The sequence below is a fragment of the Gobius niger genome, assembly GCF_951799975.1.
Source record: "Gobius niger genome assembly, chromosome: 8".
Lineage (NCBI taxonomy): Eukaryota > Metazoa > Chordata > Actinopteri > Gobiiformes > Gobiidae > Gobius > Gobius niger.
The window spans coordinates 35,581,308-35,725,486 of record NC_136859.1 but is presented as its reverse complement, the minus strand read 5'-3'; the positions used below and the strand labels follow the sequence as shown (position 1 = coordinate 35,725,486).

Sequence of the window (144,179 nt, the reverse complement as noted above, 5' to 3'; positions counted from 1 at the left end):
CAACAAGCGCATACATTATGCATAAAAAATTATTTCACTTTTGATTGTAGAGGCTGATTTATCGAGACAAGTCTGGCTCACAGCAGTAATGGGTTTAGGATGTGCTGTTGCTGTGTTATTTCTATAATTAATAATGGAGAGGCATATAGTGTTTTTATAAAGACGAGAGGGCGGCACTTCCAACGGATAACACAGGCGCCGCATAAGCGCGGATTCATTAGTCAAAGAATTAAAGCCGTTTGAAAAAACAAAAAGAAAGTTGCGAGTCTCGGCGTTTTGTTGAAGGGTTGGGGTCTGTCAAAGGGAGGGAGCGTCGCGGATAATTGGGAGTCAGATGAGACGGATGAGGCGCTCGTTAGGGTGACACGCCGTCGCCTGTAATGTTCTCCAGGAAGTCGCAAAAACAGCGGGTTATGACAAGTATAACGCTGTCAGAGAGTGTAACAAATCACCGGGGCCATGCTCCGCAATACGTTTCCACACTCCTCGGTTTGACGCCGCTGCCACAGTGAAGACTTGTCAAAGAGTCGTCAGCCCAGTCCTACTTCAGAGACACGGAGGAAGAGCCTCATGGACGCTCTTCACAATGAACAGGTGAAAGGATATGGATCCGCTCCATCCTGCTGTGACTCGTTATTTATTCCATCTACTTTAAAGACTTTATTGAACAGGACACTTCAGAGACAAAGGGAGTTTTGTCTGGTGGGAACTTGTTGACCTTACACCGGCTCCCAGTACCTACTTAGGGTTGATCGTAAACTATTCTGAAGGGTTGACACTAACATTTATCTTTGGCAGGATGACATCAAACCCTGAAACTGTAGAGTTGGTCTTTTCTGAACTTGAATGACTAAACTTGATAACCACAAAGATCAAGAGGAAACCTAACAGATGGATCAGATTTGTCAGTCTCTCCTACAGATAAAGGGGAACAGATTCAAACAATACAGTTGCCATTTTAGATGTTTTCACCTCCAGCCAAAAAACACATGGCATTTAGTCAATGATTAAGAACCGAAGAAGTCTTGAGATGATGCCTCTGCGTCCTGGAAAAGATTCAGTGAGAAAACTGACTCACTTGACGACCATAAGTTTAGAATCACGACAGCTTCTATAAACAGGAAGTGACATCACACTCTGTGACCATGACCTTTCTGATGTTCCTTTCTAGCTCTAAAACATATACAACAGCAGAACTCACTCATACACCTGGAGTCCAGTCTGAGCTGCTGCACCTTCTCCCCTGAACCTACATTTCCCTCTAGGACACTATGGTCCCTGTAGAGCACATGGACGCCCTGTGGGACACTGCCTCCTGTGGGACACTGCCTCCTGTGGGACACTGTGGGACACTGCCTCCTGTGGGACACTGCCTCCTGTGGGACACTGTGGGACACTGCCTCCTGTGGGACACTGTGGGACACTGCCTCCTGTGGGACACTGTGGGACACTGCCTCCTGTGGGACACTGTGGGACACTGCCTCCTGTGGGACACTGCCTCCTGTGGGACACTGTGGGACACTGCCTCCTGTGGGACACTGTGGGACACTGCCTCCTGTGGGACACTGTGGGACACTGCCTCCTGTGGGACACTGCCTCCTGTGGGACACTGCCTTCTGTGGGACACTGTGAGACACTGCCTCCTGTGGGACACTGTGAGACACTACCTCCTGTGGGACACTGTGGGACACTGCCTCCTGTGGGATACTGTGGGCCACTGCCTCCTGTGGGATACTGTGGGCCACTGCCTTCTGTGGGACACTGCCTCCTGTGGGACACTGCGACCTGTGGGACACTGTGGGACACTGCCTCCTGTGGGACACTGCCTCCTGTGGGACACTGCCTCCTGTGGGACACTGCCTCCTGTGGGACACTGTGAGACACTGCCTCCTGTGGGACACTGTGAGACACTACCTCCTGTGGGACACTGCCTCCTGTGGGATACTGTGGGCCACTGCCTCCTGTGGGATACTGTGGGCCACTGCCTTCTGTGGGACACTGCCTCCTGTGGGACACTGCGACCTGTGGGACACTGTGGGACACTGCCTCCTGTGGGACACTGCCTCCTGTGGGACACTGCCTCCTGTGGGACACTGCCTCCTGTGGGACACTGTGAGACACTGCCTCCTGTGGGACACTGTGAGACACTGCCTCCTGTGGGACACTGTGAGACACTGCCTCCTGTGGGACACTGTCTCCTATGGGACACTGCCTCCTGTGGGAGACTGTGGGGCACTGCCTCCTGTGGGACACTGTGGGCCACTGCCTCCTGTGGGACACTGTGGGCCACTGCCTCCTGTGGGACACTGTGGGCCACTGCCTCCTGTGGGACACTGTGGGATAGGGCTGCAACGATTAATCGATACAATCGATTAACTCGATTACTCGCTTTATTAATATTTCTCATTAAAACCGTATGAAAAGGGGCCGCCTCCGTGCCCGGAACTTTAAGTAGCGCTTGTTTCCGCACGGCCGCTTCTGAAGAGCAGCTCTATGGTTGTAAACACCAGAGCGGAGCTCGCGGTGCTAAACCTCGTAGCCGGGCAGAGCCAGGTAGCGGAGCAGAGAACCAGGCTGTTGTAATCATCAAAACACGGCTCAAACAAGAAGAAACTCCGCAACGAGAGGCGAAGACAGGACGGAGGCGAACGAGGCGAAAGGACACGGCTCCCAACACTGGCTCCTGTAGGACACTGCCTCACAGTGGGACACTGTGGGACACTGCCTCCCTGTGGGACACTGTGGGACACTGCCTCCCTGTGGGACACTGTGGGACACTGCCTCCTGTAGGACACTGCCTCCTGTAGGACACTGCCTCCCTGTGGGACACTGGCTCCTGTAGGACACTGTGGGACACTGTGGGACACTGTGGGACACTGTGAGACACTGCCTCCCTGTGGGACACTGTGGGACACTGTGGGACACTGTGGGACACTGTGGGACACTGTGGGACACTGCCTCCCTGTGGGACACTGTGGGACACTGCCTCCCTGTGGGACGCTGTGGGACACTGCCTGCTGTAGGACACTGCCTCCTGTAGGACACTGCCTCCCTGTGGGACACTGGCTCCTGTAGGACACTGTGGGACACTGTGGGACACTGTGGGACACTGCCTCCCTGTGGGACACTGTGGGACACTGCCTCCCTGTGGGACACTGTGGGACACTGTGGGACACTGCCTCCCTGTGGGACACTGTGGCTGTGCTCCTTGCTCTCCGCGTTTTGCTGCTCACAGTAGAATGAATGATTTGAAGACAGAGTTGGTGAATAATAGATTCTGGCCCCGAGGATGGTTGGGAGCCGAGTAAAGGACTAATAAATCATTTGTGCTGCTGCCAGTCGTCACTTTGGTCACGTTGGTCGTAGCATCTGGCTGCACCTGCAGCAGTTGATCACAGAAATAAAGCAGACGTCTCCACACAGCACTGGCCTCTGTCACAACCAGGATCTTTCAGAGGTTTGGGACAACTGATCAGGCCAAGAGTTTTTCACTTGGTGATTGTAAGATGGATTAAACACAGTGAGCACAGTTTCAATTTTAAATCTGGAACAGACTTCCAGAGGATCTGAGAAAGGCCTCAACTCTGGCAGTTCAAAACAACACCCTTTTTTTTTTTTACTGTATATGACACTGATAGTATTGTACACTCTTCGCTTCTAATGTGAAAAATAATTATATTGATGTTTCATGGATTGATCTTATCTGTCTTCTTGTCATTTTATGTAACTGTGCAGCACTTTGAGTCACTTGTGCAAATTGTACTCTTTCATGTACACTGTGCATGTTTGACAATAGGACCGACAGAACAACAATGAACATGCAGTAGATGGTGTACACTCTGTACGCCCTGTACCTCTGTCCAGAGGGCCGAGGGGTGAGGAGAAACAGGCAGTGATATAAACATACAGTACTTGTTGCCCTGTGGAGGTGTGGAGCTGCATCCAGACCCTTCTCAAACTCCCCCTGAACTTCCCAAAACACATTTCTAACCAGTTCTTCTCAAACATGAGTTTATAAACGTGCACCACAACTTTGAGGAGCAACACTGTCATAGTAATGCAAACAACAACGAGCGGCGGGTTCACCGTCGATAAAAAGGCTTTATAAGTGCACCCTGAGAGCCTAGAGGGTTTGGCTTCAGCCAAAACATTCCTCTCTGGCCTCAGCGTTGTGGGTCAGAATATATATATATGTATTTTTTTAGCCTGTTGTCCTTAAGTGGAATTGTCTTTGTTGAAAACACCAAACACATCTTCTTCTTAGACTTTTAATTGGTATGTGTTGGAAACAGAGTGATCTCATGGATAGGAGAAAAGTTGTGTCTGCGCCGGGACCATTGGGATCCCATACGCCCTGAACTGCTTTACGCTCTTCCCTGGAAACACATCGATGCTTCGATGGATAGCTTTGATCAGGACAAACTCAACATTATTTAGGCAGATCTTTAGTTTGTATGTGACATGCTCTAACGAAGCAGTGCTCCCAGTCACCACCAAACCCAGAACCGAGCCAGCACTGAGGAGCTCGGCTTTTTTATAGACTCTTACAAATACAATGTTTTAAGGTGTAAAACATGAAAAAGTATCGCTATGTTTCCAAACATACTTTAAAAAGAATAAAGTATAATACAGAGAAGAGGTTCTCAAAGTTTCTCAGGTCCAGGCCTCGCACTGACGACAAAACAAATGTAAGTGATACGTGTGTGTCGGCTTTTGTAGGAGATTGTGCAGTGGATATTTGCTGATAATGAAAGGTGTGATTCTGTTTAAATAATATCAATATCAAAATGTCAAAAATATACAAAATAAAACAAATGAATTTGAACTCCACTGCTGAACCTTCGAGGCCCACTGGGGCCCAATGCCGCAATCCTTTGGGGCCAAATGAAAGCTCACTTTATGCTTGGTTTATAATTTGCTCATGTTAATTAATATGTAGGTTGTAATTTCATATCAGTCTGTGAGTGATGTCACAGGAGACGTGTTTAAATTGAGAGACGACTGCTCAGTCAGGAGACCCCTGCCGGAGGAGCGAAGGGACCATGAAGGTTTGTAAGGCGAAAGCAGATCTGAAAGATAAGAAGGACCAAGACCATTAAGACATTTAAAAACCATTAAAATAACTTTAAAATCGATCCTGAAACACACGGGGGCCAATGCAGCGATTCTATAACCGGTGTAATGTGGTCCCGCCTCCTGGTCTTCGTCAGGACACGAGCTGCTGAATTTTGTAAAAGTTGTAGACCTGAGATCCTCTTTTTGGGATGAGCAGAAAGCAGGGCATTACAGTAGTGGATATGACTGGTGATAAAAGCATGCATGAGCGTCTCCGTGTTGGCCCGAGAGACAATGGGGCGACTCTGGCTATGTTCTTTAGATGGTAAAAACCTATCTTTGTGATATTCTTAATGTGTGGAATAAACGCCAGGTCAGAGTCAAAGATCACACCCAGGTTCTTCACCTGTGAGGAAGGATTCATAGACAGTGACTGTAGTTTGGGTAAAAGTTTATCTCTCAGGACCGATGACTAAAACTTAAGTTTGGTCCTGGTTAAGCTGGAGAAAGTTTTCTGCCATCCAGGATTTGATTCTAGAATGCAGTTAAAAAGTGCATCTATTGGCCTGGTGTCATCAGGAGACATGGAGATGTATAACTGTGTATCATCAGCATAACTTACATAAATTACATCACCAAGAGGGAGCATATACAGGTTAAAAAGCACTGGGCCTAAAATCGAACCCTGGGGCACACCACATGTGATTGTATGGACCTTGGAGGAGCAGGTATCCACACTTACCATGAACGTCCTGTCTGTGAGGTAGGATGTAAAACATTTGTGTACAGCACCAGAGAGGCCGATTTGTTTTAGACGAGTTGAAAGAATAGTGTGGTCGACTGTATCAAAGGCAGCGCTCAGATCCAGGAGAACCAACACTGTGACCTTCTGTGACCAGTCCCGCAACACATGCTGAGGTGAGACACTTCCTCAATGTCCTCCCCCTGGATGTTCAGCGGTGTGTGTGGTAGTGTCTTCCTCCTGAAGTCGATCACCATCTCCTTCGTCATCCTAGTCCACAAAGTGCATGATAACCGACCGGTATTCCAGTTCATTCCCCTCAGACACACAGCCCACAATGGCGGGGTCATCGGAGAACGTCTGCAGATGACAGCTGTCCGTGTTGTGTGTCAAGTCTGATGTGTAGATGGTGAAGAGAAACGGTGAGAGGACAGTGCCCTGAGGGGCACCGGTGTTGCAGGCTACCACCCGCAGACTCACAGTTGCATGTACTGTATTCGGTCAGTGAGGTAGTCGTTGGTCCATGCAGAGAGATGTTCATCCACTCCCGCGTCCTCCAGCTTCCCCCGCAGCAGCGCCGGTCTGGTGGTGTTGACAGCGCTGGAGAAGTGAAACAACATGACCCTCACAGCAGTCCCACTGGGCTCCAGGTGGGTGAGTGCCTGCTCCAGCAGGTAGATGACAGCGTCCCTCTACTCCGATGTTGGGCCTGCAGGCAAACTGCAGCGGGTCCAGGGTGGAGCTCACCACAGAGCGGAGGGGGGTGAGGGTGAGCCACTCCATGGTCTTCATCAGGTGGGAGGTGCTGAAGGGAGTTCGTATGGTGAGGGCAGGAGACGTGGGTGCAGGGGCTGGAGGCAGGTGAAGGTAGTTGGGGGAGGTGGGACGTGTGAAGAGGTGGGAGCAGGGAGGGGGCAGAGGGTGTGGGGGGAGAATCAAAACAGTTGAAATGTTTGTTGAATCTCCGCGTGTTGCCCTGTGCCAGCTTCTGCTCCAGCTTCAATACTCTACCCCATACTCTACTGCACCCTACTATACCCTACCCTACTCTACCCTGCCCTGTCATACTCTACTCTAACCTACTCTACCCTACCCGACTCTATTCCACTGTACCCTACTCTGCCCTGCCCTACTCTACCCTACTCTTCTCCACCCTACCATATTCCACTCTGCCCTACTCTACCCTACTTTATTCTACTCTACCCAACTCTATTCTACTCTGCTCTACGCTACTCTACCCTGCTCTGCTCTGCTCTGCTCTGCTCTGCTCTGCTCTGCTCTACTCTACTCTACTCTACTCTACTCTACTCTACTCTACTCTACTCTACTCTACTCTACTCTACTCTACTCTACCCTACCCTACCCTACCCTACCCTACCCTACTCTACCCGACTCTATTCTATTCTACTCTGCCCTGCCCTACTCTACTCTACACTACACAACTCTATTCAACTTTACCCTGCCCTTTTTAATATAACATTTTAAGCCATACAACTCACAATATCTAAGACACAATCAATAAAAGGCACTTTTTAAATTCTAAAATTACAATCTTCAGGTCGGTGGGGAGTCCTTACCACAAGTGGAGGAGTTCAAGTATCTCGGGGTCTTGTTCACGAGTGAGGGACGGAGCAGCAGACAGGTATTTGAAGCTGCTGGTGCCTCTGGAGTCCCCCGAACATCAAGGTGTAGGACCCTCCAGAGGCTGCAGTTGTGCATAAACCTTCTATCCGGCCTCCCCTAAACTGTTCATCGAAGTTCATGAACAGAAACGGCTGCAGTGGCTCAGAAATACATGAGGACTCATTTTCAAACAGTCTTGTTCACTGATGAGGCCGTGTAGCCCTGGATGGTCTGATGGATGGAGTAGTGGATGGTTGGTGAATGGCCAACAAGGCTGTGATGTCAGTAAGTAGGGGGCGGAGTCATGCTTTGGGCTGGAATCATGGGGAGAGAGCTGGTCGGCCACTTTAGGATCCCTGAAGGTGTGAAAATGACCTCTTTCTGACTGACCACTTTCTTCTTTGGTACAAAAAGAAGAGCCGTCCTTTCCCAAACAAAATCATCTTCATCATGACAACGCACCATGTCCTGCTGTAAAGAACACCTCTGCATCACTGGCTGATATGGTCATAAGAGAAGAGAAACTCATGATGTGGACCCCCTCCTCCCCTGACCTCAACCCTATTGAGAACCTTTGAAGCCTCAAGCAAAACATCTATACAAGTAAAGATTACTTACTTACTTACTATGTTCACATTCAAACAGAAGCTCTGGGAGGCTGTTCTGACATCCTGCAAAGAAATCCAAGCAGAAACTCTCCAAAAACTCTCAAGTTTAATGGATTTAAAATATAACTTGACCTGTTGAGATTTTTTTTATCGAAATAGCTTTTGATTTCAGTAAATATGACCTCCTACTGCTCTAAATTCAACAAATGACCATTTTTAGTTAATTACAACCTATAAGTTGCATTGAAACGCTGCTATGCATAATCATTTGGAACAGTACATTTTAATGTGTTTATTATATTAATTATTGAAAAATATACTGTTATCACATTCAAATGATGAACAGTTAAAGTCATTTGAGCTGACAATTTAGAAAATCCAAGAAAAACGTCATTTGCATAATAATTTGGAACACAGTGTAGTTTAAAGTTTTATAGCTTATTTTATCTGAATTCTGTGTTATACATTTTATGTTGTCCGTTTGCACCAAGAAAAAAATCCTAGTTTGTGAACCTGTTCTCAAATAATGGCAATAAAACTATTCAGATTCTGATTTAGACAGTCACCTTAGTTTCCATCATTCTTAGCGGCACTGCCTCATTTTAAAACTACAGGCTCTTCTGAAAGGCGTGCTGTTCCCAAAGTATCGGCTACACACTGGACATGTTCTTTTGGCTGAATCTACATTTGGGGCAAAAGGGCCCAATAAGAGTTTGCGATAATCCCGTGGGACTTCTTGGCGCCGAGAGCCGTCTCAGAAACCCTAAACAAAACTCTAATAACCTGAAATAATTGTTCTCATCAGTCTGCGGCGCGATCACACGCCGCGAAACAATATCTTTATCCGAGGTGCTGTTAATTGCTCCGATTCGCTCCTGGCACTGATTGGGTGCGACTCTGCCAGACCGCGCTCCTGAAGCTGACGGTCGTGAGTGGCAGGTGTGTGTCGTGTTTGTGTTGTGTGTGTGTGTGGGACAGGGACAGGGGTGGGGGCGTACGGGGGCGAGCGCCGGAGGGGCCGCGTTCCCAACACCAGCGCTGCTCCGGTGCGCCTGCTCCCTGACACCTTCCTAATCTGATAACGGATGAGGACAGCTTGCCGCGGCTGTACCTGGCACGGTGGCGGCGGCTGCGGAGGGGAAGACGGTGGCGGTGGATTTGGGCGGATGAGGCCGGGCTTGGCACCCGTCGCCGTCCTCCGGAGGATAGTTAAAGGGTGATTAATCATTGTTTGGGCTGGGAGCGTGCCGGCGAGAATGCGAGAGCCGCGTTCCACACCTCTGAAGCAATTAATCCCTGTGATCTCCACCAGGTTTGTCTTGTAGATAAGTCGCGGTACAAAACTGTTCCTAATTCATCAACGCACGCCCGTGCCATCCCGCATAAAACCCCGCCATTTATTTCCAATCATTTATAGTCAGAGCCTTAAAAAAAGAGTGACTTTGCCGCATCCTCGCGCGCCTTATATTAGCTTCATATAAACTAAGCACCCCAGATTACAATGGGAATGCTGTTTTATTGTGCACATCTGGCGCCGAGTCACAACGCATTTTCACATTCGCTGTCGGAAAATTTTGAGCGATTGTGGCATAAATCATTTTGCTAATCAGAAACATAAGTGACACCGAGGCATCTCCCCTCTCGGAACAAAGGAGCAACATATGGCGAGGAGAGCGGCGCCTCCTTTTTTTTATTTCCGAGGTATATAACCTGTGCGTAAAACAATATTATTCGACTCATTTGCATTTTTGCTTCATTTTGCTGCTCTCGCATCTCGGCAGATGACTCCAATAATGGGTAAGAAAAGCATCTCTCCCCCGTTATGTATCTGATTCCCGACTTGAGTGCAGTTAAGGAGAACATCCGCCGCGGCTGGATGGGCTTGTTGCGAGGTGACTTATGGCGTGTTCGCCGTGATTTGTGCGGGCGGGTGTGATAGATTTATGCTAATACACAAAAGCAAAAGTATCTCCTCTATTAAACCGCATTAACGGGTGAACCTGAAACGCCGCTGTCGGAACAAGATGGATTCCTTCCTTACGAGTGGGTTCTTTTTGGACGCCGGAGCCGCTCTTGCAAATCATATTTCCTGCTCAGATCGTTGCGGGGAGGAGGGGGCTGCGCGTTCTCGCCAATAATAGTAAAACGGCTCCTGTTTTAATTGCATCATTACGCACCCAATATCAGCGGCCGCCTGCCAATACCGACACGGGCCCCACGCGGAAGGATGCGGATGACCCAGGGTGTGAGTGTGGGCTTACAGGGGGTGAGTCGGAGCTCTGTCTCGCCGCCAGGGGGGAGGAGAGCCATGGCATGAGTTGACAGATCGGAGCGCAGCACATTTATGACTGCAGAGTTAGGCCTCGTCCGCATGAGACAAGCTCAGGTCGGAAAATGTTGGATCACATACATGTATCATCCACGCTGCGCCGCGGGGCTCTGTAAACTGCACTGAAGCTCGGCCCCAGAGTGGAAGAGAGCCGCTAACGTGGCTCCATCGTTATGTATGATATCACAGAGCCAGCGCTGTGTATGTTCTACATAATCTACTGACTTATGACTTTAACGCGAGCGAAGACGACACAGAGAAAACCAGAGAACGAAGGAAATCTCCTCCATTCAGTATGTGTTTTGGAACCATTGCAGTGTCACTCCTGCTGTATAGATCTGCAGTGATGCTGAACTATGCCTGTTTCCGAGATGTGATCAGCTCTGTTATGGTTGGTGTTTTGCCAACATTGACAAACTGGTCTAAAATTGTAGGAGAGAGTGTTCTTCTTTATAGACGATCTCCAACCTTTGTGCAGGCACAGGCGAACAATCTCAAAGAGCCTTCATCTGAACTCTCTGAATGCAAACTTGTACCATTGACATGTGCAATATTTTGGCATATGGTATACGGAATTAGCTCACAGAGCCCTCCCAGAAGATCAGCAATATACTGTCACTCTTTGAATATGCAATGTTTCCGTCTTCATTTGAGAATATTTACAATAACATTGTTTAAAGAAAAAATAATGAGCCAAATACAACCTGAAGTTGGGCAACATTTGGAGGACCCCCAGGAGATCCCAGACTCCACTTTGGAAACCACTGCCCTATTGTATTTCTGCAGTCATCGTATATGTGTGTGACAGTGATATAATTGCCCATAGTTACATAGTCTTTGAAGTATAAGTAGCTCTCAGTCATGTTTGTGTTGAAGAGGTAGCACAGAGGACAAAAACGGTAACCGACCTGCTTTCTGATATCACAGAGTAATCTTCTTTGAGTTAGACAGATGGCGCTATTTCCAAAAACCCGGAGGCTTGAATGGGTGGTCCTGAATGCGCTGCGTTCTCCGCCCCGTCAGAGAGAGAGAGAGGAGGGAAGTGCGGGCCGGCGGAGCAGCTCATCTTCCTAATGTCCCCCCGTTTTCCCGTAATTGCCAAAGGATCTTGTTTTGATGTTGATAGCGGCTTGGAACGGGCCGGTGCTACACGGTGGGATTGATCGGCCCAGTGGGGGACATCTTGTTACCCAGAGTGCACCGGCGCCGTGCGGGTGAGGCATCTGTCAGCGGCGCTCAGAGGGAGGGAGGCAGAGCGGGCCCAATGATGGGGATAGTGTTCAAACCGACGTAAAGGGAAGGTTACTGTAAGACTGGAAACACCTCTCTGTAATAACAGTGTCATTACTAGAAGTCCTAATGAACCTACTTCACTGTAACCCCGGGGTCCCACACATTTATTACCCCATGGGCTCAGGCGAGTAGTACTCAGTTACATTCACTCAAGTACACGCTTGACATAATACAACACATTTCCAGTTTTGGGGGGACTTCAGAACAGGACAGACAAAGAAAAGGGGTGTCTTTGCCCTATCTGAGAATATTTAGACTCAGAATCCCAGTGTACTTCGAAACAGTTAACACACAGAGATATAAATGAGTTCATCCCAAAGACAAAAAACCCTAACCACAAACAAAGCATTGTGGTTTATTCTATTCGATGCAAAGATAAGGAGTGCAAACAACGGCTACTTTATCAACACCACAGAAAAGAAACACGTTGGTTTGACAGAGGGGTCAAAGAAGCATTTTTTTGTCAAACAAAACAGAAATGGAGGTCTGAGATTTCATCTGTGTGCTGTACACAGGGGATAAAGCCTCCTGCACCCCAGGTCTGGCGGGCTCTGTCATGCTAATGCGGCTGTAACTCGGCCCAGGACAGATCGATAGGCAGGTAATTAGCAATAATAATAATAATGCCTTACACTTGTATTGCGCTTTACAAGCCTGTATTACCAAGATTCTCAAAGTGCTACACTGTCGTCATTCCTCATTCACTCCATACTCGCTGGTAAGCTACTGTTTTAGCCACAGCTGGCCTGGGGTGGACTGACAGAAGCGAGGCAACCAGTCTGTGCGATCGGCCCCTCCGACCACCACCAACCACTCACTCACTACATTCACCCAGGCTTCCTGGTGTTCCCAAACGGTCTCCCATCCAAGTTTGTGTGTTTGTTTGTTTATTATTGGGAACCCGATTAGCTTCCACCATAATGGTCGCTAACCTTCCTGGGGTCCCATTAAAATATTAAGACAATACTTTCAAAAATGAGGAATAAAGGTACAGGTAAAAACAACCTCGGCATGTCCTAGTGGGACAAGGCCTCGTGGAAGGCCCAGGGCACACTGGTGGGACTATGTCTCCGAGCTGGCCTGGTGTGGCCTCGGGGTCCCCCCAGAACAGCTAGAGGAGGTGTGTGTGGATTGGGAAGTCTGGCCATCTCTGCTGAGACTGCTGCCCCCGTGACCCAGCCCCGGATAAAGTGGAAGAAAATGGATGGATGGATGGATGGAAAAAACAATTACATTACATATTAGACAATTTTGCTACCATGACTTCAGTGATTTTTAAATGAATTCAAACTGGATAAATCCCGCAGCTCTTTAGGTAGATCATTCCAGAGTTCCAAGTACTGACAGGCCCTTGCCTGCTTAGCGTCTGAGGTCCGATGGGATCGGGCAGAGCAAAGGCGGTATGGCCTCATTAGCAGTGATCAGCTGAGAGTTTGGTCATTGAGCAAAGGTTTTTGCCCACAGGTTGAAAGTAGCCTTTGACAGAGGGAAGGGACTTGGCCAAGATAACCTTGCATGGCAACAGTTTAAAATTATTTGCATTCATCTATGTCACTTCCTGTCAGTGTCCAATAAGGAAGTGAAACTATAAACATCACAAAAATGGCCAAACTAAAGACAACTGGGTACAATCTTTAGCAAAATCTTACATTCATATTAATTGTGTTAACTATGTTTTAGCAAAAACTGTGTCTAATGTGTCATATGCACTTTAAGTAGCAAAAGCTTCATGATGATGCGTAAAGTACATGCACTTCCTGTTCGGTTAACTTGATTCTTCTCTTTTTTTCATGGCACTTTCTTTGGAAGTACCACCTTTTTCACTTTTCATATTTTTCCCCTGGTCATTTTTTACTGCTTAATTATAAATAAAGCTTTTACACTTGTTACACTTAGTAGTAACATTATGGTTACTACAATGTTACTCCGGGGCCGGGGTATAGAGGTGAGGTTAACGTGAGGTGGGCTAACACCACATTGTTTCAACATTAAGACTTGCACATGGAGTAAATAACCACATACACCTCAAATATATGATGATGATATGATATATAGGCTGATAATTTAAGAATTTAATTTGATGTATTTTTATTGTATCTCTCGATCTCCCATCCAAGTACCAACCATTCTTCCTGTTTAGCCTCCAATCTGACGGGATCGGACAGGCCCAAGTCTCTATCACTTTCAGTTTCTGAGCTATTGACCTTTTATCGGTCAATATCAGTCAATAGGGCTCTTGACTCCAGTGTTGTTTTTGGCAGCCCTTTTTGTTTTAGTCTTAGTCTTAGTCTTTTGGACGAAAATGCATTTATGTTTAGTCACAATTTAGTCATTTCAAAATGTGATCGTTTTAGTCACGTTTTAGTCAGACGAATATTAAAAAGGTTTTTGTCAAGTTTTCGTCTGTTTCATTATAGATAATTAATAATAATTATCTATAATGAAATAATAATAATATAATAATAATTATCTATAAAAAAATAATAATAATAAGACAATAAGTCTTGGAAATTGGGATAAATAATAGCTGTCTATTGGCTTTCTATAGCTTTTGACAAACAGATGACACCACGATCGGCACTGGCAGAAGTGCTCGGCCGACTGTGAACAGGACTTTTCCCAAAAGCGTCCGCTCTCCTCGTCCTCTGATCATCGCTTCGAGATTTTTTATTTTTTACCAACAGCGCTGTCTGCACATACGTAGCCGACCTCAACGTGCTTTCTGAAATGCCTGTGGTGGGCCATGGCCATACCTGTCAAGTTTTGGATTTAAAAATAAGGGACATTTTCCAGCACCCTCTGCGTTAGCTGTCCCATCAGCCCAACCAAGCTCCAAGATGGAGTAAAATACAGTCGTTTCCCAGCCAAAAGGGGACACTTGACAGCTATGCAACCTCGCAACAACTGCCAGGAATCTTTTTTTAAATTATTATTTTGTTCTAATACAGGAAATTTATGGGATAATACCAATACGGGAGGAGGACGAGGAAGGGGGTTAAAATATGGTAGTTTCCCAGCCAAAATGGGACACTTGACTATGGCCACATCTTGACTGCAGCTGACAATGCTCGGTACTTCCTGGTGAAAAGGTTTATGTCCTGGACTCAGTCTCAAGAGTTCTGGCAAAAATATGTTGTAGACTTAGGAATACCACTACACCTCCAGACCGCCACTGCAGAGGACAGTGAGCTTCCGGACCATCCTAGCAGTGAAGACCAAAGTTGGACATGGGCAGATGATGAAGATGTCTACCGTGAGCAAGTATCCCCCTTTATAAAGTTATAATTGGTAAAATGTTCCGGTTGAGAGGCCCAAAAGCAGGTTTGTAAACCACAGTTAACATCTTTTTAACTTATCTTTCACTTTCTTCTAGAGCGTATTCTTTCAAAATAGCCTTCACACTCAGTACTCAGCTAGTATTTTCACCAAGTACTTTTTTGCTCCCACAAATCATTTTTCAGTACCCCTACTTTCAACTGAGGAAATACGTTGGCTGCACTCCCCACCTCTGTGTTCTCCTTTCAGTGTGTGTGATCTGAATGAAAGCTTTTGGCAAATCCCTGTGACCACTCGGCCGGTCCAACGGCCCTCGTCTTCCCCCTTTATCGGCCGTTTCTGCCGCTGTTTCCCCTGCACCTGCTCTGACGCGGCGCTGCACACTTGGCTGACCGTTATTTGTTTGCTCTGCCGATGCCGCTGCGGAGTTCTGTGGTGGACTCATTCCAGGACATCTCGGTATCGACAGCTGTTGATAGCTCGGAAATCGCGGCGTTCCTCGGAGCGGAACGAGCAGCTCATTGCGCTCTTGGCTCCGCGGTCGGGCCCCGGCACAGCCCAGCGGCCGCGGGGACTTCATGAATTTACACGGGGGGGGGCAAATGGGAGTGCACATGGCGGGAACGGCGGCGACGCAAATGGGGAAGGATTTAAAGGCGGGGATATTGAGCTAATAACTGTCAGAGAAGAGGGATAAACCGTGCAGGACAGGAAGAATGAACCACAAAAGGAGCTCAAAATATTCTCTACTGGGCACTTCAGGTAAAATACTGCTCCAATAAAAATACTGTAGTACAAATCATTTGAAATCAGTGTTACAAGTTTGGACCAAAACTAATAAACAGATACCCCAGCTTTGAGTAAATTCAATTGACATGACATTTTTTTTGTTAAGGGGAGATACATTTTTTTAATGAATTTATTTGATCAGGACATCACATGAACAATCATACAAATTGTACGCAAATTGTAAATGTGCTAGATGATAGCAAAAATGCTTATTTACATCTGTAGTCGTGAGGTCAGGTCACATACTATGGACAAAACCCCCATTTCCAGCCGTTGATTCCTGAACACAAATACAGTGGGAACCAGATGTTTACATACACTAAATAAAAAGACATGCATTTCTTTCACAGTGACATGAAACCAGAAGTAACTTTTCCAGTTTTAGGCCAATTAGAATTTTCAAAATGGTTTATTGTTACTTTTTGCATTGGAAACTAGAACTTTCAAGATTTCTTTTTCTTTTTCTAATTAATTCTGCTTAAACCATGTGAACATATTTACTGTGTATACAAATATAGCATATACAGTAGGGGAAAAAATATTCGTTCCGTCAGTTCCCCATAGACTTTCTATTGGATTTTGGCCAAATGCTTTTTTTCCCCACTGTACATCAAAAATCCAGATTGGAGTTTGCACACAAAGATAAAGACGCTTAAGTCTTCATCTGTACTCTGTAGGTAAAGTTTGCCTCTCATCCAAGAGGCTTCGTCAGCGAGACTTAAGTTGAGCTCAGCCCGCAGACCAAATAACCCACTAGGAGGAGTTTAACTTGGCTCAGTCCCTCCCTCTATTAATGGTTAATCTCACTTGTGGGTAAACAACTTTGTCGTTCAAGTTTCAGTCTGAACAGCCCTACTCTCAGCTGATCACTGCTAATTACCTGCCTATTGATCTGTCCTGGGCTGAGTTTCAGCCTCATTAGCAGGACAGGGCACTCCAGGCCTGGGCCGCATCATTATCAATACTAGTATATATACAGATTTGCTCAGTCTTTCCTGACCAAAGCATTTGTGAATGACACATTCTGGCTGGTGGAGGGAGACAAAAGGATCATGCATGTAAACATGTTATGCTGCATTGTAGCCTTTATTTCACAATTTAGTTGATATATTTTTTGTGCTGAATTAACAGATTTTAACATTAACAATGTACAGTGCCTCAAACTAATGACCGACCAAAACATTTCATTTATTCCATCAAGTGGAGGCCGGTGACCCTTGACCTCCATACACTGGTGAATCCAATCACGAGAGAGGGTATTTAAGGAGGCCAATAGTAAATGTTTCTCCTCTTTGCATCTTCTCTGAAGAGTGGCAACATGGGAGCCTCAAAACAACTCTCTGACCTGAAAACAATGATTGTTCAACATCATGGTTTAGGAAAGTGTCTAAGAGATTTAAGCTCTCAGTTTACATTGTGAGGAACATTGTGAGGAATTGGAAGTCCATAGGCACAGTTCTAGTTAAGGCCCGAAGTGGCAGACCAAGAAAAATGTCAGATAAGCAGAGGCGCAGGATGGTGAGAACAGTCACAGTCACAGACCAGCTCCAAAGACCTACATCATCTCACAGTCAACTACAGACCAGCTCCAAAGACCTACAACATCATCATCTCACAGTCAACCACAGACCAGCTCCAAAGACCTACATCATCTCACAGTCAACCACAGACCAGCTCCAAAGACCTACAACATAATCTTACAGTCGACCCACAGACCAGCTCCACAGACCTACAACATCATCTCACAGTCAACCACAGACCAGCTCCAAAGACCTACAACATCATCTCACAGTCAACCACAGACCAGCTCCAAAGACCTACAACATCATCTCACAGTCGACCCACAGACCAGCTCCAAAGACCTACATCATCTCACAGTCGACCCACAGACCAGCTCCAAAGACCTACAACATCATCTCACAGTCAACCACAGACCAGCTCCAAAGACCTACAACATCATCATCTCACAGTCAACCACAGACCAGCTCCAAAGACCTACATCATCATCTCACAGTCGACCCACAGACCAGCTCCAAAGACCTACATCATCTCACAGTCAACCACAGACCAGCTCCAAAGACCTACAACATCATCATCTCACAGTCGACCCACAGACCAGCTCCAAAGACCTACAACATCATCATCTCACAGTCACCCACAGACCAGCTCCAAAGACCTACAACATCATCTCACACCACAGACCAGCTCCAAAGACGTACAACATCATCATCTCACAGTCGACCCACAGACCAGCTCCAAAGACCTACAACATAATCTCACAGTCGACCCACAGACCAGCTCCAAAGACCTACAACATCATCATCTCACAGTCGACCCACAGACCAGCTCCAAAGACCTACAACATCATCCTGCTGCAGATGATGTCACTGTGCATCATTCAACTATTCAGCTTTTCACTTTACACAAGGAGATGCTGTATGGACGAGTAATATGGAAAAAGCTTTTTCTCTGCACACGCCACAAACCGTGTTGCTTGAGGTTTTCTAAAGCACATTTGGACAAGCCGTCTGTGGACTGATGACACTAAAATAGAGTTATTTGGGCTAAACAAGGGGTGTCATGGAACAATGTCCAGGAATCAGTGACAAAGTTGAAGTTGTGCCGGGGCTGGATCTTTCAACAAGACAACAAACCTAAACACTGCTCAAAGTCTACTAAGGCTCATGCAGAGGAACAAGTACAATGTTCTGGAACGGCCATTTCAGTCCCCAGACCTGAATGTTATTGAACATGTGAGGTGTGATTTAAAGCTGTCCATGCCCGGAAACCATCAAACCTGACTGAACTGCAGATGTTTTGTAAAGAATACTCCAAAATACCTTCCACCAGAATCCAGACTCTAATTAGAAGCTATAGAAAGTGTTTAGAGGCTGTTATTTCTGCAAAAGGAGGATGCACTAAATCAGGAGTGCCCAAAGTGGGGCCCGCGGGCCAAACTGGGCCTCCGAAACAATTCTGTTGGCCCGCCAGAGAGTGACCTACTTTTACGCTGCGTGTGGTTAAAACTCTCTTCCATTCATTCTCAATGGTAAATTGAGAATGAATTTACATTCTCAATTTGTAGTAGTTGGGGGCGCTGTTTCACTCCTTTTGGAAACACTGTTGTGGTGTCTTGGTATTTATTAATCAGTGTTGTAGCATCAACTTTAAAGGGACTATAAGGAGTTTAAAAATGTTAAAACTAAGTATTTTCCTCCCCCTACATGTTCCAGCCATGTCCTAATGTGTAGAATGAGCTCAGACCTGTTCACCACAACTGCCTCTAAAATCCTGTACGGTCACTCAAAAATGTGTCACTTCGGCCCGAATTGCCGTCATGCACGAGCTTAATATAGAAGGTGCAGTTACACATATGGCCAGAGGTGGCAGTAGTGAGTATAAAATGGCGAACTTGCTTCCAGCCCCTTTAAGTTTTCCAACTTTTATTGCAAAGGTTGTGAACATCGACAACAGTATATGTTAAAAATTGACTTATTAAAAAATTGATGCTGAACTGACACTTTCAAAATAATCTAATGTGGCATTGTCTTTGAGTTAAAGAATGAGGTAAAGTTACTGTTGGTGCTGTAGATTTGTTCTACTAAAACTAGCCTTTTGCCATAGTTACCATTAGTTTAAATATAGCATGTTATTTGCATAGATAGAATCAAATGCAAATGTAATTTGCAGTTATATGTGTTTTTCGTGCTTGACATCGCCGTGTTTGGCCCGCGACTCACAGGCACTTTTTCATTTTGGCCCTTGAAGACAAAAAGTTTGGGCACCCCTGCACTAAATATTTAGTTTTTTCTTTTGTGGTTCTACCCTTTCCATAAATCATATAAAAAAAAATTCAGTATAGCGTTTTTCAGCATGTTTTGTATCATATCTGGTGTGGAGAAAGGTTTGTATAATGTTAGCATCTTATTTGCTAACTGTTGTAGCATTAGCCCTTTCAGGGCTCTAGACTGCGACTAAAATGCTCACATATGCGACTATTTTTAGAGAATGTGCGAGTAAAAAAAAATAAGTGGTAGCATCTGTGAGCAAAAAAAAAAGAGGAGGAGACAGGAGCGACTGGAGAGGAGGAGACAGGAGCGACTGGAGAGGAGGAGACAGGAGCGACTAGAGAGGAGGAGACAGGAGCGACTAGAGAGGAGGAGACAGGAGCGACTGGAGAGGAGGAGACAGGAGCGACTAGAGAGGAGGAGACAGGAGCGACTAGAGAGGAGGAGACAGGAGCGACTGGAGAGGAGGAGACAGGAGCGACTAGAGAGGAGGAGACAGGAGCAGAAAGAGTTCAGCGGTTTATGTTCCTACCTGAGTTCGCTCTGATCTTCCGCGGTCAGAAGAAGCCTTGTTTTAGAGCGCAAACGTAAAGCTAACAGAGAGCTAACGTAAAGCTAACAGAGAGCTAACGTAAAGCTAACAGAGAGCTAACGCAAGGCTAACAGAGAGCTAACGTAAAGCTAACAGAGAGCTAACGTAAAGCTAACAGAGAGCTAACGTAAAGCTAACAGAGAGCTAACGTAAAGCTAACAGAGAGCTAACGTAAAGCTAACAGAGAGCTAACGCAAGGCTAACAGAGAGCTAACGTAAAGCTAACAGAGAGCTAACGTAAAGCTAACAGAGAGCTAACGTAAAGGTAACAGAGAGCTAACGCAAGGCTAACAGAGAGCTAACGTAAAGCTAACAGAGAGCTAACGTAAAGCTAACAGAGAGCTAACGTAAAGCTACCAGAGAGCTAACGTAAAGCTAACAGAGAGCTAACGTAAAGCTAACAGAGAGCTAACGTAAAGCTAACAGAGAGCTAACGTAAAGCTAACAGAGAGCTATTGTAAAGCTAACAGAGAGCTAACGCAAGGCTAACAGAGAGCTAACGCAAGGCTAACAGAGAGCTAACGTAAAGCTAACAGAGAGCTATTGTAAAGCTAACAGAGAGCTAACGTAAAGCTAACAGAGAGCTAACGCAAGGCTAACAGAGAGCTAACGTAAAGCTAACAGAGAGCTAACGTAAAGCTAACAGAGAGCTAACGTAAAGCTAACAGAGAGCTAACGTAAAGCTAACAGAGAGCTAACATAAAGCTAACAGAGAGCTAACGTAAAGCTAACAGAGAGCTAACGTAAGGCTAACAGAGAGCTAACGTAAAGCTAACAGAGAGCTAACATAAAGCTAACAGAGAGCCCGTCCTCCCCCTCGGCCAGCAGATTCAGCTCCTGTATTTTATTTAGGCTTTAGGCTTTAACAGGTACTTTTTGACTGTGATTAATACGGTCTTAGTTGGCAGACATACATCATTTTCTAAGTGAATATCCTGCAAGTGATATTGCAGATTTGGAAAGAAAGAGACAAACAATTGTCAAGGAAGATGAAAAATAATGGATTGAAAACACAAAATTAAAGCAGAACAATGCAACATTATTAATATGAAAAACTCAATTTTAAAAAGTTTTAACATTATTTTAATCATTATTAGTGATTTTGAACATGTTTATAACTAGCCTTGTTTTAATTTATTAAAATGGTGAATTTTGATATTGTGTCTCGAGTCTGTGCGACCAAATGAAAAAGTTGGTAGCACCAGTGCTACTAAAATAAAAGTTAGTCTAGAGCCCTGCCTTTTGTTTACACATGACTGTATTCAGCTGGAGGCTCTGAGGTCGCCAGTCATAATTTTCAAGTGGGAAAAATCCCAGTTACCAGTTACCTGGGACGCACCAACAGTCACTGTCAGCATTAGCTTTAATTGTATTCTTTGCATTTTTGAAGGCCGTTCTGTAGTAGCTATGTGGTTACCTCGCACCTTAGCGCCCGACAATGTGACGTACGCATTAGCATTCTGCTTCGGCACCGCTCTCCAGGCTTAATTAAGGTAAACTCCACATTGTACTCCATCTTTTTTCATACAATCTTAAAAAGTGCTTGTCTGGCAGCTGTTTGTTCCGTATATTAAAAAACGGAAGAAAAAAAAAAAACATTACAGCGTAGATAATTTGGCAACACGGCGTTTTGAATTCCAGCCTCCCCGTTATGTGGAATCTGGGTTTGCGCTATGATTAAATGCTTAATAAAAAATTCACGCTGGTTGCCAACATCTGCATTGTGCGGCTAACGGCTCACTGGAGTGTGCGCCGAGACTTGTAAAGTTTCCAAACGCGGCGCAGGAAGGAAAAAAGAAAAAGTTCACCTAAGAGTTTGCCTTGCTCATTACCAAGCTACTTGTGTTGCCTGCGATTAGGCAGAGAACATCTTTAATTGCTTTAAAATCGGAATGCATGATAAGAAAGGATTAATTTGATTTTTCTGTTCGTACAAGGAGCAGATGGTTTATGTCTCCGGAATGCTCATGTTGTAAAATGAGATCCCCCGGCTCGCCTCTGATTGGTCACTGTTAATGAAGCATGCCGAGTTGATTATTGATTCACAAAATGAGGACGACACCGGCGTTGTGTGCCTTGTTGTAATAAATTAAAGACAATCTTTGTTTTATAGTTTGCGCCGGTGCTACCTTAAATATCATAAAGCAGGAGATGTGGCGTTTGGAGCGGCTGCGGCCCGTCAGCGCCGCTTTATTGTTTATTTAAAAATAGGCACTTTTATGGTTGGCGCTAACAAGCAGATGGTCGACTTGACTTATTTGTGTGCCGTGTTTCTGAATGACCGATCACATGCATGAAGGGAAACGCAATGAGCTGCTTGTCAGGGAAGAAGACAATCTGCCAGAGAGGGCCCCGCGGAGAACACGTATACATCCCAATTTACGGCGGGTGTCATCCGCAAAAGGGAGGGACTGTAAAATGGGCTTTTCGGAGCTGCGACACACAGTTGTACCTTCATCCAAAACAAACCTGGTGTTCGGACTGGCAGTGATGCAAATAACTCTCCAGAAATGAGGAATGTGCCGTTTCAATTTCTGATTCGATCCCAATCAATTCCAAGTCTGTTATTGATTCCAGTACCAGAATTTTGTTATTATTGTTTTTCAGCTCATTGGTGTAACTTTATATGAAATACTATATTACATTTTATTATAATAACAAATGTAATAGATTCTTTAATTTAAATTATTTATGAAGAAAAAAAAGAGGATTTATGTCAGAGAAGCGTTATTTGTGCACTCAGATGTTTCAGCTCTGAGGCCAGTTAAAATCAGCAAATCCCATTATAGTGAATAGGGCTAAAGCTACATAAAGCAGCGGGATGACATCACAGGGTAGGGTGATATGGGATGTTAAAAAATCACTGTTACCATGTTTGTGGGTTACCTGAAAGAAAGAGTCCAAATGTTGTAATGTCCAGGATTTCACCTTTTCAAATGTTATCAGTTTGGGCCAGTTCAGACCCGGGATGACCGTCACAGCTCCATGCAAGACGAGCGTCCCATTATTCGCAACATAAATATTAGTGCGTTGTAAGTGTAAATACATGCAAACACTGATGAGTCCACTGCAAATCCCATAATGCTTCGTGATATGAAATCACAATCCAAGGCTGTATTATTATATAAGATATTCTGAGTTTTTGGTGGAACTATAAATACATTTCACTTTGGAAATGATTTTTTGCTCCAGAGCTTTTCCTTCTATAGGTCAATTCTTGATGGTGGAACATTGTAGCAAGGTACAATATCTCTAGCCTTGTTAAGGGTAAGGTGTCCTTTATTGTCCTCTTAAAGGGGCTGGAAGCAAGTTCGCCATTTTATACTCACTACTGCCTCCTCAGGCCATATGTGTAACTGCACCTTCTATATTAAGCTCGTGCATGACGGCAATTCGGGCCAAAGTGACACATTTTTGAGTGACCGTACAGGATTTTAGAGGCAGTTGTGGTGAACAGGTCTGAGCTCATTCTACACATTAGGACATGGCTGGAACATGTAGGGGGAGGAAAATACTTAATTTTAACATTTTTAAACTCCTTATAGTCCCTTTAAGGAGACTAGATGCAAGTTGGTCATTTTATGCTCACTACTGCCACCTCAGGTCTGATTTGTAACTGTAGTTTTTATATTAAGCTCGTGCATGACGGCACTTCAGACCCGAATGAACACCTTTCTGAGTGACAGTGCAGGATTTTAGAGGCAGTTGTGGTGAACAGGTCTGAGCTCATTCTACACATTAGGACGTGGCTGGAACATGTAGGGGGAGGAAAATACCAAACCCCGTATTGTCCCTTTAGGAAATCTGACCTCTGCCATCCCATCTCTGCATGTGGAGTCCGGCTACTGGTCAAATCACCTGACTGATGGATTCGCCATCCAGCGGAGACCCATCCAGACACGGGGAGATTCATTCAAACTCCACACAGAATGTCCCAACAGGGTTTGAACCAATGACCGCTGGCTGCTCTGCTTTGTGACGACGACACGAGGGGGCCGCCATTGGAAAGCATTGCACTTTAGACATGTTAAAAAACAACTTTAAAGCCTGGTTTCTAATTTTCTTAAACAGTCTGCAGCTAGATATTCCTCCTGAGATAACTCTGGGTTAGTAACAATTAAAGAAACCAGGCTGTTTTTTGTAAGGAAAAAAAAAAAGTAGAAGTCCGAGTCTGCAGTGAAGATCCCGCCCTTACGCCCTTTTTAGGGACATGCTTCGTCAGAGCTGGGGAGGAGGAGTCTGTAAATCCGCCATGATTTCCCCTTCGAACGTGGTCTTCGAGGAGTGAGGAATGACGGTCTATTAATATGTGTCAATGCTTTGAACCCAGGACCTTCTTGCTGTGAGGCAATGCAAAATCCAGAGCGCCATGTTTCAACCCGTGTTTGCTCAGCATGTTTGTGACGTCGTGTCGCCTTCTGCAATGCAAGGTTCACTTTCCAGATGCCCTTGTTCTGACCAATGGCCGCTGGCTGCTCTGCTTTATGCCCACGACACTGGGGGCCGCCATTTCTGTAGTACCTCCATATCGCCGCTAGTGCCCCATTGAAAAGCATTGGAGTTTAGACACGTTTAAAACAACTTTAACGCCTGGTTTCTATTTTTTCAACAGTAGAAAAGGCTAGATATTCCTCCTGTAGTAACGCTGGGTTAGTCACAATCAGGGGCTGGACTGGGACTGAAAAACAGCCCTGGACTCTGGTCAGCCTGGCCCAAATTAGCGTAAATGTGACACTTCCACAAATACACATGTTAACCTCTTACCCCCCCGTCTTAACCGAGAGCATTTTCTCCAGTTCAGCTTTGCCCAAATCTAAAGGCTTCTTGACTGGAGAGCAACACTGTAACGCCTTATTTGAAAGCTAAAATCTAGAAAAGTGACGGTAACTTTTTGTCACGTTGTCGCTGCATTTTTGTCATGTTTTTGCTGCTTTTTCATTACTTTTTTGTGTTTTTTTGCCGTGTTTTCGTCACTTTTTTGTCTCTTGTTTTTCAGGTTTTTTTTTCACGTTATCGTTGTTTTTTCATCGCTTTTTTTCATTGCTTTGTCGTCAGGTTTTCGTTAGATTTTGTTGTGTTTTTGTCACTTTTTTGTCACGTTTTCGTTGGGTTTTCGTCTCTTGTTTTTCCGGGTTTTTTCACGTTTTTTTCATCGCTTTGTCGTCATGTTTTTGTGTTTCGTGTTTTCATTTTGTTTTGTTTTTGTCACTTTTTTGTTGCTTTTCCAGCACAATTTTGTTTTTGGATGCTTTTCTTTTAAGCTTTTAGATTTGGGTAAAGCTCGGTTTCGCCCCGGGGGCAAGGGTAAGGTAAAGTGAGAGGCCAGACCGGTGGCATGAGAGCCAGTGGCCCTTCTGTGCTCTTCCAGAATACAGGACATATGGCCAGTCCGCCCCTGGTCACAATTTAATTAAATTTTTATCGTGGCGAGGCGGAGAGGCGACGTAGACCCCTCGGAGCGGAGTGGACGATGTGGAATGTTTCTGAACGTTCAAAATAGCGACGCATTAGCTGCGGAAGTCGGGGCGGAGTGGAGCGGGGCGAGCACGGAGAATGTGAAATCTGGGGGTTAGCGTTGGAGCTGCGCAAACTACACGTCATGCAGGGGCCGAGGGTCAGTAAATCCGCCATGACTTTCCCCGCGACCGTAGTCATTATGGTAAACGGAGAGGAGCGAGCAGAAGCTGTCCGTTTATATACAGTCTATGGTTCTGACAGTAGATCAATACTACGGTCGTTTATTTGTAAATATGAACAACCTTGCAAAAGACAATCTGATTTCACCAAAAGATCTGAATTAATTAAGCTCCGCCGTCTGAGCCCAAGATTGTTTCAGACAAAGAGAAGCCCATCACCCCCTCTTTAAGGTTACACCACATTTTTACATTATTATTGGTGGTTGCAATAGCAGCTGTTCCTCATTCTCGCTCCAATTTAGCGCCGGCACGAGGACCGAGAGGCGGTCGACGGGCCAAGCGCGGAGAGAAGCCCACCTCGTATGTTGCATCCAAATGATTCATCTATTTTTTTATTTGCGTAATTATTGATGCGCGCCCCTCGGCACCTCGGCGCCGCGCGCTCTTGGCTGCACATCGCACCCTGGCAGCGCTCCACTCCGGCAAAATGAAAACAATCAAAGTCCACAAACAGCTCTTTGATATGCCGTGAAAAAATAAAAAGAAACAATAGACAATGGACTGCTGCGAGGAGCGGCTCGGATACGGCATATTATCAGGAAGCAGTTCAATTAGACACAAATATGGGACGGAATATCATTGAGATTCTCTTTCCGCTTCATGTGAATCTAAAACAAACACCATGGACAGGCATAAGGCCAAGGTTGAAATGGGTATTGTGCTTTTTGCAGGTATTTGGGTAATCTAAAACACATCTTCATCACCATCTTACATTTAGTTGGTAAGAAAATGCAATATTGATCTAAAACACCTTGTTTAAAGTCGTCCTTGGCCATTTTTTTTGTGTGATTACTCAAACATGCCCAAATGTCTCCAAACTGCTGATGAAGGAACAACATTTTAACACAATAAATACATAATAACATCTATGTAGAGGAATGTGTGACCCATTTAGGGCTGGGTACTGTTACGTTATGTTCGACACCGGTACTTTAACGATACTTGGTTTACGATACAGATACCTGAGCAATACTTTTTTTCGATACCTATGCTAATATTTGTCATCTAGAAGTAGAAAAAGCTGGTCTCTAAAGATATCATTTATTTTCAGCGCCTACTTATGATACCAGTAGTACCTAAACCTTTTTCCCGGTACCATACTGGTTTAACGTTTAACGGTACCCAGCCCTAGTCCCATCCTCCCATTACATACTGTACAATCAAGCAACAGAAAACATGGACAATAGGCCAAGGCACTACCACTACTACAGTATGTGTTAGAAGTACACAACACTACGCTGACCTTAAGATCTGTCATTGCCTGAATATTGGGATTCAAAAATAGAGCCACAAACATTACCAAGGGCATTGGGCATAGATATTTACGGAATGAGACCTGGCTGAAAGTTCTTTTAAAAAGCATGGCTCCCAGGGTTGTTTTTTTTCGAGGGGGATTGTTGCAGTGTTTGCCGTGCAGCAGCCTTAACCACTAGGCAATTGAATCAAATTTGTAGTGGGTAATTAAAACATTTATGAGTTACCAGGCACACTTTTTTGAGTCTAACACATCCTGGATTAACTCTGTCCCATGGATTCTGCTCCAAAAACTCTAAAAGTTTATGGTGGCCATTTACAAAGGTGGAGCAAAGCAAGTGCAGCTGAGATTTGTGTCTCTGAAAAAAAAAGCTTTGAAACATCACGGAGTTGAGTGCTTTTAAATCACAGTTGAAGACACATTTTTTCAGAAAAGCTTTCGATACATAGCCACCGACTCGACTGCTGTTTTTATGTGTTTTTGTATTTATTGCTGTCTACTGTGATTCTTGTTTTTATCCTGGAAAGCGCTCTGGGCACCTTCTGATTGTTGTTGGGCGCTATACAAATAAAATTTGATTGATTGATTGATTGAAAAACATCAAAAGGCTACAGTGCTTAACAGGAGCTACAAGGCGATTTGCTACAATGCATAAAATAAATGAAGGGCGGAGAAAGTGCAAACGATATTGAAATCACAGGCACAGAGTGGATAATTTAGTTTTATCGATTTGGGTAAAGCCTAAAGATCGTCTGTAGAGCTCATGAGGTCCGACATGAAACACTGGGCTCGTCTTTCAAGATACGTTTTTCAGGGAGAGATTGGAATATGACACCCTCCGATTGCACACGGAGCTAGCTACAGCGCTATGCTAGGTGCCCAATGCTCCACCTAGCATAGCGCTGGGGGGGAGGTGTTCCATGCGACTAGTGGAGGAGAGAAGATCTCAAGGGCGTGCATGATCTATGTGCCCCAGGTCCCCCGCACAGCGTTGTTCCAATCCCATCTCGGAGGACGTGTCCACATCATCATGTCATCATCTGCAAAGATTATTTTTACAAAATATTGGTTGGCAAAGCTAAGACAGTAAACATGAATATTGTCATGATATGTGCTTGGAGAAGTGTAAAAAGTCATGTCCTGCTAAAACTGATGTTTGTAGTCGAGTGAGCTCGGGTCATTACACTGAGGCTCAGATTCGCAAAGCCATGGGTTAAATAGCAAGTAGTACAACAAATGAGCAAGTGCTATTTTGTGCTTTCAAATGCCTGTCCACTTTAAAGGAATAGGCCACCGTTTTTCCATACTGAGATATGTTCTTACCTTAGCTTTGACGAGTTCTTTAGGACCTGTCTGATCTTCACCCGTGCCTTCAGTCACGTAAACACAGCGCAGACGGCGTTAGCATTTAGCCTCTCCCTCTCTCCACTATAGCTCCAAAACAGGTCAAGATAGAAGCTACCAAGCTCTTCCACGTTTTCCCTATTTAAATATGGGTACGTGAAGTGTTCCACTACAAAGTATAATTACACAAAATTAAACAATGTGGATTTTCTAAGCGGATAAAAGGAGGGACTATATTGTAAGGCGTAATAATACCAGGAGTAATTTGGCATCCGCACAGTAAAGTGAAGATTACTGCACGGATTTCGAGAACCAACTACTACATGTAAGTTATGATGGATAAAGGGTAGATGCCTATCGTTACTAATTATATTATCATAAAATAATAATAATTACTATTACAGCATATCAATCTTCTTTAAATATTTGGCTTTAGAGAGCTAGCCTGTGATTTGTGTAAGTCCATGTTCACACCGTGCTGCTGGTGTAGGCGCAGGTGGGATAACCCCACACAAACACTTATGTCCTCTTTGTGCACGAGTAGAGTGTTAGCTGTGAGCTTTGATTGACAGGCTCTGTAGGAGGAGACTGAGCTGATTCTCTCTCAGATGGAGTAATTCATGTCAATGGGGAGGAGGGAGTGCTGACAGTCTACTAATATAGGTCTATATACACCATGAAGATGAGTCTAAGGACACAGACCTACCCATCTCAACAATCCAACTCAAAAACAAGTTGATTGAAATACCATTGAATTCTCAATAAAAAGCATAAGCTCTATGTTGTGAAGTCTCTCGAACTCGACCTATTAATTCCCCCATCCGCATTAGGAAGAACACACCATCAAAGCGTCCTAATTTATTCATTTTATCATTAGTGTTTGTGTTGTTAATTGAAATGGAAATAGGTCAAAACTGAAGCACATTCCATAGCCACTGTATGAGCTTTCAGTTCATATAGTGACAGTTGTTTGACCACAATGTCACATGAAAGATGAACAAATGAGACACAGAAACTCGGGGTTTGGGCTTTGAAGTTAACCACTCTGCCACTTCCCTTCAGGTGCACCGCTTTTTCCTGAAGGCCCATTACAGGCTGTTGTTTTTCACCATGACACTCTGTATTCTAAAGTCTGGAACCGCTCCCTTTAGAGACTGGACTTCAAGGCAGAACTCAAGGTACAGAGTAAACCATAAAAGAGAAATGTTTGATTTAAAGCAGTGGTACCCAATGCGACGTCACACTTCAGCCATTTTCTCTCAAGCTATCTTTTTGTTAGTTCCTATGAAGAAAAAATAATATATATATATATATATATATATTTTAAAATCACTCACTGGACAGCAAGTTTCATTGGGATAAAGGACATTCAAAACTGTCCACAAGACGTGGAAGCTGCGTTGAACAACACAAACCATAGACAGACTAAAAACAATGCCGAGTGCATATTTACATAGTGCTCTGGGAGAAGTGACTGATCCGTGAAAATGGGTTAAAGTTCTCCATTGCATCGACAGATTTCTGTCATTTTGACCAATTCGGGAAAAATGTCTGTCACCTTGAAACTGTCAGAATTAAATCATTCAAAATAATACTGAGATAGTGCATTCAGCGACACGTCTGCGGTGAATGGGTTGGACTATGGCCATCAGCCAATCAGAAGTGAGTTGATGCAGTGAGAGGGGAGTTTGGGCTCTCGACTAAAACCATTAGCTGTGTCAGCGTGGACTGGACTCACTGTTTATTGATGGAGGGGGCGGGGCTACAGACAGCGCTGCGTTACTAACTTTTGAAGCGGTGTTGACTGTGAGTCGTCTCCTGCTCGGGGACAGCGATGATGCAGAGGAGGAGACCAGACACGACCAAATCCTCCTCCAAAGGTATTGTTTGTTACAACAATCTGATTATACAGGTTGAAATGTGCTAAACACCCCTAAAGTGGTCGTCATTGAGCGCTCATGTCATTAAGGGGAGACACTACAGGCAAAACTCAATTTTTTCAGTTTACAGGTTTTGGGCCAAATTGGTCTCTGAACATATAAGCTTTCACCCGGAAACAGAAAATATGCCTAATCTTCACAATAACATGTTTAAATATTGCGCTGATTCAATTTTCCCCCATAGACTTATATGGGAGAACACAATTTCAAGGGCCTTTTTCTCAAAACACATTTTTCTGTCATTGTGGTGACACTATGTCCACGTCAGTCGGACCTAAAGACTTCAAATTTTCCAGCCTTGGACTGAACAATACTTGGAAGATTTTTTCAGAGGGATTTTTTATTATTTAATCCCTAAGCCCCATTTATTGAGTTTTGAATGTTAAAAAAAAAAGGCAAAATTACATTTTTACAAAATTTTCCACTAAAAAGCTTATTTTAAAACTAAACAAGAAATCCAAAATCCCCTCTGAAAAAGTCTCGGTAACTCATTCATCAATAAAATGAAACCATACATTTGAATGTAGCTCTATCCATTATTCAGATTTCGTTGCCGAAAAGATGGGAAATTTGGGGCATTTTTAGGCATAAAACACCTTGTTCTTATATGAAAAGATAAAATGACAGAAAACTTGCCATGTATTTTTTTCTCACATTTATGCCAGTGATCTCCAGCAAAAGTTTCAAATTGATATCTGTAAATATACATTTTTTCCCTATTCACCTGCAGTGTCTCGCCTTAAAGTGTGGCTACAGTAGAGTCACCTCACTAAGCAAAGAAGTAACGTGACGCCTACAGTAATACCTATCATGAGCAGTGGGGGAGCGGGCGTGTTTGGGTTGGTTTCACGTGACAAACATGTCCATGTAACTGCCTGAGGTTCAGCACCTAAAGTACTGTGATACTGCAGCTTCTGAACGCTTGGAAATCTATTGATAACTTCTGTTTGATCACAGCAGCCTGACACTAAAATAATACATGTGTTTCCTGTTGGTACAAACTACAGTCATTACCCTTCAATTATAAACCTAGAAATGTGAACAAATTCCATTCTTTGCCCAAGATTAACATTTGGAACATTTTCATCAGCAGATTTCAACATTTGAATAAATTGATGATTCCTGAACCTATAGTTTTTGTAATGTTACTGAGACCATTGTGAGCGCTAAAAATGCACCCAGAGAAAACCCCTTATTTATTTCGTACTTATTTTTTTTAAAAAATGAAATTCTTAATTTGAGCAGAGAATTACCCATTTTAAACAACAGCCAAAGGACCATTATCATTCATCATTTAAAATGCAACAGAATGCACGAAATGTCATTGAAATCCATAAAGGAATAACTCACCGTTTGTCCAGACTGAGATATGTTCTTACCTGAACTTAGACGAGTTGATACGCACCTGTCTGGTCCTCGTGCCCGTGGAAGAGCGTGATGGCTTCTAAAGTCACCCCGTTTGGAGCCATAGGAATATACAGGAAGAGGCCAAATGCTAACAACATCTTTGATCGTTATGCATGACTGAGGGCACGCACAAAAACCAGACGGGTACACATGAACTATTCCTTTAAAAATCTCTCCCCCCATGTTGCCTGTATTCATTATATTTTGGAGGCTTCTGTTCTGTGACTATAGATACAGTCGGCATCTCGTCATAGAAGGGGGCGTGGCTTCGCCGAGGGGGAAAATAGAATCTTTAGAGAAACACAATTCACTCTTTTAAGCCATTTTCTGGTGGAATATGAACTTATTTATCACACATACATAAAGTCAGGTGTAAATTGGGCCCATATGGATATTTTCAGCAGATTGATCAGTAGAAGTGAAAAAACGGCAGTTGTAGCTCGCGCTAGCTAACCGCTAGCATTAGCCCGATGCTAACATGTAGCATCAAGTTAGCATTCTCAATTTTTTATGTATTTATGGGCTGTTGAACCACTTTGCTCCTCCCCATGTCTTTGTTTCTTTCTTTAGTAAAAAACTATATTCATAATTCAGCATTTGTTACAGTAGTTTTTGAATAATTAGAGTAAGTTTAAATTTTTCTCCAAATTGTTTTCCCCCTTAACTGTTTTCAAACATGACCATATATGGGCGAATCCAGAGATGCCGTCTGTATCTATTGCGGGAGCACAGAGGGTGACGGTGCTGTGTGCACGCCGCTGTCCCACACTGATGTACTGTCACGTCACTGTTGAAAAATATTTTCAGTCAGATTACATTTTTTTGCTTTAACCCCTGCAAAAAAAACTCTTTTTCAGACTGATCGTCTCATGGATCCACCCGAGGTGTGGACACCTCTTCTAACCCTGTGATGATGTTTCTTAAATCAGAAGTTGTTCCAGCAGACTGTACTCTGATACTCTGATTCTCTGATACTCTGATACTCTGATACTCTGATTCTCTGATACTCTGATACTCTGATACTCTGATTCTCTGATACTCTGATACTCTGATACTCTGATTCTCTGATACTCTGATACTCTGATACTCTGATGGTATAAAGGCAACAGCAGCTCACCTTTCCGCTCCCCACTCTCGGATTGACATATTACCAAACCCTGGCTCTCCCTTTGGCTCTCTTTACAAGCCGTGCAGACCCAGAGTGAGCATTTTCCCACCTGTTACTAATCGCTGAGTAAATGCGTCACCGCGGCAACCATGATTCAAAGCAACGCCTCGCCAGAGCCTCCGGGGGAGCCCTGCGCGCCCGCTCCGCCGCACCGCACCAGAGCCGCGGGAGACACTCCATGGATTTTGTGCTTCATTAACTATTTATGAGTTGCCACTTCTAGTTATTTACAGTGGACGGATGGTAATGTCGCAGGAGGGGCCCCGGGGAGAGGGCGGGGTCCCGGAGGAGGGGGGCGCGTGTTAAAGAATGTGTTAAATATTGTACACAAACGCTCCGTGTGCAGCTGCTGCCAAGGAGAGCAGAGAACAGGATGGAAGACTCCGGTGTGGTCTGAGCAAACTGTGAACCAGCTTCACCCTCTACAATGTGATGATGATGATGATGATGATGATGATGATGGTGTCCTGATCTCCAATGGGGACAACTCTAGAGGGAGACAGAAACAGTTTTTGAAAGACACTTTTGAAAATTGATCCTTATTTGGAAGTGATTGGATTCACAAACCTGTCATTGGTTGGACCTTCATTTATACATGCTGATAGAAAAGACAAATGAACTTTGAGACAGTTTTTTGTTTTGTAGTTTCTCCCAGTAGCAACAAAGATATTAGCCTGCTGTAAAGAATACCTCTGCATCACTGGCTGCTATGGGCATAAAAGGAGAGAAACTCATGATGTGGACCCCCTCCTCCCCTGACCTCAACCCTGTTGAGAACCTTTGGAGCCTCAACAAAAAAAACTTCTCTGAGGGTGGGAGGCAGTTTTCATCCAAACGTCAGCTCTGGGAGGCTATTCTAACATCCTGCAAAGAAATCCAAGCAGAAACTGTCCAAAAACTCACAAGTTTAATGGATTTAAGAATTTTGAAGCTGCTCTCACACAAGGGCTCCTTTGGTAAAATATAACTTGACCTGTTAATATTTTTTTTTGATTGAAATAGCTTTTGATTTCAGTAAATATGACCTCCTAATGCTACAAATTCAACAAATGACCATTTTCAGTTCATTACAAGCTTTAAAATGTATTGAAACGATGAGTTGCATAATAATTTGGAACAGTGGATTTTGAGGTTTTTACTATATTTATTTTTGAAAAAAATACTGTTATCACTAGGAAACTTTTTCCACCACATTTAAATGATCCTCTACCAGGTAAAGACTTGAAAATTATGCTGACTCTCATTTGAGTTGACAATTTAGAGAATCTTAGAAAAATGTCATTTGCATAATAATTTGGAACGCAGTGTATGTAACAGCATTGTTTAAATTGAATCTTCTTACTCATGCCCTTATAGTCTAATAGCCTTTAAAGTCTTTATAGTTCATTATTTATCTAAAGCTATATGTTTATTTTTCATGTTGCACAATCGACCGAAGTCCTAGTTGTGAACCTGTTCAGAACCACGGCAATGAAACCAATTCTGATTCTCATTTTCAGACATGTTCCGTCGACACATAAAGCTGTACATGAAAGTTCTGTTGAGGCGGTGGCAGGTAGGAATTCCATGGCGGTACTGTAACTATGGTAACTGTCAACATGCTTTTTGTCCTGGTTTATGGCTTTGTCATTACTGGGACAATCCACATGACTTCCAGCCAAAAGATAAATATATCAGCTAATAATAATCAGTTTCAACATTGTCAATTTCCTTTTTGGAGATTTATTTTCTCTCTCATTGTAATTGTCCCTGCTCCTGCTGAAATGATGACATCTACAAATTGTAGAACGTGGACGTGATCCATTCACCTTATTCCGGAGCCTCGCGTGGGCGCCGCCATGAATTGTGCCCGCCCCTTTTCTCCTATGTGTTAACATGGGGCCGGAGAAGTCCACATAAAATCAGTCACTACACGAAAACAAAGCCGTTTTTCGGCCGCGCTGAGAAACGCTGCAGTGTCGACATGTCGGTGCAAATGAACATTGAACATTTTACACAAATCAATCGACTAAACATCAGATTTGAGCGGAGAATATTTTCCCTTGTTCTCCATTTAAATGAACGGGCTTCGCGCTCGACCGGAAGTGTCTGGACAACGGAAGTGTCTGGACAACGGAAGTGCCGAGACAACGCAAAAAGAGGCAAAAGTGGGCGGGGCGGAATAAGGTGAATAGATACAGACGGCATCTCTGGAATCGTCCATATATGGTCATGTTCATTTAAACTTTCTCTAATTATTCGAAGACTACTTTAACAAATACTGAATTATGAAGTTTTCTACTAAATAAAGATACAAAGGAGCAAAGAGCTTCAACAGCCCATAAACACATAAATAACGGAGAATGCCAACATGATGCTTCATGTTAGCATCATGCTAATGCTAACGTTAGCTAGCACAAGCTACGACTGCCGGTTTTTCGCTTCTACTGAACAACCTGCTGGGAGAAAACATTATTATGGAGCCGATATAGACTTGACTTTATTTGTATGTGATAAATAAGTTTATATTTTGCCAGAAAACGGCTATAAAGAGCAAAAAATTGTGTTTCCCAAAAGACTCTATTTTCCCCCATGGCGAGGCCACGCCCCCTTCTATGAAGCAATGCCGTCTGTATCTATTCTCATCCTAAATGGAGGCCTGAGTGCAGAGTTCATTTTGAAAACTTGATTTTAGTCCCGTCTTTGACTTTTGGAGTGTTTAGTTTTAGTCACAGTTTTAGTCTCATTAACTACTTTTCTTTTATGTTTTAGTCCCAAAAAACACAGAATGTTCCTTAAATATTTTAATGACAAATGAACGTTAACAATCTAACAATTAGTGTCAAATAAATAACAAATCTCACGACTTAGCGAGAATGCTAACTGCAGTCAGTTTATGGAGGAATATGTAAAACAGTCTTGTGTGTAACTTGAGCAAACAGTGCCTCAGGCTGTGCAGGAACCTTACCCAATCAATGCTAGCCACTTAAACCAGAGTTTCCATGGTGTGTGCCAGTGGTTTGTAACATCAAAATGATCTCTAGAGTGGGCTGGGCGATACTCACAAAACGGAATATTTCAATCATTTGGGAGATTTCCTCGGTAATGATGTTGAACCATCAGAAAAAGGCCAAAATATGAAGATCTAAATTTAGATCGCTTAATCACTCAAAAATATATTACACTTAATACACTTTGTTTGAGACACCACACACCGAGTATATTCTATTTTTATTTTAGCAGCAGTTTCTGCGACTTTTCCATTGGTTTCATGATATTGGAGACAAACTCGATATAGTAATTTTCAATATTACCTTGTATACAATATTATTTCCCACCTCTACCACAGAACAGAAATTCTCAAAGTCCAGGACATCACAGCCCCCTTATCATTCCAAAAAGTCTCACGGGGCCCCTCAATAATAATGATAATGAATTTTATAATATTTTACAGCTAAAATTGCATTAAAAAACAACAAATAACTTTAGGCTAAAAAGATGTTTAAAGTGGTACATTTTAGCTGATAAATGTACATTTCCTTTCTAAATGTTTTTTTTTTTTTTTCAATGTACTGTATGTTTTGTGGACAAGCTTTGGGGCCCCCTGTAGTGCCTCTGAGAACCCCCAGAGGGCCCCGGACCCCACTTTGGATTCTCCCGGTTGGTCTTTGTTCTTGACAAATAAAGACAACCTGGGCCCGGCCCTGCTGTGAGTGGAGGAACGTTTCCCGGCTGGTGCGGAGCTTAAAGCGAGTGGGAGACGCAGCAGAGAAACCACAGACCACAGGGGGACTTCAGCTGACCTGGTTCTAGTGCTGGCTCTTCCCACCGCACACAAACGCGTCACTAAACAGGAAACGTGCCACAGTCTGAATGCATCACGTCTCTTCTGTCCACCTGAGGGCAGGGGATTTTTCTGTCAGAACTGTTTGTTCGCTTTGAAATCAAAAGTATCAGAATAGAACCTTCAAATGTGTTTGTCAATATTCAGCAAACATTAATACCTACATTTGGACAGCGTGGAAAGGGTTTGTTGAATAGAACATTGTAGAACATAGAACATCTGATTGTAGCTATTAACCAGAAATGGGAGATTTCAAAAAGTCTTTTTCAGGGGAGTTCTGACCCCAGAAGGAACCTATTGTACATATTTGCGCAGACATAAGGAGAACATGCAAACTTAACATGAAAGGCCCCACATGGCCTGAGATCAGACCGGGGACCTTCTTGCTGTGGGGTGAGAGCGCTAACTGCAGTGTGCATTTCAAGACCAAGGCTGATAACTTAAAGTGGACATAATTGTTCATATTTGACATTTCCCTCTGAAGGCAGCTGTGGGAACGACCATGAAACCAAACCTTAAATTCACACTGCGTCACAGCGTGGTTAGCATCACTGCTCGGTTATCGTCACAGCGTGGTTAGCATCACTGCTCGGTTATCGTCACAGCATGGTTAGCATCACTGCTCGGTTATCGTCACAGCGTGGTTAGCATCACTGCTCGGTTATCGTCACAGCGTGGTTAGCATCACTGCTCAGTTATCGTCACAGCGTGGTTAGCATCACTGCTCGGTTATCGTCACAGCGTGGTTAGCATCACTGCTCGGTTATCGTCACAGCGTGGTTAGCATCACTGCTCGGTTATCGTCACAGCGTGGTTAGCATCACTGCTCGGTTATCGTCACAGCGTGGTTAGCATCACTGCTCGGTTATCGTCACAGCGTGGTTAGCATCACTGCTCGGTTATCGTCACAGCGTGGTTAGCATCACTGCTCAGTTATCGTCACAGCGTGGTTAGCATCACTGCTCGGTTATCGTCACAGCGTGCTTAGCATCACTGCTCGGTTATCGTCACAGCGTGGTTAGCATCACTGCTCAGTTATTGTCACAGCATGGTTAGCATCACTGCTCAGTTATTGTCACAGCGTGCTTAGCATCACTGCTCGGTTATCGTCACAGCGTGGTTAGCATCACTGCTCAGTTATTGTCACAGCGTGGTTAGCATCACTGCTCGGTTATCGTCACAGCGTGGTTAGCATCACTGCTCGGTTATCGTCACAGCGTGGTTAGCATCACTGCTCGGTTATCGTCACAGCATGGTTGTCATCACTGCTCGGTTATCGTCACAGCGTGGTTAGCATCACTGCTCGGTTATCGTCACAGCGTGGTTAGCATCACTGCTCAGTTATCGTCACAGCGTGGTTAGCATCACTGCTCGGTTATCGTCACAGCGTGGTTAGCATCACTGCTCGGTTATCGTCACAGCGTGGTTAGCATCACTGCTCGGTTATCGTCACAGCGTGGTTAGCATCACTGCTCAGTTATCGTCACAGCGTGGTTAGCATCACTGCTCGGTTATCGTCACAGCGTGGTTAGCATCACTGCTCAGTTATCGTCACAGCGTGGTTAGCATCACTGCTCGGTTATCGTCACAGCGTGGTTAGCATCACTGCTCAGTTATTGTCACAGCATGGTTAGCATCACTGCTCAGTTATTGTCACAGCGTGCTTAGCATCACTGCTCGGTTATCGTCACAGCGTGGTTAGCATCACTGCTCGGTTATCGTCACAGCGTGGTTAGCATCACTGCTAACCAGTGGAGGAGATAAAGCTAACACTACAGCTGAGTGTGAACACACATGACGTCATTACGCTGGTAGCTTGTTTGTCCCGAGGCGTCTCTATTCAAGCTAATTTCCAGACATATAGAGGCAGTCACGGTGAAAAGGCCAGGGCTCATTCTACTCACCAGGGCATCGGAGCATGTATGAGGAACACATTTTACATGTGTACATATTTATTTGTGGTTACACTTATGTACAGTCCCTTTAACAGAGCACATTTATCCAAATCTGAAAGCTTACAAAAAGCATCAAAATAGCAACGAAAATGAGGATGAAAACGCAACAAAAATGTGGCAAAAAAAGTGTCAACAAGTAACGAAAAAGCAAGAAAACGAAAGAAAAACGCTTCAAAAATGTGAGAAAGCCGCGGTGACAACGTGACCAAAAATTAAAAAAAAGGTTTGTAGATCTTAGCTTTCAAATTAGGCATTACACTGTTGCTCTCCAGTGGAGAAGCTTTTAGATTTGGGTAAAGCTGAACTGGAGAAAATGCCCTCAGTTAAGGTGGTTTAATGTAATGTATGCACGAAGGTTCATGTGGTAAACTCACATCCATAGAGGATCTGTGTCAGTGTCAGGCCCACACCAGAGGCTCAGCAGCACAGGCATGAGCGGCTCGGACTTTTACAGGAGCCGTTATTTTATTTTATTTCGGCCTGACACACTTTTTAAACCGAACACAAAAAGCTTCAAACTTCACACACTCACTACTGGGTTTATCACTTCAATGAGCTTATTATTTTTTCCTTTTTTGCATACTTGATTATGAAATATGTGTGTGATACAGGGAGATTAAAAGAACAAAATTGTTCTTTTTCTATATTGCAACAGTGCAGAATATGTAAAAAACACAATTCTTTTGCTTTTTCCTTTTAAATCAAAAATATAATGAACGCAAAAGTACAAACAAATCTCACCTGAAATTCTTTCCAGTTGTTGGAATAAAAGAAATAGCTTGTTTTTTGTTCCTTCTCAATCAAAAACAAAATTTTGTCCAAAAACATTTCATGGAAAATGTATAAATATTACAAATGTGTGACAATATATCTATCAAACTTTGTGAAACACGTACTGTGGGACAGAAGTTGAAGAAGCAGGTTGGGACGTGACAAACGTGGACATTTCTTCCACAGAAAGTAAATAAATAAATCCTGCGATAATGAAAGCGTTTTGGGTTTAAGTTTTAATTAAGCATTTGTATACGGCATAAATACCTCGCTCTCCCTTACCTGGTAAACATGCTATGAGTTTCCTCTCACAGATTATGCAGTATTATGCATCTCGGGGGGCTATCCTTCATTAAATCCACTTCTTCTGGAACATAATTACTATAAATCCATATTTTTTTTGGACATGGCGCATAGATCCATTTCATTTCAATGCATAATCACGCACCGGGCGGAACTCGCTCTGAAAAGGTAGTTGCTTTTTTTTGTGAAGTCGTCCCAACAATGGCTAAGGTAGCGGGCCGCGCGTAGTTAGCATTCCGCCTGAATATTCATGCCTCTCGTTTAGTGGCTTCCTCGCTCAAATTGAAAGGCAAATAAACAATATGTGCAGTTAAGTAGAAACAGCGAAATGTGTCAAAATCGGTTTCGCAACACGGCATGCAGACTGTAAACGGGAGGCTTTTAATCAGACAAGCAGCTGTCACGCACTCGCCGCTGCAGATGCTGCGGCGGAGACGACTGGCCCTGTCAAAATACGCAAGTGTCCAGGATGCAGCGGGACTGTCAGGACGCGGTAAACAAGCGGCAAAACAAGGACGCCAGCCAGAGGAACGCAGGGAGAGTTTAGAGAGGAAATGGAAATACATTTTAATATAGACAGCATTAAGTGGACACATCCTTATTACCTTTTTAAATCATTATTAACAGTGTTATTACAGTATCAGCTTATTACATTTTCAAACTGGACACATTTATTACGTTATCAGTTCCTACAGGGCTCACAAACAGATCTAAGCCTGATTGGCGTGGGATTAGAATTACCCCGTAATTTGGCATCCGCACAGTAAAGTGAAGATATTACTGGGCGGATTTCGAACTACTCCCGGTATTATTACGCCTTACAATATAGTTCCCCCTTTTATCCGCTTAGAAAATCCACATTGTTTAGTTTTGTGTAATTATACTTTGTAGTGGAACACTTCACGTAACCATATTTAAATAGGGAAAACGTGGAAGAGCTTGGTAGCTTCTATCTTGACCTGTTTTGGAGCTATAGAGGAGAGAGGGAGAGGCTAAATGCTAACGCCGTCTGTGCTGTGTTTATGTGACTGAAGGCACGGGTGAAGATCAGACAGGTCCTAAAGAACTCATCAAAGCTAAGGTAAGAACATATCTCAGTATGTAAAAACGATGGCCTGTTCCTTTAAAGCGATAAACCCTTGACTCCAGACTCTAAAACTTCTCATACAGTTGACCTGTGGTACAAAAAAAGACTGAAGGCCAAAGAAAAAGAACCATTCATGGACAAACTCAAGTTAAAGGATCTGTATCCTGCTATTTTAGCCATGCCAAAGTAAAGTATAGACATTTATATGATATATGATATATTGTACCTCTACCACTATGGAGCACTATTTTTTGTGAGAAATATAAGTATTTTCTGGGGGTATTTTGCAAACCCGGAAGACAAGACGCTTTGATTCAGTAAACTCCGCCCCCTCTCTCCGAGCGGATCTGCCTATGCAGTATTAGCAGTAAAATAAATATAAATATCACAGCAATAAGTGAAGTTACTTCACAATACAGGTATAAGGAGTTGACATCTGCAACACAGCTTCATAGATGGCTAACACACAAGCTAACACACAAGCTGTTTTTTGTTGTTGTTGTATACTTTATTGTCCCCGTAGGGAAATTTTGCATTTAACCCATCCTTCGATGCCGCTGGGGCAACCCGTAAGGAGCAGTGGTCGTGTAAGGTCCCCCGACCTTACACTCTTCAGCACGGTGACGAAAATCTCAAAAACCCAGGGGGAGAAAAGAGAAACCTTGGGGAGAACCACCGCCATGGACGGACAGGCCATAGGGACCCATGACTGAAGGAGTCCCTGAGCAGACGGGCCCAGATCGCAGAACATCCAGTCCTCAAACTACAATCTAAATAATCTTTGCTGTCAGAAAAGAAGTTGTTTCAAAGACCTGCTAAAATTCAGAATTGTTTTTTGTAGGGGTTTGCCGAGATATAAATCTCACGAGACAAGAAGAGACACGAGAGTCCACAAGAAAAAGATTATGACATAATTTGCAATAATTAATAATATTTTGTTCTTATGTTTCCTTTGTATGGAATCATTGCATTGTATTATTTGTAGCAAAATTAAAAAAAAAAAACTAATAAGGATGGGACATGAAGATTTTACCAAAATCATGCAGGCTTTATTTGTGTGCACAGTTTAATATTAGGACAAGGCTGATACATTTGGCTCTTTTGACAGAAGGTGTATTCTGATCAACTTTCCTATTGTAATTATGAATAATTAAACCGTATTTGAAGCTTAAAAGTTGATTTCAGGAGGAGGCGACAGGCTTAGACTTAGTATCTACGCAGTCTGTGTCAGGCACTGATGCAGGAGGCTTTAAACGGAGTGATTGTTAGCCCTCTATGGCATAACTTTTTAATTTTGGGGAAAAAAATATTGCAACCCACGTTTTGGGTTGACAAAACAGAATATAAAGTAGAAATGCAAAAAAGCCAGTCGTGGTTGTATATGGCTGTCTAATCCACAACATACCTGGGTGAGGGACATTTTGGACTAATGGCACCTCTGCTCAATGGTAAATGAACACATGCCAAGTTATTTGCAAAGTGATTTTTTAGACAATTTACAAAACAGTGTTGGCACCAGCCATGGTCAGAGTCCCTCATGGGATTGGTGGAACTGTGAAACGTCTTGTTGCCAGAGCAAGTCTGCAGGCAAATATTGAGAATCAGATTCTCAGCACAGAGGACATAAATGAAGACCCACCATACGGTAGTAGGACCTATCTTTGTGAAGCTATAACTCAAAGACCTTTTATCAGATCAACATCCTTCTTCTACTGCAGCAAGGTTGTATCCTAATAAAACCTAGAATATGAAGATGATCACTCAATACACTTATTTTCTAGAGCCCCTGGCATTTTGGGGGACAAAATCTGAAATAAAAAAGGCAATTTAGCAGCCTATAAAGCCAAAACCGTAAAATCCAGAACATTTTTGAGCTCTTTAAAGGTGCTCACATACGCAAAAAGCACCCAGGAGCAGAAAAGGTGGTTGCAACCATAGACTGTATATAAATGGACAGCTTCTGCTCACTCCTCCCCGTTTACCATAATGACCACGGTCGAGGGGGAATTCATGACGGATTTACAGACTCCCCCTCCCCAGCTCTGACGAAGCATGTTCCTAAAAAGGACATACGGGCGGGATCTTCACCGTAGACTCGGCCCTTGCGTGACGTGTAGCTCACGCTGCTCCAATGCTAACAGTCCGACCCACATTAAGTAAGAGATTTCAAAAATTCTTCTTACGTAAACCAGGCTGGTTCCTTAAATTGAGACTAACCCAGCGTTATCTCAGGAGGAAGATCTAGCCTAGTCTAGTGTTGAAAAAATAGAAACCAGGCGTTAAAGTTGTTTTTAACGTGTCTAAACTCCAATGCTTTTCAATGGGGCACTAGCGGCGATATGGAGGTACTACAGCAACGGCGGAGCAATGGCGGCCTCTTGTGTTGTGGGCACAAAGCAGAGCAGCCAGCGGCCATTGGTTGCAACACCCTGTTTTGTAAATTGTCTAAAAAAAAACTATTGCATGTGTTCATTACACATGTGGCGTTTCATACACATCTGAGAGGGTCACCTGGGAAGCTTTGGGTGAAACCACACGGAATGACGGAGTGTTAGACTGACCTCTTTGTTCCTCAAATAGCCCGCTGTTAACTCCCTTTATATTCTGCGCGCTGTACTTCCAGCCTCTCCTATTCTGTCCACGCGGGCGTGACATCCATGTTGTTTTGCATCTTCCGTGCACGGTAGAGTGCACGTGTACAATCGTAAAATAGAAGACGGATCGAATCATAGCTTCCAACAGCGAAGTCTCTAGTTTGAAATGAAAAAGAAAGTAACGACGTGCGTGTGTATATCTGCGGGCGTGGATCTGCAGGTTTATCGAAGTTTCCTTTCTTTTTTAAGTGCCAATCAACATGTTAAGTGCACACAGATAACTATTAGCCCTCTAAGCAGTCTACAGGAAGTAGGTCTATAATTAAATTGCAGCCTAATTAAAAAATAAAATTGATACCACGAGATTACATTATGACGAGAAATCTCGTGTTTAAAAAATGTCAGTCTGTCAGAGCAACACTGCCACGGTCACACGGTCACATCTGATAAAGGTCTTTACAATCTCCAAACACCTGGTCCTGTATGAAAAGAAGCCGGGAGACCTGACTGTTGCTGTGGCCTTGTCAGGTTTGATCCGGCTGGGGAAACCACCAAAGTAAACATGGACGACTCAAACTGGTACGAACGAAGCCAAACACAACCTCCAGGTCTGTTTCTGACGAGAGAACACTATTCCATGGTTACAAGCTGTTTTAAAAAGTGGATTTTTTCCCGACGTGTCCCCTTTAAAATCACCTGCCTGTCACCGCTGCCGAGCGCTCCGAAAGCTGAATGAGGCTAATGCTGGAGCGTGCGCCGATTGAAGCGAGGAGAAAAGGCCTAATTGATCGTCCGTGCCGCGCTCACGCATCGCCAAGGTACAAGTGGAGCGCCTCTCTCTGAGCTCCAAACACTTGGCCTCACCTGCAGCCTCTCGATAGTTCGCCGGCGGTTTGGTAAACACACACTTACCGAGCGCCGCAGTCTTACCTCTGCCTCGCCGCGGGCACCGATCAGGCGCCACTTTACGAGTGAAGACGGAGACAAAAACAGGTAATGGGGCTCGGGAGGCGGGGATTGAACGCGCCAATGTCAAGTGGCTATTTCCAATCAGTGTGTACTGTCAAGTCAAATGATTGTAGAGGTAATTTTGATGTATGCCGTTGATAACGTGGCTTTAATGCAAATGAGAACCATGGCCTTCGCTCTTCTGATGGCTACGATGTGTCTGCTTTAAAGCGGGTTGTAGTGTTTGTTTCTTTGTGGAGTTGTGCCTTCTTTTCTTGACATGTTTGAGTAATCTAGAATATCTTTTTGTCGTTTCATTGGTGGGTCACTGTGTGTTAATGGAGTTCCATCGAGCTGAGCTGCTTGTCGAGGCATTTGCATACATGAACAACAGTCAGTAAGTAAGTTCCTTTTTGTCATTGTACAACCGTACAACGAAATAGAGTTCAGGTGTTAGTCCTCAGCCGCTGCGACTGAGCCACACCACCACTGTGGGGAACCTGTGATATGTATATATATACTATATATATACATATGATATGTCTGTGATACAACCTGACCAGCATGTTTTTGGAGCTTGGGGAAACCGTAGCACCCGGAGGAAACCTGGCTGTCTTCAGTCTCCTCAGATCCTCTGACACGGTGCAGCCCAACCTGGGTTTGTACCTGTTTTAGAGCATGGTGTCCTGCACTGGTCAGCTCCTCTTCCTCCTCCTTCCTCTTCCTCCTGTGCAGCTCCCTCCGCACCACAACAGTCTTTCACCATCTTCTGGGAAGAGTTTAGCACTTAATCTGAAATATTCTCCAGTGAACGTCCATCAGCCAGAACAATAGAAGGCATGTGTGGCTTAGCTTTGAGTCTTGCCCAGATACCTCCTCGTCCCTTCTTTGTCCCTTCCTTCTTTCCTGTGTCCTTGTGATGCCTCCACTGTGCTGCAGGTGTGGGGGCTCTTGGGGCCTCTTCAGTGTCTCAGAAGAAATGTGTAGGTCTCAAATGTCTTTAGCTCATGAGCTAACTGTTTGTTACTTTTAAAAAGCTGCTTTCTTCAGGACTCTCTGCAGCAAAACAAAATCCACAGATCCACACAAAAACACGGCAAAGAAACCACAAATGTCGTTTGCAGAAAAAAAAAAGGGGGGGGGGGGGGGGGGGGGGGGAATGCAGCTGTACAGAGAGAGAGGGAGGTTGCTGCCTGTTTACACGTCACCATGACGAGATGCCCCTGATTTATGATTGAGAAAAGTTGTACTTGTTTTTTTCTAATTAAAATATCAGACAGTATCTTGACAGCTAAATAGTTAAATGTAAAATGACCTGATCACTCTGCACATGTGGCGAAACATCACGCAGCTGCAGTCCACAAGCAGCTGGTTTCCACAGTTCACCGAATGTGTGTCTCATTGTCTCTTATTTTAAGAGAATTAATGCTTTGTTTTTTTTATTATTTTTTTAATCTTATTTCAAGACAGTCCAAACCTACTTTAACAGCCATTTATGTATTAGAATTCAAAACGTCATACTTAAATACGTACAGACATGATACTCTGAGATGCAGCACATTCGGGATCTGGTTTTTCACTGAAATCTACTGCTTTCAATCAGAAATGCACCAAATTCATGGCTTACACTTGTTCCTTAGAAACATATTTGGTCAATATACGATCTAGCAATAAAGATCATGGACAAAAAGCTAATCTGCTACCATCACTTTCTTGAGACGCATAAACTGCAAAGCTTTGTGCCAAACCACTGTTATATTGAAATGTGTCAAGAATCTGAGCCACTCAGTTCATTTATACAGAGACACAACAATAACAGAGTCACCATCAAGGGTCCTCTCTGCAAGACTTCCTTTGGTCAGTCTGCTATTTCATACTCACAGAATACCCACAGAGTTTCAAATGTCCACTCTAGGGTTAAGTCTGAAAACAGAGCTGAGTCTGTGAGAACCAAAGAATGTGTTGCACGGTTTGTGTGATGAAAGGCCCGGGGACATTCATGCGTCGCATCAGCTGCAAACCTGAACTGTGACTAAGTTGATTGCATCGTCCCTGATAAATAAACAAATACAAGTTGACAAGTTTTTCCAAAGCACTACACTCTCATCCCATTCATTATTCATGTTCTCCACACTCAGTAGAGATAAGCTACTATTGTAGCCACAGCTTCCCTGGGGCAGACTGACAGAAGTGAGGCTATCGACCCCTCTGACCTCACCTCATTCACACAGACGGTGGTGAAGGGTCTTGCCCAAGGACAAAAGGCTTTGTGTTGTCAAATGAAAATGGCCAACTTGCCTCTAGTCCCTTTAGCAAAGGGGCAGATATTGTGAGATGCTCTTCTCTCTGCTCCATTTCATTCAAACGGCATTGACTTAGCAGTTTTGCTGTATATTTTTTAATACCACTTTTGAATAATAAACAAATAAAATATGTAGAGCCATTTGTGCTCATTCTGGCAGGGGTTGGTCACAGCGCCTCTGATTCACCGCTACACAATTCAGAACTGAATTATATAAATTATGGTAAGAGTTGGGGGCCGGATCCGGCCCATAGGCCTCAGTTTGCCCACCTCTGAGCTAATAATAAACTAAACTGACGTACCACACAGAAATGACCAAATACTTGCTTTAATATCTTATTAATCAATTTACAGCTGTGTGTTTTATATCCATGAGTTACCACATAGCCGATCACCTGCTATTGTTAATATAATTTGTTTTGCAAAGGTGATGGAGATTTCGGATGGGACTTAAGGGCAGAGCCTTGACTGGGGAGCTCCCTTCCTCACACTCTTCTCTCTGGCTCAGATTTGGACCTCGATGACTGGTTTGTGGTCTTAAAGCGACATTGCATAACATTTTGGATTCTCCTGTTGCCAATACAAAACCTAATCATAGAATGGATCTGGATGAGGACCTAACCTGTTTAAGTCTCTCATATTTGGCTCCATGGAGACGAGCTGGAGGCGTCCCGCTCCCAGTAAAGGTACAGTCCAGTCTGAGGAGAGCTGAGCTGAAATCTTTAAGTATTTTTCAGCGATGATATCAGAGTAAATCTATTTTAATGTGGCTTTAAAGGCACAGGTCGCTTCTAGCCTCACCGCATTTGGAGCTATAGGAATATACTGGGAGAGGCCAAATGCTAACAACAGCTTTGGTCGTTTTGCATGACTGAGGGCACGCAAAACGACCAGACAGGTACGCATCAACTCGTCTAAGCTCAGGTAAGAACATATCTCAGTATGGAAAAACGGTGGCCTGTTCCTGTAAGATGGAGATGCCGTACAGTAAAGTTCATCCTGGCATTCACATAAAAAGTGTTGATGTGTGTTAACTTATTTAATAAAGTCTATATTTTGATACATTTCCTGCTACTAGTTTTCCCCCCACTCGTCACTGCTGACACCAGACGGATTAATCGATTCTGACAGCGTTTTGCCTCATCCACCATTTACCAAAGTTTCGCCATTCTCTGTCTCCCTGCGTCTCTCTGCGGCGGCACTGCGGGCCACGACCAAATCCCGTTCTCCTTCTAAAAGCAGAAGTGCCTTTAATCCATTACCCGGTGAACCGATCCGCGCGGGAGATTGACACCGCCGATAAAACGGCAAACATGCGGCGCACAATGACAGCCGCGCTATCTGCCGCGCGCGCTACGCAGACAAATAATCGACAATCCCTTTATCGACGACACATCAAGCTGCGTTTAGTTTACGCCGCGCTTTAATCCCATTGAGTATTTTGTCATTTTTGTTCCAGCCGAGCTATATTTGTCCCATAAATAAATGCTCCGGATATTTCGGCTTGAACAAATTGCCACGCAGCCACAATCCTATTAGCAGGCGGCGTGTTGTGACATTCTGTTTGTGTGTTGCGTTAGCGTTAGCGAACAGTAGCATCTAGTCATTAATGAATCAATTCTATAAAGCGCCTTTCACACTTTTGACGGGGGGGGACACTATTTTTGATAATCCGCAAACAATGTCCATCTCTGACGGGTATTCTGCCGTAATTTGATACAGATTTCTTTTCATCGTTCAATCAATTTCATTAATCCCTATTTATCGGAGGGAAATGCGTGCAGTTTGGGAGTCTTTAGACAGACAAATGAGGCGATCGCCCACGCCTGAGTCACGGCGTGGGGAAGAGGGATTTAGAAACATGTCCACGAGCTAATGTATTCACGCGGCCCATTTACATAAACACTGATTCGCTGCACGTGGAGCCCACATGATTTGGAACGCAGCTGGACAGGAAGGAGGAGACTATGGATTCTGAACAAAATGGTGGACACAGAAGTTTGACAGAGATTCAAACCTGTGTTTTTATCAGCGTAGTGTTGTCGTGGGCCTTTATCCATCGTTTAAGTGGCTTTATATTTGACGTCAGTGGGTCTCGGACTTTCACTTCACGTCCCACCTTCCACATCCCACCAGGCCTAGATCAAAATCTGGACTAAACCGGGTTTGAAATAGACCCTTAAGACCTGAATGTGATTAAATGATGTCTAAGCTGGGCGTGAACCATGCCTATCCAAAACAACTAGCTTTAATTCCTCACTGGAACAAAACTGAACCCTCTCTAAATGAATACAGTGTAAAGCTGCAGATGACATTGAGCACCACCATTCAGGCCTTTAAATTACCTTCTTATCTAAATTTAAATATATCAATTTTAAGTTTCTTTAACAGATTACTGGCATAACCAAATGTTTATGTAATGCAAGTTTTCTTTCATTTATTGTCGTCATATAAAAGAAATACTTTTTTTGTGTGTAAAAACTGCCAACATTGTTTTTTTTTTTTTTCAGGTTTAAGTCCGTGGGATTGTTTTGTAACATATTAGAGTCTAATATTTATTCAGAGGGGATTTTGGATATCTTAAGTTTCGTCTTCGAATAAGAAAGAAATGCAAGAAAGTGTTACTTTGAAGGCCGAAGTAACAATTTCCCAAATAAATAAGTCAAGTCATTTGTTTCCAAGTGAAAGATGACTACATTTCTTTCCCCCCCCCCCCCCCCCCCACTTATTTCACTTTTTTATTGACGTTTAATTTGTGCAGAACTCAGAGGTTGAAATAGTAAATATCAAATGAAAATGCTTCAGCTTCAGCCCTGAACCGCACAGCTGCAGAGAAGGGAGATCCAACTGAACATTTAGACAAAAGCCCTGGCAAAAGGAAATGCTCCTGTTCTAATGTAAAGAAGTTTGAATGTGTGCAGTTGCTTTTATTCCAATTTAATGGACCTTTCACAAAAGCCCCACCCCCTTAACAATTGTTAGGAAGCTCGGTCAAGAAGTGGACATTGTGTTGGAACTATGTGTTGGAAAAGGAATGCATGTTTTGTGACTCCTTTTGGTGCAATAGCAGAACGGGAGCCTCCAGCTCGCGGCTAAATGTGTTACAATGTGCACTACAACTAGAGTTACTAAAGTAACGGCCTCATGTGAAATCACAAAAAGAACCTTGAGCTGCTTTAAATCCAACCAGCACAGTCATGTCCACTAGTCATGCTCTTGCACGACCAGGTAAGTTCTCTTCTTATGTTAGTCTAGTACTGATAAAATATGAGTGTTATTAATGTAGCGCATTCTGTCCGAGCAAAACTCGCAGCTAAACCACACAAGCCTTCTGTCCCTGCTATCGTTCTGGCTAATCGACGTTCACTTGAGAATAAAACATCTTCCCAGAAGATGTGAAAGACTGTTCTGGAGCGGAGGAAGCTGCGCAGGAGGAAGAGGAAGGAGGCGGTGGAACTGACCAGTGCAGGACACCACGCTCTGAAACAGGGACAAACCCATGAGGCGCTGCACCGTTTCAGAGGAGACTGAAGGCAGGTTTCCCCCGGGTGCTACGGTTTCCCCGACCTCCAAAAACATACTGGTCAGGTTGATCCACAGTGACGGCACTGCTCAGTCACAGAGGCTCAGGACTAACACCTGAATACTAATTAGTTGTACAGTTGTACAATGACAAATAAAGCACTTACATGACAGAGCAAGACATCCAGATCAACCCAAACACAAAATCCAAAGTAGTAAAAATGTGGAATGCTATTTTGGCGCTCGTAGTACGACCAAAGACACAAATAAAACAAGAGGCACCAATATCCGTGATTAAAGTAAATCCACTTAATCCACCGGGTCGCGGAGGTAGAAGACTGAGCATAATGCCCAGACATCCTGATCCACGCACACCTCCTCCAGCCGTTCTGGGGGGACCCGGGGGCGACACCAGGCCAGCTCAGAGGCATAGTCCCTCGAGCATGTTCTGGGCCTTTTACATCGCGTTCTAAATTATTATGCAAATTGTATTTCAGTGTCAAAAAGGTTAAAAAAAAAAAGAAAAGTTTATTAGTGAAACTCATGGATGGTTTTGTGTCTCCGGGCTCTTTGAATCACTAACATCAATCTCATGCCTGTGATGATTAGTTTTCAGGTTAAGCCCAGTTAAGAGAAAAAAAAACCTGAAAAAGGACATTCCACATTATTAAGCAGATCATCATTTTCAAGCAATATGGGAAAGAAAAAGGATCTCTCTGCTGATGAAAAGCGTGAAATAGTTGAATGTCTTGGTCTATGAATGAAAACTTTCGATATTTCATGAAAGATTAAGCGTAATCATCATACTGTTAAGAGATTTATGGCTGATTCAGACACACACGGGTTTGTGCAGATAAAGGCACAATAAGGACGGTTTCTGCCAGACAAACACATCAGATGAATACAAAACAGATGCTACAAAGCAGCAGACAGGTATTTGAAGCTGCTGGTGCCTCTGGAGTCTCCCGAACATCACGGTGTAGGACCCTCCAGAGGCTGCAGTTGTGCATAAACCTTCTATCCGGCCTCCCCTAAAACTGTTCATTGAAGTTGATGAACAGAAACGGCTGCAGTGACTCAGAAATACATGAGGACTCATTTTCAAACAGTCTTGTTCACTGATGAGGCCGTGTAGCCCTGGATGGTCAAATGGATGGAGTAGTGGATGGTTGGTGAATGACCACCATGTCCCAACAAGGCTGTGACGTCAGTAAGGAGGGAGCGGAGTCATGTTTTGGGCCAGAATCATGGTGAGAGAGCTGGTCGGCCCCTTTAGGATCCCTGAAAAAAAAAAAATACAAAAAGAAGAGTCGTGTTTTCCCTGTCATGCTGTAAACCTCTCATGATGTGGCCCCCTCCTCCCCTGACCTCAACCCTATTGAGGACCTTTTGGAGCATCAACAAGCAAAACATCTATGAGGGTGGGAGGCAGTTTTCATCCAAACAGCAGCTCTGGGAGGCTATTCTGACATCCTGCAAAGAAATCCAAGCAGAAACAATAGCTTTTGATTTCAGTAAATACAGTATGACCTCCTAATGCTACAAACTCAACAAATGACCATTTTTATTATATTTATTTTTGAAAAAAATACTGTTTTCACTGGGAGGTTTTTTCAACCACTTTTAAATGATCCTCTAACAGTTAAAGACTTTAAAATTATGCTGACTCTCATTTGAGTCGACAGTTTAGAAAATCAGAGAAAAATGTAATTCGCATAATAATTTGGAGCGCGGTGTAGATGTCTCATTGCACGATGTGGGGATGGTATAATCGTGAGCTGCTCTCGTCTCCACTTTGCGATTATTCAAAGAGAGAATTGTAGCTGCGACCAAAGTTTATCGCAGCGAATATCAGGCTTCAGAAGGCATGTGCCACATGCTAGCGGTGTTTCTTTTCCTAGGAAAAGTGCAGGGAAATTCCTGTAAAATGCGGAGTCAGACTGGCCTCTGCTGCTCTGACTCTGGCGGTGTGCGCTCATGTGTTGACGGGACACTGACAGATCCTCTCTGGAGAGAGAGGACGGCTCACTCTACGACTAGTGTTCCAAATATAAGACACTGCTTGATGTGCAGTGTACACCCACCATAAGGCACTTTAAGGCAGGGTTACTAGAGACGGCCCTGCTGACCCTGACAGCACACCACGTCTTTCAGTCAGTAGGACCTGTCACTGATCTAGACTTCTATCAGTGAATTGACTTTATTGCTTTTTTGTCTTTCTGAAACACTTCCTCTGGCTGTCTCAGGGTTCTCAGGGCCCAGAAGGAGAGACTGAGAAGGAGCTTGTTCCCGAGGGCGGTGAAGGCCCTTTTGGAAGTTTAACTGGACATTCAGTCATTTCCCTGTGGGCATATGACTGGTCAGCACTTGAAATGACTTTTAAGATATTTATACAGATTTTTTATGGATGTTTTATGTTTTTCATGCTGTTATGCAAGGGAGTGCTTTACAATGATAATAAAGAATATTTTATTATAAGTTCCGTTTATTGTTGATTCCCATTTATTTCTGTACATTTCTTAATGAAGATGGGCCTGTGTTATTGCTCTTTGTCTGTTGTTGTGTTTATAAAAAGTGGATGTTAAGTTGACGCCCTGTTGCTGTTGGGCCGTTGTCTCACGTCGATGTTTCACCCGCCCTGGGGTCACCTGCTCCCCCAACCAAACCCGCGGAGCCTGATTGAGTTTGCCCTGACATGAATTATGATAAATTATCAGTCAATAATTCAGAGTGCGCGTATTTCCGTGGCCACCTGGCGTCCGCGGGTGGAGGAGGAGCGGATAAATAATACAGCTCTTTTAATAGCATTAAATATGCAGCTATTTGGAGGGTGAAATCTGCTGCACAAGAGGCCCCCCGCGGCGCCGCGAGACGAGCGGAGGCCGAGGAGCACCACGCGTCTGTGCACTGCAAAAAAATATGCAGTCACAGAAACAAGGAGGCGCAATCAATAGTTTCAAAATGAAGGCATTTAAAAGCATTTACATTTGATGAACTTGTGTTATATCTAAATTCACTGGAAAATAATGACATTGTTCTTTTTTTTTTACTGTTGGAACTATACCAACAAAACAACCTTTCAGTGACCCAGCAGTTTTGTACGGGTGGTTAGCTTGGTCTCTTTACTTACCATCACAGTGGCCTCTTGAGGGTTCTGCGCAGTATCTTTTCTGTTCCTAGAACTGCACTTTTCTGGACCGAGATATCTGATGTATTTCCTGGGATCTGCTGGAGCCACTCCTCCAGTTTGGGGGTCACTGCCCCGAGTTCCCCAAGGACCACGGGCACCACTGATGCCTTGACCCTCCAGGTTTTCTCCAGCTCTTCTCTGAGCCCCTGGTATTTCTCTAGTTTCTCGTGTTCCTTTTTCCTGATGTTGAAGTCTCTTGGTATTGCTATGTCGACCACAATGGCTTTCCTCTGCTCTTTGTCCACCACCACAATGTCTGGTTGGTTCATTACCATTCTGTCCGTCTGTATCTGGAAGTCCCACAGAATCTTGGCTCGGTCATTCTCGACCACCTTTGGAGGTGTTTCCCACTTTGACCTTGGGGTTTCCAGCCCATACTCTGCACAGATGTTCCTGTACACTATACCAGCCACTTGGTTATGGCGCTCCATGTAAGCTTTTTGAAAGAAATCCCCAAAAAGAAAATTGACGTGGCATTGTGTGTGTGATTATTATTGTTTTTTTGTATTTTTTTCAAACAAGTGAACAAATTCCCTTGCTTGTTTTAAAGGGAGGGCTTTATCTGGTGTTTTGTTGATATTGACCATTATAAATGATTGAGGTCACAAAACTGACACATTCATGTCACAAAATGTTTTTGAATGTTGTCACCACTTTTGGACACTTTAATCAGAAAATAATTGGACCATAGTTCTACATGTAAAGACAACGGGCAGCCCAGTAGCACAGCGGTTAGCGCCTCCGCTTCACAGCTAGAAGGTCCCGGGTTCGATTCCCACCAGGATGGGGCCTTTCTGTATGTTTGCATGTTCTCCCCGTGTCTGCATAGGTACTACGGTTTCCCCTACCTCTAAAAACATGTACAATAGGTGAATCCTCCAGCCAGGTGTTTCTCACCATCAGCCTAGCTCCACATCATGGAGATGGGACCGGTTTTGTTTTTGGTTTGTGCCATGCTAGCCACACATACAGGCACTGGGTTAGCCTGGTTTTGCCATACCCTCGTACTCATTACTCGTTTTGTACAAGGGTCTGGGTCATAACTCTGTCATAACTCTATCATAACTCTATCATAACTCTATCATAACTCTATCATAGCTCTATCATAACTCTATCATAACTCTGTCATAACTCTATCATAACTCTGTCATAACTCTGTCATAACTCTATCATAACTCTGTCATAACTCTATGATAACTCTTGGGGACATTCCTTGCACATCCCAAGGCATCAGTTTTAATTTCTGGATATTTTGGAGCCGAGCCAGAACAGATTGAAGAGCTTCCATTACTTTCGTATCCGCCGCCATTGCCAAACTACAACCACCTACAAGCCCCGCCTCCCCCGCTCACTGAATGGTTGGTAGAAATTCAATCGATGTAACGTGGCCACTGAGATCAGACCCAGACGTACATGTAGGGAAATGATAATTGATCAGAGTTTAGGACGGCTAAGACCAGGCTACCACTGGGTCACTGAAAGGCAAAATATACACTAATGTCAAGTTGCAGCTAAAGTTACATAATGCACCTTTAAGTGAAGCAGGTTCATTAGTATCGAGAAAAGTGCATGTTGTTGTCGCCAAATGTAAAACCCACCCACTCATGGCAAATACTGCTAATTGATCAGGATTGTCCGATCCATCAGTGGATTTGAACAAGCACTTCAGTGTAACTTTTATCAAGTCAAATATTTTGTCATAATTTTAGTCAAAGCACTTTTCTCGGTGGCGTTGTTTCAATATGTTCCTGAGATGTCCAAAGGTCCAGAGCTAGATCTTATATAGATGATGAGGGAGTTTGACCACTGCACGTTGCCTTCTCCAGCACAAAGCCCAAAGATTCTCAATGGGGTTAAGATATGGACTCACCTTGTGCTCCCTGATCCACTCTTTCACTACGTGAGCCCCATTAATCCTGGCATCAGTGAAGAAGAAATCCACTGATGGAATAATCGGGTCGTCTGTGATATCCGTCTTTAATGTGTTGCGCATTGGAGGGAACAGCAGACCGTTGTTTGCAGAAGTTAAAGTTCTGTGAAGCTAACGTAGCCGATACATGAATTACCATTTCAAGAACTACGTACTTTTGTGGAGCAAAGACAGTAATGTCTTTAATGAGACTTGCCTGTGGAGTCCAGCTGTAACTTCATTCATACTGTAACAAGTATTGTTGTCTGTCCTCTCCCGTCTATGCCATTCATTCACTTTAATGCGGAATGAATGGCATTTGTAGCACATGGATGGACATGGACATGTGCAAAAGATCAGATACATATCAGATTTAGGACATACAAAAGGCCTGGGTTGCATTTGAAAAGGTCAGATACAGGTGCAGTCTGAACGTGTTGCTGAACATATACCTGACCAACATCCAGTGCTTCATTTGGAAATGAGTAGTTTCAGGAACACTTTTGGTGATGGCTTTGGGTGAACAGGCCAACACAGTTGCCGGAACACTCTCATTAAACACCATTGTATCAGATCAAATCTTTGCCGGAGCCTCATAAATAATTCCCGGATCCTTTGCACTGAAAAACTGAAAGGTGGGGGAATCAAACACTGCCAACAGCTCTAGATCAGAACTACATCCAGGTAAAGGACACCTTTTTGTGTCAGACAGTGTGTTTTAGTGACTAAAATTATATTACAACTATATTAAAGACGTTAATGACATTAAAGGGACTATACCTCCCCCTACATGTCCCACCATGTCCTAATGTGTAGAATGAGCTCAGACCTGTTCACCACAGCTGCCTCTAAAATCCTGCACTGTCACTCAGAAAGGTGTTAACTCAGGTCTGAAGTGCCGTCATGCACGAGCTTAATATAGACGCTGCAGTTACACGTATGACCTGAGGTGGCAGTAGTGAGCATAAAATGACCAACTTGCATCTAGTCTCTTTAAAGTGTTGACAAAAGTCTCCAGATATTTTTGTCAACTCATAAAAACTAAATATAAATGAAAAGAAGGAACTATACAAACACCCACACTTCTTTTCATTGAAATAGACGACCAAAGGAGCCGCTCCATGCTTTTTCCATGTGGGAGACGCTCCGTGAACTCCAGCCACTCCTGTGCTGAAGGAGAGAGTCAGACCAGTGGGTGGACACTGAGCTTTAAGACCATATTTACCTCCCGCGTCATGTCTCTCCGGCTCTCTCCGATCCTCACAGCCGTGTTTGTTTTTGCAGTGTGCGCGCAGACGTTCGCCGTATGCACCGTGTCCCGCGGCGGAGGAGCTGGCGAGCGCCTCGTACCTGTTCATGCCGTATGCATCAATGAGCGCATCCCAAACTCTGTTTACCGCCGGCGGAACCGTTCACTCCAAAAAGACACGGCCGCGCTCATTAATAAAACACGCCTCCTGCTCCCAGTCAGACACCAGTGCTGCTCATACAAGTAATAAATACATGAGCGCGGATCATCGCTCTGCGGCCCTTTCACCAACGCTGCTCATTAGGGGAGACCGGGGTCACCCTCACTTTACTTTCACTGCGTTCACTAATTATCAACAGAAAATCTAAGGAGTTTCTGACGTGAACAGGAAATTTGATAAACCTGTTTCCATTTTGCTTTTTGAGATTAAAAAAAAAAAGTCCAAATAAGTTTTAAAATAATCACAATGTCAGATGTGTTCATAACATGTTCAAAATGAGCCAAGTATACGGGCAGGTCCATAAATATTGACATCAACTCAGTTCTTATGTGTTTGGCTCTAATAAACCACCACCATGGATTTGAAATAAAACAAAACAGACTTCAGCTTTACTTTGAGGCTTTACATCCAAATGGGATGAATTGAAGTGTAGGAATTACAAGCGTTTTTTTATGTGAGCCTCACACTTTTCAAGGGACCAAAAGCAAAAATTATGTATCAAACTTTTTTATTTGTAATATTTGGTTGCACATCTTTGCAGTCAGCCTGAAGTCTAGTCACGACTCTGGGTTTCATCCCTGGTGATGTTCTGCCAGGCCTCAACTGTAAATGCCTTCAGTTCCTGCTTCTTCTTAGGGCATTTTCCCTTCAGTTTGGTCTTCAGCAACCAACCCCTCAGTCCGTGTGACCGCTAACCCCTCAGTCCGTGTGACCACTAACCCCTCAGTCCATATGACCGCTAACCCCTCAGTCCGTGTGACCACTAACCCCTCAGTCCGTGTGACCACTAACCCCTCAGTCCATATGACCACTAACCCCTCAGTCCATATGACCGCTAACCCCTCAGTCCGTGTGACCACTAACCCCTCAGTCCATATGACCACTAACCCCTCAGTCCATATGACCGCTAACCCCTCAGTCCGTGTGACCACTAACCTCTCAGTCCGTGTGACCGCTAACCCCTCAGTCCGTGTGACCGCTAACCCCTCAGTCCGTGTGACCGCTAACCCCTCAGTCCGTGTGACCGCTAACCCCTCAGTCCGTGTGACCGCTAACCCCTCAGTCCGTGTGACCGCTAACCCCTCAGTCCATGTGACCGCTAACCCCTCAGTCCGTGTGACCGCTAACCCCTCAGTCCGTGTGACCGCTAACCCCTCAGTCCATGTGACCGCTAACCCCTCAGTCCGTGTGACCGCTAACCCCTCAGTCCATGTGACCGCTAACCCCTCAGTCCGTGTGACCGCTAACCCCTCAGTCCATGTGACCGCTAACCCCTCAGTCCGTGTGACCGCTAACCTCTCAGTCCGTGTGACCACTAACCCCTCAGTCCGTGTGACCACTAACCCACTAACCCCTCAGTCCATGTGACAACCAACCCCGAGTGTCCACTTAACGAACAATGTGAGCTAGCTAACAAATGGCTTTAGCATGTTAGCTCTTAAAGGGCTCAGACCAAAGCTCACATCTCAGTGTCATGTTTATGGCACTGACAAAAGGAAAGCTCTCACTGCAAAAATAACCCAGACTTTAACCCAAGTCTTTGGGTTACTACAAACAATTCAAATATGTCCTCTCCTAACCCTAACACGCAATTTTAAATTCATGTTTAATCCAAAAGTTTGTAAACAAAAAGTTTATAAAACCTAGTATTTAATATTTTTTTACATCCTGCTGAGTGAAAAGTGAATGATCCTTTTTTCTCTATTGTGAGATTAATAAGTCGTATCTTTTCGTGAAAGCGAGATGTTCAATTATAGGTTAACTATTATTATTACTTATTACAAAACTAATGGGAAATGACTCTATTAGGTTACATTCATATTAACAACTCCCGAAAAGTGATCTGATCATAATAACTTGTGATGTGTCAGTTATTACGTAAGCCAAGCTTAAATTATGGTCAAAACAACCCAATAATTCATTTTAACAGACAAAAGAGACTCTAGACTTTTAGACTTTTTTTGTAAATATTAAAAGGAATGTTTTCTGCCAAATGTTCCCTGAGAACCAGTGGTACAAGCAGATTTAACAACTTGGAACAGTGCATTATAAAGTTTTACCTGCATTTCGCTGAGTTGTTGTGCGTTAAAACTGTGCAATGCACTGCTCACATATAAAACTCACCAAAATAAAGGAGATGAGACTACTAAAAACATCTACAATAGGCCAGGATGAATGGGGGTGCGTTTGAGAGTGTGAGTGTGGGACCACGGATAGAAATGATCTCAAGGCTACAATCCAGTGCCGTGTGTTCACATGCATGTGTGTTTCGATCAAATCAACCAATCAAACAAAATAATCTACTAAATGTTTCATGGGGAGGACCTTTGGACCCCTCCTGAAAGAACATTTACTTGTATTATTTTATATTATATATCTTTAAAGGCTATGCATGAATTGACATCATGATTATTTATTATCACTTGTTGGTCCATAGCCACCCTTTCTGCAGCTTTCAGAAAGTGCCCCTCACTCTCCTGTGCCAAAAGGTGCACAATCTTTGTGGACCCCCACTTTGGGAACCACTTTCAGGCCAACTACAGTACACGGGATTAAAAACCATATGTCAGCAGCTTGGCCCAGTAGCATTAGCCACTGTCGCTAATATCCCCCCAAAAAAGAAGAGAGAAACGGCACAATTAAATCAGTCTACATACATTATTTAGCTCCGATTAGCTCGCGGTGACAGGGCGCCACCGCACCAGCCACCGCACCAGCCCCGACTGTTGGCCGCGCTCAGGCAATTAGTAAAATTAGTGGCACCGGATTTGGCGCCGATTCAGACCACATGGCCCGCGAGATACCGGCCTGGTGTCACCGCCGTAATTTATAACTTCCCACGTGGAATAATGGGCTTGAAAAATCACGGGGCGACCGCCGTGTCACCCTGCATTACCCTGACAACAAGCCGCCGAACCACCGCTCTTGGACTGAACGCGGCGCGGAGGGAAACATTTGGGCAGCGGCAGCCATCTTGTGCGTGTGTGTGTCGGGGAGAGGAGGAGGAAGAGGAGGAAGGACAGAGGAGACAGAGGTCCAAGCCGATGGTAATTAGCAGTCTGGGTAGTGTTTGTTTTCGTTTTGCGCGTGTTGGTGCTGATAAAGTTTGACTTGCCAAAATTCCCAGGCCGGCGTTGGCCGCGGCTCAAGCTGTTGGGCATCCTTCAGGAGCGCGGGGGATCGTGACTCTCGCACACACACACACACGCACACGCACACGCACACGCACACGCACACACACACACACAGGCCTGTAATCACCGAGATGTGGAGACATGTGTGACAATAACTGGAATTCCAGAGGTTGGCAGGAGGATTCTGTTACTTGAGTACTTACATAGGAAACATCCTGCATGTTTGAGGCTCAAACACATTCAGCTTTGATATTTGATGTTTTCGAAGTATCTTTTAATAATGTCTCTTACACTGGCTACTGGTCCATTATGAGCCCCTCCTGTCAATCTATCCCATTTGTGTGTAAAACAGAAAGGATAGAGTTAATTCAGTTATATTAATGTGTTGTCACTGCATGGGTTTTGGCTGTGAGTTAAATAAATGTTGACTATAAGTTGTGTAAAACGTCTGTGTAAAGCCGGTGCTCGGTGCTGGCGTTGTGGTGCTGAGGGCGGGTGGTCGAAAAGGCATAATACCAAATATACTCCCAATCAACACTTGATATAAAAGTATAACGTCAGAGCATATTAATTCAATAGCCAATAAACGGTGTACCTTTGCCCATTATCGGGCCGTGAATTTCAGGCACTAATTGTAGTTTTATCACGGGCCGATTACAGCGGACTCTGCTTTAAACAAACACGAGCAGCTTGTCGGGCGCTGCTCTGAGCACACGGACAACCCGGGAGGAAAAACAACTCATTTGACAGAGTTTGTACAGGTTTAAACCTAAAAATGGGCTCTGGGGCACCTAATGGAACCACATGAGATCAAAGAGTAAACCTGAAAATAACCGTCTTGTTTTGGTTCTGTTGGAACAAAACCCAAATCATCTCTTTCTTCGAGGTGCAAAACAAATAATTACATTGTCAGAAAAAAAGATTCTCCAAGTTCCGGACGAGCCGCATACGTTAGAATCAAGCACTGCTAAAGGGCTACTTACTCTGACCCCTTACTGTGGTCAAAAAGGAAGTAATACTAGATGACTAAGTTGCGCCTAGTTTAGCCTTCTGGGAGGGCTAAGCAAGAGTTGATCTCGTCTTTTAACAGAAGAGGAGAGATGACACATCGTCCATGTTGGTTAAAGTGAGTTCTGACCGGCCACATGGGTCAGGTAACATACAGTGGGAGGAATAATGTGGTCTGATCTTTATTAAAATCACCACCAGCCAAGTGTTTCTGACCACCGGCCTGGCTCCACATGAGGACACTGAGGATGGGTCAAATGCAGAGAACTCATTTCTCTACAGAGATTCATACAGTATAACTTAACTTAACTGAATCTCACTGAACTGCAGCAGTTTTGTAAAGAGGAATGGTCCGAGATTCATCCTGATCGTTTTGAGCGTCTAATCTGTAACTACAGGAAAGCAGTTACTGCTGCAAAAGAAGAGACAGCAGATATTTAATGCAGGGTTAGTGAGTACACACTCTCTTATTCACATGCTGTTGTGAATGTCTCTGTTTTTCTGCAAAATATCTTGATAAACTGATTACATTTTTCTACTGATGAGATCAGGTTGTCCAGGCTCTGAGGCAACAAAGCAGCCCCACACCATGATTCTCCTGCTCCAGACTTCACTGTGGGGATAGAGTTTTGATGCTGGTGTTGCTCCATTTTTCCTCCACACATGACGTTGTGTGTTCCTCCCAAACTATTCAACTTCGGGTCCATCAGTCCACTGAATATTTTGCTGTCATCAATAGATACAATAAGTCATAAGTTTATGAAGATATTTTGCAGAAAATAATACATTCAGAAAATGCATGGAATAAGTGAGTAAGTAAGTGCTTTATTTGCCATTGCACCTGTGAGTCTCGCCCGGGTACCTCCTCGTTTGGCCTTTTTTTGTTTCCTGCAGCTTCTCTTGTGACGCCTCCATTGTGCTGCATTTGTGGGGGCTCTTTGTGCCTCTTCAGTGAACCCTTGTATTAAATATCTGCTGATCCTTCTTTTGCAGCACTAACTGTTATCCAGTAGTTACAGATTAGACGCTCACAACGATCAGGATGAAACTTGGACCATTCCTCTTTACAAAACTGCTGAAGTTCAGTGAGATTCAGGCGGTGTACTTACTTATTCCTCCATGTCCTGTGAATGGTAACATGTTATGGCCAGAAAAATATGATGAAATGTAAATGTTCTTGTGATTTTGATAATGATTGGGCCACATTTAGGGACCAATTTAGGCAGAAATGTAAGAAATTCCACACGGTGTACTCACTTTTTCCTCCCACTGTACACACCACATGTGTGGACACACATGCGATGCTGTCTCGGATTGGGAATCTGTTTCCCGTGGAAAGTAACAATCAGACATTTTGAATGAACCAAATGTTGGAAATCTCACATTCGGTGATTCTGATGAGTCTCTTGTTTTGTTCATTTGTTGAACATTGCTTTTTCCTGAACACATGTGAACTTCAGTCTTTTTCAAAAACGGGGGAAATTGCCTTGTTCAGAAAGAACTTGCTTTTACAACTTCTGCCGACATACGACTTCAGATGCAAGACTTCAAAAAGGGAATAAAAAGCTCTATTGTTGTTTGAACTACACTCGGAAACTCTAACTGCTAATGCAGCAGTAGCAAGCTAAATGTAACACGTTTAAATGCCATGTAATGCCCTTATACTATATTTTAATGCCACAGATGCACAAACATTCCGTCAAACATCCTTCCCTTAAGTTCACGTTTGTGTCCAGCTTCAGTGCCGGGGGGTTCACTTTCAGAGACATCAACGGAGAAAAACTGTCTTATTACAGTAAAAAAAAAAGAAAAGAAAATCCTCCTCCTTCTGAACAAGGCCAGTAATGTTCTGCGGGTGAGAAAATGAATGGAAGCTTTAGAAATCGGGGCGAACATTGTAATTTCCGTCGTTTAGCTCCTGTGGACATCATGGTTTCTGCAGCGCACGTCCTTCACAAAGAGGCTGATAAATAAACAGGTGTTGAGCTTTAGCCGGCGGATGCTCGCGTGCGCGGGAATAGAGAGGCGTAATTACACGGGCTGAATGATGGAAAACACGCCGCATGTTAATTACAGCAGGTATGCTCATTGATTCCCGCTTATAATACTTAAATGTGTCATTAATAATTCATTTTCCACAGCAGCCCGCGCCATTTTTCACGCACCTGTGCCGCCGAGGCGAGCGGGCGGCCATGCGGTGACACCTACTTATTTGTTTTTGTGTCTTTTTTTCTTTTTCTCCCTGAAGCGCTCACAATGTTCCCTTTGTGAGGCGCGGGTAGTTTCACTGGGACCGGGTTTGGAGCCGGCGCTGAAGGCCGCAGAGAGGGGGCGCCGCTCTGGGTTAGAGTCACAACAGTCAGTATATTGTATGTGCTTAAGGGGAGACACGACAGGCAAAACTCAATTTTTTCAGTTTTCAGGTTTTGGGCCAAATTGGTCTCTGAACATACAAGCTTTCACCCGGAAACAGAAAATATACCTAATCTTTACAATAACATGTTTAAATATTGCGCTGATTCAATGTTCCCCCATAGACTTATATGGGAGAATGCAATTTCAAGGGCCTTTTTCTCAAAACACATTTTTCTGTCATTGTGGCGACGCTATGTCCACGTCAGTCGGACCTAAAGACTTCACATTTTCCAGCCTTGGACTGAACAATATTTGGAAGATTTTTTCAGAGGGATTTTTTATTATCTAATCTCTAGCCCCATTTATTGAGTTTTGAATGTCAAAAAATAAGGCAAAAATTATTTTTTTTAACATATTTTTCCACTAAAAAACAGCTTATTTTAAAACTAAACAAGAAATCCAAAATCCCCTCTGAAAAAGTCTTGGCAACTCATTTATCAATAAAATGAAACAATAAATTTGAATGTAGCTCTATCCATTATTCAGATTTTGTCGCCGAAAAGATGGGAAATTTGGGGCATGTTTAGGCAAAAAACACCTTGTTCTTCTATGAAAAGATAAAATGACAGAAAACTTGCCATGCATTTTTTTCTCACATTTATGCCAGTGATCGAAAGCAAAAGTTTCAAATTGATGTCTGTAAATATATTTTTTTTCCCTATTCGCCTGCAGTGTCTCGCCTTAACAGACAGATGTGAGACAAAGTTCAAATCCAGGTTGAAAAGTGTTCGTTTTAGCTGCGCACTTGACACTGAGTTTATAATCTGCACTCATTGCTCTAAAGCAGGGGTCTCAAACTCATTTGGTCTGGCGGCCAAAAATGCGAACCCAGTGTTGGTCGGGGGCCGCAACAGACGAAGCCTTTTATATTAAGTCAATTATGATTTAGCAACTTTTTATTGTTTGCTATAATATAACTTAAATAGACTGTACATTACATATCTGCACATGTTTAAGCTTCTCGAGGTTTCCAATCAGCCAAACATTTGCTGAGCGTCAAAATTTGAAATTACAGACTTAGTTTTTTTGTAATGAATCCCATTTTGGTTCAGGGCATCAGTGATCTTTCAGGAGTCAGGTCCAGTTTCTGTCTGTGAGCCTATTAAAGAAATGCAAAATGTACAACAAATGTCATTTTAATTTAGTGTAGAAAAGCCCAAGCAGGGACTGGAGCTGATAATGAGCGCGAGCAAAAAGCATCAGCTACAAACTTGTTTTGTTCTGTGTTCATTTTCAATGATCCTGTCATGTAAATAAATACATCAATGAATGTGTGGACTTGGACACTTTTCCAGACTCTGGTGTGTCTGAGATCAGCTCAGATTCAGCTCATGTAAATAATGTGGAGTCTTTGAGCTCAGGCCTTTTTGTGACCGACAGTTAGAACTGATGGGGATTAGCTTTTTTACTGTCAATGTTGCTGTAATTATTTGCAGTATTTTAATACATTTCCATATTTCATTTTCCATATAATTTAACTATGGATCATGTGTTCGCACATGTGTCCTCAATAAAGACTAAATTCATTGACATGATAATGTAGCTCTGAGAGAAAAGGCTTCTCACTTTACTGTCCTTTTAAACACTAATACAATGTGTTAGTTTTGCAATGTCATAAAGGTAAATATGGTAAAGGTGCTTTTTGTCCTGCTCCAGTGCTGTAACTTTTCCAGCACATGTTTAGCTGAACAACTAAAGTTTCTCCTCATGTTCTGAGTCTCCACCTGTTTCAGAAGCTCTTTCTCTCTGTCACTGCTTTTAATCCGTTTCTCTGTAAAAAAAAGTTGATAAGTCGTCTGCAGAAGCGCCGCATCTCCTTCCCCGTCTGATGTTGACGTTCTCGCGTCCACAGCAGCATTGGCGCTACCGCGCGGTGCCTCATGGGTAATGTAGTTCTAAAGTGTTTAATGCAATTTACCGGCCGGGCCGCATATAATATACTGTAAATAAGTAATTATCTCGCGGGCCGCAAAAAAATACCTCGTGGGCCGCATTTGGCCCCCGGGCCGCATGTCTGAGACGCCTGCTCTAGAGGGACTATATCATGCTATTCTAGCCATTCCAAAGAAAACTATAGGCATGATATATTGTACCTCTCTAGGGATTTTTCCAACCCGGAAGACAAGACGCTTGGATTCAGTTAACTCCGCCCCCTCTCTCCGAGCTAACCCGCCCATGCATTATTAGCAGTAAAATAAATATAATATCACAGCAATAAGTGAAGTTACTTCACGATGCAGTTATAAGGAGATGACATCTGCATTAATGGCTAACACACATTTTGATTGGCTCAGCGCTCTGGCCTCCATCAGTGTTTTTCTTGTGGGTTATAAGAGTTAACCCACTTTGGTTCTGGCCAAGGTTCATCAAACATCCATGGGTGAAGTGACAAACTTAATGTAACCTCTGGTGAGTGGCCTCTTCTTCAGGAAGGCTGAATAAAGTCCTTTATTACATTATCGTTCGGTAAGAAAAAAGAACAGAGTGGGTTATAAAGGAGCCTCTTCTGCACAACTTCAGAGCTAAAGTGACTTTGTTCCGACGCTCAGGGGTGTGTTTGTTTTCTCTGCAGGGGCAGTGCCAACACATCAGGCACTTCTTTTTTTTTTTCTTTCCTTCTTTCTTGCAACAGAATGAAATAATGAAAAAGCTGTTTTGTAAATGAAAATCAGGCTCTAAGGCCTTACATTACAGACGTGGCACACTTCCTGTTTGGACTATCTCATCCACGTCGTTTACCAGGAGAGGGCGGAGCATTCAGGACAAATACACACACATGTGTGAATGAAGCTAAAAAACACTCTGGGGTATGATTCTATTCCGGACTTGTTTCAGTCACGTGGCTGTTCCCCAGAGCTACTGTGAATGTTGGAGAAAGGTGGAAACCAAACTCCTCCAGAAGAGGGAGCAAATGAAACCAAATATTTTGGAAAGTAGATTATTAGTAATGTTCTAATGGGGGCAGTTTGAGCAAGAATGTGTTGTTTGACTAAAGTCCAAAGTAACATTTACAAAAAAATCACAACTGTGTTTTTTGGTCAAAATGGTGCAGCTCTAATGTGAAAGTGAAAAGGCCCCCTCGTCCTGGTTTACTGTCCCGGGGACACTCCTTAATCCAGCGGCGTGTGTTCACATGGTTTCTGCTCTGTTCCGTCCGTAATGTGGTTTTCTCTGTGGCAGTGGGCGGATGAGGTGGATTTGAGTTGTGATCTTTTTTTTTCTTGATCACGTGAAGCTCTTGGATTTGATGTGTGTATGAAAGAACAAATAAACAAACTTACTTTGTGTAATGCGGAATGGAATTTGTAAAGTGCTTTTCACATGACACAAGTCGCCCCCAAAGCACTCACACAGATGTGTTCTTCATTCACTCCACACACAGAAGCGCTGCCACAACTGCACACATCTGACCACCATTCATTCCTATTGTGCATGTTTTAGTGGTGGGTAAAACCTACACGTGGGGAGAACATGTAAACTCCACAGAAAGGCCCCACCTGGAGAGCGAACCCTGGACCTTCTAGCTGTGAAGCACGAGTACTAACCACTGCGCCAGCATGGTTTCAGGAGCTTCATGGCCAGACTGTTCAATGCTCACATTTAGACAGCACTTTTCTACCAACAATAGGCGCTCCAAGCACTTCACATCAAAGAACCACTCACCCATTCACCCTCTAGTGTCAGACACGACGCCATTTGCAGTATTAGAAACACATTGGAAATTAAAAATGTCAAAGGTAAAATGCTGTGTAAGTCCACACATGTCCATACATCTTTCTACAGCTTGTTGAAAGAAATCGTTAGAATGGCGATCGTCTATGGCGGGGCTGCTGCCTCTGCGCCCTGGCAACCGACAAGTGGAAGAGGATGGATGTAGGCTTGTATTTGAAAAGCTTAAGTTTATCACAGATGCTGCAAGTGTCCATGGCCTTGTTGTTGGAGGCCCCTCAGATCCCCTGAACCTGGCTCTCTGTTCTTCAGTCCTGCAGTAAGAGCCAGTGACACACAGTCCTGATGCCGGGTGTGTGCTATACTCATTTCTGTGGAATGACCCTGGATCACCATTCAGTCAGGACATGGAGTTATGCTTCCACCAAACAAAACAAAAAATCTAAACTGCAGTTCACAGTTTAGCCATAAGGGGCAGTACACACTCGGTTTTGGACGACACAAATGCATATTACACTAGTTTACTTGCCTGGCCACCTTCTCTAAGAGGACTTTCTTCTTGTTGCTGTGTTTCAAAAACATAACATTCTGGACAGACTCCTTGTTCCAGTTTTTGACAGCGTTCATATTGGTCTCCGCTCTTCAGCCGATGCCTCGCAAAACCACTCCTTTCCTTTCCTTTCCTTTTTTTTTTTTTTTTTTTACAAAATACACCACATAACACCACTTTAAGTAATATATAATGTGATAAAATGTGTACTTTATGACTATAAAAGCCTTTGTAAATGATCGTTTCTAAAACGTCTACAAAGCTTTCAGTGTCCTTCGTTAATTATTTATAAGGTGTTTGATAGTGATAACCTTGGATTGTACCGTCAGTGAGAATGTGATTTCCTGAACCTGACCATTCCTGACCATTCCCTGACCTTCACCGGAGTCACAGATGGAGAACATGTGACTTAACTCTGTTTAGAGCAGGGGTGCCCAAAGTGGGGCCACAATTCTGTTGGCCCACCAGAGAGTGACCTACTTTTGCGCTGCGTGTAGTTAATACTAACTCTCTTCCATTCATTGTCAGTGGTAAATATGGATGCAGTACACCTTTTGACCACCAGCGTTGTAGCATCAACTTTCACAGAATTTCCAACTTTTAATGCAAAGGTTGTTACATCAACAACAGTATATGTTAAAAATTGACTTGTAAAAAAATGGATGCTGAACTGACACATTCAAAATATTCTGTGGCATTTTCTTTGAGTTAACGAATGAGGTAAAGTTACTTACTGAGGTGCTGAACACACAGTTTTTTGCACTAAATTGCTACAATTGTTGTTGTTTTTTTTATTTTGGCCCTCGGAGACAAAAGGTTTGGGCACCCCTGGTTTAGAGGCTTATTCATGTTAACAATGGTTAGTAAACTGTGTAAATGTCTTATAAAGGATGAATGAAGTATTTAACAAAGCATTACTATCTGCTTGATAGAGTACAATGATCAGTTTTAATACAAAATTAGTTGAGAGTTTTTTTTCTTTTTTTTTTTTTTTTACAAAATGTGGTTTTCTTACACAATGAAGTTCAGATTTGACTACATTTTGAACAGTTATTACAAAATGTGGGTTAACATACTCCTGATCCCAGATACATCTTTGTGAGTGTATAAGTGTGTATTCTGCTGGACAGGCACTAGTTCAAACACAGTGAACAGCAGACCACACTCTGACACTGTTTATCAGCAGGATAAAGTTGTCTGAAGTCAAACCTGCGATCCATCGTCCCTTCTATCTGTAAAAGTGCCTGCAGAGTCTCGCCTACAGGACTTCAGCACATGTCATCTCTCCTCATCCTGTCGATCCACAAACAAACAAGGCTGGTGGAACAAGGCGTCGCAATCAGACGTGCGCGCCCTTGAGCGGCGGCACCTGAGCGGCCACTGTTTGTCCAGAGCGTGTTTACTCCTGCGCTCCATTGTTTGTCTTTGCCTTTGTGCCGCTGCGAAACGCTCCAAATTGCCATCTCCTGTGAAGCCGTCTCCCGGAGGAGCGGCTCGGCAGGTGTCTCGTCGCCGCGGCGATGGCGAGGGACTGGAAGGAGCACAGAGGAAAGAATAAAAAAAAAAAAAAATAAGCGTGTGAAAAAAGAGCCATCTCCCACTCGGTCGTGGATGAGACGGCGTGCACGGCGCTGGGGAAGGAGAAATGTTTGGCAGAGGGCGACTCTGTAAACATAGTCCAACCCCATCACGCTTTGTGTTCTCCTTCACTCTACTCAAATCTACAAGTGAAATGAACTCAGCAAACTTTCATATGTGAGTTTCATATGTAGGTGAGGATTTGGCAACAGTTTTTACTTTGTTTGGTTTTACTTCAAGAAAAAATGATCATAAATAAGAAGAGTACTCTTATAAAAACCTGAAACATCCTCATGCTTTAAATCAGTTGGATTAAGTTTATAAAGGACTCACAGCCGAAGGTCCCGGGTTCGATTCCCACCTGGACAGGGCCTTTCTGTGTGGAGTCTGCATGTTCTCCCTGTATAGGTTTCCTTTGGATGCTTTGGTTTTCTCCTACCACAAAAACATGCACAATAGCTTCCCCTCTGATGCCAGGACTCCCCTGAAAAGGAGACACTTAATCTAAGCGGGACTTTTAAATAAAGGTCAGATACAAAAACATGAGTAAAGTGAGAGATGTAACTGCTCTCCCAGAGTTAAACTTGTCCCACACTGGCAGACCAACTCTCGATCGTCCAGGTCTATTGTGAAAGTTTAAACCTGGGGGAAAGCTCCACAGAAAGGCCCCGTCAGGAGTCATATGAAGATGTATGAACTTTACAAACAGAGGGTCACCACCCCGTGACATCAGCAGGTGGGAGCAGGTTTTTGAAGGAGACTCCACCGACACTAAACTGGTGCGCGCCACAGTCCGCTGTTTCAGCCGGGGTTTGTGATGATCGGCATTTTATTTTCAAATCATTTCAATAACCTTGAGTGAAGTGGAGCACCGCGGGTCCCCTTAGAGCCAAGTGTGTCTGCTCTTTACAGGCGCATACTTCAGACAGAGGGAGGGGGGAGGGAGAGAGCAGGGTGGAGAGAGAGGGGGAGGAGTGAGAGGGGGAGGAGTGAGAGGGGGAGGAGGGGGGAGAGAGAGGGGAAGGAGTGAGAGGGGGAGGAGGGCGGAGTGAGGGGGGAGGAGGGCGGAGAGAAGGGGAGGAGGGTGGAGAGAGAGGGGGAGGAGTGTGGAGAGAAGGGGAGGAGGGTGGAGAGAGAGGGGGAGGAGTGAGAGGGGGAGGAGTGTGGAGAGAAGGGGAGGAGGGTGGAGTGAGAGGGGAGGAGGGTGGAGAGGGTGGAGTGAGAGGGGAGGAGGGTGGAGTGAGGGGGAGGAGGGTGGAGTGAGAGGGGGAGGAGTGTGGAGAGAAGGGGAGGAGGGTGGAGTGAGAGGGGGAGGAGGGTGGAGTGAGAGGGGGAGGAGGGCGGAGTGAGGGGGAGGAGGGTGGAGTGAGAGGGGGAGGAGGGTGGAGTGAGAGGGAGGAGGGTGGAGTGAGAGGGGGAGGAGGGTGGAGTGAGAGGGGGAGGAGGGTGGAGAGAGAGGGGGAGGAGGGTGGAGAGAGAGGGGGAGGAGGGTGGAGTGAGAGGGGGAGGAGGGTGGAGTGAGAGGGGGAGGAGGGTGGAGAGAGAGGGGGAGGAGTGAGAGGGGGAGGAGGGTGGAGAGAGAGGGAGGAGGGAGGAGAGAGAGGGGGAGGAGGGTGGAGTGAGAGGGAGGAGGGAGGAGAGAGAGGGGGAGGAGGGTGGAGTGAGAGGGAGGAGGGAGGAGAAAGAGGGTGGAGTGAGAGGGAGGAGGGAGGAGAGAGAGGGGGAGGAGGGTGGAGAGAGAGGGGGAGGAGGGTGGAGAGAGAGGGGGAGGAGGGTGGAGAGGACGGTGGAGTGAGAGGGGGAGGAGGGTGGAGAGAGAGGGAGGAGGGAGGAGAGAGAGGGGGAGGAGGGTGGAGTGAGAGGGAGGAGGGAGGAGAGAGAGGGGGAGGAGGGTGGAGTGAGAGGGAGGAGGGAGGAGAGAGAGGGGGAGGAGGGTGGAGTGAGAGGGAGGAGGGAGGAGAGAGAGGGAGGAGGGAGGAGAAAGAGGGGGAGGAGGGTGGAGAGAGAGGGGGAGGAGGGTGGAGAGGACGGTGGAGTGAGAGGGGGAGGAGGGTGGAGAGAGAGGGGGAGGAGGGTGGAGAGAGAGGGGGAGGAGGGTGGAGAGAGAGGGGGAGGAGGGTGGAGTGAGAGGGGGAGGAGGGTGGAGAGAGAGGGGGAGGAGGGTGGAGAGAGAGGGGGAGGAGTGAGAGGGGGAGGAGGGTGGAGAGAGAGGGGGAGGAGGGTGGAGAGAGAGGGGGAGGAGGGTGGAGAGAGAGGGGGAGGAGGGTGGAGAGAGAGGGGGAGGAGTGAGAGGGGGAGGAGGGTGGAGAGAGAGGGGGAGGAGGGTGGAGAGAGAGGGGGAGGAGGGTGGAGAGAGAGGGGGAGGAGTGAGAGGGGGAGGAGGGTGGAGAGAGAGGGGGAGGAGGGTGGAGAGAGAGGGGGAGGAGGGTGGAGAGAGAGGGGGAGGAGTGAGAGGGGGAGGAGGGTGGAGTGAGAGGGGGAGGAGTGAGAGGGGGAGGAGGGTGGAGAGAGAGGGGGAGGAGGGTGGAGAGAGAGGGGGAGGAGTGAGAGGGGGAGGAGGGTGGAGTGAGAGGGGGAGGAGTGAGAGGGGGAGGAGGGTGGAGTGAGAGGGGGAGGAGGGTGGAGAGAGAGGGGGAGGAGGGTGGAGAGAGAGGGGGAGGAGGGTGGAGTGAGAGGGGGAGGAGGGTGGAGTGAGAGGGAGGAGGGAGGAGTGAGAGGGGGAGGAGGGTGGAGAGAGAGGGGGAGGAGGGTGGAGGGTGGAGAGAGAGGGGGAGGAGTGAGAGGGGGAGGAGGGTGGAGAGAGAGGGAGGAGAGAGAGGGGGAGGAGGGTGGAGTGAGAGGAAGGAGGGAGGAGAGAGAGGGGGAGGAGGGTGGAGTGAGAGGGGGAGGAGGGTGGAGAGGACGGTGGAGTGAGGTGGGGGGAGGGTGGAGTGAGGGGGAGGAGGGTGGAGTGAGAGGGGGAGGAGGGTGGTGAGGGGGAGGAGGGTGGAGTGAGAGGGGGAGGAGGGCGGAGTGAGGGGGAGGAGGGTGGAGTGAGGGGGGAGGCAGACTAGCTTCACAGGTAGTTGGGTCTCCTCGTCACATGGAGTTTGGAGCACAAACCAAACCGGGTTTTATAAAAGGAAGAATTACAATTGAATGAATTGAAAGTATTTGAAAATACAAGTATAAAATCAAATCAAAATCAGCCAGTGGCACAAGTCTTTTTGCTCTTAAATGAAGAAAAAACATCTGATCACACTTAAAATTAAATCATGAATCTTATTTTACTTCAGATAAAATGTTTCTAAGTTAAAGAGTAAAAGTAGCCTCTCCACATACTGAGTGTTTTAAGTCATAATGACTCAACTTAAAGGCATACTTTGTAACGTTTTGGACATAGAATACTAAACATGCTCCTGATGAGCAGCTGGGCCCAGAGAATGCTCACTTTGCAGTCGGAGATTTCAAGATTTGGATGAGGGCCAGGAGAGGGCACAGTAATTGGTTTCATTACTTGAGTAAAAGTATAATATGGATCAAATATTTCTCCAATAAAAGTCATCAGTTCTTTTACTTGAGTGAAAGTGCTGAAGAAGCACACGTGGCCAGATGTACGTTTTCCTTTGGAGAAATGTAATGGAGCAGAAAGTATATATATTATATTTCTCTTTCAAATGTAGTGGAGTAAAAGTAATACATTCTCAACACAAATATTACTCAAGTAAAGTACAGATCCTCAAGTATGGACGGGATAACGCTGGTCTCTACAGGGTTTGTAGGTTTTCTGGATGAAATGCATGCTTAACTGTGGAGACGGTCTGTCAGTAGTAAAAACCTACCAGAAACCCATGGAGCGTCATAGAGGGGTCACTGAGAGGTCACTGAGAGGTCAAATACACACAGATCAAAAGTTCCATAATGCGCTGACACCTCTGATGAGGACCTACCGTATATGTTGTTTTTCGTTAACTTCTCAATGGAGACGAGCTGGAGACGCCCCACTCCCAGTGAAGTCAGGTCTGCAGAGAGCTGGTTTCAATAAGTATTTCTGTAATAATACAAATACTTGAGTAAAAGATTACATGGTGTGACTTCAATGTCAAATATACTTCATTAAATTAGCTTTTCTAACGTTGCAAGATATCATTCTGCTGAAGTACAGCAGGGACAGTTAGTGCTCAGTGGTAGAGTGTCACTTATCAGCTCTTCTTTCTCCCAGTCTGACAGTCCATGGTCCATCAGACTGGTCCATCAGACTGGCCCATCAGACTGGTCCATCAGACTGGCCCATCAGACTGGTCCATCAGACTGGCCCATCAGACTGGCCCATCAGACAGGTCCATCAGACTGGTCCGTCAGACTGGTCCATCAGACTGGCCCATCAGACTGGTCCATCAGACTGGTCCATCAGACTGGCCCATCAGACAGGTCCATCAGACTGGTCCATCAGACTGGTCGTTCAGACTGGTCCATCAGACTGGCCCATCAGACTGGCCCATCAGACTGGCCCATCAGACAGGTCCATCAGACTGGTCCGTCAGACTGGTCCATCAGACTGGCCCATCAGACTGGTCCATCAGACTGGTCCATCAGACTGGCCCATCAGACAGGTCCATCAGACTGGTCCGTCAGACTGGTCCGTCAGACTGGTCCATCAGACTGGCCCATCAGACTGGTCCATCAGACTGGTCCATCAGACAGGTCCATCAGACTGGTCCATCAGACTGGTCCATCAGACTGGTCGTTCAGACTGGCCTGTCAGACTGGTCCGTCAGACGATCAGTAGTGTCCATGCTTCTTTTATAGAGTGACCAGACATCCCAGTTTACCCAGGACAGTCCCAGTTTTGAGTTCTTTGTCCCATGTCCCAAAAGATTTCTCCAAAACCATTGATTCCTTTTTGGCCGATACAGTCCTGCAGTAACACACTGAACTTGAAAATGAATGTGATGTGTTTGCGCCTTGTTGATGAACTCACCTCCGGGATCTGCTCAAAGCGGATTGGTGCATGTCATTGTGATGGGACTGTTCACCGTGGGACAAGACTGAATGGTCACTCTAGTCCAGGGTTGGAATTGGAATTGAACTGTTGGTTTCGGCCCCCACGACCCGCGTCCCCGTCCATAATGGGATTATTTCCTTTGCATTGATCCGATGTAGGCAGTTTTAAATTCTCCTGTTCTGTCGTCCCGTTGTTTCCTCCTCACATTCAGTTTGATCTTTTTTCTTCTGTGGAAAGCTCTCCCTGTTTCCCCTGTGGAGGATTTATTGCATGATTTGTGTGGAATGTGTATGTTTTTTATATTGTGTCCTGTATACATTGTATTACTTGTATGACCCGTCCCGGGACTACAGATGTAAATGAGCAGTTTTGCTCTAATCTGGCACATTATAAACATTAGTGTACTACGTGTATGTGATTGTTCGTTAATGTGTGTTGTCCTGATTAAACACATAAATGAATGATCCATCACGTCTTCCATATTGCATTATTCACATTTTATATTAAAAAGAGCCTTTTGAAATCCTATTATCTTTGTTAGTCTCCAAGGAAATGCCACTTGCATGACCTGAGCGGCAGAGCCACGTGACCTGAGCGGCAGAGTCACGTGACCTGAGCGGCAGAGCCACGTGACCTGAGCGGCAGAGTCACGTGACCTGAGCGGCAGAGTCACGTGACCTGAGCGGCAGAGCCACGTGACCTGAGCGGCAGAGTCACGTGACCTGAGCGGCAGAGTCACGTGACCTGAGCGGCAGAGCCACGTGACCTGAGCGGCAGAGTCACGTGACCTGAGCGGCAGAGTCACGTGACCTGAGCGGCAGAGTCACGTGACCTGAGCGGCAGAGTCACGTGACCTCAGCGGCAGAGTCACGTGACCTGAGCGGCAGAGTCACGTGACCTGAGCGGCAGAGTCACGTGACCTGAGCGGCAGAGTCACGTGACCTGAGCGGCAGAGTCACGTGACCTGAGCGGCAGAGTCACGTGACCTCAGCGGCAGAGTCACGCGACCTGAGCGGCAGAGTCACGCGACCTGAGCGGCAGAGTCACGCGACCTGAGCGGCAGAGTCACGCGACCTGAGCGGCAGAGTCACGTGACCTGAGCGGCAGAGTCACGTGACGTGAGCGGCAGAGTCATGTGACCTGCGGCGAGGAGAAAGTACACTGTAAGAAATGATTCTGTGGTCATGTAGATTTGAATTCATGTATCAGGTCAAATTGTCATAATTGTGTTTTTGATTTTGAGGCAAACATTTAATTACATTTCATATAAAAATGTTCTAAATAAAATCCACCTATAGTATTTAAATAAACATAAACATTATGTTTATCTAATTCCAAACAGACAGAATATTGAGTGAATTCAAATGAACATAATCAGACAAATTTGTCCCATTTCATGAGCGTTTGCCACCTGATGTTTTAAAATGATAAAAACACATTTCTCTTGATCATGAGACTATAATAATAATAATAATAATAATAATAATAATAATAATAATAATAATAATAATAATAATAATAATAATAATAATAATACTATAGTTGCAGTGACATGTGCTACACAATATTAAGCTTCTACAGAATTAGATTAGTGCACATTTAAAGTTTGCAAATAACTGTAAATAAAATACTGCTTTAATACACCTTTGCTCTGCCCGATCCCGGCAGATCTGAAGCTAAGCAGGAAGGGCCCGGTCGGTGCTGGGATGGGAGACCGTGTGGGAACAGCAGGCCTGGGTGAATGTAGTGAGTGAGTGGTTCATTAATCCTGTTCTGTCTTCCCATTTGAATCCACTCATATTAAACAGATACATTTTAAGGGTCTTATTTAATTAGTATTTACTCAACTCCAAACCATGTGAAAAGACAACAGCTGGTTTCTGTTGAGTAGACCTGGTGTCTGAGTGAGCGCAGGACATACAGTGGTTGCCACATTGGGACAGTGTCTTGGTCCCAGCTCCTCTGCGGTTTCCGTCAGTGTTTTGTTGAGGAAACTTTGCCGATAGATGTCAGCGGAGGCAGAGCGGTGTGATGTGGGAGAGGGGGTGATAAATATGCATGTGAAGCTGGTCCCGGGGGAGTGACGCGCCGCTGATTGATGGCTCCACAATTGAAGGATGTGTAAATTGCCTTTATTCCGTGGCTCCGGCGCGTGTTCCCACCAAATACAGAGCACTTGTTAAAACTTTTACCAACTTTATAATCCTTAATGCCACATCTGTTTGCCGTCTTTATGCGCCTGTAAAGCGCGCGGGAATTATTACCGGCAGCTGGCCTCGCGGCGCTCTCACCTCACTTATCTGGGAAACCGCCGCGATGCCTCTGATTTATCGAGCCTCTTAGAATAAATGATATTTATACATATGTACACGGAAATAAACAAGGGGAAATGGAGCCCATCAATAATTCATAAGAGGCAGTAACTGCACCAACTACAGCTGATACTTACTCTACTCTCTACTCTGCTGCTATAACAACTACTACTACTACTACTACTACTACTGTTAGTCTTCATTTGACAACAACTGCCTTTATTTATTGGATTCATTTATTTGATCTGTACAAAGCAGTTACAAAGCTAAATTTGCAGCTGATTCGATTCTATCAATCAATAACTTTATTTGAATTAAATAAAAATAAAAACATATGGACACAGTCACAAACAGGTCAAAGGTCAAGAGCCACAGACCAGAGGCACATTTGATCATAAATAAACAAATACTTTATGTAGGTTTAATGTGCTGTTGTACATTATAAAGTGGAGACTATGGACAGCTCAGGGACTACTTGTTATAAGCTTGACTGGGGGCCACGTCCCAGTACAGAGCTGGGACGTGGCAGGACAGGGGGGTTTTACAGGCCCTCCCCCCGACAGCAGCCTCTCAAACACAGGGCGGAATCTCAGCAAACACGCCTCAGTGGTCCGTCCTGCAGAGGGTTTACAGAAACGGGCCTGGTCGGGCCTTTGTACAGTGTTCAGCTCAACAGATGAAGTCATTTAGTTAGTTAGTTAGTTCATTTATTTTTTTCGGTCATTATGAACATTTAAATCACATGTCACATGTTTTCCAAAGATCTTAGACATTATACAATAAGAAAACACATACATTAAGAATTTAATCTAAATGATGCCTGACCGAAGGGGTTTAGGCTGAAGCCAAGACTTATTCTGCCTAAACCCTTTTACAAACTGTGACTCTGTGTCCAAAGAGACACATTATACACTTTCTTTAATACCAACGATGGTAACGCTTTAGCACAAAACTTAAACTTCAACAAACAAAAATGATGCTATGTATCCTCGATCGACTTCTCTTCTAATGGTTTTCATTCAAGTGTTCTATACTTCTCTATCATGTTTAACTTATACATTTACATGCTTTAATAGTTTTGGAGCCCTTAAGTTGAACAGATAAACCGTTCCATAGATCAACGCCTTTAACTGATAAACACCTCCTCTTAGTGTTACTGAGCGCCAGAGGTTTCTGTAGCAGATCAGTTCTTCTGAGGTTGTATATAGATTCTCTAGTTTGAAACATCTCCTGTAGACTCTGAGGGAGCATGAGATTGTGAGCTTTGTACATCACCACTGCTGTGTAAACATCAACAAGATCATGCAATTTTAAGATATTTAGTCTGATAAAAAGGGGATTTGTTGGAGCCAAGTATTCTGCGTGGCTGATCACTCTAACTGCTTTCTTTTGCAATAAAAAGATAGGTTGTATGTTAGTTTTATAGGTATTTCATAAACAAAAATCATCATCCGACGACAAGTTACACTAAAACAGTTTATAGGTGAGTCCTTCACTAAGAGAGAACTTATTAAAGAGCTTGTTTAAAGGCGAGACGCTGCAGGTGAATCGGGACAAAAACAAATATTTATAAACTTCAACTTCTGCTGTAGATTCCTGACATAAATACGAGGGAACATGTCTTGCACGTTTTTTGTCCTTTTATGTTTTCATCTAAAAATGGGGCCTCTTGTTGATAACATTTCAACAACAAAATCTAAATACTGGACAGAGCCAGGTTTTGTTATTAGATATATTATTATTAGATATTGCTCATTATGGATGTGGTTTAGTTTTTGAATAAACTGGTTATTAGTGAAAAAAATAATTCATTCTTGTTGGGTTCAAAGACAAATCCACCTTTTCATCTGCAGCGTCTCCACTTCCTTCCTTTTGGCATTTGTTTTACTCAATTTAAAGGGGCTAAATGCAAGTTGGTAATTTTATACTCACTACTGCCACCTCAGGTCTTACACGTAACTGCAGTTCTATATTAAACTCGTGCATGACGGCACTTCAGACCCGAAGTTACAGCTTTTTGAGTGACGGGGGGAGGAAAATACATCATTTTAACATTGTTAAACTCCGTATAGTCCCTTTAAGGCAAAACGTTCTTCATCTCAGTCGTTTTAATTGTTCGGAATACAGTGGCGGCTGGTCCATTATGGGCGGTGGGGCGCCGCCCCTCCTATCAATTATGCAAATAATATAAAAAGTTTTAAGCTTAGCAAAATCCTAACTTTCTTATATACAGGTCTTTTATACAGTGGAGGGAGGGGGAGCGGAGGTGAAGGAGCGTGTCATTTTGTCTGCCTGGTTCATCTTGTGCTGTAACCGCTGTAACACAGTCTCATAAATGTGTAGTTTTGTGCTCGGGGCGGCGAGGAACAGCGCCCCAAACATCTAACCAATGGCGCTCTACCATGGTGTAAAAACGTCACTGTATATCATTAATTCAACCAATCAGAGACGCGCAATAATAAATCTCCGATGGGCGCTGAGGCCAAGCGCCCATCGGAGATTTAACAGGTGAAAGACGAGGAAGCTCTACTGTAAACAAACGCGAGTAGCCCGTTGTGGGAGCAGCTCTAAGCTCACGGACGATCGGAGGAAAAACTTCTCATTTGAGAGACGGAGAAGCTTCGTGTTGTTTCCTGAGAGGAGGTGAAAGGATTTAGTCAAACAAATGGACTTGGGACAACTTTCTTCCGTCAGAAGTCACGTCTGAACGGACTTTCCTGGAGGTAGCATGACGATGCTAACTAGCTCATCTGCTTTAGCTGCTGCTTGTTTATCTCACACTTTGTGACAACCCTCGCTGACTTGGACAGACAGTTCTGTCCCAGGACTTGGACATTTGATGGAGAGAAGATTCAGGACCGTGAGGAGGAGCTACGACAGGAGAGGGGAACGTCATTCATTCACTGAGGGAAACAGAGGAGGAGCTCCAGGTGCTACAGGAGGAGCTCCAGGTGCTACAGGAGGAGGAGGATTCTCTTCTAAACGTGAGCTGCACATTATTTCTGAGCGGATCATTTGTCTGACGGTTTATACGGGTTTAAACCTGTGGCTCTGAGGCTCATAATGAAATTACAGCAGGTCTGGGACTAAAACTGTACATGAAATCAAAGAGGAAACACCTCCTGCCTTTGTTCTGGTTCTGTTGGTGCAAAACACATATCAGTGGTGCACAATACAAATATATATAGTGATTATTACTACACTTTAGTCAGAAATTATTTATTTTTTAGTTGAATAAAACTAAACAATAAGTTTTGAATATATTCTACATAAAATAATAATATTAAATGCCCCAAAGATAACTTTCTTTTTTAAGTTAAAAACAATGTTTATAAGTATCTTCTAAAATATAATTGAAGTTCGGTCGAGGCAACAGCCCCCCCTGGTTTTCACATCACCAGCCGCCACTGTCGGAATATAATAAGAAATGTAAGGGTTTGTTACGCCCATGTGGAGCGCGGTTTAAGCGCGGTTTAAGCTTGAACACAGAGCTTTTTAAGCAAGGCCGGCCCTCGCCAATTTGGAGCTCTAGGCACCCAAAAATGTATGTTTCAGCGTGTTTCTTCACCCAAATAGCATTCTGTAGTTTCTATTTTTTATATTTTTCCCCCAATCCTTAAAGGCCCTATACCTGTTTTTTTTTTTTTTATTGAAATGAAAGAAAAAAACACTAAATTAAAATGTTGGTGGGGGTACAAACTCATCCCTAATCCCTAATTGGCACATTTCACAACTTGCAGGGTCACTTTTCAGGGTCACGTTCACAAAAATGTTACTATCCTTTACTATCCTTTACTATCCTTTACTATCCTTTACTATCCTTTACTATCCTTTACTATCCTTTACTAATTACTATCCTGTAATTCATGAAATTGACACAAATTCTTTATAATTAGATCTACAGTGCTTTCCCCACAAATGTCTGAGTTTACAATATACTGATGGAAGACAAAAAACATGTCATTCCATATACAAAAAAAATCAGGTTTAGCTCCTTTAAGGACACACTTTAGATTTGGAAAAGGCTATTTTACTTTACAATGATTATCATTGTGATGTTACATTATGATTATCATTGTGATATTACATTATGATTATCTATTCATTCAACAACAACACAAATCAGTGCATGTGTCGTCATGAAACTCGCAGAGGCACTGGAGGAGGAACTTCTACCTCTGGAGCAAATGTACACATTTTCATTGTGATGCTACACGGCTCCCGGGGGGGGGGGGGAGGGGTAGCGGGACCAGCGGGACCAGGGAGGGGTAGTGGGACCAGGGAAGGGTAGAAGGACCAGGGAGGGGTAGAAGGACCAGGGAGGGGTAGCGGGACATGGGAGGGTTAGCGGGACCAGGGAGGGGAAGCAGGACCAGGGAAGGGTAGCGGGACCAGGGAGGGTTAGCAGGACCAGGCAGAGGTAGCAGGACCAGGCAGGGGTAGCAGGACCAGGCAGGGTTAGCAGGACCAGGCAGAGGTAGCAGGACCAGGGAGGGGTAGCAGGACCAGGGGTAGCAGGACCAGGCAGGGGTAGCAGGACCAGGCAGGGGTAGCAGGACCAGGGGTAGCAGGACCAGGGGTAGTAGGACCAGGCAGGGGTAGCAGGACCAGGCAGGGGTAGCAGGACCAGGGGTAGTAGGACCAGGGAGGGGTAGCAGGACCAGGGATAGCAGGACCAGGGAGGGGTAGCAGGACCAGGCTCTGAAAATCTGCGATGCTGTAAATGGCAGGAGCACAGGGTTCAAAAAATGAAAGCACAATTCAGCGCCCCCTCCAGCAGATGCCGCCTGGTCCGCCTATGCCTAGGGCTGAATAATTGTGCAGGATTCTGGATTTTTGTTTTACACATTTTCACCAATGATCTGAAAGCACACGCACACACTGGGAGGGAACATTCCAATGAAACACAATCACAAGAATCCTGCCTCATGTCGGACGGAAACGATATTTAACCAGAACGAGTGAAGCCTGGGTGTGTGTCAGGGATGACGGTTTGAAATGTGCACAAAACAGGTTCATGTTTTAAAAAGACCCATATTTCTACAAGAGATGGTCATACAATCTAAATCACAGAAATATGTCGTTATGTGTGAGAAACATCACAAAACAATCATGACAAAAACCTTCTTCACGCTGTCGTTTTCAACGTTCACGTTTTGGCCCAGTTTGTTCTTTAAACGCCAACTTTTCCCTAAAACATATTTTCCAGATTTGTACTTGACTTAATATTTTTGAAGGATGTTTCACAGTATTCAAAAAAACGAAACAAGATTCATTTCAATGTCATTTGAATTGTGTGAATGTCTCAGGAGTACCTTGAAAAAGGTTTGGATTCTCAATGAGGATTTCCCGATTAAACAAAGGTTAAATAAAAGTAACACACAAATGAAACAATACTAAAAGCTCACATTTAGTCATCTAGAGCTAAAGTTAAATTCATATGTGTTTTTCATATAAGTTGTGGTGTAAACTCCACAAACCTACACTTGGATAAAGTGGCCGCATTTGACCCTTTTACGGCCATCTGTTGTCGGCCTTTTCCCGGGCACGTTTGGAAGAATAACACCATCAATTCAGTGACATACATGCAGCAGGCGTGAACTCCCTTCTGGAAAATCAAGAACAATTCTGCCTTAAATTATACAAATTCCTCCATAATTTATGTGAGAAAAGTTTGTTTGTAGAAGTTGTTGAAATGACATTAAAAGTGTGAAGCATAAACGCTGCAGATTTCAGACGGAGGAGGAGAAACGCGGAGCGAAGGACTACAGCACCCCCTAAAGGCAGGCCGGCGCCACTGCCTCAGGAAACACCGCAACAACAAAGATCAGATTTGTCTTTCTGACGGGAAAAGCAAAATACATCTTTCCTTGTTTTGTCGATGTATTAGTCACACGGCTGTTGTTGAGAGAAAATATTTATTTTGAGATAGATATTTGTTATTGATATGTTTTAAAATTCTTGTATGTACCTGCAGGTGAACAAAATACATTCACAGATATCAATTTGTAACTTTAACAGAACATTACTGATATAAATATGAGGGGGGAAAAAAATATTGAAAGTTTTCTGTCATTTTATGTTTTTATATAAAAAAATAAGGCATTTTGTGGGCCCAGATTTAAATGTACGGTTTCATTTTGTGACAAAGACTTCTTTCAGAGGGATGTCGGATCTCTTTGGTTTTTGAATACACTAATCATAACTGAAAAAATCTGTAAAAACTAAAATGTTCCATTGTTTTTTGGTTTCAAAGCTGAATAAATTAGGCCTGGAGTTAGATATTAAAAAACTTTAAATATTTACTGGACAGTTTGAAGTGTAGGAGCGACTGAAGTGGATTAAAAACCAGAGCTACAGTTTTGTAACGACACATTTCTGCGCTCTGCTGTACCAGGCGTCTCGCAGGAGGAAAAAGCCCATATTTGGATTATAGCGTCATCTCACGGAGCCTTGAGGACGCCAGGATGTAAATATGCTGGAAATGAAGTGCGGTCAACACGTGCACAGGCAGCGGACTGGCACACGGCTGGATCTGAACGGTGATTTGCCTCCTCTCCTCACAGAGATCTACTTTGATCTGCACAAATCCTGCATATCTGACAGAAGGATGTGTCCAACATATGAGCTACATTTAAAGTGTATTATTCTAACCCTAAACTGTAAGAGGAGAGTCTCTCCTTTGCTCTGGTGTGTGGGAGGCGTGAGGCCCCTCTGTTCTCGGGGCCCTGATGTGTCCGACCAGGCGCCTCGCTCCGCCCTCGGCCGCCACCGCCCGCTCTCGCCTTGAATCCAGGTGAGGCTCACTTCACCTTTAACACCCAATATTTGTGAATGAATGTGTGAGGGAAAGCCGGCTGTGTGAAGCGATGGAGCTACTCTCAGGAAATCTCTATTTTATCCTCTGACATGAAAACTAACAGGTTAAGGTGGAAACTAGCTAAAAAATCTCCACTTCGACCACAGTGTGAAAAATCAATACTTTGACCTTTGACCTGCGGCGTGTCGCCTTACTCATATATTTGTTTACTTCATCGGGACAGTGCATGTTATTGAACATACATGAGTCTCATGCATGTAAACACGCCACGCCTGATTGTAGCCTTGGGCTAATTTGCATTTGTTGTCCCCACTCACACTGTCTGACACACTCTCATCCATCCTGGCCTATTGTACATGTTTTTAGTAGAAGGGGAAAACAGAGTACTGGAGATGTTGTTACAAAACTCTTCCATCAAGACCGCATGTCGCCAGAGTCAAAGCAGCGGAGGCCGGGCATGAGCGGGTCTGACTCCACATTATACAGGACTTTCCTGCACCTTTCCGTTGAATAAACACCACGAGCATGTGACACACGCCTCTGTAGAGTCAGAGCTATGATTCAACATCACAAAGCTTCTCTCATTGGGGTCAACACGTGAGGATACTGGACTGAGGATACTGATATATATATATATACTGTATACATACATACATACATACATACATACATACATACATACATACATACATACATACAGGTGCTCGTCATATAATTTATTTCTGTAATTCAACTTAAAATGTGAAAGTAATATATGATTCAATACATGCAACGTGACAAATGTCAGGCCTTTGTTTGTTATAGTTTTGATTATTGGGCTTGGTGTCTGTTTTCAAAACATTCTAATTTTAGGAGATTTTTAATTTGTGTTTTTTACAAGCTGAGCCATAATAATCACAATGAAAACAAATAAAGGCGACATATCTAACTTTGAATGTGATGAGTTTATCATATATTAGTCTCACAGTTTAAGTTAAAGTTTAAGTTTAATAACAGAAATGAATTCACTTTTTCATGATATACTAATTATATGACGAGCACCTGTATATACTATATGTATATATGGTCAGGTCCATGAATATTGGGACATTTGGCTCTAATAAACCACCACAATGGATTTGAAATAAAACAATACACATCTAGCTAAACTTCAGCTTTAATTTGAGGCTATTTACATCCAAATGGGATGAACAGTGTAGGAATTACAAGTGGTTTTATGTGAGCCTCACACTTTCCCAGGGACCAAAAGTAATGGGACAAAGTAACAACTACAAATCAAACTTTTTTATTTTTAGTATTTGGTTGCAAATCTTGCAGTCAATGACAGGCTGAAGTCTAGAAGGCACAGACGTCACAGACTCTGGGTTTCATCCCTGGTGATGCTCTCTCAGGCCTCTACTGTAAATGTCTTCAGTTCCTGCTTGTTCTTGGGACATTTTCCCTTCAGTTTTGTCGTCAGCATGTCAGGTGATTGACTTGGCCACTGAATAACATTCCACTTCTTTGCCTTAAAAAGCTCTTTGGCTTTGGCAGGAGCTTTGGGTCATTGTTCATCTGCACTGTGAAACGGCTTCCAAGCATTTGGCTCAATATGAGCTCATGGTTAAAGGAACAGGCCACCGGTTTTCCATACTATAATATGTTCTTACCTGAGCTTAGACGAGTTGATGCATACCTATTATTAGCATTTGGCCTCTCCCAGTATATTCCTATAGCTCCAAACGGGGGTGAAGTTAGAAGCAACCACACTCTTCCACGGGCACAAAGACCAGACAGGTACGGATCAACTCGTCTAAGCTCAGGTAAGAACATATCTCAGTATGGAAAAACAGCCTTCTTCGCTCATCCACCACATTTGTCATCCCTGGTCTTCCAGGTCGTTTGGTGTTTTTCAGCTCACCGGTGTGTTCTTTCTTTTATAATGTTCCAAACTGCTGATTTAACCAAGCCTCACATCTTTGCAATCTCTCTGATGGGTTTGTCCTAATAATGTCTTGCTTCATTGATAGTGATCGCTCTTTGAATCTCATATTGAAAATAATAGCAACAATATCCAAAATGCAAATATCACACTTGAAATGAACTCTGGACGTCTCACCTGCTCCTTATAAATGTGATAATGAGGGAAGAGCAAACACCAGACCATGGAACAGCTGAGCAGCCACTTGTCCCATTACTTATGGTCCCTTAAAAAGTGGGAGGCTCATTGTGGTGGTTTATAGAGCCAAAAACATAAGAATTTAGTTAATGTCCCATCAAAAACCCGCCGAGTTTACAGGATGAGAAATGGCACTTGTTGGTTTGTTTTGCTCTGACACCTTTCAAATCGCTTATGGACTTATCAGGAAACGAGGAGCAGAATCTACTTTAACCACATCATGGACGACTGCTTTTCTCAAACAAAACAAACTTTGGAACGACAGTGGAGCAGCCTTTGCCTGACGCTGAGGCTGCTCTCCTCAGATCAGTACGGAGCTCAGGTTAGCTCTGTCTTTATTTATTTTCATCACCTGTTCCTGTAACGGATGTGCTGGCACATACAAACTCAAGAAAAGAAAACAAGATGATACGTTTACCCCATAAAACTGGACATTCAGCAAAACATGGCCTCCTCTGAGTGGCATGTATGGATAAGAGTGAACTTAATGTTGTAAGACATAACCATGTAAGGATGCATGAAAATAAAATAAGTGCTTTCTAACCCAACCTGCCCGCACCCCAAGGATATGTGAGGAACCTGATAAGAGCATTAGAATAATTAAATGATAATGATTAATTGCGAGTTAATTATTATACTTTAGATCAAAATGCAAGACCAGGCGGTTGATTTTGCACATTTTATAACATTTGTAATACATTTAGACACACTATCACTTTAAATGACATAAAAAATAAAAAAAATAAACGTTTGAGCCCACTCGGGCAGGGGATGGCCATGGTGCCTCTGATTCACCACTACAGTTGGGTGTGTTTGCCCACCTCTGCTGTAGACCTTCACTGCAGTAAAAGACATCCCAATGGGTTCAAAAGACCAGAGTGAAGGATATTTAACTGAACTGACCCAGGCACACAAATCTGACAATGCAAATACAAGTTTCCCTCTTGTTCCAAGTTCAATGAGGTTGTTATTGAAGTTTGAGATGCAATAAGATATTTAATCTTATTGCATCTCTCCTTATTTTAGATGCAAAACACTTCAAACTCAATGTAAACGCTTCTCATCTGTAGAAATGTAAATGATTGTAGGTTGGCTCCTGCCTCCTCCTCCGCACCTCTCTGTCACCCATGGCGTTGGCCCGCAGTGGTAATAAAGTCTGTGCTTAGCATGTGCATGTGGTGTATGTGTGTGCTGTAGGTGACGGGGGAGGGGGGTATTACACATTAATAAGCCGGGTGTATGTGAGTGGTTTTCCGCGCTGAGCCGGGGAGTTGTGTGTGTGGAGTATATTATATTTGTTTGGAAGAGTCTCGGCGGTCTCGTAATGGAACGCACTGTAAGCGTTTTATCACAGGCCGCAGCTGCCTATACACGCCGCCTATATCTGCTGCTCGTTTACAGCACACTCGGAACAGACTCCAGTCAGATTGTGTCAAAGAATAAGCCACGTATGATCATTTTAACAATGACACCAGAGACAACAACTATCCAGGTGTTTAAAGACTCTGCAGCCAAACTCTGCTTTTCCTCCAGGTTTTGGGTCAGTTTGCTCTAAACACAAACACATCCACTTCCTAATCTTCACACTACATTTCTCTTGGGCTTGGCGCCACCGGCTGATGTTCCAATGTTATATACTAATAAAATCTACGAGCCTATATTTGACAATAAAGGGTCATTTGTGGTCACAACACTTACAATATCTTTATGATGTTTATTTGAGGACATTCTGTTCACTGGGCGAGCTGAGATATCCAGGAAATCACTCCAACATGGCGGCACTCCCTCGTCCTTCCCACGCTTGTACATTCACAAATACGTGTAGCATAAAAAAAGGGCCTTTAGCCAACTCTATTTATCATCCTGTATGTTTGAAAAATAATTTCATTTGATTATTCACCCTTTAAATCATAGCAACTTTTTTGGGTGGGCGGGGCTTAGCCTGGAGGCCATTGAAATCTATGGAGGAGGCTAGTGTTTGCAATGTTAACTACTACTACTATTTTAGAAATGGATGACATTGAAACAAATGCTTCAGTTTGCGGATTTTCTGGTTCCATAAAGTCAAACTCTCAGTATTTACTTAATAATTACTTTGGACGGAGCAACATGAACAGAGGAGGACGGACACGTATATGACCTGATGAAGATCTGACCGACCTCTAAGAGGAGGACGGACACGTTTATGACTAGATGAAGATCTGACCGACCTCCAAGAGGAGGACGGACCCGTTTATGACCTGATGAAGACCTGACCGACCTCCCAGAGGAGGACGGACACGTTTATGACCTGATGAAGATCTGACCGACCTCCAAGAGGAGGACGGACACGTTTATGACCGGATGAAGATCTGACCGACCTCCCAGAGGAGGACGGACACGTTTATGACCTGATGAAGATCTGACCGACCTCCCAGAGGAGGACGGACACGTTTATGACCTGATGAAGACCTGACCGACCTCCAAGAGGAGGACGGATATCACACACCAAAACACCAGGTACAAACTACAGGTGAAAGTTCCCTGTATTTACCATGCAAATACTGCTCCCATCTATTCAACAGACTTGCTTATTGTGGATAGCCTCTTGAGATGTGCCATCTCATTTTCAAAGGGTTCCACTCTATAACGCTCCGATGGCATCACCTTAAACAGTGAGGTATCTTATGGGACATTTCTTAGTAGATACAGCAATACAATCAAGTTAGTCTGATTGTGTTGGTGTTAGTCTAGAGAAGTATGTGTGGAAACATGAGCACACAAAAGAAAAAGATCTTGAGATGAAGGATTACTCAAAGGTGCATGAATCAAAACTACTCTTTGTCATGGCAGAAAAACACAACATGATTTTGACCTTTAATACACTCAGACCATGGGTCTGTATTAAAGATAGACATTTCCCCATTTGAAATATCTTTCCTCTCCATAATAATAATAAGTGTGCCTATGTGAGCGTGGGCGGGATATTAGCCTGTTGTGCTGGTGCTGCGTTTCACTTGGAGAACGGCCGCAGTGGGACGGACTAATGTCAGCGCTGCTCCACAGTTCTGCTGTAAGTACTTCATCTAAACTTTGCCATAAGACGTCACAGTAGAGACGAGTCTGTTATTATGCTCTGAAGGTGCATAACAGCAAAGAATCACAGACAAATAGACTCATCTGTAAGATACACTTCATTCTCCTCAGAGGGGATTGGGATCAGTCATCCTTCAAGCCACAGTGAGAACCTGTTGTAGGCCTTAACGCCCATTTTCGTGTCGTCCTGCCCCCCAGAAAGGGGACTATAATCTTGAGCTGTGGTAAACAGCTTTCATCTCTTGAAATCACCAGCTCAGCACTCGCTCGGGGGGTCCTGACCCCCCCTTTGGGAGTAGTATGTTAACTATAGTCTGACAGAGCTGATGTTTGAACATACACTGTCATCAGAGACGATCTGATCAGAGTCTAAGCCTGTTCTGAAGCCGGTTACAATCGTTGGCCGATGGTGTGTTAAGGGTCATGTGTACTTTATTGTCCCTGTAGGGGAATTGGTCCTCTGAGGTACAGGTACATGGCAGACACGGTGAGAACATGCAAAGTCCACAGAAACGCCCCGCCCGCGGATCGATCCCGGGACCTTGTAGCTGTGAAGCGTGAACGCTAACCACTGTGCCACCATGCCGCCCGATGGGAGGGAACCTGATGAGCTGACTTGACCTGTGGCTGTAGAAGTCTGAGTGAGATGGAGGAGGCAGAGAGCAGTCTTTTAGATGTTGGAGATGAACCCAAAAGTGACGTGCGTACGTTTGGGATTTATAAAAACACTTGTCGTGGGAATTTGCAGACCTTTAGGTAAACTCTGAACCTAAAGTACGGAGGCAGGAGATGATCTGCCTCAGAGGGGTCTCATTATTCCGAACATGGAATTAGGTTTAGGCAAGAGTGCACTGACCTCAAGGTTAGGGCCAGTGTTGTATACAGCTCTCTCTGGGTTATCGTGTCAGACTAATGGCACCTCTGCACAATGGGACATTTTCGAGACGTTGGCACTACCTCAGAGAGCGTTTGAGGGGTCAGCTCTGCTGTGTGGTGTTAGGGAGTTGGATGATTAACTGAGTGAGCTAAACCCGGAGCAACAGGTCTGTTGTAATCATTTTTTTTATTTTAAGACTATATATTTAATGCTGTATATTTTATTTCTTAAGATGTGCCAACATTCAGAAGCAAAATGGACACAACGGCAAACTTTTCAGCAAAAACTTTTTCAGCCAAAACTGCAGCTGAATGTTTTAGACCACATTTTTTGACAAACTTAGTGAGTAAAAGGAAAAAAAATATTGAGAAATGTCAGTATTATCTACAAAATTTACATTTAATGTTTAGTGTTTTTATATATATATATATATATATATATATATATATATATATATATACTGTATATATATATATACTGTATATATATATATATTTAAAAAAAGAAAAGAAAAAAAAAGGAAGGAAGCGCTTCCAGGTCAGGGCTGAAAACAAACCCAAAACAAACGCACTCCCTGTGCATCTGAACAGACGTCATGTTTGCACTGAAGGATGTGAAGATGGAGCTTTTTCTAAACTATTCTGGACACACCTGTGTTTGGCTACGAGAGGTGCAGGACTTTATTCAACCTTCCTAAAGAAGAGGACACTTGCCAGACGTTGGAATTTCTTTCCGGGATTCAGCGACTTTCACCAAAATAGTGTTTTTCTGTGACTGTCTCTGATGGATGTTTGGTGAATCTTCTCAAAGTGGATTAACTTTTATAACCAACGCGAGTCCCCAATGTGATGGAGAGGCCAGGACAGAGCAGTGGTGAGTCAAAACACGTGTTAGCTTGTGTGTTAGCGTGTGTGCTAGCTTGTGTGTTAGCATGTGTGTGTTTGCTTGTGTATTAGCGTGTGTGTTAGCGTGTGTGTGTTAGCTTGTGTGTTAGCTTGTGTGTTAGCCATAATGAAGCTGTGTTGCAGCTGTCAACTCCTTTTAACTGTATTGTGAAGTAACTTCACTTATTGCTGTGATATTTATATTTATTTTACTGCTAATAATGCATGGGCAGATCCGCTCGGAGAGAGGGGGCGGAGTTAACTGAATTGAAGCGTCTTGTCTTCCGGGTTTGCAAAATACCCCCAGAAAATACTCATATTTCTCACAAAAAATAGTACTCCATAGTGGTAGATGTACAATATATCATGCAAGTGCCTATACTTTACTTTGTGATGGCTAAAGTAGCACAATACAGATCCTTTAAAATGTTCTCAAGCCAGTCTTTTGAACAAAGGTTTTCTTTCCACCCTTTAACAACATCTCCTTTAGTGGCTCCTACGGACGCCACACTTTACAGGCTCGGATTCAGCTACATTTAGATTTAGTTATTTATTTTCATATTAGGAAATTCCAATGTCTAGTTCCTGCCTAATTTATTGAGCTTGGGACATCAAACATCGAGGCAAAATGTGAATTTTAAGTATTTTTTTCACTAATAACTCTTTAATAATCTTTTTCAAAAACATAATCCAAAAATTGATTGATAAACAGGATCCAAGATCCCGCTGTGCAAATCTTTGTCATTAGTATCACAAAATAACATTATAAATTTAAACTGGCTCAATCCATAATTTGGATTTTGTTGCCAAGATTATTTCCAATTTTTTAATATTTTGGGCTGCTGTTTTACACCTACATGAAGTACATGAACATTTTCTGTCATGTCGATCAATAATGATTGACGTGAAATCAGAAAGAGCTTTTGCATTCGGTGCTGACTCAGGAGACACCACTGGACTGAACTGACTCAGAGTTAAGCTGAACTCTCTGAGAGCTAGTTTAAGTTGGAGCCGTCCAGGTGAGAGAACACAGAAGTGTCTGCATGAAATAAGTGACAGAAAAAAGGTGAGGCAAAAAAGACAGAATGAAGGCAGGAGTGATCAATGTATAACCAGTGCATAGATAATGTGTTTGTCAAAGTTAACTGGAGATGTGCCCGGCCCAGAGAACTGATCTTGTCCCCTGCTGTTTTCTAAACTGACGCTCTTCGACACGGACGTCCAACTCATTAGGGTCGTGGGCCGAAACCCAGATTCCTTGGCGGGTCACGGGCCGCATATATCACGATAAATATGCGCCCGCATGTTTATAATATAAACAATATAAACAAGAAAATCCTATTGAGAGAAAAATTTCAATTTCAATTTTTTTTTCCAATAAATGATTTATATTGAGCTGTGATTTTAAAATAGTGCTGATTTGGGACTGTAATACTAATGGTTCACACTTGTATTGCGCTTTACAAGCCTGTGTCACAAGTTTCTCAGAGTACACTGCCGTCATTGTTCATTCACTTCACACTCGGTGGTGGTAAGCTAATACACTGCTCACAAAAACTTAGGGCACACTCAAAAAACACAATGTAACTCCAAGTCAGTCAAATTTCTGGGATATCAGACTGTCCAGTTAGGAAGCCACGCTTATTGTGAATCAATTTCACTTGGTGTTGTGGAAATGAAACAGACAACAGGTGGAAATGAGAGGCAATTAGCAAGATCACTCCAAAAGAGGAATGGTTTTGCAGGTGGTGACCACAGACCATTTCCCTGTCTTCATCCTTTGTACCGTATTTTTGGAACACTTTTGCATTTGTCCAGTGTTCTCACCACTAGAGGTATCATGAGGAGCATCTACAACCCACAGAAGTTGCTCAAGGAGTGATGCTCATCCAAAATGGCACGTCAATTCGTGCTGTGGCAAGAAGGTTTGCTGTGTCTCCCAGCGCAGTGTCCAGAGCATGGAGGAGATACCAGGAGACAGGTCAGTACACCTGGAGACCTGGGGGGGGGCGACCGAGATCAACAACCCAGCAGCAGGACCGCTATCTGCTCATTTGTGCACGGAGGAACAGGAGAAGCACTGCCCGAGCCCTACAAAATGACCTCCAGAGGGCCACAAATGTGCATGTTGGTCCTCAAACGGTTAGAAACGACTCCATGAGGGGGGTATGAGGGCCCGACGTCCACAGTTTGGGCCGGTGCTTACTGCCCAACACCGTGCAGCCCGATTGGCATTTGCCCGAGAACACAGCGATTGGCAGATTGGCCAATGGTGCCCTGTGCTCTTCACGGATGAGAGCAGGTTCACCCTGAGCACATGTGACAGACGTGACAGAGTCTGGAGACGCCCTGGAGAACGTTCTGCTGCTGCAACATCATCCAGCATGACCGGTTTGGTGGTGGGTCAGTGATGGTCTGGGGAGGCATTTCATTGGAGGGCCGCACAGCCCTCCATGTGTGAGCCAGAGGTTCCCTGACTGGCATTGGGGACCGGAATGAGATCCTCAGACCTATTGTAAGACCATATGCTGGTGCTGTGGGCCCTGGGTTCCTTCTGATGCCTGATAATGCCAGGCCACATGTGGCAAGAGTGTGTCAGCAGGTCCTGCATGATGAAGGTATTGATGTTCTGGACTGGCCTGCCCGTTCCCCAGACTTAAATCCAATAGATACATCTGGGACATCATGTCTCGGTCCATCCATCAACGCCACGTGGCACCACAGACTGTCCAGGAGCTGACTGATGCTCTAATCCAGGTCTGGGAGGAGATCCCTCAGGAGGACATCCGTGGTCTCATCAGGAGCATGCCCAGGCGTTGTAGGGAGTGCATTCAGGCACGTGGAGGCCACACACACGACTGAGGATGATACAGACTCGTTTGGAGGAATTTCTACAGAATTTGGATCAACCAGTGACCAGATTTGTCACTTTGATTTTGACTATGCTTTTGGATCCAGACCTCCAGGGGCTGAGAATTTGATTTCCATTTATCATTCTTATGTTATTTTGTTCTCAACACATTGCCCTACACTATGAATAAAGATTTTCATCCGAAAAATCGAATTGATTGACATCTAGGAAGTGTTTTTTGAGTGTGCCCTAAGTTTTTGTGAGCAGTGTATTATAGCCACAGCCGCCCTGGGGCAGACTGTCAATTTACCACTTGGCTATAATGTGTTGTTTATATCCTGATCTCTTATTATGTCAGTGCCCTCTGCTGGACACGTGTGGAACCTTTTCCCTTTTTTAAATTTTAACTGCCCCCTAGTGGCTGGAATGAGCATTCTGGTTATTTCCTTCAAATGCAGAACTCCGCACAGGAATGGGCTAGAGACATACTTTTTTTTTTTTTACATACTCAGGAATTTATGCTCTACAAGTTAGGGGCTGGATTAAATCATCTAGCGGGCCGGATTTGGCTTGACATGTCTGCTCTACGAGGTGAGCTACATGTCTATATGCTATAGGCCGGTCTAGATAATAAAACCAGTGAAAGTTTAACTGCTGTCTCTAAACTTGTGCATCTGCATCTCGCCTTAACCAGAACTCCTCTCAGACGCTGCCTGTAGTTTATACACTGAACTGAATCTTTTCTTTTCAACCTTTCCACGCAATTTTCCCTAAAGCGGAATGGCGCTGCTTTAGGTTTGTTTGTCCTGTGTGATCTACTGAAGCAGCGGGCGATGAAACAATAATAACCCGCCGTATACGTCCCATTGATATCCCTCCACGCACCGTTTGGCCGCGTCCTGGCTCGCACTAAAAAAGGCCCATTTAAAATATTTACATTCTCCACGCAAAGACACAAGAATGCAACCACTGTCGGCTTATTCGCTTTAAATTCCGAATGAAAGCGCGTCGCGGCTGGTGTGGCGCGCAGGCCCGGGCCGCGGTATCACTGAGGCGCAGAGTAGAAAGCGGCGCGTGAATTTGGCGAGGTTTCCGTGTCAGAATTAGCCTCTGTTGTGCTTCGCGCGGCTCTTTCTTCACACCCTGCTGTTTACCCCTGATAATTTCATGTCCGCGTTCCGTCTCTCAAGGCATTAAAAAGCTTGTGAAGTCGTTCCGGCGCCGGTTTGTTTCCGGAAAGGCACACCGCACTCGTGTTGCTGCCGATTGGAGTGGCCAAGCAATTAGCCAGTTCAAACGCCCAGCTATCAGTCGGCTCTGATTCCGGACGCCGTTTGTCTGTTCACTTGCCTTTTTTTCCCTCTCCCTCCTCTGTTTGGTGATGTTTTAAACGGTGCGTCTAATAAAGATGTGTGCAGATGGCGCCGTGTTCCACAAACCGGAGTAAATACAGTCTGTACAATCACAGCAGTACCATCTTCACCGCTGTCTGTTGGGGGTCACTGTGGGGGAAGGATGTCACCATTATTATCACAAATACAATTGATTTTAGTTTTCATTCATTTGTTTGTTTATTTGACAAGGACAGTACAAGAAAACATTGGCAACTCGGTGGTCGATGTTATGTTCATGTTGTGTACATAAGACGTCTCATTCTCAGCCCCTGGTTAGGATTTTCAAGGTGTTTATAAAACACTAGAAAGATGGAAAATCAGTAAAAAGCATCAGACAATGCAACAATAAAAATAAAGAAGATGTATCTGACCACTTCACATCCCAAGTCCATCCATGCAGTTCAGTCTGACACTATAGTTAGTTCTTTAGCCACAGCTTCAGGGAGAAAAGTCTCAGATCCATTTGGCCCTTTATGTCCAGAGGAAAAGAGTTCCATAAGTGTGTCCGCTTCACTGAGAGCAGACTGACCCAGAGCGGTTCCTCTGCAGTGACCGCTGACTCCAGCTCTGGTGCTCACTTCTTCATTGGTGTAGTTTTGAAAACTGACACATTACAGATGGAGCAAGACCATTAAGACACTTGGATATACATTTTTGTAAAAGAGAAACTAATGAAGTTATCAAATCATTTTATATTTTTCAATGATAGTACAATGATGCCACTTTATTTTTATTTTTTTATATAAGCAACACTTTTAGTGTTTGCTTATAGAGTGATGTTAAAGGCTTTAGGACAGATTATGTGGCCTGGCCCCAAACCATTGAACAATACAACATATGAGATAAAATCATGACATGCAGAGTTGATACACAAGGCCTAATCACATGAAAACAACTTCAATTTGTCTTGATGGTCTTAGACATTTTTCTGACATGGGCATCAAACTTCAGTTTAGAGTGTAAAATAAAATTTTTATTTTAGTTGATATTAATTTTAAGTTCATTTGGCAGCAGTTTTCGTGGCTGCGGCCTCTGAGATATGCTGACTCGCAGCTACATAAATGATTGTGTGACCTGCCTCCATTTCTCAGCTGGTGTTTTTGCAGATCCGGTAAATAATTTAAGTATAGACAAAACAGCAAGGGGCCCAATATCGACCCTTGTGGTCTATCCCTAGTAACCAAGAACATCAGCCAGGTTTGTTGAGATGTTACTATGTAGCCAGGTTTCACTCATGGTTAAAAAAAATAATCTAAATTTAAGTTACTCAATAAATGGTGAACTTCATTAAGTTTGGACAGAACACTTTGCATGATTCACATTTGGAAAATATTTCAGTTCTTTTTGCTTGTTGGATGCATATCCAGAGATCGTTTTCGCTCTTGATTTTCAAAGTAAAAAGTAGATATAGACTGGATGGTGACTGCATTCTCTATTCAGGGTTTTCAACATTTTCAATAACTGTCGCTGCCACACCCAAAGGGGTCTCAATGAAAAATCTTCATCTCGTGTAGCAGTAGTTCCTCACAATTGCAAAACTAGGCGTGTCCACAAGATAGTGCTGCAGACACTCTTCAGTGTGTTCCACAAAAAAACTTCATCCATCCACTTTTCCGTTTCCGGGTCGTGGGGGCGGCTGTTGGAAATGCCCAAATCACACTGCACCAGCCCCTATGGCCACAGATGGTCCACAGAAGGACGGCCTCCTGGTTCTGACCAGGCCTGTTGGTCTGTCATGAGGAACCTGAGGAACCTTGTCTGACCCGTCACCGAGGACCTGTTTGTCCTGGGAGACCCTACCAGGGGCACAAAGACCCCGACCACAGAGCTCCAGGATCATTCGGTCGCTCAAACCCCTCCACCATGTTAAAGGAATAGTTCACTGTTTTTCCATACTGAGATATGTTCTTACTTGAGCTTAGACGAGTTGATACGTACCTGTCTGGTTTTTGTGGGTGCCCATTTGGAGCTATAGGAATAAGCTGGGAGAGGCCAATGCTAAAAACATCACCGCTTAACAGAAATAAAAGGAGAAGCACACAAGTACACCTCAGTTATAGATTTGCTTGTGGTGCAAAGTTCTTGTTTTTACTGTTTTATGTTTCTTTATGTAAAAAAGGCTTCAAGACTTTTGCATTTAAAAACAGATTAAATTATACGAAACAATAGTAAACATTATTATTATTATAATAAAGATGATATTTTATTATATTATTATTAGGCCACAGTCCAGGTTTTAAGTGTCAAAGTTATGCTGCCGCTTCATTATTTGTCAGAAGAACAGACGAAGGAAACGAGTTTCTAAAGTGCAGCAACGGGATTATCGTGTGTGTGTGTGTGTGTGTGTGCGTGTGCGTTTGTGCGTGCGTGTGTGTGTGTGAGTGAGTGTGCACTTTCATTTTCCTCTCTGTTTATTCTGCTGAGTAGAGGAGTATTAGCTTCTTGTTTGCCTCCTGAGCCAGTTGTAGCAGCTCTTTCTAAACCTTGTTGGGAATTATACAGTTGTTTCCTTTACTTGGACATTTACAGCGAAGGATTATCTTCAAGATGATCTTTCGTATTTGACCTAGTGACGCCTTTTGCTTTCACTTTCTGAAAGGTTTTGCATGTAGGACGTCCATCAGCAACAACAACACCTGGTCATCTTTCCCATACCCAAGTATACCCATAGTTTTGGGTGGACACAGTGCTGGTGGAGAGCGTCTTTAGGTGCCGGGCCATGTCAGAGGTTAACCGTGGCTTCCAAAATTCTTACAGTTAACCTCTTAACCCCCGGTTTAACTACGGTCCGGGTTCGGTCCTGATCCAGTCCGGGTTTGCCCCAAACACTCACAGTGAGTCCGGCTGACACTGTGGCTCCGCCGGCGCCAGACGCTGCACCGGCACAGAAACGGCTCTCGCGAGAACAGAAGTGCACGTGAGTTCACCCTCTTGGTGCAGGTTTACGTGATGATTAGCCCCGTGTATACGTAGTTTTGGTAAACAATGTACTGGCATAAATGTACTGGCATTTGCCAGTACAACGACTCTCCCTAGTGAAGTGGATGCTTTCACACACTCCTGCCCCCGTGTCACTGGTAATGGAGAAATGTTTACATTTACGCCGTTACGCGCGTGTACAGGTGGTAAACGAGTCTACATAAGTAGTGAGCAGACCGATTTTATTTTGAAATACACCGGATCTGCTTTCCTCACGAGACCCGACTTCCTGTTTATCTCGTGTTTTTCCGTCAGCTTGATCTGCGGGGCTCCGGCAAAAATACTAACCGGACCTGGACTTCGCAGAGCAGTGTGAGTCTGCAACATTGGTTGTAATGACTTTCTAAGATCACGGAGGCCGTACCGGACCTTAACCGGATTCAATGTGAGCTGGGCATTAACCCCCACCTGAACCGAGCACATTTCCTCCAGTTTGGCTTTACCCAAATCTAAAAGCTTCTTGATAATAGCATTAATATAGCAACAAACTGTATTTACAGTGGCACCAAAACACATTTACAGGACCTCTCCGGATATCTCCGTGTGTTTCATGACTCTTCTAAAACATACATTTGGACAGTAACTGGCTGGGCAGAGGTCAAAGCCTTTTTGACCCTTGTGATGATGCGTGAATGTGCTTAAGTCCCACTGATCTGGCCGTCTGTAATGTGCAGGTTTGCGCGGGGACATGTGGAGATCTGCTTTACTCAGGTACTTTAGGCTTGGAGAGAGGACGTTCAGCATGTTTGTTCCGTGTTGGTCAAAGAATCGCAAAGATCTTCACAATTTCAGGTTTCGTCTTGTGTACAGTCCGTTTGTGGAGCTTATTGTTCGCCAGAAACACGTGATGTCTGTAGTTTAATTTGATCAGATGCTTGTCTCAAAAACGATCACAAAATCGTTGGCGATATGATCCTTAGTCTCTTCTTATTTCAACAACAGCCTCGTCGTGACCCTCAACCCTCCAGCGCTGCCCACTGTCACACATCTGTCACACATCTGTCAGGGATTATGGGCGGAGTCATAAATTAAGTTACGCTTTAAACATAAGGAGTACTTTGTCCCCCTTGAGTAATATGTTTGTCTGCATTTGACCCATGTGTGGCCTCATGATCACAGTCACCTACTCCTGGATGGACCTATTGTACATATTTTGGTTCATTTCCTTCATTCCTGTCATGCTACCACGGCTCCACGTCCCGTCGGAGTGGTCTGATCTTTGTGCTCTCTGACTCGAACTCTCAGAGCGCCTTTGCTGCTGATTTCCCCGGTGCCTCGGGGCCCGGCACCAGAGGCCCTCACCTGCTGCTGTCTCTGCTCACTGCTGACGGGGCGCTCCGTGCTCACGCGGCCGTGACAGACGAGCGTCGAGGGAGGGGCCCCTGGGTGCCCACGGGCCCTGGGAAATCACTCATTACAACATGTCAACTCAGTATTAGCATCAGTCAACAGGATGTGCCCCATCAGTGACCCATTCACCGGTGGTTTCTCCAGAATGGCACAGTCAGACGGATAGAGTTCACACATACACAGGAACATCGTGGAAGCTCCGGAAAGGAAACTTCCTGTTTCCTTTCCTTGTCTTTTAAAGAGGGGGTATTATGCTTTTTTCAATCACATAGCACCAGTCTATAGCACACTACAATGATGACCAAACCTTCTGTTGGTCTGTAAATGCAGTAAATTAGAATAACTGCCTTGTATAAAATGTCTCTCTCAAAATGGCTGTAGCGAATGTCTTGAAATAGGCCTCTGTCTCTTTAAGAACCTCTGACCCTTTCCAACAGGCCCCCTCCACATGCTGTCTGTGGCATCAGTGGGGAGGGATCTCCAGGTGGTGGGGGCGTTCCTAGGAGGACTCAGGCAAACCTATCCCTAAAATGGCAGAGTTTTTACAGATTACTCAAAAATACGTGAATGTGCCAAGGCAAAACTTCAGGCATGTTTTAATGAGGGAATGACATAATAACATGATGTAAAGCTTGAAAAAGTCGATTTTGCATAATACCCCCCCTTTAGGGGTTGTGTCGTAAAACCACAAAGATTTATTTGATTCTCAGCGCATTCAATATTAAGGGGAGACACTACAGGCAAAACTCAATTTTTTCAGGTTTTGGGCCAAATTGGTCTCTGAACCTACAAGCTTTCACCCGGAAAGAAAAAATATACCGAATCTTCACAAAAAAACGTTGAAATATTGCGCAGATTCAATGTTCCCCCATAGACTTATATGGGAGAACACAATTTCAAGGGCCTTTTTCTCAAAACACATTTTTCTGTCATTGTGGCGACACCATGTCCACGTCAGTCGGACCTAAAGACTTCACATTTTCCAGCCTTGGACTGAACAATATTTGGAAGATTTTTTCAGAGGGATTTTTTATTATTTAATCCCTAGCTCCCTTTTTTTCCAGTTTTGAATGTCAAAAATTAAGGCGAAAATAATTTTTTTACACATTTTCCACTAAAAAAAAGCTTGTTTTAAAACTAAACAAGAAATCCAAAATCCCCTCTGAGAAAGTCTTGGTAACTCATTCATCAATAAAATGAAACCATAAATTTGAATGTAGCTCTATCCATTATTCAGATTTCGTCGCCGAAAAGATGGGAAATTTGGGGCATTTTTAGGCATAAAACACCATGTTCTTATATGAAAAGATAAAATGACAGAAAACTTGCAATGTATTTTTTTCTTACGTTTATGCCAGTGATCGACAGCAAAAGTTTCAAATTGATATCTGTAAATATACATTTTTTCCCTATTCACCTGCAGTGTCTCGCCTTAACAAACCAACGGAGCTTAATGTTCAAATCTGGAGTTGTAAGTCACAAAGAGTGTGTTGTATTTACCAGGGCTCCAGCTGTTCCACTGCTAGCGTTGGTTTATGGACAATGTTTGTTAGTTCCACACACAAAATGGTGGATACCTTCAGTTACGTTCAATTTTCTCGCCAAAATAAATATACAGTGTTAAAACAGAAAACATCCAGACGGTTCAAAGTTGATGTAAATGCTTCACTGGAGGAAACTTCTTGAGTCTTGAAGCTAATAGTTAATTTCTTAGAAGTCATCAACAATTTTATGGAGCACAGGAGGTTTTTATTAGCCTGGCCTTAGCCGTACGTAAACTCCGGTCAATTATCATTTCCCTACATGTACGTCTGGGCTTGATCTCAGTGGCCGCTTTACATTGGTTGACTTTCCTACCATTCAGCGAGCTGGGGAGGCGGGGCTTGTAGGTGATTGTAGCCGATTTGCTGGTTGTAGTTGGGCAATGGCGGCGGATACGAAAGAAATGGAAGCTCTTCAATCCGTCCTGGCTCAGCTCCAAAATATCCAGAAATTAAAATTGAAGTCTTGGGATGTACAAGGAATGTCCCCAAGAATTATGATAGAGTTATGATAGAGTTATGATAGAGTTATGATAGAGCTATGATAGAGTTATGATAGAGTTATGACAGTTATGATAGAGCTATGATAGAGTTATGATAGAGTTATGATAGAGTTATGATAGAGTCATGATAGAGTTATGATAGAGTTATGACAGTTATGATAGAGTTATGATAGAGTTATGATAGAGTTATGATAGAGTTATGATAGAGTCATGAAAGAGTTATGATATTATGATAGAGCTATGATAGAGCTATGATAGAGTCATGATAGAGTTATGATAGAGTTATGATAGAGCTATGATAGAGTCATGATAGAGTTATGATAGAGTCATGATAGAGTTATGATAGAGTTATGATAGAGCTATGATAGAGTCATGATAGAGTCATGATAGAGTTATGATAGAGCTATGATAGAGCTATGATAGAGTCATGATAGAGTTATGATAGAGTTATGATAGAGCTATGATAGAGTCATGATAGAGTTATGATAGAGTTATGATAGAGCTATGATAGAGTCATGATAGAGTTATGATAGAGCTATGATAGAGCTATGATAGAGCTATGATAGAGCTATGATAGAGTCATGATAGAGTCATGATAGAGTTATGATAGAGCTATGATAGAGCTATGATAGAGTCATGATAGAGTTATGATAGAGTTATGATAGAGCTATGATAGAGTCATGATAGAGTTATGATAGAGTCATGATAGAGTTATGATAGAGTTATGATAGAGCTATGATAGAGTCATGACAGAGTTATGATAGAGCTATGACAGAGTTATGACAGAGTTATGATAGAGCTATGATAGAGTCATGATAGAGTTATGATAGAGCTATGATAGAGTCATGATAGAGTTATGATAGAGTTATGATAAAGTTATGATAGAGCTATGATAGAGCTATGACAGAGTTATGACAGAGTTATGATAGAGTCATGATAGAGTTATGATAGAGCTATGATAGAGCTATGATAGAGCTATGATAGAGTCATGATAGAGTTATGATAGAGCTATGATAGAGTCATGATAGAGTTATGATAGAGCTATGATAGAGCTATGATAGAGTCATGATAGAGTTATGATAGAGCTATGACAGAGTTATGACAGAGTTATGATAGAGTCATGATAGAGTTATGATAGAGTCATGATAGAGTTATGATAGAGCTATGACAGAGTTATGACAGAGTTATGATAGAGTCATGATAGAGTTATGATAGAGTTATGATAGAGTTATGACAGAGTTATGAAAGAGTTATGACAGAGTTATGATAGAGTCATGATAGAGTTATGATAGAGCAATGACAGAGTTATGATAGAGCTATGATAGAGTCATGATAGAGTTATGATAGAGCTATGATAGAGCTATGATAGAGTCATGATAGAGTTATGATAGAGTCATGATAGAGTTATGATAGAGCTATGACAGAGTTATGATAGAGTTATGATAGAGTCATGATAGAGTTATGATAGAGTCATGATAGAGTTATGATAGAGTTATGACAGAGTTATGACAGAGTTATGATAGAGTTATGATAGAGTTATGATAGAGTTATGACAGAGTCATGATAGAGTTATGATAGAGTTATGATAGAGTTATGATAGAGTTATGACAGAGTCATGATAGAGTTATGACAGAGTTATGATAGAGTTATGACAGAGTTATGATAGAGTTATGATAGAGTTATGACAGAGTTATGATAGAGTTATGATAGAGCTATGATAGAGCTATGACAGAGTTATGACAGAGTTATGATAAAGTTATGATAGAGCTATGATAGAGCTATGACAGAGTTATGACAGAGTTATGATAGAGTCATGATAGAGTTATGATAGAGCTATGATAGAGCTATGATAGAGCTATGATAGAGTCATGATAGAGTTATGATAGAGCTATGATAGAGTCATGATAGAGTTATGATAGAGCTATGATAGAGCTATGATAGAGTCATGATAGAGTTATGATAGAGTCATGATAGAGTTATGATAGAGTCATGATAGAGTTATGATAGAGCTATGACAGAGTTATGACAGAGTTATGATAGAGTCATGATAGAGTTATGATAGAGTCATGATAGAGTTATGATAGAGCTATGACAGAGTTATGACAGAGTTATGATAGAGTCATGATAGAGTTATGATAGAGTTATGATAGAGTTATGACAGAGTTATGAAAGAGTTATGACAGAGTTATGATAGAGTCATGATAGAGTTATGATAGAGCAATGACAGAGTTATGATAGAGCTATGATAGAGTCATGATAGAGTTATGATAGAGCTATGATAGAGCTATGATAGAGTCATGATAGAGTTATGATAGAGTCATGATAGAGTTATGATAGAGCTATGACAGAGTTATGATAGAGTTATGATAGAGTCATGATAGAGTTATGATAGAGTCATGATAGAGTTATGATAGAGTTATGACAGAGTTATGACAGAGTTATGATAGAGTTATGATAGAGTTATGATAGAGTTATGACAGAGTCATGATAGAGTTATGATAGAGTTATGATAGAGTTATGATAGAGTTATGACAGAGTCATGATAGAGTTATGACAGAGTTATGATAGAGTTATGACAGAGTTATGATAGAGTTATGATAGAGTTATGACAGAGTTATGATAGAGTTATGATAGAGTTATGATAGAGTTATGACAGAGTCATGATAGAGTTATGACAGAGTTATGATAGAGTTATGACAGAGTCATGATAGAGTTATGATAGAGTTATGATAGAGTTATGATAGAGTTATGACAGAGTCATGATAGAGTTATGACAGAGTTATGATAGAGTTATGATAGAGTTATGATAGAGTTATGACAGAGTCATGATAGAGTTATGACAGAGTTATGATAGAGTTATGACAGAGTTATGATAGAGTTATGACAGAGTCATGATAGAGTTATGATCGAGCTATGATAGAGTTATGACAGAGCTATGACAGAGTCATGATAGAGTTATGATAGAGCTATGACAGAGTTATGATAGAGCTATGATAGAGCTATGATAGAGTCATGATAGAGTTATGATAGAGTCATGATAGAGTTATGATAGAGTCATGATAGAGTTATGATAGAGCTATGACAGAGTTATGACAGAGTTATGATAGAGTCATGATAGAGTTATGATAGAGCTATGATAGAGCTATGATAGAGTCATGATAGAGTTATGATAGAGTCATGATAGAGTTATGATAGAGCTATGACAGAGTTATGACAGAGTTATGATAGAGTCATGATAGAGTTATGATAGAGTCATGATAGAGTTATGACAGAGTTATGACAGAGTTATGACAGAGTTATGATAGAGTTATGATAGAGTTATGACAGAGTTATGATAGAGTTATGATAGAGTTATGATAGAGTTATGACAGAGTCATGATAGAGTTATGATAGAGTTATGACAGAGTCATGATAGAGTTATGATAGAGTCATGATAGAGTTATGACAGAGTTATGATAGAGTTATGACAGAGTCATGATAGAGTCATGATAGAGTTATGACAGAGTCATGATAGAGTTATGACAGAGTTATGATAGAGTTATGACAGAGTTATGATAGAGTTATGACAGAGTCATGATAGAGTTACGATCGAGCTATGACAGAGTTATGATAGAGTTATGACAGAGCTATGACAGAGTTTTGATAGAGTTATGACAGAGTTATGATAGAGTTATGATAGAGTTATGACAGAGTCATGATAGAGTTATGACAGAGTTATGATAGAGTTATGACAGAGTTATGACAGAGTTATGATAGAGTTATGACAGAGTTATGACAGAGTTATGATAGAGTTATGACAGAGTTATGATAGAGTTATGACAGAGTTATGATAGAGTTATGACAGAGTTATGATAGAGTTATGACAGAGTCATGATAGAGTTATGACAGAGTTATGATAGAGTTATGACAGAGTTATGACAGAGTTATGATAGAGTTATGACAGAGTCATGATAGAGTTATGATAGAGTTATGATAGAGTTATGACAGAGTTATGATAGAGTTATGACAGAGTCATGATAGAGTTATGATCGAGCTATGATAGAGTTATGATAGAGCTATGACAGAGCTATGACAGAGTTTTGATAGAGTTATGATGGCTCGCCTAACTCACTCGGGCGCATTACATACGTCACAACCAAACACTAGCGAAAATCAGATCCAATGGTTTCAAAGGAGTTCAACCCTCCCACCTGATAACGGAGCTCAATTGAGAAAGTCCAGACCCTTGTACGAAACGAAGTAAGTACGAGGGTCTGGTAAAACCAGGCTAGGTTTTTACACTTGACACATTATTTTACACTGTCCTTAATACATTGTACCTAATTAAACTTAGAACACCGTCATCTGCTTTGTAACAATCTGTAATAACTTATGTATAACTTGTATAGGTTGCATGTAACAGAAGGTGCTTTATATTGCTTTTAATTGCTTTAATTGCAGCCCCTGTGCTGTGGGGCCCCAGTCCCTCTGCTGCTTGTGTCAGCTCCGCCTCTGTTCCTGCTCTGTCTGCAAATAAAAAGGCAAATATGAGGCCGATTGTTGTCAAATAAAAAGTGGGCAAAAGCTAAAGAAGAGCAGACTCCTGAGATGTCATGATAAATGCTGTTATTATGTTCATTTAGTGTTCCTGTTTTCAACCTGTTTTTGTCACAACACAAGGTGGTGGAACTCACAGTTCAGGATGGTTCCGGCCCACTTTAACCCGGTCTTATGTCTTATTACATATGTACCTCCAAACTACAAATCAAATTATTTGGTGGTGGATGTAACCCCAAGGCACAGGTTATTATATATATTGTTACAGCACAGTAATGCATGTCCAGCTAAAGTCTGGCATTAGACATTACTAAACTTTAGGGTCGTTTTCTCCAAATGAGGTTATCATTCCACTCTTACATCTCGCAATATATCTTATCTAATATATATCGCTTTGCAATATCTCATTCCTGCCTGATATAATGAGTATTGAACATTAAAAAAAAAGACCACATATTACAAATATTTGATACTGATCACTAATATATTAAAGGAAATCTTCTAAGCAAATTAGTCCTTTATTTAAAACAAAATGACAGGAACTTTCAATCCATTTTTTTTTTTTCTCAGATTTTTTTCCTATTCCGGTGCAGTGTCTTAAGTATAAAATCCGAGGACTTCCACCTCCAGTACAAATGTCAGTGGCTGTACGTCAGGTCAGCTCTGTTCCACACATGTATGACGTTTGTTCAGTCTTGAGCTGAGCGTGAGTGATGTCCCTGAACACAAAGATGGATGACAGAGGATTTGTTTGATACTTTTAGCGTTATCTGAAGCCGCAGTGACAGCCCCAGGGAACGAGACAGATCCTTCAGCTACTATAGAGCGTGTGTGTGTGTGTCGGCCCTTATGCTGTCAGAAATCCATATGTACCGAAAGATTCCCTCAGAAAAATGACAGGACGCTGTTCTTACGCCGACCCCGCCCATATGTCTCCTTTAATTACAACTGTTTCAAACGCACCTGTGTGAGCGGAGGAAGGGCAAGCGCTCACTGCTCTCACTCTTACCGCTGTTAGAAACACACGAACGAAAAAGATCTCGTGCATATTTACTGCCTTAAGGTTTGCAAATATTCCATCTAACAGAGGAAAGAGCGGAAATGTTGGTATTCAAAGCAAATTGGACACAACAGGAAACTTTGGAGCAAAAGACTGAACAATTTCAGCCCAAACTGGACAAACATTTCTCACATCTCATTATTTACGAGACAAATGGGCATTTTTTCCTCGTGGAAGACCCAGGACACGCTGTAGGGACTATGTCTCTGTGGCCTGGTATCCCCTTGGGGCCCCCCCAGAACAGCTAGAGGAGGTGTGCGTGGATGGGCATCTCCGCTGAGACTGCTGCCTCCGCGACCCGCCCCGGATAAAGCAGAAGGAAATGGTCATGACTGTTTCCCATCCTTGTTTATTCCTACGGGTAAATAGCCGTGTCTCACAGAAAAAAAATATTTAAACTGTAAGTGTCAGAGAACATGCAGCTGATTCATATTTCTTCAACACCAGTTACTATAGTAACTATTTTCTCCAGGTCAAACTAGATCTACCACAGACCTGTCTACATCTGTCATAATCCACCATGACTCAGGGGAACTGGGACACACACGACCCTACATTGGACACCAATCTATGACAGGCAACATAGATCATAGATCACATGTAGATCTATGTGATCGATTGTTTCTTTGCCTCCATTACTTGATATAAATACACTTTTAGTTACAGTATTTAATTCTTGTGTCTAGCAGAAATTTTAAATTCTGTCAAAAGCAGAATCTCCATGACTTCCCTCTTCACCTCAAGAGCAATTAGGCCTCAGCCTTTTTACTTCAAACAAAGAACATATTGTATTTAGTCAGTGGTCTCTGCTGGCCCTGTCCAAATGAAGAAAAAAAGTGTCATGTCACGGCTCAAAGGTGCTGACCCAAAAAGTGACGCAAGACAGCCTTTTTGGCGACGGCGAGACCTTTCCAGAATCCGCGTGTGGAGCAGTGGAGCTGAGCAGACCAGCTACAAACAGGAGCAAAAATAGGAGCTGAGGAACAAAAATGATTCAAAGGTAAGTAGTAGTTGAATTTCAAAATCTCTACAGGAGCCAAAATTCACCATCTGGTAGACAACTGATTGTTAACTGCTAACTTTATCTCATTTTACAACACACTTTATAGAAACCAAAGCTTTTTTCCAGGAAAAATAATAAAACATTGTCAAAAAGAGTTAAATAATCAACTCGACACATTATTGACTTTTAAGAAACTGTTGCTTCATTTGATGTTTTCTTTCTCTTAATTCTGTTTGACCCCAGATGAGCAGACGATGACGATCAATCGATCAACCACTTTATCATGAACACCCAAGTTCAAAGCCAAATCTATTCATTTCTGTTTTAATGCAATTTTACACAGATGCAGCTGACAAGAAACAACACGACGGCAGTGACGGCTGTTTGAGCTAAATAAATAAAGCAAGAAATTAGCCAGTTTTAGAAACAGCTCTTTCAAATGACAAGATCCACGGAAACGGGCTCCATTACGTGTTTCTTTTAACACATCTTGTCACTAATGTGGTTCAGAGGCTGCGTTCACCAGTGTCAGACAGGTGTGAATATTAGCGGCGCAGAATGACAACAGCGCGTGTGAGTGTTGCTTTGTTTCCCTTCATTACAGCTCCTCGTGTTCCTCGACCTGAGAGAGGAGTCACAGATGAACCTCGCTCATTATTAAACTCTTTGGTAACGCGTGTTGTTTGAAAAGGTGTTGAACTCTTGGCGCAGATAAACTGTTGGTGAGAGTGGTATTTGGCTGATATCTTGTCATGTGCTAATGCGCTCGTGCAGTTGCAATTAGAAAAAGTGTGGAAAGACGTCAGAAGCAAAAAGCATCATCTGCACACGGCTGACCTCCCACGGGGAATCAGAAGTGCAATAATTAAAAATATCTCTATACAGTGCTGGTCAAAAGTTTGGAAACACTGTTTTTTATTTTATTTAAGTTATTAATCTCTGTGGAGAAATGAGTTCTCTGCATTTGACCCATCCTCAGTGTACTGGGCGACCTGTAGGAGCAGGAGCTGCCAGCATGGGCCGGCGCTCGGGGACTCATCTCCATGATGTGGAGCCAGGCTGGTGGTCAGAAACACCTGGCTGGAGGATTAACCTATTGTGCATGTTTTTATAACCTACCACTAACCTACGCAGACATGGGGAGTAGAGCCCTGCACTGCGGCGCGGGAAACATTTTTAAAGCTCACTGCGGGCGCGGGAGGGGGGCGGGTGGTTGGGATGATAAACTGCTGTCCCGCAAACTAAATCAGTTTTCGTCTTCACTTCATTCATTCTCTTTTGAGAATGAGAGCATTCGTACTGTAGAATCCCTGTGTTCACACTCAAAAAACAGTTATCGGCTCCTGTCACTGTGTGACACATTCAGACAGACTTTACCCCACAGAACAAGGATAAAAACACTACACTCACTCGGTCTTCTGGGGATCCGTCGTAGAACTTGCTGCTCTGCACCTCTTTATCCATGATTCTCACTCGTCTGGTCGGTCATTAGCTCCATTTGGAAAAACGTATTTTGCATACTCCACATTAACAGGCCTGTCTTCACCTGCCCCGCGCCCAGCGCCGCTTGTTTCACATCTAAAGTTGTAAATAAGCCTTAACTTATCCATGGTGTGGCTACTGTAACCACGGTTGTTGTTGTGCGAGTCAGCGTGAGAGATGCATTCTCCTGATGTTTGGGAGCCAGTTCCTGCCCCCCCTTTTGCCCCCCCCTGACTGTTATATATTTGTCCAGATTTTCCGCACGTTTGTGGATAAAAGGTTGCCTGGCTAACGCCAGACTTACATCACAAGTGATATTTAGTCTGGGGACCACCAATTCATTTTCTCGTAGGAGAGGTGTGGTTTACGAATGTCTATCATGTGTCTGCAGTAGCCACAGCCAATCGTATCATTGTATCTGATGACGTATGACGTACCCGCTGTAAACTTTTGAGCTAAACTATTTAGAACACGGCCTAAAGCTCGATCGAAAAATAGCGTTGCGTCTGCTGCTGTCATGTTTGATCCATAAATAAACTTTTTTTTTTTATCCGTAAATAAACTACAAGCTTCCGTATATCGAATAGCTCGTCATCGTCTTGCCGTCCCTCCTCGTTCTGTGATTGGTTCCCAAATCCATGCGAAAATTTCGGCCATGGTCCCCAGGCTGCTGTGCAGTTCCAAGTGATTCGAGCGCAGCAGTCTGGCGTTAGAGAGGTTAGATAAAAGGGACAGTAAGAGTAAAATGTGCCTTTCCTGCACTTCTTAAGTGCATAAGTCAGTGCAATATCCGCACATTTAGGACCGATTATTCTCCACAGCTGCTGAAGATGGCAGAATTGGTAGATGAATTTCATACATTTGATTTTCCTTCAGTCTTTAACAGACTGCATAATACCTGAATACCTATGGAATGGTTAAAATATCATGATACAGATCCTTTAATGCCTTTCGGGCTTGGTTCAGCTTCACTGCTGTTGGAAAAGGGCCGGGGTCGGACTCAAAAAATCATCCAGATCAATGAATAACAACTACAGTGCTTTTGAGAAACACGTCGTCTTGTTAAAAGTGGCCAAAACTGTGGGAACAAAAAATGAGACACAGACCATTTTTAGTGGATCACAGGACTTTGTCAAAAAGACGATAGATGAATGGTTCTGACAGGCAGCCTTGTGATCAATCAATCAATCAATCAATCAATCAATCAATCAATCAATCAATCAATCAATCAATCAATCAATCAATCAATCAATCAATCAATCAATCACAGCCATTTTGAGAGAGACATTTTATACAAGGCAGTTATTCTAATTTACTGCAGTTACAGACTAACAGAAGGTTTCGTCATCATTGTAGTGTGGTGGTGCTATGTGACTGAAAAAAGCAGAATACCCCCTCTTTAAGAGTCATTGGCCTCAAGTCCAAGTTAAGTCTCGAGTCACAAACAGCAAGTCCCAAGTCAAGTCTTTTTGGAGCTTTTCGTCAAGTCAGTCTCAAGTCCCGAAAATTGCTTGACTCGAGTCTCCCACCTCTGACCATCACTCATGCACCAAATTCATCCACTGGGAAGGTGGGCAACCTCTTAATGTCTGAATACAGACCGACTGCATTTAAAGGATCTGTATCCTGCTATTTTAGCCATTCCAAAGTAAGGTATAGACATTTATATGATATGTTGTACCTCTTCCACTATGGAGTACTATTTTTTGTGAGAAATATAAGTATTTTCTGGGGGTATTTTGCAAACCCGTAGGACAAAATGCTTCGATTCAGTTAACTCCGCCCCCTCTCTCCGAGCAGATCTGCCCATGCATTATTAGCAGTAAAATAAATATAAATATCACAGCAATAAGTGAAGTTACTTCACAATACAGTTATAAGGAGTTGACACACACACGCTAACACACAAGCTAACACACAAGCTAACACACACGCTAACACACAAGCTAATGTAACCCGTTCATAAGTAATAACGGTATAATTACACAAAATTGTCCTTTTGTTTACTTGAGTTTTGTCCATACCTGGCGTTTGATACACTGTGCAGACTTGGTCCTCCAGCCACTTCTTTTATGTTTTTGTTTCTTCTTCGTTGACTTTTGAGATGCCCCTGTATATATTCGGGGTTTGACCCCTGCCTCTTCCCTTTGCAAATCTGATATTGGGAAGAGGTAAGTCATCCATTGTAATCCAATGTTTTAAGAGTCTGTTTGTCAATATTTTGCATTTATTTTCTTCTGGGAACATATTTAATTTGTATTTACGGTGATATTGAGCTTCATCCATACCCCGATGTTTTAATTTACTCATGTGAAGAAATGCGGGGAGATGCTAATATTGTCCATTGTCTTCTCCCCTTTAGTTTGGGCTGGATCTTGTTAGCGGCACTTGCTGATTGTATTTTGGTATATATTTTGCAAGAGTAAATGGAGACCGCCTCCAAAAGTTACCGCTGTGTCTCGTGGCTTCTAAATACATCACAAACTGCATAAACTACACAATGCAGAAGTCCACCGGTCACGCTAACACACACGCTAACACACACGCTAACATGCGTTCTGACTCACCACTGCTCTGTCCTGGCCTCTCCATCACATTGGGGACTCGCGTTGGTTATAAAAGTTAATCAACTTTGAGAAGATTCACCAAACATCCATCAGAGACAGTCACAGAAAAACAATATTTTGGTGAAAGTCGCTGAATCCCGGAAAGAAATTCCAACTTCTGGCCTCTTCTTTAGGAAGGTTGAAAAAAGTCCTGACCTCTCGTAGCCAAACGTGCTTTTCTCCGTGACATTATCGTTAGGTAAGAAAAAATAACAGGCGTGTCCAGAATAGTTTAGAAAGAGCTCCATCTTCACATCCTTCAGTGCAAACATGACGTCTGTTCAGACGCTCAGGGGTGTGTTTGTTTTGCGTTTGTTTTCAGCCCTGACTTGGAAGCGCTTCCTTTTTTTTTTTTTTAAGCTGTTTTATAAATTAAAATCAGGCCGTAAGGCATTACATTACAGAAGTTGTGCTCTTCCTGTTTGACACTATGACGTAAAAAGCGCCAGAGTGTCACAACAACAGAGGGCGGAGCAGCTGCTCAGAGAGCAGGATTCAGGAGGATTGCTGAGAACTGCGTGTATTAAGCCACAAACCATTCTGGGGGTGTTTTTGATAAGGAAATAGTTTAACAACATGGCTAAAAGCTCCAAAATTGCATTGACTTTGCATGATATAGGACCTTTAATCAGAAGCTTTATGCATAAGGTGCAAATAAAGTCATGACCACACAAGAAGTTGCTTTACATTTCCAAAGCAATGAAACTGCAAAAAAGTTTGGTTTTTGAGTTCAAATATTTATATTCCAAAGTAACAGCAGTTGAGAATCGCTGGCACGTGATGACTTTAATATAGTTTATTCATTTATTCAGGACAATGTACAGAAACCTTAAAGGAGACATATTATGGGATTTTGTGATCCTCTATTACACACATATAATCCATTATTCAATACTTAAAACATTGCATAAGGCAATATTTTCACCTAAAACAACTTGAAAATAGAAACATCCAAAGTCCCCTGCCCCTAAACAAACTCACCAAAACACAGCATTACGGCAAAAACCAATCCATCAAAAAACTGTCACACAACCAGTCGCCATGAATGCAAAACATGATGGTGAATAAAGCTGTATGTAGGCAGAGCAGGATTCCTCAGACATGTATGAATCGATCAGAATACCACTCCCAGTCCTCCGAGCTCACAAACCTCCGTTTTGCATAATATGTCCCCGTAATGAAAGATGCTTTACATGCCCGGACACAGACACAAGGGTCCCCACAGGAGGCGCGGCAGAGGCACCACACCTCCACCTGGGCACCCACAGGACAGCACCCACTCAGCCACAGGCACAGGCAGTCACCGCTCCTGAGGCAGAGGGCTCCTTCAGAGGAAACACTGGAGATTCTAAAAATATAAGTAACAGTATAAAAAAATGTGATAAAAAGTTTAAAAACAAAGTGAAAACCAGCAAGAAACTAGAAATAAATATCGAAATATGAATAAATATCGAAATATTAATAAATATCGAAATATCAATAAATATCAGTATATATCAAAATTAATAAATAAATAAATGTGACTAAAATTAATAAATAAATATGAGTTAAAAGCTAAGCTAAAAAGGTGGGTCTTGAACGTTCTCTGCAGCCCTGAGCTCCTCCTCAGGTGGTTCCAGAGGCGGGGGCCGTAATATTGAGTCTTTCTGTTGACTTTAGGAATAACCTGCTGGAGGGGCGAAGGGGCCGTGAAGGTTCATAAGGTAAAAGAAGAAGAAGAAGATCTTTATTTATATAGCGCCTTTCACAGACATATAGTCACAAAGCGCTTTACATGAGACAATTGTACATTCACTCCATACTCGGTGGTGGAAAGCTACGTTTGTAGCTTCAGTTTCCCCTGGGGGAGACTGTCAGAAGCGCTTTCGCGACTACACAAGTCTGCGCCAACGGACCCTCTGACCACCAAGCATTCACTCACACATCATTCATCCTGGCCTATTGTGCATGTTTTTAGTGGTAGGGGAAACCGGAGTGCCCGGAGGAAACCTACGCAGACACGGGGAGAACATGCAAACTCCACACAGAAAGGCCCCGTCCCTGGTGGGAATCGAACCCGGACCTTCTAGCTGTGAAGCTAGAGCGCTAACCGCTGCGCTACCGTGCCGCCAAAAGCAGCTCTGAAAGATAAGAAGGACCAAGACCTTTAAGACATTTAAAAACCATTAAAAGAACTTTAAAGTCGATCCTGAAACACACGGGGAACCAATGCAGCGATTCTCAAACCGGAGTGATGTGGTCCCGCCTCCTGGTCTCCGTCAGGACACGAGTCGTAAACCTGAGATACTAACGTTGTTTGGGTCCGAGGAACGTTTAAGACTGTTGTTGGAGTTTGTTCCATCGTTGGACGCCTCTGAGTGAGAGTTGTGTCTGTCGTGTAGTCATGTGAACATTCTGCCCTCAGTGTGGTCCTGGAGTCTGCTCGGACTGTGCAGGATTATTCAAGACTCAGCGCACGTTGGTTCTATTTCCCGAGGATCGTAGTTTCTCAGTTTCTCTTTCACAGCTCGGTTAGAAAGGGACTTTAGAGCTTGTATTGTCTCAACATGGCCAACATTTCAGTCAGTGTGTGTTGAACGTGTCTAATTGCAGACATTTTGAAGTATTAGGAACTTTACAAATTAGTTTTTTGATAAGATAATATAAGATAAACCTTTATTAATCTCACAAAGGAGAAATTCACTTGTTACAGTCGGCGTTACTTCACAGTCTTATTGTACAGTCTGACAGCAGTGGGGATGAAGGCTTTGCGGTAGCGCTCCGTCCTGCACTGAGGGTGTCTCAGTCTGCCACTGAGAGAGCTGCTCAGCTCTTCTACAGTCCCGTGCAGTGGGTGGGAGGTGTTGTCCATGATGGAGGTGAGCTTGGCTAACACGCTCCTGTCCCTCACCTCCTCCACAGAGTCCAGGGGGCAGCCCAGGACGGAGCTGGCCCTCCTGACCAGCTTGTTCAGTCTGTTCTTGTCCTGCTCTGTGCTGCCCGGGGCCCAGCACATTGCAGCGTAGTGGAGAGCAGAGGCCACCACAGAGTCATAAAAAGTCCTGAGCAGAGGCCTGCTCACTCCGAACGACCTCAGTCTCCTCAGAAGGTGGAGGCGACTTTGGCCCTTCTTGTACAGGGAGTTGGTGTTGTGGGACCAGTCCAGTTTATTGTTGAGGTGAACACCCAGGTACTTGAAACTGTCCACCTCCTCAATGTCAATGTCCTCAATTGAAGCTTAATGTTGGTCTAAAACAAAGTATAGATATTTTAATTCCTCTACAGTTTACATTACATTTAAGGAGAACACATCGCTGCTGTTTTGCTTGTGTTCAGTGTGAGTGAGAATCTGTAGTTGGGATGAATAATTATCTGAAGGTTTTTCTGCAATGCCACTTTCCTTTTCTCTTCTCCTTCTCCCGCGGCACGTCTTGACTTTCCAAACTGGCTCTCAAACTGGAGCGTGACAGCGACATTTAAATATGAAACGACAGTGGATTTGGGTGTTTCTTTTTGTCTCGACAGCGTGTACAGTGTGCACACAAAGCGCCGCCTTTTCGCGCAGCGCTTTGTTCCCTTTGTCTGCCGTTGTCTGTTTGGGGGAGGAAGTATTTTTAAACGCTAATTACCTGGCGGTGGTCCGATGCGCGGGGATTAATGGGTGAGGCGCAGGTAGAGGAGTTTGGCTCGTTTCCGGGCCTGGCTCTTCCTCCGTAAAGACCACGTCTTGCGCCAAACTCCGTCACAAATGAAGACGACAGGTTTAGTTCGCATCTTATCGTTCTTCCTTCTTGCAGCGCCGGGATTTGTCCAGAATTTCACACCGTGTGCAAACCGTGTTCCACATGGTTCAGGGTGTTTGTTGTTTACATCCTTTGCCTGTTTGTTGTACAAAATGTGCTCGAGCTTTACACGGAGTGAGCACTGAAATTGCGTTCAGGTGTTGGGTTAGTCCTGGGTTAGCTATTGTGGGCCAACTGGAGCAACATGTTTTTCGGAGTTCTGGGAAACCGGGGTACTGCCTTCAATGCTCCTCTGAAACTGTGCACCGGCTCCTGGGTTTGTCCCCGTTAGAGAGCGTGGTGTCCAGCACTGGTCAGCTCCTCCTCCTTCCTCCAGCTTTCACCATCTTCTGAATATCTCCTCATTTTATAACAAATGTTTTCCAAAATTCTGATGCTGGTGTTACCTGTTCCTCCAGCACTGTTTAAGAACACAACTTTCATCCAGTTGATCTCAGTGTATGGACTTTGAAGATTCTATTCCGATTCCGGTCCACTCTCCCACAGCCCGGTCCACACTCCCACAGCCCGGTCCACACTCCCACAGCCCGGTCCACACTCCCACAGCCCGGTCCACACTCCCACAGCCCGGTCCACACTCTCACAGCCCGGTCCACACTCCCACAGCCCGGTCCACACTCCCACAGCCCGGTCCACACTCCCACAGCCCGGTCCACACTCTCACAGCCCGGTCCACACTCCCACAGCCCGGTCCACACTCCCACAGCCCGGTCCACACTCCCACAGGCCGGTCCACACTCCCACAGCCCGGTCCACACTCTCACAGCCCGGTCCACACTCCCACAGCCCGGTCCACACTCCCACAGCCCGGTCCACACTCCCACAGGCCGGTCCACACTCCCACAGCCCGGTCCACACTCTCACAGCCCGGTCCACACTCCCACAGCCCGGTCCACACTCCCACAGCCCGGTCCACACTCGCACAGCCCGGTCCACACTCGCACAGCCCGGTCCACACTCGCACAGCCCGGTCCACACTCTCACAGCCCGGTCCACATTGCACAGCCTGGTCCACACTCTCACAGCCCGGTCCACACTCTCACAGCCCGGTCCCACAGCCCGGTCCACACTCTCACAGCCCGGTCCACACTCTCACAGCCCGGTCCCACAGCCCGGTCCACACTCTCACAGCCCGGTCCACACTCTCACAGCCCGGTCCACACTCTCACATCCCGGTCCACACTCCCACAGCCCGGTCCACACTCTCACAGCCCGGTCCACACTCTCACAGCCCGGTCCACACTCTCACAGCCCGGTCCCACAGCCCGGTCCACACTCTCACAGCCCGGTCCACACTCCCACAGCCCGGCCCACACTCTCACAGCCCGGTCCACACTCTCACATCCCGGTCCACACTCCCACAGCCCAGGCCACACTCTCACAGCCCGGTCCACACTCTCACAGCCCGGCCCGGTCCACACTCCCACAGCCCGGTCCACACTCCCACAGCCCGGTCCACACTCTCACAGCCTGGTCCACACTCTCACAGCCCGGTCCACACTCCCACAGCCCGGTCCCACAGCCTGGTCCACACTCTCACAGCCCGGTCCACACTCTCACAGCCCGGTCCCACAGCCTGGTCCACACTCCCACAGCCCGGTCCACACTCCCACAGCCCGGCCCACACTCTCACAGCCCGGTCCACACTCTCACATCCCGGTCCACACTCCCACAGCCCAGGCCACACTCTCACAGCCCGGTCCACACTCTCACAGCCCGGTCCACACTCCCACAGCCCGGTCCACACTCCCACAGCCCGGTCCACACTCTCACAGCCCGGCCCGGTCCACACTCCCACAGCCCGGTCCACACTCTCACAGCCTGGTCCACACTCTCACAGCCCGGCCCGGTCCACACTCCCACAGCCTGGTCCACACTCTCACAGCCCGGCCCGGTCCACACTCCCACAGCCCGGTCCACACTCCCACAGCCCGGTCCACACTCCCACAGCCCGGTCCACACTCTCACAGCCCGGTCCCACAGCCCGGTCCACACTCGCACAGCCCGGTCCACACTCGCACAGCCCGGTCCACACTCTCACAGCCCGGTCCACATTGCACAGCCTGGTCCACACTCTCACAGCCCGGTCCACACTCTCACATCCCGGTCCACACTCCCACAGCCCGGTCCACACTCTCACAGCCCGGTCCACACTCTCACAGCCCGGTCCCACAGCCTGGTCCACACTCTCACAGCCCGGTCCACACTCTCACAGCCCGGTCCACACTCTCACATCCCGGTCCACACTCCCACAGCCCGGTCCACACTCTCACAGCCCGGTCCACACTCTCACAGCCCGGTCCACACTCTCACAGCCCGGTCCCACAGCCCGGTCCACACTCTCACAGCCCGGTCCACACTCCCACAGCCCGGCCCACACTCTCACAGCCCGGTCCACACTCTCACATCCCGGTCCACACTCCCACAGCCCAGGCCACACTCTCACAGCCCGGTCCACACTCTCACAGCCCGGCCCGGTCCACACTCCCACAGCCCGGTCCACACTCCCACAGCCCGGTCCACACTCTCACAGCCTGGTCCACACTCCCACAGCCCGGTCCCACAGCCTGGTCCACACTCTCACAGCCCGGTCCACACTCTCACAGCCCGGTCCCACAGCCTGGTCCACACTCCCACAGCCCGGTCCACACTCCCACAGCCCGGCCCACACTCTCACAGCCCGGTCCACACTCTCACATCCCGGTCCACACTCCCACAGCCCAGGCCACACTCTCACAGCCCGGTCCACACTCTCACAGCCCGGTCCACACTCCCACAGCCCGGTCCACACTCCCACAGCCCGGTCCACACTCTCACAGCCCGGCCCGGTCCACACTCCCACAGCCCGGTCCACACTCTCACAGCCTGGTCCACACTCTCACAGCCCGGCCCGGTCCACACTCCCACAGCCTGGTCCACACTCTCACAGCCCGGCCCGGTCCACACTCCCACAGCCCGGTCCACACTCCCACAGCCTGGTCCACACTCTCACAGCCCGGTCCACACTCTCACAGCCTGGTCCACACTCCCACAGCCTGGTCCACACTCTCACAGCCTGGTCCACACTCCCACAGCCTGGTCCACACTCTCACAGCCTGGTCCACACTCCCACAGCCCGGTACACACTCCCACAGCCCGGTCCACACTTCCACATCCCGGTCCACACTCCCACATCCCGGTCCACACTCCCACAGCCTGGTCCACACTCTCACAGCCTGGTCCACACTTCCACATCCCGGTCCACACTCCCACAGCCCGGTCCACACTCTCACAGCCTGGTCCACACTTCCACATCCCGGTCCACACTCTCACAGCCCGGTCCACACTCCCACAGCACGGTCCACACTCCCACAGCCCGGTCCACACTCTCACAGCCCGGTCCACACTCCCACATCCCGGTCCACACTCTCACAGCCCGGTCCACACTCTCACAGCCCGGTCCACACTCCCACAGCCCGGTCCACACTCTCACAGCCTGGTCCACACTTCCACATCCCGGTCCACACTCCCACAGCCCGGTCCACACTCTCACATCCCGGTCCACACTCCCACAGCCCGGTCCACACTTCCACAGCCCGGTCCACACTCTCACAGCCTGGTCCACACTCTCACAGCCCGGTCCACACTCCCACAGCCCGGTCCACACTCCCACAGCCCGGTCCACACTCTCACAGCCCGGTCCACACTCCCACAGCCTGGTTCACACTCCCACAGCCCGGTCCACACTCCCACAGCCCGGTCCACACTCTCACAGCCCGGTCCACACTCCCACAGCCCGGTCCACACTCCCACAGCCCGGTCCACACTCTCACAGCCCGGTCCACACTCTCACAGCCCGGTCCACACTCTCACAGCCTGGTCCACACTCTCACAGCCTGGTCCACACTCTCACAGCCCGGTCCACACTCTCACAGCCTGGTCCACACTCTCACAGCCCGGTCCACACTCCCACAGCCCGGTCCACACTCCCACATCCCGGTCCACACTTCCACATCCCGGTCCACACTCCCACAGCCTGGTCCACACTCTCACAGCCCGGCCCGGTCCACACTCCCACAGCCTGGTCCACACTCCCACAGCCTGGTCCACACTCCCACAGCCTGGTCCACACTCTCACAGCCTGGTCCACACTCTCACAGCCCGGTCCACACTCCCACAGCCCGGTACACACTCCCACAGCCCGGTCCACACTTCCACATCCCGGTCCACACTCCCACATCCCGGTCCACACTCCCACAGCCTGGTCCACACTCTCACAGCCTGGTCCACACTTCCACATCCCGGTCCACACTCCCACAGCCCGGTCCACACTCTCACAGCCTGGTCCACACTTCCACATCCCGGTCCACACTCTCACAGCCCGGTCCACACTCCCACAGCACGGTCCACACTCCCACAGCCCGGTCCACACTCTCACAGCCCGGTCCACACTCCCACATCCCGGTCCACACTCTCACAGCCCGGTCCACACTCTCACAGCCCGGTCCACACTCCCACAGCCCGGTCCACACTCTCACAGCCTGGTCCACACTTCCACATCCCGGTCCACACTCCCACAGCCCGGTCCACACTCTCACATCCCGGTCCACACTCCCACAGCCCGGTCCACACTTCCACATCCCGGTCTACACTCTCACAACCCGGTCCACACTCTCACAGCCCGGTCCACACTCCCACAGCCCGGTCCACACTCCCACAGCCCGGTCCACACTCCCACAGCCCGGTCCACACTCTCACAGCCCGGTCCACACTCTCACAGCCCGGTCCACACTCTCACAGCCTGGTCCACACTCTCACAGCCTGGTCCACACTCTCACAGCCCGGTCCACACTCTCACAGCCTGGTCCACACTCTCACAGCCTGGTCCACACTCCCACAGCCCGGTCCACACTCCCACATCCCGGTCCACACTTCCACATCCCGGTCCACACTCCCACAGCCCGGTCCACACTCTCACAGCCCGGTCCACACTCTCACAGCCCGGTCCACACTCCCACAGCCCGGTCCACACTCTCACATCCCGGCCCGGTCCACACTCCCACAGCCCGGTCCACACTCTCACATCCCGGTCCACACTCTCACAGCCTGGTCCACACTCTCACAGCCCGGTCCACACTCTCACAGCCTGGTCCACACTCCCACAGCCCGGTCCACACTCTCACAGCCCGGTCCACACTCTCACAGCCTGGTCCACACTCTCACAGCCCGGTCCACACTCTCACAGCCCGGTCCACACTCTCACAGCCCGGTCCACACTCTCACAGCCCGGTCCACACTCCCACATCCCGGTCCACACTCCCACATCCCGGTCCACACTCTCACAGCCCGGTCCACACTTCCACATCCCGGTCCACACTCTCACAGCCTTGGTCCACACTCCCACAGCCCGGTCCACACTCTCACATCCCGGTCCACACTCTCACAGCCCGGTCCACACTCCCACAGCCCGGTCCACACTCCCACAGCCCGGTCCACACTCTCACATCCCGGTCCACACTCTCACATCCCGGTCCACACTCCCACAGCCCGGTCCACACTCTCACATCCTGGTCCACACTCTCACAGCCTGGTCCACACTCCCACAGCCTGGTCCACACTCTCACATCCCGGTCCACACTCTCACATCCCGGTCCACACTCCCACAGCCCGGTCCACACTCTCACATCCTGGTCCACACTCTCACAGCCTGGTCCACACTCCCACAGCCCGGTCCACACTCTCACATCCCGGTCCACACTCTCACAGCCCGGTCCACACTCTCACAGCCCCGGTCCACACTCTCACAGCCCGGTCCACACTCTCACAGCCTGGTCCACACTCGCACAGCCTGGTCCACACTCGCACAGCCCGGTCCACACTCCCACAGCCCGGTCCACACTCTCACATCCCGGTCCACACTCTCACAGCCCGGTCCACACTCCCACAGCCCGGTCCACACTCCCACAGCCCGGTCCACACTCCCACATCCCGGTCCACACTCCCACAGCCCGGTCCACCCTCTCACAGCCCGGTCCACACTCTCACAGCCCGGTCCACCCTCTCACAGCCCGGTCCACACTCTCACAGCCCGGTCCACACTCTCACAGCCCGGTCCACCCTCTCACAGCCCCGTCCACACTCCCACAGCCCGGTACACACTCTCACAGCCCGGTCCACACTCTCACAGCCCCGTCCACACTCCCACAGCCCGGTCCACACTCCCACAGCCCGGTCCACACTCTCACAGCCTGGTCCACACTCTCACAGCCTGGTCCACACTCTCACAGCCTGGTCCACACTCTCACAGCCTGGTCCACATTGCACAGCCCGGTCCACACTCTCACAGCCTGGTCCACACTCTCACAGCCTGGTCCACACTCTCACAGCCTGGTCCACACTCTCACAGCCTGGTCCACACTCTCACAGCCTGGTCCACACTCTCACAGCCTGGTCCACACTCTCACAGCCTGGTCCACACTCTCACAGCCTGGTCCACATTGCACAGCCCGGTCCACACTCTCACAGCCCGGTCCACACTCTCACAGCCTGGTCCACACTCTCACAGCCCGGTCCACATTGCACAGCCTGGTCCACACTCTCACAGCCTGGTCCACACTCTCACAGCCTGGTCCACACTCTCACAGCCTGGTCCACACTCTCACAGCCTGGTCCACACTCTCACAGCCTGGTCCACATTGCACAGCCCGGTCCACACTCTCACAGCCCGGTCCACACTCTCACAGCCTGGTCCACACTCTCACAGCCTGGTCCACATTGCACAGCCCTCATGTGTTGGAATGTGGATCCTGGATCGACTGAAATGATTTGAAAACTTGACTAGAATGTCTTTGTTAACCCTGTCCTGAACGAACCCATCTTTTCGTGGCTATATTGACGATCATATGTTTTTTAGCAAAGCGAGCGGAGTCGTCCTCAGGGGTAAACGTGCGGATTGTGTTGGTGCTGATTGGTTGGTGCGACGGAGCGGAGCCTCGTGAGCGTCTCCTGCAGATGGCAGGACTCCGGTTTGTAATTAAAGAGATCAGTTGTTGATACCCGGCTTGGAAAGGCTGCTCTCAGTGGAAGAACCTCCCAGAGACCTGGGAGCTCCCACCTCCTCCATCCATCAGCCCTTCTCTCTGCAGGGACCACGTCTCATACTGTGTGTGCAGAGAAGTCACCCACCTGAAGTCTTTACTCCACTTTCCTCTCAAAATGTTTCCATGTTTACACTCGCTTTGGCACATTCTCAGATGAGAGCTGATATTTTCTCTTCCAGTGCTTTCTCAAAACAATTTATACCAACAGCAAAATAAAACACAATTGCAGAATCGCCTTTTCCAAATGCTGAGAAAATGAATCAAAGTGAAGTGTTTGTGTCAGAGAACTCGTCATGTAAAGGTCTGAACATGATCACCAAATCACACTATATCACATCACATGAATGATTGCGTTTTGAGGGACTATTTTCTAGAAGATCCCTCCGCCGCTGCGTAGCTTATACAACCACAAAGCTGATGCTGCTCAAATAAAAGGTATTTTAAGTGCAAAATGGTTAAAATTACTCTAAGGACACAGACATGTTAGTCTGGTGTTATAAGTGATTTGCCTCAGGTGCTATGTGGAGCAGGTCACACTGTTTTTAATGCAGGCTAGCTGATATCGTAGAAATGTGCTAGCCTTGCATTAGCCTAGCGCCACGAAACTCTTCAAATATAAGAACTGCACAAATTACAAAAAACAATATCTCCAGAAATCAGCAACACTCTGGATAACTAGGAAATGAGGCCCTATGTCAAAAATCCTGAAATATCCCTTTAACCTCGTGATGACCCGAAGTAACACCTTTCTGAGTGACAGTGCAGGATTTTAGAGGCAGTTGTGGTGAACAGGTCTGAGCTCATTCTACACATTAGGACAGGGGTAGGCAACATCAGGCCCGGGGGCCAAATCCGGCCCTCTAGCACAGAACCTCAGGCCCTCAAGATGATTTTGAGAAACATTATTACACAAATCAGAGAGGACTTTTAACATTATTAGAGTTAAATGGGAGGGAAAAGGTAGAAATACACCCAGTTAGGTCATAAATGATGTACAACACTGGCATTTGAAAGAAGTGCACTGGAAAAAGAATAACCGTTTTATTGAATTAACAGATTAAATCTAAGGTTTGGGTAGATTTGTTCTGGTCTTAGATGAAATAAAACCTCGAGCAGTAGTTATTCTCTTAATTCAGATAATTTTGTGTCATTTCACGTGAAAATCTATTATTGTCTGATTTCAAGTGGGTTTTATTCTTGTTCCATTGGCGTTAGCATTTGTATCTTGGATTAGTTCAAACCGACTCCAATTCAACATAGAAGAACTTTATTTCATGCAATTTTATCTCATTTAAGGCGAGACACTGCAGGTGAATAGGGAAAAAATGTATATTTACAGATGTCAATTTGAAACGTTTGCTGTCGATCACTGGCATAAATGTGAGAAAAAAATACATTGCAAGTTTTCTGTCATTTTATCTTTTCATATAAGAACAAGGTGTTTTATGCCTAAAAATGCCCCAAATTTCCCATCTTTTCGGCGACAAAGTCTGAATAATGGAGAGAGCTACATTCAAATTTATGGTTTCATTTTAGTGATGAATGAGTTACCGAGACTTTCTCACAGGGGATTTTGGATTTCTTGTTTAGTTTTAAAACAAGCTGTTTTTTAGTGGAAAAAATTGTAAAAATGTAATTTTCGCCTTATTTTTTGACATTCAAAACTCAATAAATGGAGTTTAGGGATTAGATAATAAAAAATCCCTCTGAAAAAATCTTCCAAATATTGTTCAGTCCAAGGCTGGAAAATGTGAAGTCTTTAGGTCCGACTGACGTGGACATAGTGTCGCCACAATGACAGAAAAATGTGTTTTGAGAAAAAGGCCCTTGAAATTTCATTCTCCCATATAAGTCTATGGGGGAACATTGAATCAGCGCAATATTTAAACATGTTATTGTAAAGATTAGGCCTATTTTCTGTTTCCGGGTGAAAGCTTATATGTTCAGAGACCAATTTGGCCCAAAACCTGAAAACTGAAAAAAATGAGTTTTGCCTTAAGATGGTCATTTTTCCAGTGTTGTGTTTACTTTGGGGTGATAATCAGCGGCTTCAGCCCTCGGTCTGTTTACACTAAAGAAAATCGGCCCTCCGCCAAGAAAACTTGCCTACCCCTGCATTAGGACATGGTGGAGCATGTAGGGGGAGGAAAATACTTTGTTGAACATTTTTAAACTCCGTATTGTCCCTTTAAGTAAGCCGTCCATGTTGGGTGGACCATGCGTTTGTCACAGTTATTATCTGAGTTTGGGATCAGCACAATGGCTTCTATTTGAATGATCATAAAAGTCATCTGAAGTCGCCTGTTTTGTCAGAGGTACTTGTCTAAGTGCGCCGCTGTTTACTCAACACGAGCGTTATGCCTGCGGCTCCATTAATGCACATAATTAGGTGAACTTCAAAGTAATCATTTACCTTAAAAGCTTTAGTTGTCGACAGATGAAGGATCCTTAATTTGAAGAGACGCGAGTGTTGGAAAGCTTTCTTAATTATTAAAGAATTCATTTCATATAGAAGTGCTGCGTGAATGGTGCACTTAAGCTCAAGGCTGCAGCCGCAGATGAATCAAAGTCATTAATCGCGGGATGATACGAGTGCTCGGCGTTTGGGTCGGACTTTTCTTGGCAGCGCTGCTGAAGCGAACACAAAGATCTGCGAGCGGCTGAAGTGCATATGGTGCTCACGTTGAGACGAGGAGGTGGCGGCAACATGTGGCGGAGAGAGAGACTCAAGGTTCCCACGTGCTTCCGCAGATGAGTGGGTGTTCGGAAATAACAAGTGAATAAGTGAAAAGGGATGCAGGTTTGGTTTCTTTCCTTTTCGGCGAGAGACTGGAGGTGTAAACACAGGCTCTTCACGCAGCGGTCAGTCATCAGATAAGTGTCCAGTGTTCTCCTTAACCTCTTAGTTTGACTACACTCTCCCTTTACTATACTTAGTTATGATGGCTGTACTCCGCAGTGTTTCATTCACAAATACTGACGTGTTCAGTATTAGGGCAGGGCGGTATGGCCAAAAATGTTTATCACGGTATGAAAAAGAAATATCACGATGTATTTGGCGATTTAATTTACACCTGGCAAAATACATAAGAATCAAAGCCTTGCAAATCCTGAGCCCTTTCCTCGCAAATATGAGCGACAAAAGCAACAAACTTCATTCATATGATTAGATTCTTTAAGCGCCTCCACAGTCATGTTTATGCTGCTGCTTTCAGTGACTCTGAGCAGCCTCTCCGTGTGGTTCTGACATGAGCTACGCATGAAATCATCTCATCTACCGGTATTACCGTGCACGGTATGATATGGATCAACCCTATTTGGTATTCACGTGACGCACGGAATCCCCCGTACAATATAAATGTAATCAGCAAAGGGAGGAACTTTAGAAAACAGCTGATTATATTAACACATTGAGGCTTGTGTGCTGTATCTGTAGAGCAGTGGTTCTCAACCTATTGAAGCCGCGACCCCCGTTATAACAGTTACCCCCCGCCCGGGTCACACCGTGAGAATTCGGAACGTTTGCCTACATAATACTTAAAAAACAAAGAAAAAAACAAATAGCTAAAATAAAATTCATCAAATTACGAACATATAATGGCACTCTGGTAAAATAGCACACACATGCAACAATAAAATATATAGTATACGCTAAAAGAAGTATGTATATTTTATCTACATGATCTGGCGACCCCCCAAATTCGTCTTGGGTTGAGAACCACTGCTGTAGAGTGACAACAACCCAGACCATTTTTCATGATATTTGTAGCACTACAGCGTATTCTTTGTTATAGCTATGGACACAGGCTACGGCTCGTTTGAAAGCTGAGAAGCTCTCATTCGTGAAAACAGTTGAATTCTTCGTGCCTCGGTTCCTGAGACATCCTAAACTAAACAGAGGCTAGTTTTGATCGTGTTTTATGAAACGTGCACCATTTGAGCCTTTTAGATATGGTTAAAGCCAAAGTGGAGAATGTGAAGGGTTCAGGTGGGGGCTAAAATAAATCAGATACATTAAATTTACACATTTGTTTTCATTTACAGCAGTAGAGGATTAGGGGTAGGAGAATAGGAGTTGTTTTGAAGTAGTTGTATCATCAGTTAAACAGATCTGTGAGTATCTTGTGTCTCTGGGAAAATGGGCGGAGCCGACATGCAGGCACAGTGGACAGGTCTCAGAGAGACTCAGAGACACTACAGAGGCTGTGGCCTCTGAGTCCACACAAGTTTGATAAAAAAAGAAAGAACCTCATGGAAAAGAAAGAACCTCATGACCCTCACAAAAGAAGTGTCTAAATCAGATGATAAACTCAATGAGACCGATGGACAGAGGCTGAAGGAGGACAGGGCAGCAGCTTCAGTAGAAGTCAGGCCCGGGGCTGAGTGAGAGGCGGCCGGGGGGGCGGATGCAGCGGCCCCCGCAGAAGTGCTGGAAGCCACGACTATGTGCAGACACCACTGCAATATGGCAGCGCCACAAATGAGTCAATGCCCAGATGAAATGTCCCGATCGTGACTTTTCACAACTTTTTGATCATCATTTATTTCAGTTCTGTTCATCACAGAGCTCCCAAAATCACACATAAGGCGTATTAAAGTGTCTGGTTTCGTAATTTTTAAAAAACCTCAAAAAAGAGTTTTTTACGTTTTTGGCACTCAGTGTGTTAATATTACTGATGTTGCCTCACATTTCAGTTCTAAACAATCTAACACATTTGTAAAACATCTTATTTAGCAGACTATCACTTTAAAGCCACGTATGGCCTGTAGAAAAGTCTAGAAAGCATTATGTCGTCTTTACAAAGGTCCGGTGAAATGGATCCAAATGGGGAGTGGGCAGGAGCGGTGGCGTGGAGGTCTGGTGTGGAGGCTGGAAAACCTCCAGGGACACGGAGCGTGGGAGGTCACACAGACTCACCAAAACAAACACACTTACATCCCAACTTCCTGTTTTCCAACGCAATTAAGCAAGGTGCTGTTTATGGCCGAGGCGGATAAATATTCGGAATTTATTTCAGGCGATAAAGGAGATAGTCTCATAACACGCTCCAATAATATACCTGCTCTAATTACGACAGCAATCATAAAATGTCAGAAGGAGCGGCGTAAACAAACTCTGCAGATGGTTCTCTGATAAATACAGCGCTGATGTTCTTAATGTGGCAACGAGGATCAAGTTCAGATGAGTTTGTCCTCTCAAAAAACACAACAATGAGGCGTGTTTGGATTATCCAGGCAACAGCAAGTCAAGTTGACTGCTTTTCAATGCCATTCTAATACCATAATACTGTTGTTAATGCCACAAACTCAAATAAATCAGTGCGTATTTCATTTGTTAATCATACAATCCAAACATCCATCAAACAGAGAAGCCACCGTGGATTTCAGTACGCAAATTAGACGGGAAATAATTGTAAAATTTCAGCAAAAACTGAAGCTGAATGTGTTTAAGATCGAAGTCTCTGTCATTAAAAAAAAAAAAGAATTTAAAACATTTTAAAAACATTAATTTAACTGTGCAAGTTAGATGCAAGTTAGCCATTTTATACTCACTACTGCCACCTCAGATCATACATGTAACTGCAGCTTCTATATTAAGCTCGTGCATGACGGCACTTCAGACCCGAATTAACTCTTTTCTGAGTGAGTGCAGGATTTTAGAGGCAGTTGTGGTGAACAGGTCTGAGCTCATTCTACACATTAGGACATTGTTGAAACATGAAGGGGGAGGAAAATACTTCATTTTAACATTTTTAAACCCTGTATAGTCCATTTAACAAACATCTGAAAACAAACAAACTAAAAAAAACTGTATAGTTGCAAAGGCTTTTTACTTTGAATTTTGTTTTCAGGCATTTCTCTGCCCAATTTCACAGACTTTTCATTGGTGTGTTTCTCCATAGACTTCAAACATGAAAAGCCTGTGCATTTGACCTGTTTCACTTGTTTTGAGATGTTTGACTCAATTAAAATCTGTATCCGCTTAGAATATACCGTTAGCCCCGCCCCTGTGTTGGCCAGCCGTTAGCCCCGCCCCTGTGGTGGCCTGCCGTTAGCCCCGCCCCTGTGTTGGCCTGCCATTAGCCCTGCCCCTGTGGTGGCCTGCCGTTAGCCCCGCCCCTGTGGTGGCCTGCCGTTAGCCCCGCCCCTGTGGTGGCCTGCCATTAGCCCTGCCCCTGTGGTGACCTGCCGTTAGTCCTGTGTTGGCCTGCCGTTAGCCCCGCCCCTGTGGTGGCCTGCCGTTAGCCCCGCCCCTGTGGTGGCCTGCCATTAGCCCTGCCCCTGTGGTGACCTGCCGTTAGTCCTGTGTTGGCCTGCCGTTAGCCCCGCCCCTATGGTGGCCTGCCGTTAGCCCCACCCCTGTGGTTGGCCTGCCGTTAGCCCCGCCCCTGTGGTGGCCTGCCGTTAACCCCGCCCCTGTGGTTGGCCTGCCGTTAGCCCCGCCCCTGTGTTGACCTGCCGTTAGTCCTGTGTTGGCCTGCCGTTAGCCCTGCCCCGTGTTGGCCTGCCGTTAGCCCCGCCCCTGTGTTGGCCTGCCGTTAGCCCCGCCCCTGTGTTGGCCTGCCGTTAGCCCCGCCCCTGTGGTGGCCTGCCGTTAGCTCCGCCCCTGTGGTGGCCTGCCGTTAGCCCTGCCCCGTGTTGGCCTGCCGTTAGCCCCGCCCCTGTGTTGGCCTGCCGTTAGTCCTGTGTTGGCCTGCCGTTAGCCCTGCCCCGTGTTGGCCTGCCGTTAGCCCCGCCCCTGTGTTGGCCTGCCGTTAGCCCCGCCCCTGTGTTGGCCTGCCGCTAGCCCCGCCCCTGTGGTGGCCTGTCGTTAGCCCCGCCCCTGTGTTGGTCTGCCGCTAGCCCCGCCCCTGTGGTGGCCTGTCGTTAGCCCCGCCCCTGTGTTGGTCTGCCATTAGCCCCGCCCCTGTGGTGGCCTGCCGTTAGCCCCGCCCCTGTGTTGGCCTGCCGTTAGCCCCGCCCCTGTGTTGGCCTGCCGTTAGTCCTGTGTTGGCCTGTCGTTAGTCCTGTGTTGGCCTGCCGTTAGCCCCGCCCCTGTGGTGGCCTGCCCTTAGCCCCGCCCCTGTGGTGGCCTGCCGCTAGCCCCGCCCCTCTGTGCCTGTTGTCTTGTTTACACTGCTGACCCTTCTTTGACATTTGCCGCTCGTGATGGAAGGCAGCGGCGCGGCGCCTCTCCCCGCGCTCCTCTCCTCCGCATTATACCAAAAAAAAATTATTAACATCTGCTCCACAGACATCAGGAGAAGTCACGCGTGTCGTAATGGCTTCTTGTTTAGTCGTTTATGGGTAAGCACGTCATTATTCCGCGATTTATGGCGGCGCGCGCACACGAGGCGTCCGCCGCACACTCACACCTCGCTATTATTTATTTAGATCTTTATGGCCCAAACTTTTCCGCCTCCCTCACCATCCAATTAATGCTGATGATCAAGCGTGTCTCAGTGCCACCGCTCTTTTAGTGGCAGTTATGTCCTTTGTTGCGTTGTAGGAGGAAATCTGTTTAGGAGAAAGTGCAGTTTTGGACTAAAATAGACAGAGCAGAAGGTAACAACAAGGGACTTTTAAATAAATACTAACCTTGAGTGTTTTCGAACGCAAAGGAAACTCAGAAAACCATCATGGGAACGGTAAAGTAAACCACGCTTAGATTTGGAATCTCCTTAGTCTGAGAGAATACAGTCATTTCACTGACAACATGCAGTTACAACAACACCCCAATTCAACAAAAGTATATTCTGTCTGAGTTTCAGCCAAAGTCGGTTTTAAAGGTTGAGTAGCTGCCAGTCCTGACATGACGTTGTGCTTGTGCAATCATGGAGACAGTTCAATCAGCATAAAAAAAACAGAAACCCTAAAAATAATTGGTCTTGAAGCGTCCTACAGGCCACAGGGACGGAGGGCAGAGGCGCCAAGCGAACCACCTATACAGCTGCTGGGGCACACTTTGTTTGGCATAAAAGAATCTTAAAGGGACTATATAGAGTTTGAAAATTAACATTTAGTATTTTCCTCCCCCTACATGTTCCAGGCGTGTCCTAATGTGTAGAATGAGCTCAGACCTGTTCACCACAACTGTCTCTAAAATCCTGCTCTGTCACTCAGAGAGGTGTCCCTTCGGGTCTGAAGTGCCGTCATGCACGAGCTTAATATAGAAGCTGCAGTAACACGTAAGACCTGAGGTGGCAGTAATGAGTATAAAAATGACCAACTTGCGTTTAATCCCTTTAAAGCTTCATATCATGTTAGTGTGCCATTCCCTCCTGAAAAACATGCCTCCAGTGTTGCTAAGATTGATCTCTGAATCTCCTGCCAGCAGACATTTTCCTGCTGTTTTCCTGGAGGAGATGAAGCCCCTCCCATGTTCTCTTCCTCAGTTCAGCCCAAAGCACCCGCCCCTGCAGGATGCTTTTAATTTATCTATTTGAAATACTTCTGTAAGAAACCCCTGTCTGTACTCACATGCATGCAAAAAGAAGAAATTTAAAAAACAAAGTACTGAAGGGGGAGTGCTCATGGGCATGTCAGACCATACACCTCCTCACTCCTCCCCGTTTACCTCAAAGACCACATTCGAGGGGGAAATCATGGCGGATTTACAGACTCCTCCTCCCCAGCTCTGACGAAGCATGTTACTAAAAGGGCGTAAGGGCGGGATCTTCACTGTACTCAGTCCTTGCGTGACTTGTAGTTCCAGCAGCTCCAATGCTAACAGTCCGGCCCTCATTAGGACGAGATTTCTACTTCAACATCAAAACTGCGGCTCGGTTCAAACCAAATGAAAATCACAAAGGGCCACATAAGAATATGGTTTGGATTCGTATTATGAGAGAAATAGACATGGTCCAGATTTCTATAACCAAGAACATGCATGTGGATCTGGAGGGGCTTTCTCTGGAAAGTTTGAATATATTATTTGTGGCACAAATGTAACATTTTACTGCCTTTATTGTTTTAGTAGCTTATCACTCCAAAGCAAGTCATTTAACTTTTTCCTACAAAGTTTAACAGAGCTGCACCAGAGGCATCCAGTGCTGCATGTCGTACGCGGCTCTTATGATAGTGGCTGCCGACCCCTGGCCTCCGACCCCTGACCTATGGTGGGACAAAATGGACTGTATCGGAACAAAATAAAGCGCAGACACGGAGCAGTCTGTCACAAAGCTGTAGTGAGTGTGGCAGGAGCCTGCAGCTGAGACGGGGCCAGACAGAAAGAAACATGCATCTACTGGCCCAATACTCCACAGACAAGAGAATAAACCCCCCCTTCCTCCCGCTCCAGAGAAAACAGCCAGCAGCATCCTGTCCTCAGTACCATGTTGGGAACATTGCTTTAAAAAGTTACTCATTACTTCTCTGCAAAAGTAACTCAATTTCAGTTGAATAAAAGTAGCTAGTTACTGGACAAAGTCATTACTGAGTTACAAACAAATCTGCAGAAACATGTTTACTCCAACACGCTCAGTCATCATGTTGGAGTAAACATAAGCCTAAACATAAGACACAAACACAGCCAACACGGAGGCAGCAGCTACAAGAACACGCTGCAGTAAAACATCTGTAGATAATGGCCAAACGCATCACACACACACATGTCCAGGCTCATACTGGCGTGTGTTGCTGCTTGTAAACAACCATAGATGAGCCGCAAAGTAAATATACCAACATCACCACAAACATGCGGCAGCTCCCACACTTCAATTCTGTCGTCGCCAGCTTTAAATCTACTTGAAATGATCAAATCTATCACTAAAATCCACTTGTGAGCATTTGTTCCATTTTGAGAAAAGAGAACAGGCCACGCAGTATTTAACCTAATGATCGTGTCTGGACACACTTTTCTCCCGCCCTGCACCTTCTCTGATTGGTCCCTTGTGCAGTCAGTCACTCTGTCAGCCAATCAATGTCCCTGTTGCTCCGGTCACTGCTCTTGCACTTCCTGAAACACTGACCTGCCGCAACTTTTCTACCAGCCATTGAGTTTATATTTGACCTTTATTTACCCAGGAAAGTCCCACTGAGACTAGAATCTCATTTTCAGTCCTAGCCCCAGAGGAGATCCTATTGTACATGTTTATAGTGGTGATGTGTGATTTTGGGAGCTCTGTGATTAACAGAACTGAGCAACAACTTGTGAAAAGTCACGATCTGGACATTTCTTCTGGACATTTAACACAACGCGGCAGAAATGACCACGCCCCTCATTAGTTCATCGTGTGTTTTCAGTGCCCCGCACAGTGGCAGTGCTTAGAGAGAGGAGGAAGGAATCTCCGCCCCTTGTGCTTCAGATCGCTCTTTATTTTTTATCAGTCGGCCTCATAATCACAGACCAATGAGGTCAACAAGCCCACAGTTTTGCACGATCTAAAAATAAACCCTGTGTCAGACGAGAGCAATTTGCAACAATAGTTCAGCTCTATGTTCTCCTAAAACAACGTGAAACTCACGTACATTCTCAATAGTCAATGTTCTATACTGAAGCCCGTGTTTTCAGCCACAGCCCAGTGAAGAGAGAGACATGAGGGAGACAGTTATATTTCATAAAACACGCCATATCTCCATCAAAACTAGCCTCTGTTTAGCTTAAGACTTCTCAGGAAATGAGGCACGTAGAATTAAACTGTTTTCACTTACTGAGAGCTTAGAATCTCGTCTTTCAAACGAGCTGTAGCATGTGTCCATAGCTATAACAGAGAATACGCTGTGGTGCTACAAACATCATGAAAAATGGTCTGGATTGTTGGCACAGCTAAATCCCCGAAACAGCGCAGCACTCCATGCTATATTTGTACATTTGTTCGGCACTTAACCCACTGCTGCTCATTAAATATCAGCAGAGTGTTTTTTTTATCCCCACAGCATTGTCTTAATAACACATCAGACTTGGAGCCATGATACTGTAATACAGGCAACATCAAACGCTAACTCAAGTATGTTTGATTGTTTAGCACCTGTTATTTAGCTCCTGCCTTGATAAATGACCCTCTATGTCTTTATTGCGATGTGTGTATTGCACCAGAACCATGTATCCAAATATTTTGATGACATCGTATTGATGAGTCAATGGTGGACAGAAGAGAGCAGCACATTTAGGCACAAAAGGCCAACACGAAAACACTATGAAAACATTTGAAATCTTCTTTTATGGTTTTGGTGACACTCCCAAACCCGGCTTTAGACGAAACAATACAAATGGTTTTCAGCTAAAGTAAAGGTATTGTTAGTACCAGAAGAGGAACAGTCACAGCACTCGCTTCACTGTTCCTCTTCTCATGAAGCATCTCTGGAACATGACTCAGCATCACAGTTTGGTATGCTACAACTATGCTTGTGCGTGCTCTCAGTCGTACAGGGGTTTTCCGAGAAGAGTTTGGCAGATCCAGTAATTAAGCACAGGACTGGAAAGTTTGGTCAGAGTGAAATGTTGTTGCTACAATGTATTTAAAGAGAATTACACTTGAATTGACATGCTACAAATCTATGGAGAAATCTATCTAAACATTGAATCTGTCTTGAATATTTTAGTGAAAAGATTTAAAACATTGAATGTTAAGGTAAGGTACTTTATTGTCCCTCAATGGGGAAATGTGTCTTGGCCACGTGGTTCCGCTGCAAACACATTCACAAAACAAAGACACAATGTCAAGCAGGAATTACAATAATAAAACAGAGAAGTGCTCCTACACATGCTTATTCTTATTCACGAACCGTATGGAGGAGGGAATAAATGAATTTTTAAGTCTGTTGTGTTGGCAAAATGAACCTCCGGCCAGAGAGAGCATCTCAAACTCTGCGTTTAGCTCATGGGTCAGATCATTCACAGTTTTCTGAGCAGCTCTGACCAGAGACTTATCACAGAGGGAGGTTAATGTCACACTGGACTGTCTTGGGAGCAGCTCGCACAATCCCATCGACGCATGACCTCCTTAAGAAATCCAGACGCTGCTGTTTCCTCCAGTGCAAACTGTCAACATGGACCGGCCATGTCAGGCTGCTATCGATCTAAATACCCAGGTATTAGATGATGCTACCTGCTTAATGGACACGTATGATCTCCTCTGTCATGTTTGACCCACATCAAACTGGTGACCACAGTCCTGCTTCTACAGCCATGGCATCCATCAAGCAGCCTTCTGTATCTCCGCTTGATAAGTCATTCTTTTCTTGAAATACCGTATTGTGTCTGGTTAGAGGAGCGTGGTGGGGGCCGCTGAAGGGGCTAATGGGAGTGAAGAGCCTGGGTGGGAGTTGTTCTTGGGCAACATTCTAAACCCACTTGCTTAATACCGGCTCCAAAGACACAGAGTGCGGAGTATCAGGTCACCGTCGAGCCTCCACATCGGCTTCGAAGGAGGACTTTTGGAACGAGTGTGTTTTGGCTCCGGGCGCTCGGAAATCTTTTATTAATGAGGCCTGTGCACGTCTCAGGTGAAGACAGCAGCGCCCGCCGCGCGCCGACACGCTTAAGTGGATTCTCTCCCACGGCCCGAGCGCAGCCGCGATCAGGCGGGACAGCGCGTGAAGAGGATTCCCAAATCCCAGTCTGAGGTGGGAGACATCAAATTACCGTGTGGGACGATCGCTCGGAAATTGGAATTCTCACTCAGACTCGAATGGCAGGACAAATGAGGTCTATACGTGCGGCAGCGCGGATTTGTAAAGGTTCGGTTACAGCGAGAAATAAAACGTTGTGCCAAAAATGTAATGCATCTGCCCAAGTTTGTGCAAAAGTCTTATTGTGACAACTTTTTAATGAGTTTTTGGCAAATGCTCAAACAAGGAACGCTCACAATGACAAAACCAGCCAGAGCCGTGGGAAGACATTTTGGTTAGGGGGTGCTGTGGGACAAAAATGCTTTTTCTCTGGTCATTTCCTATTTATTATTATTCAAACTATCCCCCAGGGAATGCTGCAGCACCATAGGTTCCACGCCCTTGAACCACAGGGCTATTACCATCACTGTGAATCAAAGTAGTTCTGCTGATTCTGCTTGAAGGTCTTTTGGTCATTGTTAGTTTGTGGCACTGTAGGGAAAGAAAGAGAAGGGCAGAGGTCAGCCACAGAACATGTGCAGCTGCACTCGGAGTCTCTGTTTTTCCCTGTTAGCTACTTATGAGTCGAAGATACTTCCACCTTTGTTGAAAGTGCTGAAAATTAGCACATGTGCTGTAACACTTTAAAACAATACATCTGGTTAGTCAAATGTTATTGCTATGTCCATAATAAAGAAATGAAGAAATGAAATATAAATGAATAAATAAAGTTAGAGCCATAATAATATGTCAAGTATTAAGGGCTTTAACAATACTCATCCCTCCATACTGCAGTGCAACTCTTCCTCTATATACAGTACACTGACTCGCACATTGCTGCATCTCCTGGTTGGAGAGTGTACTGTAAATGAATCACTGCTCTAGTGTGTTCCAGACTTTAATGGGTTACTTTTGAGTCACTCTCCCCAGCACTGATCAGCGAGGTTCCCATTCCTCTCACTTGCTCGGAGAACACTTGCTATGAGTTCCCTCCACAGTAAAGTCCCCTCAATGAGGGAAGTGCAAGTGAAGATTTTCTCCTAAGTGGGACACACTAGTATGCAAATCAGCGCAGCGAACGGAGCTCCTGCCTGTTGTGTGGACTACATTGATATAGCTACCTTCAAAGGAACAGACCACCGTTTTATCCATATAGAGATATGTTCTTACCTGAGCTTAGACGAGTTGATCCGTACCTGTCTGGTCTTTGTGCCCGTTCGCTGTTTGCTTGCAATGGTCGGGATGTTTCTGGTATGTCGTTTTGTTTAATTTTCGCACTTTGCTCAACTCAGCTACCAACTAGCTCACCACTGTGTCTAAAAACAAGACGGCCAACACATTCAGATCATATAGTTTACATCCAGCCTATGGTTAAATGAGACCGCAAGTCTGGTTCAGAGCTGACCTGCTGCCGAGGGGCCTTTTTGGGGGGAGACAAGCACCGTAAGCGCCACTGGAAGACAGGTGTTGTAGCATGCTGCGTTTTTTTACTCATTAATTGTCCGTGAGAGTAAATACTACGCTGGCAGAAAAGACAAAGGGAGAGAGGGATGATGGAGATCATTTTTAATGCACCTTTAGTAAGGCACATTGAGTTGCCTTGTGTAGAAAATGCACGGTCTAAATATAGTTGCCTTGCCTCAAAATTGGCTGTACATACTGCAGTTAGCTTTGCCCGTCAGCCTGTTAGCTTTGTCTAGGTGATTCCATTAGTGTATATTGATGGCTTCTACCCGGAGGCAGTCAAGTTGCAATTGTGGTTTTCTGGCCAGAGACACCAGGGGGAGATGAAAGACCCCCCAATCATCCCATTAACACTTGTATTACCCCCAGAGGGACTACAGAACGGATTTATTAAGGTAAACAAGTTAGTTAGTATTGCTTTAAATGAGGAAACAGCATCGTGACATTCAGTAAAAACAAAATGTTGTTTGAACATAATTTGGATCTTCAAGCCTCTATTTGTTGAAGCAGTAATAAAAAAGCTCCTTTAGCGGATGTGGTGGTGCTTTGAACCTGGAGTGAGCAGGTGACTGACATTCCTCTCATGTCGCCTTGTTTTCCCTGCCGTCGACATAAACCCGCTCGCTCTGAAGTGTCTGCAGCCTGTTCTCCGCTCGGCCTGAGGAGCCTCTCTGCCTCCGCTCGTACCGGCTTTATGGCGTTCGCGGCCTCTCGTTGGAATGATTTACGCGGCTGGCACAGATGTTGCTCAGATCTTGATTTTTCATTCAATTACGGAATCTGTGTGGCTGTTTTAATTACGGCTGTGAGCGGCCCCATATTGGCCCTCTTCAGACGCTCTCCTGCCCCGCACTAAAGCTGCGATAACGCGGCCCGGCCCCGTCGAGCGCGCCTTTGTGTCGCATTGATTTAACGGCTGGCTCTGCACTCGGAAGATGTTTTATGGGAGACGAGTCAAGTGATGCATATTGATTTTTGTCAATAAGTATCTGCGGAGAACGCAGGATGTCGGCCGTAAGAATTCAAACAGAAGTGCATGTGAAATAAATCATTGTGTTTTTAAAGGTGTGTGTTTGAACGTGCTGTCTTGATCTTCAATAATTTGAGGCCTGGAGACTTGATGAAACAGGCCACGAATAAACATGCATTGAACCAGGCGATGTGGATGTTGTTGAGTGAGGCCAACGGAGCAAAGAAGGTAAGAGCCCGGTGTTACGCTGTGCCGAGAGGGAGGAGAGGGGCTCTCTCTCAACTTACGCAGTCCTCTGTCATTTCTGTCTACTAGAGAGAGAGAGTGGTCAGCACCAGAGAGAGAGCTCACAGCACCAGAGAGAGAGAGAGTGGTCAGCACCAGAGAGAGAGCTCACAGCACCAGAGAGAGAGAGAGTGGTCAGCACCAGAGAGAGAGCTCACAGCACCAGAGAGAGAGAGAGTGGTCAGCACCAGAGAGAGAGCTCACAGCATCAGAGAGAGAGCTCACAGCACCAGAGAGAGAGAGAGTGGTCAGCACCAGAGAGAGAGCTCACAGCACCAGAGAGAGAGAGAGCTCACAGCACCAGAGAGAGAGAGAGAGAGAGAGAGAGAGAGAGAGAGAGCTCACAGCACCAGAGAGAGAGAGAGCTCACAGCACCAGAGAGAGAGAGAGCTCACAGCACCAGAGAGAGAGCTCACAGCACCAGAGAGAGAGAAAGTGGACAGCACCAGAGAGAGAGAGAGTGGACAGCACCAGAGAGAGAGCTCACAGCACCAGAGAGAGAGAGAGTGGACAGCACCAGAGAGAGAGCACCAGAGAGAGAGTGAGAGGACAGTACCAAAGAGAGAAAGAGAGAAGACAGCACCAGAGAGAGAGAGAGAGAGAGAGAGAGAGAGAGAGAGAGAGAGAGAGAGAGAGAGAGAGAGAGAGAGAGAGAGAGAGAGAGAGTCCACATTGACTGGCCTGAATGACTGGCTCTTCTCCAGTTTGGGGGTCACTGTTCTGTCCTTCAGTCCAGCTCGGTCTAGCCAGTGGTAGGATTTCTACAGTTAAGTTTCGGTCACAGGAACTTGGTTCCGTCACAGGTTCTGTCTTCCCCTACCTGACTAACTAATACCAGCTTTAAAAAAAATCAGATGGTTCTTGTCATTTCTTGATTATAGTTGTTGTTTTGTGAGGGAGTACTCAAAAGGCTCATTTTACGAGCCAAAAATGAAAATCTCTGCTAATTTTGTCCGAAATTTAAAGTGTATATGTAAAAAAATGAAAAATGAGCCGTTTGGGAGCCAAAAGAGCCGGCTCTTTCTGGTGAGCCGAATATCCCATCACTGGCTCGTGCAATTCAGAAGACTGAAATGCTGAGTTAGCCGGCTGCACTTCCACATGTGCATGGCAGATTTCACCCCTGGGTAAGAGAGACACTTCTTTTTGGGCTGGGGGCGTCCGTGAGGCACTCGAGGTTTATTTTTAAACCATTGCCGGTTTAAAACAACCATTCCTGAGTCGAGTGGGGAGCTGTACTTGCCTGGCCTGCCACACACTCCTCCTTTCTGTTCAGAAGAAGAACCGTCTGGACAGCTCCTCCTATCATTTCACGATTTTACCCACATCGGTCCGATCACGCACCGAGAGGCGGGACTTCATTCCCCCAAGACGCGGAAGCCGTCACCACACTCTACCAAAACAATGAGATGGCGTGTGCGGCGAGTGACGATGTTTTCTTCTGCTCTTTCGTCTGTCCTAAATCATTTGGAAAAAAAACAGAATCTTCGTCTGTCAATCACGCCCATCGGGAAATCGTTGAGATCATGCTTACTCCCAGACTATATGTCTTTGAAGTATCTATGAAAAAGCGTGTAGTTTGGCAGGCCAGGCAAGAACTGTACCGGAGGGGGCAGTGCTGTTCCTCTCTCCACCAGACTGTAAGGAGCTGTTTCTCCGGCAGACTCTTAAGGCCCTTTCACGCTAACGGGACAATCGGCAGTCGGGAGCGGTCGTTAAGTCCGACGTCAGAATGCATGTGTTGGTGTGCACAGCCCTGTCGCTCGTCTGTGGAGGACGATGAAGCCAGTTTTGGCCGATTGCGTTTGTCAAATTGGCGTCTCTCGTCACTGCACTAGGAGCGCTGTGATTGGCCTAGAGTTACCGGCTGCTCAGAACAAGAGCTTTTTCAACAGTTTTTGAGTTATTAAACTCTTTAAAGGAATAGGCCACCGTTTTTACATACTGAGATATGCTCTTACCTCACTTTAGACGTGTTAATATATCCCCGTCTGGTCTTTGTCCGTGGGCTCTGCCAGGCAAACGCAGCACATACGCAGCCTCTCCCACATGTCACATAGCTCCAAAAAAGCTCACGATAGAAGCTACCAAGCTCTTCCACGTGTTCCGTAATGATACGAGGAGTAAAACGTCCGCGCAGTAACTCCTAAAGGTTATTGACGGAAGTGAGCGGGGGAAGTCTTTAGGAGTTACTGCGCGGACGTTTTGCTTCTCGTATCATTACGCCTCACAATATAGTCCCCCTTTTTATCTGCTTATAAAATCGACATGCTACATTTCTGTGTAAATATACTTCGCATGAAAACACTTCACGTAACTTTATTTAAATAGGGAACACGTGGAAGAGCTTGGTAGCTTCTATCGTGAGCTTTTTTGGAGCTATATGACATGTGGGAGAGGCTGCGTATGTGCTGCGTTTGCCTGGCAGAGCGCACGGACAAAGACCAGACGGGGATATATTAACTCGTCTAAAGTGAGGTAAGAGCATATCTCAGTATGTAAAAACGGTGGCCTATTCCTTTAAATGTGGTTCTGTCCCTCGTGCTGTTTGATCAACTAGACAGAAAGATATTCAAACTTCTTTGTGACATAAACAGAAATAAGAACGGGACTCTGAGAAAACAGTTCACTCGTCAGAGACGACCTCCACGCGGCGTTTGAGCGAGTACTCGGGCTACAATTTACAATTTACTCCTAAACGCACGTTTCAAACATTCTGCACACGCGTGGTCTGGGGATCAGGTCACTTCAGTGTAGTTCCTCTTAACAGGTGAGACGAGGCAGACGAGAGGAGACGTCAGGTTTGTGTGACAGCTCCTCTGCCACAGGAACATTACAGATACATTCTCCACACAGCTGAAGCACTTCACCTCACCACGACAGGTGACAGAGAACTCTTCTGTTACATCACAATGCACTGCTTATGTTATTCTATTTGTTGCAATCTCTTGTATTGTCTTTTTCAAATTTATATCAGCAGATTTGAGCGGCACGGTGGTGCAATGGTTAGCGGAATTTGCATGTTCTCCCTGTGTCTGTGTTGGTTTCTTCTAGATACTCCAGTTTTCCCAACCACTAAAAATATGAACCCTCAGAAACCAGGACTCCCCTGAAAAAGAGATTTTTAATCTTGTTACATAGAGGTCAAGTAAAATATAAGGGTCAGGGTTACAACACACGGCCAAAGGTCTGGTTTTCTGTTGCAGGACAGTGTCCACTTAAATACAGGACTGACAGGAAACCATACTATCTTTACAAGTCTTTCCAGATTCACCTACAGTTTGCTGAAGCCCTCTCGCACTGTGTTTGTCCGCCACTCGAGCGCGTCGCTGGCTAACAGAAGCTAACTGGTCTTGAAAGCGCTGAGATTGTTTGCGGTAAACTCTGCGGCAGAGTGGCAGCTCATGAGGCGTAACGAGGCGCAGCGTGTGAAGTGGAGACGGGTGGAAGCTCCTCTGAGGATGCAAATCTCTGCCCGTCTCTGTACCTGGCTGTTTTTTTTTTCTCTCTTCTCTCCATGTTTTTATTTTTCTGCTTAAGTGGTGCCTCTCCTCCGCGCTTCCAGCAGACCTCATGCATTTTTATGGCCATCTGGAGAATACCAACAGGTCTTAACGAGGGGCCATGTGGAAACACTGCTCCCGGAGAGACTCTGCGCACTCTGCTGGGTCTGACCTGCCACCGCACGGGGAGCGAGGACACACTCATGGTTTGTCTTCTGTTTTAGAAGAAGTGTATTACAAGCACTTTTCCCACTCGTCAATAATAATAATAATAGTAACAACAATAGAGATAACGTTGCATGCTGAATAGGAGCGTGAGGAACTTCCGCCTGGCGCAACAACAGCATTGTTCAAGATGGAGTTATATCTTGTGTACAAACAGCAGTGCACCAGTGCTGTTGCTGGTGCCATGAGTGTCACCTGAGTGTGTCGCTACGAACAGCTCTGACTACAATGAAGCGTCCCTTTCGCTCTCCTCTTCTAACTCTATTCAGCACTTGCAGAACAAACTACAAACTATTTATGCTACTGTGAGTTAAACACTGTCCATCTCCAGAATGTATCGATCGTCAGGCTATAGCGCCAGGATTAAAGAGCGCAGGCAAACTCAACACCACAGAAACGTGATCAAAACACCAGCTGTGCTCCCCCACAACCCCCACATCCACAGTATATATTCCACTCTAGTACAGTCTGTAGGAGATAAAGCTTGGGGAGGGACCACTGCTGTAACATCGCCATCCAGCCCCTGTCCAGCCACTTACTGTGCCAGGTCTGAAGCTGAAGCCACCTGTCTGCGCTTAGTTTATTCCGTAGAATCACTCAGTATCATTTGTGTATTGGAACCTTTGGGACCCAGAGCAGCGCTCACTTTCTTCTGTCTCATATCCTCAGTGTCATTATGGTTTACATTTCGTTCCGCACTCTTCTGGTCAATGGCTTGTTCACTGTCCAATGCTTTCAAACACCTTTACCTCATGCATTTTCTTTAATTAAACAACAATATCAGACAATTTAACTGCATTATCAAAATAATTCCATTGTTTTATCCTCTTTTACTAGACGACTTTTCTGTTTTAATGAGGTGTGTGAAAACGGCACATGCTGTGATTAAAGTGAATTTGTTTTGAATGTGCAAACTTGTTCTTCACCTTCCACATAGTTTGCATTATTTTAAACTGAACAAGATTTTTGAATTTCAAGAGCTGCAATGTAGAATAGACAATGGTGTCCGAGAGGATAGATAGTGTGGATGTCTTATGCAGGAGACCCCGAGACATGAGCTTGAGACCTATGCTTCCACAGGAAGAGGCACATATACTCTCTTTCGAGCGTCTTCGATACTGAGAAGCGAGCAAAACATTCAGTGGCTGAGGGAAGGCGCCTGAGCACCACAGTCAAGGCTACGACAGAGATAGAACAACTGTACAGCATGACCCAACATGATAAATAGCTATTTAATTTTATTCTCTTACTCACTTTTGTCCTATTTTAATCAAGATGAGGTTGAAGTTCGTTTTCCAAAAAGTGAATCTTCTGAAGGTCGTTCAATTGTCAATAACTAATTTCACATGGTCCTCCTGTGTATGTGTGCCAAAAACCACAACGGCTTTCCTCTGCTCTTTGTCCATCACCACAATGTCTGGTTGGTTCGCCATTACCATTCTGTCCGTCTGTATCTGGAAGTCCCACAGGATCATGGCTCGGTCATTCTCTACCACCTTTGGAGGTGTTTCCCGCTTTGACCTTGGGGTTTCCAGCCCATACTCTGCACAGATGTTCCTGTACACTATACCAGCCACTTGGTTATGGCGCTCCATCTCAGCTTTCCCTGCAGCATCTTACACCCTGCAGTTCTGTAAAGCTGGATTGTCTCATTGGCCTCTTTGCACAGTCTACACCTGGGCTCTTGTCTGGTGTGGTAGATCTGAGCCTCTATTGCTCTGGTGCTCAAGGCTCCTGTGCAGCCATGATGAGCCTCTGTGCTGTCCTTTAGTCCAGCTCTGTCTAGCCATTGGTAGGATTTCTGAATATCCGTCACTTCAGTTATGTTTCGGTGGTACATGCCGTGTAGGGGCTTGTCCTCCCATGACGGGGCCTCCAGCACCTCATCTTCTGTTCCCCATTGTCTGAGACATTCACTGAGCACGTCATCTGTTGGAGCCTTGTCCTCGATGTATTTATGGAACTTGGATGTTTCATCCTGGATAGTGGCTCTCACACTCACTAGTCCTCGGCCTCCTTCCTTACGGCTAGCGTACAGTCTCAGGGTGCTGGATTTGGGGTGGAACCCTCCGTGCATGGTTAGGAGCTTTCATGTCTTAACATCTGTGGTCTGTATCTCATCCTTTGGCCAGCTTATTATTCCTGCAGGGTATCTGATTACTGGCAGGGCGTAGCTGTTTATTGCCCGGGACTTGTTCTTGCCATTGAGCTGCTTCTTAGGACCTGCCTTACTCGTTGGAGGTATTTGGCCGTAGCTGCTTTCCTTGTCACGTCTTCATGGTTGCCATTTGCTTGTGGGATTCCGAGGTACAAGTAACTGTCCTCAATGTCTCAATGTCTGCTATTGTTCCTTCTGGGAGTGAGACCCCTTCTGTGTGGACTACCTTCCCTCTCTTAGTCACCATCTGACCACACTTCTCAAGTCCGAATGACATCCCAATGTCTGCACTGTATATCCGGGTGATATGGATCAGTGAGTCGATGTCTTGCTCATTCTTAGCGTACAGCTTGATGTCATCCATGTAGAGGAGGTGACTGATGGTGGCCCCCTGAGTCGGTATCCATAGCCAGTCTTGTGGGGGTTCAGACCTATGCAGAACAGCAGTGGGGACAGGGCGTCTCCTTGGAATATGCCACATTTGATGGAGAATTTGGCTGTACCTTTTGGGTACTTGCTTTTTCATTGCACCTTTCAAGGCCTCTGTCAATTGACTCACTTCCCTCCGTGCTGACTTGATGTTATCCTCCAGCCTTCTTTTCCATGGTGGATATTTCATCTCATGGTTGCTCTTA

At 44.9% G+C, this 144,179-nt stretch overlaps 1 long non-coding RNA gene across 1 annotated transcript; it reads left to right on the top strand.

Moving 5' to 3' along the window:
* The first annotated feature begins 23,451 nt into the window (after positions 1–23,451).
* On the top strand, positions 23,452–123,359 carry LOC306967304. The gene is made up of 2 exons (XR_013793176.1): positions 23,452–23,498; positions 123,148–123,359. It is a non-coding gene; the product is annotated as an uncharacterized lncRNA (long non-coding RNA).
* Positions 123,360–144,179: the final 20,820 nt, after the last annotated feature.